This window comes from Pelophylax lessonae (assembly GCF_965119305.1).
Source record: "Pelophylax lessonae genome assembly, chromosome: 2".
Taxonomy (NCBI): domain Eukaryota; kingdom Metazoa; phylum Chordata; class Amphibia; order Anura; family Ranidae; genus Pelophylax; species Pelophylax lessonae.
Window position 1 is genome coordinate 602839981 of NC_138769.1, and position 144179 is coordinate 602984159.

Sequence of the window (144179 nt, forward strand, 5' to 3'; positions counted from 1 at the left end):
TCTTTAAGCTCCATATGCAGCTGAGAACAGCTGAGAGTGTATGTGATCACTTAAAAAAAAGAGGAAAACAAAGATATTTATAAGTTTTTTATATGTATACAAAGATGTTTTGCTTTTCATTTCTATTTTAAACTAAGAGCCCATTCACACTAGCGCGGCACGACTTTGTACTACTTCTGGGGCGACTTGTGAAGTCCCATGCACAGCGACTTCTGCGCGACTTGCACGGACTTTATATAATGAATAAATAAAATGGAAGGTGATGGCGCTGCTTATTTGATAAAGTGCAAATAAATATAAGATGCTTAAATATAAATATGATTGAGGAGTAAGTTAATAGATAAAAGATGCGGAGGTGAAAAAACCAATAACCAAGTAAAAAGATCAAACGTATAGTGTTATAAGGGATATGAAATAATCTAAAAATATTTTAAAAGTATATAAGAGAAACAACCACCAGAGGGCGTAATAAATGGCAAGATGTGACAATAAATATGCTTGTGTATATGCCAAAATAAAAATAGACAATGTAAATATATGACAATACTAAATGAATTAATAAAATTTATAAAAGGTGTTGGTTCCGCGAGTGATAATATAAATAATAGTGGATGAATTAAATAATAAATAAATAGGTGATAAATGTGCGGGAAAATATTATGCACGGAATGGGTGTGCAAAAAAACGGTTGATATACAGTGCAACAAAAGGTGATAACAATAAATATATCAAGGTGAATCAAAAATAAATGTGCCAAAAAAAAAATTGGTAAATATGCAGGTGGATATAAAGGTGCGGGAAGTCTATTTGTGCAACGTGCAAAAAAATTGTTGTGATATTAAATCAATCCATATAATAAAAATGAGTCCATAGAATAGTGGTGATAACAAAAATATATTGGTGATAACAAAAATATAGGTGTACAGGATGTCTTGCGGTGACCCCCAAGGTGGGTGACTGGTGAGTGGTAAAGTGGCCCCTGGTAGAAAGACCTACTCACCAGATGTACCCACCCCACATTAATTCATTTAGTATTGTCATATATTTACATTGTCTATTTTTATTTTGGCATATACACAAGCATATTTATTGTCACATCTTGCCATTTATTACGCCCTCTGGTGGTTGTTTCTCTTATATACTTTTAAAATATTTTTAGATTATTTCATATCCCTTATAACACTATACGTTTGATCTTTTTACTTGGTTATTGGTTTTTTCACCTCCGCATCTTTTATCTATTAACTTACTCCTCAATCATATTTATATTTAAGCATCTTATATTTATTTGCACTTTATCAAATAAGCAGCGCCATCACCTTCCATTTTATTTATCTATCTTTATAGCCTTTGGCTATAGTTTAAGGGAGGCTGCAGCTTATTTGTGCATATACTATATTAATCCCTTGATATCCTTAGCGCGGATTTATTTATCCACACATTCCCTTTATATAATGAATGTCTATGTAAGTCGCCTCCAGGTCGCCCCCAAGTAGTACAGGACCCTTTTTCTAAGTCGGAGCGACTTGTGTCGCTCCTATTAGAACGGCTCCTGTAGCAGTCAATGGACCGCGAGGGACCGTGACCTGTCAGGCTGACAAGTCGCGGTAGTGTGAATGGGGTCTAAATGGGTTGTTTTACAGGATGAGAGTTTACATATACCTTAAGCCAAGCTTCAGTCTCTTAAGTGAAAATTAAAAGTCAGCAGCTACAAAAACTGTAGCTGCTGACTTTTACTAAAGTCACTTACCTGTCCCACAATCCAGCGGTGTGCTCACCCCAGCTGTTTTCTCCCTATGTCCTCCCTCAGCACCGCTGCCATCTTATCTTTGGGCACCTGGCTGTGACAGCTTGCGGCTGCGAATGCGTGAGCAGCACTGCAGTCTATAACTGGTCTCGCAGTCTTCTGGGACCTGTCATGTGTCCCCGAAGACTTTGGGAGGAGGGTAGAAGAACTTCCACTTCTGATCCCCAAGGATTTTTTTAAGAAAAACAAACATATTATACTTACCTCCTCTGTGCAGTTATTTTTGCAGAGAGTGGCCCGGATCCTCCTCTTCTCTGGTCCCTATTCGGCTCTCCTGGCCCCTCCCTCCTGTTGAGTGCCCCCACAGCAAGCAGCTTGCTATAGGGGCACCCAAGCCGAGTCAGAGATGTTAATGCATAGAATGCATTAAATTAAAAAAAACCTTCTGCCTTTACAATCCCTTTAAGGCAGTGGACTGCATCTTTACTGCTAATATTCATGTTAAAGGTTTATTTTTAATAACTAAAAATGCAAATATTTTTAACCACTTGCTGACCAGCCGCCGTAGTTTTATAGCGGCAGGTCGGCTTTATTACGCAAAACAATGTACATGTATATCGCTTCTTGTGACAAATAGTGGGGGCACGTGCGCACCGCTGGAGGTATGCACTGATTGGCCAGAGGGGGGGAAACAATCATCGGGTCCGGCAGGCGCAATGTCCACTGGCCACCCGCAATCCCTCCCCATTGAGACAGAATGGTGGTCTGCTGATGTAAACAAGGCAGACGGCCGTTCTGTCACAGATGAACACAGGGATCCTGTATTCCTCCTATTTAGGAACACAGGTCTCTGTGTTCATCTAGTGAGAACAACCCCCATACAGTTAGAAAGCATTCCCTAGGAGCACACTTAACCCTTTGATTGTCCCTGGTGTTAAGCCCTTCCCTGCCAGTGTCCTTAGTACAGTAACAGTGCATATTTTTGCACTAATTACTGTATTAGTGTCACTGGTCCCCCAAAAGTGTCAGTTAGGTGTCCAATCTGTCCGCCACAATGTTGCAGTCCCGCTAAAAATCGCTGATCCCTGTCATTACTAGTAAAAAATAAATAAAATAAATAAAAATGACATAAATCTATCCCCTAGTTTGTGGACAAGATAACTTTTTTGCAACCAATCAATATAGACTGATTTTTTTTTACCCAAAAATATGTACATATTGGCCTAAATTTATGAAAAAGTTTGATTTTTAAATTTTTTTTTATTGGGAATGTTTTATAGCAGAAAGTAAAATTTATTGTTTTTTTTTTTTCAGAATTGTTTCTCTTTTTTTGTGTATAGCGCAAAAAATAAAAACTGCAGAGGTGATCAAATGCTTCCAAAAGAAACCTCTATTTGTGAGAAAAAAATGACATCAATTTTATTAGGGTACAGCGTTGCACGACCACACAATTGTCAGTTAGCTTAAAGCAGTACCGTATCCCAAAAAAATGGCCTGGTCATTAAGGGGGTAAAACCTTCTGGTCCAGAAGTGGTTAACATTGTATTTTCCTTGTTTATTGTGTAGCACCTCTGTTTATCACATCACCAAAATGGAATAAAGTAGGTTATTTGAGTACATTGTTAAATCCATTTAATTTCTGTTTATTTATATGATGCTTACATCATATCTGTATACAAGATTTGGGGCAGGGCATCCATATACTACATATGTTATACACACTAAATAACCTAAATCTGCAGATAAATGTCATGTCTATTCTTCAAAAAGCTCCCAAAATTCAAATTTATTCAAAACTAAGCAACTCCTCTGGAGATACTTCAGAACAGAAATGCTAAATGTAACATGATCCAGAAAATCCGTAGTCACAGAATCATATCTAATTGTCATTTCAGTGTATCAGTTTTTCTTACAAAAATGTATATATATTTTTTTTAATTGTGTTAAAAAATCTTTAGGCTCTGCTATCTCTACTAGTTACTCATCAGCAACCCCATCCATGCTATGCACCATACTGGTTTTATTATTTCCAGTATACCAATTGACAACCCCACTGTTTGAAATTCACTACCTCCCATTATGCTTTATGATTATGGTATCCTCAAGGTCTATTTGTCACTATCGATAATAAGAATAATAAACTATTTTATATACCGCTTTAACCACTTCCCGTCCAAGGACGTCATAAGATGTCCTAAGGTTGAAGTTGTAATATCTGAATAATGCCTGCACCTTTTCAGCCGGCAATTCCCTGTAATGTAAAAGCCATTCTAGCGGCTATTCAGCTCCTGGATGGCTTTTACAGGCAGCGATATGGACACCACCCCCCTCCCACTTTCCTCTAGTGCCTTTCCAAGCCCTCCCGTGCGATCAGGAAGACGGATTAACGATCTGGTGGTGGATTACCATAGAGCTGGTCATTGACCGGATGGTCCCCGGCCATATCTATGACTCTGGGAGGCTGGAAGTGATGTCATGACGTCACTTTTGCCTCTGGCAGATGTAAACACTGCCAGTTTTTTTCCTGGAAAGCAGAGATGGGATTTTTTTTTAGATCTCATGCTTTCCAGGGTAGAGGAGATATCTGGGGTCTCATTGACACCAGATGTCTCCATAAAGAGGTCCTGCCATTCTTTATTCCCATTACAAGGGATGTTGCCATTTCTTGTAAAAGGAATAAAAGTAAGCAAAAAAAAAAAAAAATATTTAAAGGGACAGTGTGAATAAAATAAATAAATAAATATTAATAAAAAAATGTTTTTAAAGTGCGCTGTCCCCTCGTGCTGACACGCAGAAGGGAACACATACGTAGGTTGCGCCCTCAAATGTACATGGCGTTCGCACCACACATGAGGTATCGCTGAGAACGTTAGAGTAAGAGCAATAATTCTAGGACAAGACCTCCTCTGTAACTCGAAACTGGTAACCTGTAAACATTTGTGTGTGTCGCCTATGGAGATTTTTAAGTACCGAAGTTTGGTATCATTCTACGAGTGTTCACAATTTTAAAGTGTGACATGTTAGGTATCTATTTACTCGGTGTAACATCAGCTTTCACATTATGCAAAACATTTTGGGTAAATATGTTTTTTTTGTTTTTAAATTCATTCAAGTGTATTTTTTCCCAAACATTTGCGTTTCAAAAATTGCTGCGCAAATACCTTGCTGACATAAAAAATTGCAATGATCGCCATTTGCTAAAAAATACACATATAATATTTTAGTGTTCTGAGTAATTTTCGAGCAAAAAAGTAATCATTTTTACACGTAGGAGCAGAATGCCAGAATTGGCCCAGTATGGAAGTGATTAACGGTAGCTTCTCAAAATGCTTTACAAGGAAAACACAAGAAATACACAGGATAACATTAAGGAAAAAAGGGACAATTATGTGAAAGCTTGTCTAAAGAAAAAAAATATTTGATTTGATTTAAATTAGTTTAGAGAAGATGACTCCCTGATGTTTTTTGAAAGTGAATTCCAGAATTTTGGAGCATAGCAGGAGAAGGCTCTGTCTCCCATCGAGTTCAGGTGAGTAGAGGGGACACACAGAAGACCAGAATTTGAGAGGCAGAGGTTACAAGTGTGTGTGTGTGTGTGTGTGTGTGGGTGGGGGGGGAATAGGTTGATAAAAGTTCAGAGAGATAATGGAGTGCCAAACCATGAAGAGCCTAATAGGTGAGCAAGAGGATCTTAAAGTCTATGTGACACCTAATGGGTAGCCAGTGCAAGGAAACCAGGATAGGGGTAATATTGTCCCTTGTACCAGACCTCAACAGGATTTTGGCTGCATAATTTTGAATATATATTGGTGTCTGTATCTCCATGTAAGTTATTGCTATGCAACTTACCATACTTTGGTGGAGCTGTATTTCGTTATTTTTGTACTCTTTTTTTTACCTGAAGTAAGTCTAACTTCCATATTACAAAAGTTTTCTAAAAATAAGATCGGGTGCAGCTGTGCATGGTAACCAATCAGCTTCTAACTTCAGCTTGTTCAATTAAGTTTTGACAAAAAAAACGGGAAGCGGATTGTTTTTTATACAGAGCTGCACCAGATTTTGCACTCTCCAGTTTTAGTAAATCATCCCCCACTGTGTTCAGCATCACCAAATTATTAAACACTAGAGATGGGTGCGAACACCCCCCTGTTCGGTTCGCACCAAAACATCTTAACCACTTAAGCCCCGGAAGATTTTACCCCCTTCCTGACCAGGGCCTGTTTTGCGATTCGGCACTGCGTGAATTTAAAGTACAATTGCGTAGTCGTGCGACGCTGTACCTAAACTAATTTGACGTCCTTTTTTTCTCACAAAAAGAGCTTTCTTTTGGTGGTATTTGATCACCTGTGCGAATTTTTGATCATGTGCTATAAACAAAAAAAGAGCGACAATTTTCCAAAAATAACAATATTTTTCACATTTTTTATATGAAATTCCCCCCCCCCCCCAAAAAAAATGTAAAAATCTAAATTTTTTAACATTTTAGGCCAATTTGTTTTATGCTACATATGTTTGGTAAAAAAAAAAAAAATCGCAAAAAGCGTATTTTGATTGGTTTGCGCAAACATTATTGCGTTTACTAACTAAGGGAAAGATTTTTGTCATTTTTGTTGTTTTTTTTTTTAACGAGTAATGGCAGCGATCTGTGATTTTTTTTGCGGGACTGCGACATTGCGGTGGACAGATCGGACTCTTGACTGACATTTTTGACACTTTTGGGGTTACCAGTGACATTACTACAGTAATCAGTGCTATACATATGCACTGTTACTGTAAAAATGACACTGGCAGTGAAGGGGTTAACTTTTTTTGAGAGGGAGGGGTTAAGTGTGTCCCTAGGGGTGTGATTCTAACTGTGATTGGATGTGGCTTGTTGTGTAAGAAGAGAGATCAACGGTCCTACATAGCAGAACCGTATGATCCCCAATCTTACACAGGGAAGGATGACAGGCGGCTTTGTTTACAGTAGCCGCCTGCCTTTCTCCCGGTGTAACAGAAGATCGCGAGTGCCCGGCAGACATCGGGTCTACCGGGCACACGCGCGGGGGGGGGGTCCGTGACCGAGCGAGAGCGCGCCTTCGGCGGCGCGCGCTCGCTCCCTAGAGCCTCACAGGCAAAGCGACGTAGCTGACCACCGCAGTAAATAGTCGTGCGGCGGTCGGCAAGTGGTTAAACAGAAAGTTGAAAAAGTTCAAGGGAACATGCAAACCCTATTAACCACTTTAAGACCGGAAGATTTGACCCCCCCTTCCTGACCAGGCCCTATTTTGCCATTAGGCACTGTGTTACTTTAACGGACAATTGCGTGGTCGTGCGATGCTGTACACAAATAAAATTTACGTCCTTTTTTTCCCTTAAATAGAGCTTTCTTTTGGTGGTATTTGATCACCTGTGCTATTTTAAATTTTTGCACTATAAACATAAAAATAAGCAACAATTTTGGAAAAAAAAAACAATATTTTTCACATTCTGCTATAAAAAAAAAATTAAAAATCAAAATTTTTTAACATTTTAGGCCAATTTGTTTTCTGCTACATAAAAAAAATTGCAATAAGCGTATTTTGATTGGTTTGCGCAAAAGTTATCGCGTTTACTAACTATGGGAAAGATTTATGTAATTTTTATTGTTTTTTTTTTTACTTGTAATGGCGGTGATCTGCGATTTTTTGCAGGACTGCGACATTGCGGAGGACAGATTGGACCCCTAACTGTCATTTTTGACACTTCAATAGTCAATCAATAGTCCTCATTTTAAAGGCTTATTTGCAAGTTATTGCCATATAAAGTGTATGGGGCCCTGGGTACTGCCCTAGGGGACATGTATTAATGCAATTTTTTTTTTTTTTAAAGGAGCAGTTATTTTAATGATGCTTAAAGTGAAACAATAAAAATTACAAATTCTTTTAAATATCGTGCCTGTGGGGTCCCCTTTATGTGCCTGTAAAGTGGTGCATCTGAATGATGTATGGAGCCTGTTGCAGCAATACTGACATTTCTTAAGGAAAAAATGTCATTTAAACTTGCTCGCGGCTGTAATGTATTGCTGGCTCCCGGCAATACAGATAAAAAAAAAAATGAATAAAACAGCGTAGGGTTCCCCCCCCCCCCCCCAAGTCCACACCTGGCCCTTCGGGTACCCATTCACATAAGGGAGGGGCCAGAATCTGAGGGCCCCCTTGTTAAAGGGGGCTTTCAGATTCTGATAAGCCCCCCACCCGCAGACCCCCACAACCCAGGGTTGTCAGGAAGAGGCCCTTGCCCCCATCAACATGGGGACAAGATGCTTTGGGGGGGCACCCCACCCATGTTGAGGGCAAGCGGCCTGGTATGGTTTAGGATGGGGGGCTCTCACTCCCCACCCCCCTTTCCTGGCCTGCCAGGCTGCATGCTCAGATAAGGGTCTGGTATGGATTTTGGGGGGGACCCCATGCCATTTTTCTTTTTAATTTTGCTGTGGAGTTCTCTTTAAAATCTATACCAGACCCAAAGGGCCTGGTATAGCTTTTTTTTTTTGGGGGGGGCCAGCGCCGTTTTTTTTTTATTTTTTTATTCTGTCATAGCATTCCCCTTAACCACTTAAATACAGGGCACTTTCACCCCCTTCCTGCCCAGACCAATTTTCGGCTTTCAGTGCTCATTGGCGTCTACGGAAAATCTTGCTTAGCTTGACATGGCATTTCTCCCTGTCTTTAACATTGGCATCTATGGGAAATATTGGTTAGCTTGACATGGCACTCCTCCCTGTCTTTAACATCTGAGGTATGGGTGTCCCTTCTTAACAATACGGTGGTAACATCAGGGTATTAATTAGGTTGTATCTGGTAGTACGTAAGTAGTTAATTGTCCTAGTTGCGACTGGGGGTCTGTGATTGGGTGGCAGATAAAACCGGTTAATCGTGAGTATATAGGCCTTCAAAGACCTTTAGACCGGGCATAAGCTGAGGTTGGTTTATTTGGTATGCATTGACTGTATTATATGCATTAAACTTGTTTTCTTGTGAATGTTGTGTTTAATGGTTTGTAATAAAAAGGCTGCTATGGCCATTTGACTCCAAATAAAATTTGTCGTCTGGTCATTTTGGAAGGGGGGGATGGGTTAAGTGTTTAATGTTTTATAGATAACCGAAGCCTCTGCATTCTGCAGGTCCCTCAGTCAAGATTATTATTATTATTATATAGGATTTATCTAGCTCGAACAGTTTGCGCAGCTCTTTACAACATGAGGGCCCTTCTCATTAGAGCTTACAATCTAGGAGGGAGGGTTAAGTGAGGTAGTCACAAAAGGTAATAACTGTGGGGGATGAGCTGATAGAGAAAATCAAAGTACCGTTGTTAGGTGGAGGCAGGATAGGCTTCTCTGAAGAGGATTGAGATCCATAGGATTGGAGAGGCTCTGTAATAGTCCTGGAGGTGAGTATGGGAGGAGGTGACGAGGGAGCTAGAGAGCAGGAGGTCTTGGGAGGAATGAAGAGAGCGATTGGGTTGGTATTTTGAGACTAGGCTAGTGATGTAGCTGGGGGCTGAATTATGGATGGCTTTGTAAGTTATTGTTATTATTTTGAATTTAATTTGTTGGGTGAACGAGAACCAATGGATGGATTGAAAGAGAGGAGTAGCGGAAACTGAGCGGTTGATAAGGTGGATGAGTCCGGCAGAAGCATTCATGATGGGCTGAAGGGGGGATAGTCTATATAAAAGTAAGCCAATAAGGAGGGAGTTGCAGTAGTCGAGGCAAGAGATGACCAGGGATTGGACTAGGAGCGTTTTTTTTTTTTTTTTCCCTTGTATGTGATTGGGTATTCTTTGCAAAGTGAACTTTTACTTCATTTACTAAGCTCTAGAGCAGGGGTGTTCAAACTATGGCCCTCCAGTTGTTCAGGAACTACAATTCCCATCATGCCTAGTCATGTCTGTGAATGTCAGAGTTTTACAATGCCTCATGGGATGTGTAGTTCCGCACCAGCTGGAGGGCCGTAGTTTGAGGATCCCTGCTCTAGAGCAACTGCACTTGCAAAGTGCACAGTCTTTTTGCCTTTAGTAAATCAACCCCTTAGTATGCTGCTTAATTCATCATTAATAGATAAAGTCATACATATTAAAGTGATTATCAAAATAAATAATATTTAACATAAAGGTCAGAATCTTTTTCAACACACAATTTACCTGGCCTCATCCTGTATAGTCAACAGGTTCTTTAAAAGAGGAACCTTGCCTGGTTTTCATCAGCAGTTACAAGAACAGTTGTTGCGCCAAGGCTATATGGTGAATGTACTAAAGGCTGGAGCAACCAGAATATGAAGCACATGTGTATGACAACCAAACAGCTTCTGTCTTTTAGGACCCTTTCACACACTCTGTCCGTCGGACGGACTCCGTTTATCTCAGCGGGGGATCGATCTGCCGATCCCTGCGCTGAGTAGGAGGATGACAGCTATTCTCCGCGCTGTGTGCGGAGACACAGCTGTCAGGTCCCCATGCATCTCTATGGGGGAATTGGATGGGAACGGACTGTCGATCCCATCCCATCCCATCCGCTGGGCAGATGGAAAATAGGGTTTCCATCTGTCCAGATTTGACGGATCGGATGTCAGCGGACATGTCTCCGCTGACATCCGATGCCCCATAGAGATGCATGGGGGGACCGTTCAGATCCGCCAAAAAAACAGACAGGGGGATCTGAATGGTCTGTGTGAAAGAGCCCTTATTTTTATAGCTTAACTGAACAAGCTGAAGATGGAAGCTGATTGGTTACTATGCACAGCTGCTTCAGATCCTGTCTGCACCAGTTTTAGTAAACTTCCCCCTATGTCATGTAAGTCTAGGTTCACATCTATGTGTGCTGCGCTTGACGCGTTTTTCAGGCATGTTCTGCGTTTTTAAACCCTCGTTTAAACCCTGTTTAATGCAGTTTTAATGCATTTTGAGTTTTTTTTTTCTTTTTAAACACACTGTATATAGCTTGTTGCTAAGTAGCAAGCTGGGAAGCAACAACTGATGAGTCAGTTACCAGCAGAAATTTTTATTTTTTAATTTTTTAAATGGCATGGGGTCCACCTTAAAATCCATATCGGACCCTTATCCAAGCATGCAGCCCAGCAGGTCAGGGAAGGAAGGGGAGGAGCAAGGGCCTCCATCCCCCCCTGAACTGCATCAGAGCGCATGCCCTAAACATGGGGCTGGTGATCTGGGGCAGGGAGACTCTGCCCCCCCACCCCAAGGCACCTTGAAGTCTGGAATCCTCCTTCAGCAAGGGAACCCCCAGATCCTGCCCCCCCCCCCCCCCATGTGAATAAGTATTACTGTGTTCTTCCTCTAGTGTTTCTTCTTCCTCTTCTCTCTTTCTTCTCCCTCCGGTGGATTATTCTCTCTCCTCATTTGCTTATTGACTTTGATTGACACCAGCGGGAGCAAATGGCGCTCGCTGCTATCTTTCAGCCTTATTATTATTTCTACCCTATTATGTGCACGCACGCTGCTGAAGCTGTGCTCCCACTGTGATGAGACACAGCGGGAGCCAGACCGCGGGAGGAGCGGGCACGATCGTCACCGGCCTCCCGCAATCATCACAGAAACTGACAGAAGAGCTGCCTGCCTATGTAAACAAAGCAGGCGGCTCTTCTGTTACATAGGCAGAGAGAGATCATGAGTTTCAGCTAAGCTGAAATACTGATCTCTCTATGCCTGTGACAGTGCCCCCCCCCCCCCCCCCACAGTTAGTAAGCACAAATAGGCATATATTTAACCCTTTGATCACCCCCAGCATTAACCCCTTCCCTGCCAGTGTTATTTATACAGTAACAGTGTATATTATTTAGCATTGATTACTGTAGTAATGTCACTGGTCCCCAAAAACTGTAAAAAATGTCAGTTAGGGGTCCGATCTGTCCGCCACAATGTCGCTGTCCCGCTAAAAATCACTGATCACCGCCATTACTAATAAAAACAAAAAATAAAATAAAAAGTCCAAAAATCTATCCCGTAGTTTGTAAACGCTATAACTTTTGCGCAAACTAGTTTACAGGGATGAGATGCATCATTTAACACTGACTGGGGCACTTACAATGATCAGCTTTTATATATTCATGTAAGGCTCAATGCTCAATTTTAGTATCGTTTAGCAGAGTTTTTCTTCTGCTGGAAAATTGCTCCAAGAAACTCTACAAAAAAATATTTTGTTTCTGCTCCTAGATACTGAAGCTCAAAATACGCTAATAGCCTAAAGCAGTTTTTTACAAGGAAAAAAAAAACGCTATTTGTAGCACTTAGGAGCGTTTAGCAGCAATTTTTTTCTTCTGGAAAAACACTCCAAGAAACTCTACAAAAACAATTTATTTTTCTGCTCCTAGACGCTGAAGCTCAAAATACACTAATAGCCTTAAGTAGTGTGCATGGACACAAAGGATAACACTATATAGCTTCTAGGAGCAGAAAAAATGCTAATAACAGCTTCTAGGAGCTTAAAGCGGAGTTCCGGCCACAAAATCAACATAATCGATTTTGGGCATCCGCTTGCTTTTTGTCACCTGAGAAAGAAATGGATAGTTACGATTTTTTTTTTTGTTTACTTACCTTGTTATTGAAGAAAATATACTCATCTTTCTTCCACTTCCTCCCTCTGCGGCCGCGGCCCGCGCCGTCATTTCCTCTTTGCATTCATTCCTGGGAGCTGAACGTCATCGCTCCCAGGAATCAATGCGCCTGCACCGGCCCCGCTCGTCACTTCCGGTGCGGCGCCTCATTCCCTGCCAAACAGCTTCTGGACATGCCCGGAAGCTGTGGAGGGATGACGCGCCCGCACCGGAAGTGACGAGCGGGGCCGTTGCAGGGCATTCTGGGAGAAGAGGACACGGAAGAGGATGCAGAAGAGGATCGCGCTGGCTTCAGCTGCCCACATCCGAGATGGCAGCGCTGGAGAAGAAATTTTCAACGTAAGTATTTCTTCTAAAAGGTAAGTGCGACCCGGGACAGTACAGAGGCTATCCATTGTGGAATGTACTAGCCCTGACTGTCTCGGGGGTATTTTTATTGAAAAAAAAATGTTGTGGCCGGAACTCCGCTTTAAAAAATGATTGTGCACATGGAGCCTAAAACCTTTATCCCAAAAGGAAAAAAACAGTTTGCTGTAACTGATTATAAAGTGTGGGCTGGAGTTTGGCTTCAGTTTGTTTGTGTATTTAAATCTGCTAGTACATTTAACGCTATTCTCCCCCCCCCCCCCCCCCAGACTGACAATGCTCCTAACTGCTGTGCCCCCTGTTTCCCATTTATCCAGAGTGAGAGCACTCTAATACATGAAGTGTGTTACTGGCCAGATTACCAGGTGAAAACAGAGGGAAAAAAGTCTAAAAAAGAAAACACATGCAGCCATCACATCTAATGATTGGCAAGCTGCAATATATTACATTCTTAGTTTGGGGTTTAATACTGCTTTAAGTATGATCTGTAGGATATATAAAAGGGAAGGGGCAGTTAGGACTGGATAGTGCCATATATGGAAGCCAAAGGAAATGCAAACAGAAGCAAATATCTCCCCTCTTATAGCCTGACCACAGCACTCAAAACTCAATCTAATTGCAGGCTCCTCTCCCAGGCGTCCCTGAGCCACATGAGTAAAGCCGGCACCAGGGTTACAGCTCTGAGAAGGGGGGTAGGCACACTTGAATTATCTTGTGGGTCGATTCTCCCTTCTTATGGGGCTGTCATATGGCTTTGATTGAGTCTGTGGTCAGAAGACTCATTAAATGAGTGGTAAGGCAGAGAGCAGGCCACAGGGACGGCTGCTTGTGAGGGGTTAATGAAGCCTCCCTCGTTCATAAACTTTGCATCTCACTCTGTGCACTGGTATTTGTCTGCTTTAAGGCAGCAATAGGTATGAGGACCATTCCTGTATACAGCGCCAGCTCCTGGTCTGTCACAATTGGTTATTTTTTTTTTTTTGGATGATGCAAAATATATAATTAGAAAAGTTCACCACCCAAAAATTATTCATTTCATTGTTGTGTGTATTGTGTTTAGGACACCTACAATATAAAGTTATACCTACTGTATCTGGAAAGATCTAGTATGAGATCATGTCCATCCATACTCTAGGTCTATATGAAATTTTAAAGCGGTTATAAAGGCTTAGTTTTTATTCCTAAAAGAATAAACATGGTATATAGACATGTGCATTTTGCGAAAATTTGTTTTGTTTCGTTTCATTTACATTCGTTACTCTAGTTATTTCGTTTTGTTAAATTCGGTTGATTCGACCAATACATATTCAGGATTCGTATTCGGGATTCATTTTATGTCTTTTTCTAATTAACTGATTTTTTTCGATTCAAACCATTCGAATCGATACATTTTTGAATCAGTCAAATCAGAAACATTCGAGTGTGGCAGAGTGAACAAATAAAAGAAAAATCTTCATCAAATGAATACAATAACTCTTTAAATCATCTTTGGCTTAACGAAAACAGCATTATTTCGAAATGGTACTCTAATAACACACAGTCTTTGATTTCAGAAATATGTTTACAGTTCGAATTCGAGTGGAATTTCATGTAAAATTCGATTTGAATTTCAATCAGAATTTCTGAAATTTGGACGAATTTCCTTTCATTATTCAGAGCATTCGGTAAACTTTGTATATACTGCAATGATATCCAAATCTCCGAATAACTTGAAATTTCTCTGATTATTTATTTAGAACTAAATGAGCCACACATGTCTAATGGTATATACATGGGGCAGGAGAGCCCGAGAGAGCTGCAAGGTGGCGGGAGGAGGGGAACGTCCCCTCCCACTGCTTGTTATAGCAATCGGGTGGCTAGTAAGCTGCTCCGATTGCTATTACAAGAGAGCCGACTGCCGGCTCTAAAAAAAACTATACTGGGGTGATGCCTGCAGCTGCAGCCATCATTCTGGTCTAGGCGCCGCCCTCCTCAAAAATGCCGCCCAATGCAATAGCCTTGTTTGCCTAATGGTAGATACGCCCCTGGTCATGAACACTGACCTGAAGAATATTTATAAACACTTCTAATTATTCCAGCCTCCAAGGACTGCACTGAGCGCTAGAATTTTGTATGAAATAATTTGTGTGCACTAACATGTGACATAAAGAACATGGCATTAAACTTCAGATGGGTTTTTTTTTTTTAATCATATCTTTATTTTGTCAAATGTCAAGTAAATACAGATATTGACCTGATACATGTATATATGGCGTCAATACAATCTCTGATGCAAAAAGACTAACAGAAACTGCTAAAGCAGTAATCGAAGAAAGAAAGTCCATCAAAACATCCAGTACCGAGACATAACCATGGACAGTCCTGTCATGGTGTATTTTGGTTTTGTGCTGCCCTAGGCAAGACTAAAATTGGGCGCCCCCTCATGTAAATTTGCCCCACTCCTTTTTTAACAGATGTGACTCCCTCCAAAAGTCCCAGCATGAACCCCTGAGATCTCACGAGAGGGTGGGTGAGACGGGGGTGGGTGAGGGAGAGAGAGAGGGGGTGGGTGAGGGAGAGAGAGAGGGGGGTGGGTGAGGGAAGGAGAGAAAGAGAGAGGGGGGATGAGAGATAGAGAGAGAGAGGGGGCAGGTGAGGGAGAGAGAGGGGGGATGAGAGAGAGAGGGGGGGGATCAAAGAGAGAGAGAGGGGGATGAGAGAGAGAGGGTGGATGAGAGAGAGAGAGAGAGAGAGGGGAGATCAGAGAGAGAGAGAGGGGATGAGAGAGAGGGGGGGGGTGAGAGAGAGAGAGGGGGATGAGAGAGTGGGGGGATGAGAGAGGGGGGGATGAGAGAGAGAGGGAGGGATGAGCGAGAAGGGGGTGAGAGAGGGGGGATGAGAGAGAGAGGGGGGATGAGAAAGAGAGGGGGGATGAGAGAGAGAGAGCGAGAGAGAGTGGGGGGGATGAGAGAGAGAGGGGGGATGAGAGATAGAGGTGACGCAAGAGAGGGGGGACATGAGAGAGAGAGAGGGGGGATGGTAGAGAAAGAGAGAGGGGGTGAAAGAGAGAGAGGGAGGTGAGAGAGAGGGAGAAAGAGAGGAGGGTTGAGAGAGAAGGGGGTGAGTGAGAGAGAGAGAGGGGGGTGAGAGAGAGAGAGAGGGGGGTGAGAGAGGCGGTTCTAGCAACCAGTGGCCAATAGAGTCTCAGGTGGAGGGGGGGTGGCTTTTTTGCTGCCCCCCTGCAAAGTGCCGCCCTAGGCCTGGGCCTTGTTGGCCTAGGCCAAAATACAGCACTGAGTCCTGTAGACTTATCTTGCAGAGACAGATACAATGGTTAACATTGAAATTAGAGGTTACAAACATTGCAGAACCAAATAAACAGATCAACCGTTTAAGGCATTGAATAAAGTTCAGCGATGTTGTCAATAGCTGGAACTGAAGAAAGGGGGTTGTAAAGAAAGCTGGTATCCCGAATACCCATTCTTTCAGACACTTCCAAACCGGCTAGGGACTTTGTGGCTATAGCCCTTTTCGCCTGAGCGCTAAGTCGATCGTTCACGAAATCCTAGCGAGCATAGAAGAAGAATAAAGCAACCCAGGAATTGCATACCCAAACTTTAGTCGAAACTAGATGAAGGGTACAATAGGAACTTTTATTGAACAAACTCACACAGAATATATACTCCACCAGGTCAGGTGAGCCTGATTACATTATTGTATGCAGATGAAATTGTATACAGAAACATAATTAACCTGAGTTAATTAACTAGCCATCTGTACAGAAACAATAGGTGAATGGGAATCCAGACCTAGACAATGTTATAATTAACATGCTAATTAACTAAGCACTTATCCATGGGTGACTGGACTGAACAGCAACAAGGCTAAAACAAAGTTCATTACACATTATCCTACGTATAAACACAGAGCACCTTATTAAACAGACAATAGCAGGAGACCCCAGTAGCAGACTGTCCGGCTCTGACCTACAATAGTCTATGGGGCAAAGCTCATACAATGTTGATCATACAGTGCTGAATGTCTCCAAATCGACCCAAAAAGATGAACTGTACGGCAGTATTCAGAAGTAGCGTTGGATCATCTGGGTCTTAGGAGCAGCCACGCCAAATAGCACTCTCCTGGCTGAAGGGGAAAAGGTATTCAGTACCAAGGTCCACCAAATGCAGGATATAAATAAACAACCCAAATATGTGGTTTTGTCACAGAGGTGATCACCTGGCTGGAGACCATACGGGAGCATAATAGATTCCCATATCCGTGGCCTGTTGTCCCTCAAAAAAAAAAAAACAGTCGGGGTGGGGAGGGACAGAGAGTAAGGAGGGAGCTGGAGTGAGTAGACAGTGTGTGAGCGTGGGACCAAGGAAAAAACAAAGGAGGTGAACAACAGGGTAGGTGGGAGTTCACAGGGAGTTGAACAGCTTGTTACGGTAGGAAGTCAGAATACACAAAATATTTCCAGGGTCTCCCAAGTTATGGTGCACGTCTTTTTCGTGTTGCGAGGTGTGGTTGTAAGATCCTCCATGTCCTATAGAATGTCAACTTTAGCAAACCAAAGAGCTTTCCTAGGGGGGTCAGCATCTCCCCAGCGAAGCAGAATACAGGCCTTGGCAGCAATTAGAAGTTGTATTGTAAGAGAAGATTTGTATTTTTTAACAGGTCTCTCTGTCAAGTGCAACAAGCAGGCCGCAGGGTTATCATGCAGATCAACAGCCATAAGTTGTTTAATGAAAGTGGTTACATCTTCTTTCTCTGGATAGGTATAAGGCTTAGACCTAGATCCAATTCCCATTTTGTGAGAAACAAAGGTATATAATCCTCCCTGGGGTGAGTCAAGGAAGCATAAAGCAAGGAGAGAGAATGACATACCGGTTACCCCCTAGGCCATAGCGATTTAAAACAGGTGAGCGGACGAGCAATGTCTGGAATACAGGAACGCCTGCGAAGAAAATAGCGTAGTTGAAATCCACCCCAGAAGTCCAAGAGAGGGTCGGTAAGATGGGCAAAATCTGAAGAAATCAAAGTCCCCGTTGATGAGAGAAAGTCTGACAATTGGGTATAGCCTCGAGTATTCTCCAGAGGTGTTTTGATATGGTTTGAGTAGTCTTTTTAATCTTTAATAATGTTTCAATAATAATAGTGTTTCATCGTGCAAATGAAACATGAAAGCTATGCCATGGCAAGAAAAGTCATGAACAATGCTAAAGAAAATACAGAAAGAAGAACTTTTCAACTTAGTGTTCACTGCTCTCCTTGGAAACTGGAAAGGCTAGAAGTATTCTTCAGTGTTCAGGAGGACATAGTGGCTTTCAGATGTCCGTATCTGGAAAAATAGTCTAATTTATCATGTAACAATCTGGTAAGATTATTTATTTTGTACAATCATTGTATAAATATTTTTCTCATTGTTACAATTGTTACAATTCATAATTCAATTCATTTTAGCACCCCGATCAGTTGTCCTTTGAAATTTCAGTTGCCTCTGAGTTTACTTCAACTGAAAATCCCGAACGTAATGTATTTTTTGAACAGGACTACATTATGAGTTCTGTGACCAGCACTACATAACAATGAGTGTCCTGATAATTCTCCAGTATTGTGGGCCCAAAATCCTGCAATGGAATATTGAGGAATTGACCGCCTATGGCGTAAGGTAAGCATTCCTCTGTTTAAGATTATTTCCTCAAAAAATTAGCTCAATGATCACCATACATTATACAATTTTCTTATAATTTTCTTTAGATTTACCTTCAACTATGTAGTACAAAGGCCTGCCTAATTGAATACAATTCAAAGTGTTGTTTAGTTTTGACCTCATATTATATGGTTTTTGGTAAATCTAACAGAAAATTGTACAAGGAAATTGAATGTATGGCCAGCCTAAGGTTCTCTAACAAACCTATGAGGGCTGCACAGAATAGCTGTATTTATACTGAGATTAAATTACACACAGGTGGACTCTATTTACTAATTAGGTGACTTCTGAAGACAACTGGTCACACTAAATTCTGGTTAGGGGTATCAGAGTAAAGGGGGCTGAATACAAATGCACGCCACACTTTTCACATATTTATTTGTAAAGAATTTTGGAAACCATTTATTATTTTCCTTTAACTTCACAATTATGTGCCACTCTCTGTTGGTTTAGCACACAAAATCCCAATAAAATAAATTTACGTTTTTGGTTGTAACATGACAAAATGTTCAAAAATTTCAAGGGCTATAAATACTTTTTCAAGGCACTGTAATGTACAACTCTAAATGTCTGTAGCGTTATATATATTTATGTGCATTTACAGGGCTTAATTGCATATATGTTTAGGCTTATGCGTTATGTGTTTTGTGTGTATATGCATTTTGTATACTTAGTTACATAGTTAGTGAGGTTGAAAAAAGACACAAGTCCATCCAGTTCAACCCATGATGCGTGTGTGTTTGCTTTTAACCGTACATTGTGTACCCCTGTATGTTGTGGTCTTTAAGGTGTACATCTAATAGTTTTTTGAAACTATCTATGCTCCCCGCTGATACGACTGCTTGTGGAAGAGAATTCCACATCCTTACCGCTCTTACAGTGAAGAACCCCTTACGCACTTTAAGGTTAAACCGCCTTTCCTCAAGTTTTAGTGAGTGGCCACGTGTCTTATTGTATTCCCTTTCTCTGAATAGTTTGTTCCTTATGCTAGGGTCGCCAGTACAGTATTTGTACATTGATATCATATCCCCCCTCAATCGTCTCTTCTCCAGAGAGAATAGGTTCAGTGCTTGTAGTCTTTCCTCATAGCCGATGTCCTCCATTCCCCTAATTATTTTTGTTGCCCTCCTCTGGACTTTCTCCAGTTCCAGCACATCCTTCCTGCGGACCGGTGCCCAGAACTGGACAGCATACTCCAGATGTGGCCGGACCAGAGTCTTGTAGAGCGGGAGAATAATCTCTTTATTTCTGGAGTGAATCCCCCTTTTTATACATCCCAGTATTCTGTTGGCTTTGCTTGCGGCGGCTTGGCATTGCATGCCACTGCCAAGCCTGTTGTCTACCAGTACCCCCAAGTCCTTTTCCATCCTAGACTCACCCAGAGGTTCACCCCCTAGTGAATAGCTTGCTTTCTGGTTTCTGGCACCCAAGTGCATTACTTTACATTTTTCTACATTAAACCTCATCTGCCATGTGGTTGCCCACCCCGTTATTTTGTTCAGGTCTGCTTGCAAGATTTCCACATCCTGCATAGAAGATATTGGCATGCCTAATTTAGTATCATCTGCAAATACTGAGATTGTACTAGATATCCCCTCCTCTAGATCATTTATGAATAAATTAAACAGGATTGGTCCCAGGACAGAACCCTGGGGGACCCCACTTTCCACACCCGCCCAATCCGAGTACTCCCCATTAATCACCACCCTCTGGACTCTCCCCTGGAGCCAGGTCTCTATCCAGGTACTCACCTTATGATCCATACCTACCTTCCTTAGTTTGTACAGTAAGCGTTTGTGAGGAACGGTGTCAAAGGCCTTTGCAAAGTCCAGATACACCACATCCACAGGCTTACCTTTATCTAGGTGGCAGCTCACTTCATCGTAGAAGGTTAACAGATTGGTTTGGCACGAACGATTTTTCATGAATCCATGCTGATTTCTACTTATAATACCATTTTCATTACTAAAGTCTTGTATGTGGTCCCTTATCATCCCCTCCAAAATTTTGCAGACTACTGATGTTAGGCTGACCGGCCTATAGTTACCCGGGATATATCTCGGCCCCTTTTTAAATATTGGTACCACGTTGGCTTTTTTCCAATCAGCTGGCACCATACCCGTCTGTAAACTATCCTTAAAGATCAAGAATAATGGTCTGGCAATCACCTGGCTGAGCTCATTAAGAACCCTCGGGTGCAAGCCATCCGGTCCCGGGGATTTATTTATGATAAGTTTCTCTAGTTTAGCTCTAAGTCTATCCTCTGTTAGCCATGGCGGCACTTCCTGAGGTGTATCATTTAGTTCGGCCTTACAAGCGGGTTTCGTGTAGCCCCCCGATTCCTTTGTGAAGACTGAAGAAAAGAAATTATTTAACACTTCCGCCTTTTCTCTGTCCTCAGTGGCCATTTTTCCTTTATCATCTTTTATGGGGCCAATGTGCTCTGGCCTGGCTTTCTTACTGTTTATATACTTAAAGAACTTCTTGGGGTTCTTTTTGCTCTCCTCCGCTATATGTCTCTCGTGTTCTATTTTAGCCGCCCTGATTTCATCTTTACATTTCTTATTACACTCTTTGTAGTGCTTAAATGCTGCCAATGACCCCTCAGTCTTGTATTTTTTGAAGGCCTTTTCTTTAGCTCTAATATACATTTTAATGTTGGAGTTTAGCCACCCAGGGTTTAGTTTTGCTCTTTTAAATTTATTTCCCTGTGGAATGCACTGGCCCACTCCCTTGTTAAGTATGCTCTTGAAGCACTCCCATTTTTCCTCCGTGTTCTTTGTTCCCAGGGTTCTATCCCATTTGATATTTTCTAGCAGCGAGCGCAGTTTAGGGAAATTGGCTCTTGTGAAATTCAGCGTCCTTATATTACCCTTGTGTTTCCTATTACTGTAATTAATACTGAAACCAATTGACCTATGGTCACTGTTCCCTAAGTTGTCCCGTATTTCTATATCCGTGATCAGGTCTGTATTGTTGGTAATCAGTAGGTCAAGTACCGCATTGCTTCTTGTCGGTGCATTCACCATCTGACCCATGAAATTGTCCTGCAAAACATTTAGGAACTGCCGAGCCTTGGCGGTTCCTTCTGCCCAGTCTATATCTGGATAATTAAAGTCCCCCATTATAATGACATTTCCCATCCTTGCTGCCAATCCTATCTGTAACATGAGGTCCGCCTCACCCTCCTCCCTCTGGTTGGGGGGCCTATAGCATACGCCCAATATTACCTTCCCCGCCGTGCCTTCCCTTTGAAGCTCTACCCATAGGGATTCTGCCTCGTCCATAGCTCCATTATTAATATCATCCCTCATATTTACCTGTATACTGTTCTTAATATACAAACATACCCCTCCCCCTTTTTTACTTTCTCTATCTCTGCGATAAAGGGAATACCCCTGAATGGACGCCATCCAGTCATGAGAGCTGTCAAACCAAGTCTCAGTTATCCCCACAAAATCTAAGTCCTCCTCAAATATCAGCAGCTCCAGCTCTCCCATCTTGTTGGCCAGGCTTCTGGTATTGGTATACAAACCTCGTAATTTTGATCGGTTATATTTATCCTCTTTTGATGTTTTTAGGCTGCTCTCTTGATTTTTCCCCGTACCCACCCTGGGTATAGGAGCTCCGCACACCCTATCGCTAATGCCCCCATTTCTGCCCTCTGAAACTTGCTTTCCACTGGGTAATTCTACATCTGTACCCTCCCCCCCATTCCCTAGTTTAAAAGCCCCTCTAACTTTTCGGCCATCCTCGCACCCAGTACGGCTGCACCCACCCCATTTAGGTGCAATCCGTCCCTACCAAAGAGCCGGTGACCGACTGAGAAGTCGGCCCAGTTCTCCAGGAACCCGAAACCCTCCTTACTACACCAGCTCCTCAGCCACTCGTTAACTTCCCTAATCTCCCGCTGCCTCTCTGGTGTGGCTCGAGGTACAGGTAGTATTTCGGAAAATATTACCTTGGAGGTCCTAGTCCTCAACTTAGCGCCTAAGTCCCTGAAATCGTTTAGGACTCTCCGTCTTCCTCTGCCTATGTCATTGGTACCCACGTGTACCATGACAGCTGGGTCTTCCCCAGCCCCACCCAATAATCTGTCCACCCGATCCGCTATGTGCCGAACCCGAGCGCCCGGCAAACAACAGACTGTTCGGCGCACACGGTCTTGGTCACAGATTACACTGTCTGCCCTTCTAATAATTGAGTCCCCTACCACCAGCACCTGTCTTTCCTTTCCCTTTCTCCCAGCCTCACTGGAGGAGTTCTTCCCCTGGCAGCTAGGGGCGTCGCTCTGCTCCAGCAATGCTGGTCCCTGACTGGTTTCCCCAACATCACACAACGGGGCGTATCTATTGGGGTGCTCCAGCCCAGGATCAGCCTCCTTGCCTTGTTCCCTTCTACCCCTCCTAACTGTCACCCCTCTACTCTGCTCTGATGCCTGCACCTCCGATACTCCGCCCACCTCTGTGCAGACCCCTGCCTGCACCTGATTGGTACAATCCTGGCTCTCCTCCGGTATGGACATTCTTCTCAGTGTTGCCAGCTGCTTCCCTAGATTCAGGACCTGAGCTTCCAGGGAAGCAACGTGCTCACATTTTGCACATTTGTATTCGCCTTCGATCACATGACCGAGGAACGCATACATATCACAAGATGTACACCGAGTCGCATCTCCACACCCGCCGGGCATTGTACCTACTATCTAATCTAATGGGGATTCAGCGATTTAAGCCTATCCTATGTGGCTATTTCCTGGCTTCCTAACGCTACCTTCTCACCCTCTGGTATTCCGCTCCACTCACTTGACACTCAGTTGCACAACACTCACAATCTCACAGCCAGGTCAGACGCACAACACTGAGTCGCACCGCCCGGTCAGACGCACAACCCTCAGTCGCACAGCCCGGTCAGACGCACAACACTAAGTCGCACAGCCCAGTCAGACGCACAACACTAAGTCGCACAGCCCGGTCAGACGCACAACACTAAGTCGCACAGCCCGGTCAGACGCACAACACCGAGTCGCACAGCCCGGTCAGATGCACAACACCGAGTCGCACAGCCCAGTCAGATGCACAACGCTGAGTCGCACAGCCCGGTCAGACGCACAACGCTGAGTCGCACAGCCTGGTCAGACGCACAACACCAAGTCGCACAGCCCGGTCAGACGCACAACACTGAGTCGCACAGCCCGGTCAGACGCACAACCCTCAGTCGCACAGCCCGGTCAGACGCACAACACTAAGTCGCACAGCCCAGTCAGACGCACAACACTAAGTCGCACAGCCCGGTCAGACGCACAACACTAAGTCGCACAGCCCGGTCAGACGCACAACACCGAGTCGCACAGCCCGGTCAGATGCACAACACCGAGTCGCACAGCCCAGTCAGATGCACAACGCTGAGTCGCACAGCCCGGTCAGACGCACAACGCTGAGTCGCACAGCCTGGTCAGACGCACAACACCAAGTCGCACAGCCCGGTCAGACGCACAACACTGAGTCGCACAGCCCGGTCAGACGCACCACGCTGAGTCGCACAGCCCGGTCAGACGCACAATGCTGAGTCGCACAGCCCGGTCAGACGCACAACACTAAGTCGCACAGCCCGGTCAGACGCACAACACCGAGTCGCACAGCCCGGTCAGACGCACAACACTGAGTCTCACAGCCCGGTCAGACGCACAACACTGAGTCGCACAGCCCGGTCAGACGCACAACCCCGATCGCACAGCCCGGTCAGACGCACAACCCCGAGTCGCACAGCCCGGTCAGACGCACAACCCCGAGTCGCACAGCCCGGTCAGACGCACAACGCTCAGGTAGTAACAGGTACTCCCAGATACTCAGGTACTCACAGGTACTCACAGATACTCAGGTACTCACAGATACTCAGGTACTCACAGATACTCAGGTACTCACAGATACTCCCAGATACTCACAGATACTCAGGTACTCACAGATACTCAGGTACTCACAGATACTCAGGTACTCACAGGTACTCAGGTACTCACAGATACTCCCAGATACTCAGGTACTCACAGATACTCAGGTACTCACAGGTACTCAGGTACTCACAGATACTCCCAGATACTCAGGTACTCACAGATACTCAGGTAGTAACAGGTACTCACAGGTACTCAGGTACTACACTACACCCTCAGTCAGTGTACAATCTCAGTCACCAGTCTTACTTACCTAGTGTATGTCCCTTTAAGTCTGTCTCTAGCAGTTCCTGGCTGTTTTTTTTTTTTTTCCCCTCAGACGGTCAGTCTCCGCTCTGCACCCGCCTCCCTCTGTCACTTCCCGGTCAGCCTTTGCTCCGCTAGTCTCCTCTGCTCCCTCTCTGTCAGGGGGGGGGGGGGGTTTCCGCACCACTCGCCGCCCGCCGCAAAAAAAAAAAAAAGGGGGGGGGGGTTTACTGTACCGCTCGCCACCCGCGATAAGAGAGGGGGGGGGTTCCGACCCGCTTGCCGCTCGCTTGCCGCTCGCTTCTGGGGGGGGGGGGGGTTCGAGCGCCGCTCCCCGCCGCTGCTCTCCTGGGGGGGGGGGGGGTTACTCACACGCGGTCGGTCGGTCGGTCGGTCGGTCACGCACAACACACTCCTCTCTCCTGCACGCCCTGACAGCTTCTGATCCCGCGCTCTGCTCCTCTGCTCCACAGCACCACCTGCTGTGTGGAGCAGATTTTTGTGATATTTGATATTTTGTGATATATACTAATAGTTTTTTTTAAATATTTTCATACATTTGAATTTTTTATTTTTTAAACTTAATCATTACTACATCATTAAATATAGTATTTGAATGTAGGCAATGTAATTACCTGAACTTGACCTGATACCATCATTGTGCAATGGCTGCACAGCAGGGCTTGAGTATGAGAAGGAGAAGCGGTACAAGAAGCAGTGCAAGAAGCCAATCAGTTCATGTGCTCACAAGTAGCATGGTAATAGGAGAAAAAACTGACAAAGAGATAAGCTCCTTGGTGAACTGCTTCTCCTTTCACTGTCAACACCAATGGTGAGAGGGGTCCATGACAGACTGGGCCAAGAGGAAGGAGGTTAGATTATGGTGAATATCAGAGGGAGGACATCTGGAAAAGAAGTCCTGCCATAGGGCATCTTTGATATGAAGGTGAATATTGCAGCCAAAGGTGTTTTTTTTTTATCTATTACTAAGTTATTGATTGTTATTCTGTTATTTTTGGTTGCAGTTCTGTTATAACATCTGTTTTTTGCCACTGCATGCACAACGGACACTTTCATACACCGTTATCATATGAGGACATAGACTGCAGTGCCCAGGACCTAACAGACCTAGCACTACTCTGAAGAAGGGAGAGCCCCAATCCCTCAAAATGCGTTGACTATGTTTTATGTCATGCGCTAATAAAGTCATCATCATTCTTTTCTAACTGGCTGCAATTTCCAAGACATTTTATTAATGCCTGGCACTCTTTACCTACAGTACCTCCACAATAATCACATACTTTAAGGGACCCACTCCCAACGACCCTCCACAAGTGGAGCAACCATTGACCAACCTACCTACCACCAACAAGATCTATCTCCACTTCACAAGTAAACCATGGGACCAAAGTTTAGAATTTTTTTTTTAAATGTATAATTAATACAGTTACTTATATAGCGCCATCAATTTACGCAGTACTTAAAATATATTTTGTACATCCACATCAGTCCCTGCCCTCAAGGAGCTTACAATCTAAGGTACCTAACTCACATTCATACATACACATACTAGTGCCAATTTACCTACCAGTGAGGTTGATTTTCTAAAACTGGAGAGAGCAGAATCTGGTGCAGCTCTGCACAGACACCAATCAGCTTCCAGTTTTTTTGGTCAAAGCTTAATTAAACAAGCTGAAGTTAGAAGCTGATTGGCTACCATGCACCAGATTTTGGACTCTCTAGTTTCAGTAAATCAACCCCCAGTATGTCTTTGGAGTGTGGGAAGAAACCCTCTGCAGGCACAGAGAGACAATGCAAACTCCAGGCAGGCAGTGCCGTGGTTGGGATTCAAAACAACAACCCTAGTGCTGCTAGGCAGAAGTGCTAACCACTTAGCCACTGTGCTGCCCTATGCTAAAGAATTCTTGTTGATGGAGAATTTAACCACTTAAGCACCGGTGGATTTGGCTGCTCAAAGACCAGGGCCTTTTTTGCAATTCGGCACTGCGTGAATTTAACGGACAATTGCGCGGTCGTGCAACGCTGTACCCAAATGAAATTGACGTCCTTTATTTCCCACAAACAGAGCTTTCTTTTGGTGGTATTTGATCACCTGTGCAATTTTTACTTTTTGCGCTATAAACAAAAAAAGAGCGACAATTTTGAAAAAATAACAATATTTTTCACATTTTTTTTATATGAAATTCCCCCCCCAAAAAATGTAAAAATCTAATTTTTTTAACATTTTTTTTTTTTTCAATATTTTATTTATTCATTCAAGAAAGAGAAAAACAAAAAGAAACTGACATTTCACATCAAAGTAATTACATCAATACATAGTCATCAACAATCAGTCATGTCTCTCTCAGAAACAAAAACAGAAGATAGGCATATAAACGCTCAATAACAGTATATCTATATCAGCAGGATACTAAGATATTGTCCTTCATTATGCAATCTGACATACCAAATTTTCAAAAATAATAAAATAAGCTATACAATTCCTGCATTGATAATATTGTTCATTATGCCTTCCTTTTTCTCTCCTCTCTCTTTCTCCCTTTTTTTTTTCTTCCCTCCCTTCCCCTCCTCCTCCCTCCCCCCCCCCATCCTCCCCTCCCCTTTATAATAGAAAGAAAGAAAAAAAAAAAAAAAAAAAAAAAAAAAAAAAGGGCAAGAAAAGAAAGATAGAGAAAAAAAAAAAAAAAAAAAAAAAAAAGGAGACACCCCGAACCCCATTTAATGGGGAAGGGGGTTATAGATATGCAAATTGTTATTCTCCCATGCACCCGCCTGTAGATTTCAAACTTGAGCCTTCCCCTGACTAAGCATGTTTCGTCCTCTCTCTGAGAGGATGAAGGAGTTCCAAGAGCCCCAAGTCTTCTCATACATTCCTTTTTTATGTAGTCTTGTGAATCGTAAATCTTCCATTTTGTTAGTATCTTCAATTTTACATATACAGTCCCTAATAGTAGGTGGTGACTGAGATCTCCATCTCAGTGGAATGCATGATTTGGCTGCATTTAATATATGATATACAACTGACGTTTTATATCCTCTCATAGGGGTATCCGAAACATGCAATAGAAACAGAGCTGGGTCCATTGGAATCTCAAAGTCCGTAAATTCCTGTGCCAGTTCTCGGACAGCCTCCCAAAATTCTCTTAGTTTGGGGCAAGTCCAAAAAATATGTAGGAGTGTTCCCGACTCTTCTCCACATCTCCAGCAGCTATCTGAGACATGTGAGTAGTATTTATGGAGAAGAGAAGGGACACGGTACCATCTTACCAAAATTTTATAATTGGTTTCTTGGGTTGTGGTACAGACAGGAATTTTCAGTGCAAGATTATACATAACCTGCTCCTGTTTCTGTGTAAATGTACGATTCAAATCCCTTTCCCACTTATCTAAACATGATAACCGTGCATTTTCTGAAGTCCTTAACAATAGGTCATAGACTCTAGATAGAGGGTGGGTTAAGACCTCACTACCTGAACAGTATTCCTCAAAGCACGAAAGATTTCTATCAAATGTTTCCGGAGGTGGTAAGGTACGTAAAAAATGGAACAACTGTACTGCATTCCAAAAGGGTAAACGGAATTGCCCCTGTTCATTAGTCAGTTGCATAAGGGTAGGCCACTTGTTTTCACATACAAAATGAGATACTTGATAAAGTCCTCTATTTCCCAATTCTCGTAATGGGCGATCCGTTATCCCTGGAGAGAAAGCAGGGTTTCCTATAGCTGGGAGCAGCGGGGAATTTGCAGTAGTCAACTGTGTCTGTTTTATAATAGTGAATGCCACCCGTACTGTCGCCCCAATTGTGGGATGCTTCAAAGTTTCCCGGGAGAGATACCTATGACACCACGGTGCACCTCCTAGATTGCAATCACTCTGTTGTTGCTCAATTTGTATCCACAACTTAAGATGGGTATGTCGCCGCCAATCTATCCATCTGCTTAGATGGGCTGCCTGATAGTATTTTAAAACGTCGGGGAGTGCCAATCCCCCTAACTCCTTAGGCAGTATAAGTTGATTGCGAGCTATACGAGATTTCTTGTTGGACCATACAAATCTTATAAATAATGAATGGACTTTCCTAAAAAAGGCTGCTGGAACCACAATCGGTAATGCTTGAAACAAAAATAAAATTTTTGGGAGAATACACATCTTAAGAAGATTACATCTCCCGAACCAGGAGTGTAAGCCCTTGTTCCATTTTCCTAGAAGTATCCGTATTTGTGACAATAATGGGAGAAAATTAATTGCATACGTCGTATCTAATACCGCGGGTATATATGTACCCAGATATTTGAGGGATTTGTCAGACCATTGAAATGGAAGTACCTGTCGTAAATGCCTCGAAATCTTAATTGACAGCTGGATACCCATGGCCTCCGATTTAGTAAAATTAATTTTCAAATTGGAAAGCTTCTCATAAATTTCAAATTCTCGCATGAGATTCGGAGCTGAAATCAAGGGATTAGTCAAGGAAAAAAGCAGGTCATCTGCATATGCCGATACTTTGTACTCATCATCCTGTAGGCGTATCCCTGAAATATCTGGGTTTGACCGTACATGACACAAGAAGGGCTCTAATGATAAAACAAATAGTAAGGGTGACAGTGGACATCCCTGTCTCGTCCCATTCCTTATCTGAAATGTGTCCGACAGCATACCGTTAGCTTTTACTTGTGCAGTAGGGTATGAGTATATCTGAGATATCCATGATAACATTTGATCTCCCAGCCCAATTTGTCTCAATACTGTAAACATAAAGCTCCAATTGATACGATCAAATGCTTTTTTAACATTTTAGGCCAATTTGTTTTCTGCTACATATTTTTGGTGAAAAAAAATCACAATAAGCATATTTTGATTGGTTTGCGCAAAAGGACATCGGTGTCGCCGGTCACTCGCGCGGGGATAGCAGTGAGCGAACGGGGGCGGGAGCACGCCTCCGGCAGTGCACGCTCGCCTCCGGCGGCGCACGCTCGCCCCCTATTGGCTCGCGGGCGAGTGACATACCCATAAGTCACTTTGCCCAGGGGGGGCTGACCGCCGCAGTATATGTACTTGCCTCGGTCGGCAAGTGGTTAAACTAGCTTGCTTAAAAAAAATTTAACAACAGCTGCAACATTTAGTGCAATATATTGTATCAACAAGCACAAACATGATCTAATTGCTTGGTACAGGCAAAGGGGGCAGATATTCCTTTGGATAACCATAAACATGAAGTCTAGTTTGAGTCCTTCTTAGCTGGCTGAATTGTTAAATAATCAGAGCCAGGGCCGGCCCTACCATGGGTCCCACTGGGTCCATTGAACCCAGGCAGCACTTTGAGAGGGGCAGCAAATTGATAGACAAGATTTTTTTCCAGCAGTTGTGTGTGTCATCGGTTTTGCAGCGCATTACAAGCAGTATTTCTCCATCTCACGCTGCCTCCCGTAGTACAAACTGATAAGTATGAGGAGGCTGAGGGTGTGAGTAGTTTGAAAAAAACTCGTCTTCTGGGATTAGGCTGTGCCATCTTGAGTAATGTTTTCTGCCTCCCCTGTGGAAGTATCTTCCGCCCTTCCTTGTTTTCCCTGCTGAAATTTCATCACGCAGTCACCTGGGGAGAAGCAGGGAATGACCGCCCCGTATCGCGAGTGTTCTAAGCCGTGCCGTGGCGCTGAGAGCGTAACTCACATACACCGCATGATGTCAATGGGGAGACGGCACACAGAGAATGCCGTGAATCTAAGGACAGGAAGCGCATGCGCCACTGACATAATCAAACATTGCAAGACGGATTGCAAGAAGATTAAATAAGTAAGGAGAATATGACAGGCACTGATCCATAGCTTTAAACATTAGTATTGCAATGAGCAAAAGTTTTCATGGAGAGTTTACAACCTCTTTAACCTTCTTCTGACCGCTGCTTAATCTGCTTTGCATTCCTATAGACTGTATGGAAATGCAAAACCCACATGAGAAAAACAAAAGTCCATCAATACAGCCTCTAAAGCTGGCCATTAATGCAACAATATGATATTATAATTAAAAAATTGTATCTTTTAGAAACTGATTGCATTTAATTCTCAGTATATTTTTATCAAAAAGAAAAAAAAAACACCCTAAGTATATTCAACCGAATCAATGTTTTTCTTTTTGTTGTTGAACAATCATTTTTCCAATGAAAGATCACAATCAGTCATATACATACATGGCTTAACGTAATTCTGCTGCCTCAATAGCACTCAGGAAATACATTTTTTCTATTGGATTCAAGAAAGTTTACTGCCCTGATTCTTCGTAAATTACTTTTTCTTGCAGTCAAAAGATGAAAGGGAGGAAAAAGGAGGAAGTAGAAATAATAGGGAGCAGGGCTTTGTTTATTTTCAGGTTTCTGTGAACGCCTGTGTCAGCAACCTTACAGAGTTTATAAAAGAAAAATTGCATCAATCACACATGATCATAGGCAGCGAGTATGTTTCATAAAACCACTCAGCAATGGAAGGGTTAAATTCTCACTTTCTGACCGCATAAAAGAATGAGAAAGAGCTGCCTCCTGAACACATATAAAGACTGTGGTTGCAGTTATGTGACTGTAAATATATTACAGGCCCCATAGCCCAACAAGACCTCTAGGAGCAGAATGCTTCTTCCTGCTGTGTTCTTCCTCCCAGGCAGTTCCCTCTTCCACCACTGGGTGTCCATAAATCCCTGCTAGCCTTGGTGCTATCACTGCTACTACTGGAACAGCTGCAATGTTCCTGAAGTGTATGTAAACTCTAACAATTTATTCTCCTTATTAGCCCCCATTTGGCCTGTTAAATATTATTAAAAGTGTTTTATTATATCAGTTTAACATGTGCAAAAAAAGTTCATCTAACCAGTAATCTTGTGAGCTGATAATTTCCTGTATTCTCTGCCTCTGAACTGGTAATAGCGAGCACTATTCCCTGCTATAGTGGGGAAAATAATTGTATGATCCCCTGCAGCTGTTGTATGTTTGCCCACCTAAAAGAAATGAAGGGTCTATCATTTTTATAATAGGTGTATTTTAAATGATAGAGCCAGAAAATCAACAACAAATTCAGAAAAAACACATAATACAAATGTTATAGATTGAGTTGCAGTTCAGTGAGTAAAATAGGTGTTTGATCCCCTACCAACCAACAATAATTCTGGCTCCCTCAGACTGGCTACAGTATGTGTTTATGTGATACACAGATTAGGCCTGTCATTTTAGGAAAGTGCTCCTAATGACAACTTGTTATGTGTATAAAAGACACCTGTCCACAGAATCTCTTTTTTCCATTCAAACCTTACCATCATGGGCAAGACCAAAGAGCTGTGTAAGTCCCGGTTCACACTTGTGCGCTTGCGGAGATCGCATGTAATTCGGAGCGCACTGCTCCTAAATTACATGCGATCTCATGTGCGGTTTAGTTTGAGTTTAGCCATACACTTTGTATGGCTGAATTCGCACCGCATCCGCACTAAACTCGCACATGAGGCTTTTTTTTAGCCGCAGTAGAATCGGATCACATAGTGGTTCACACTAGTGCGATCCGATTCTGTGCAAACTTGCAGATCGCACTTAACTTTTAATTGACACCCCCTGCGTATCGCATATGGCAGTGTGAACTGCCAGAGGTGCAGATGCGATGCGGGAACACGCTGCATATCCGCAGTGTTCCCGCATCACACAAGTGTGAACCGGCACTTAAAAGGGAAAAACATAACTGCGCTAAATAATAATAAAGGAAATGATAATAAATCAGAGCTGCAACTATCCACTTTTGGACCGGAAGATCTTCCCCCTTAACCACTTTCCGACCGGTCTATTGTGAAAACACGGCCGCAAAGTGGTTGTCTACTTCTGGGAGGGCGTACATGGACGTCCTCCCAGAACCGCGCTCCCACCGCGCCCCCTGGGGCGCGCACACGGGAGTGTCCGTGCTCGCCGGGTCCCGGGGACCCGATGCAACACGGATCGTGGTAAAGGGCCAATGAGAGCGGTCCTTTACCACGTGATCGCTCCGTCCAATGATGGAGCGATCACGTCACAAAAAACCGGCGCATGTCCGGTTCATTTCTCTCCTATCCTTGGACGCTGTACACAGCAATCGGTACAGCGTGCGAGGAGAGGAGAGAAACTGCAACTGCACGCCTCCTTTGCCTCATTGTGCCCAATTAGTGCCCCATCCATGCCTCTTTCGTGCCTCATTTGAGCCCCATCTGTGCCTCAGCCGTGCCCCATCCATGCATCATCCGTGCCTCATCCATGCATCATCCGTGCCTCATCCATGCATCATCCATGCCTCATCCATGCCCAACCATGCCACCTCAGTGCTCATCCATGCCACATCCGTGCTCATCCATGCCTCATCCTTGCCTCATCTGTGCCTGCCCATGCTGTCTCAGTGCTCATCCATCACACGTCTGTGCCCACCCATGCCACCTCAGTGCTCATCCATGCCACATCCATGCTCATCCATCCCACATCTGTGCTCATCCATGCCACGTCAGTGCTCATCCATGCCACATCCATGCCACCTCAGTGCTCATCCATGCCACATCCATGCCACTTCAGTGCTCATCTGTGCCACGTCGGTGGTCATCTGTGCCACATCAATGCCACGTCAGTGCTCATCAATGCCATGTCGTGCTCATCCATGCCACATCAAAGCCGCGTCAGTGCTCATCTGTGCCACATCCATGCCACGTCAGTGCTAATCCGTGCCACATCCATGCCACTTCAGTGCTCATCCGTGTCACGTCAGTGCTCATCCATGCCACATCCATGCCCCATCAGTGCTCATCCGTGCCCCATCAATGCCACGTCAGTGCTCATCCGTGCCACATCCATGCCACGTCAGTGCCACATCAATGCCACGTCAGTGCTCATCCATGCCACATCCATGCCACGTCAGTGCTCATCCATGCCACACCCATACCACTTCAGTGCTCATCCGTGCCACGTCAGTGGTCATCCGTGCCACATCAATGCCACGTCAGTGCTCATCCATGCCATGTCAGTGGTCATCCGTGCCACATCAATGCCACGTCAGTGCTCATCCATGCCACATCAGTGCTCATCCGTGCCACATCAATGCCACATCAGTGCTCATCCGTGCCACATCAATGCCACATCAGTGCTCATCCATGCCACGTCAGTGCTCATCCGTGCCACATCAATGTCACGTCAGTGCTCATCCGTGCCACATCAATGCCACGTCAGTGCTCATCCGTGCCACATCCATGCCACGTCAGTGCTCATCCATGCCACATCAATGCCACATCCATGCCATGTCACTGCTCATCTGTGTCACATCCATGCCACGTCAGGGTGCTCATCTGTGCCTCATCCATGCCACGTCAGTGCTCATCCGTGCCACATCAATGCCACGTCAGTGCTCATCCGTGCCACATCAATGCCACGTCAAGGCTAATCCATGCCACATCAGTGCTCATCAGTGCCACATCCATCCCACATCAGTGCTCATCAGTGCCACATCCATGCCACGTCAGTGCTCATCCGTGCCACATCAGTGCTCATCAGTGCCACATTGTAATGTTCTGGTACCTTTGGGTACCCTAATTACTCTTTCATAAGTGTATACGCCCCACCATTCTCTTTTGGTAAGGTGCGCATACACCTTTAAGACTGATGCTGTAATCACTGAGCGCCGGACTGGATGGCTATTTAGATCGCCGGCTCTCACTCACATGTGTTAGTTCAAACTGCTTTGTGCCTTGATGCTAACCTGTCTTGAAGCTCTCATGCTTGCAAGCATACCTCGCTGTCGGAACCACGCTGCGCTGATCCCTGTATCCCGCTACCGGATCATCCGCTCTTGCCGAACCTCTCCTCTGCTACATTGCTATTAGTGATAAGTACCCCACAGGGGAAACCTCTATAACCTTTATACTAAAGCTTACACTATCTAGCTCTGCATACTAAGGACTATTACTACATCTGCATTATCTAAGATTGCTAGCTCTTGAGCCTACTACCACCTGTTCTTGCACTGGGTTGATCTCTCTTGTATGTCCACCTGCTACTCTGTCATCTGCTACCATACATGATTGCTAAACCTATCTGCATCCCATCTGCTACTATCTTACTTTCAAGAACATTTCCTTTCAAGTGTCTGTCATCTACCATCTCTATGTCACGGAACCATGAACCAAACGTACAACAACAGATAAGTGAAAATAAGAAGGCTTTATTGAAAATCAAGGTGTAAAGCAAAAGTCCAAACGGATGGCGAAACCAAGGCAGAGTCCTTGCGAAGCCAGAGGTCAGGAACCAGGAGGGTGGTCAGGCGAAGCCGGGATCAGGAACCAGCAGGGTAGACAGACGAAGCCAGGATCAGGAACCAGCAGGGTAGTCAGACGAAGCCAGAATCAGGAACCAGAAGCAGCAGCAGTCTTAGAAGCATGTGAACACAGGAGGACCAAGCAAGGAACTGAAGCCACAGACCTCCTATATATATGAGCTAGGCATCCAGCTCCTCCCAGTGGGAAGGAGGAGCCACAGAGTGGGAGGCTACAAGAAACCCAGAAACCAAGATGGCCGCCAGCACATGTCAAACGAAGGAGAACAGCAAGAAGGTAAGACCATGACAGTACCTCCCCCTCAAGGGCCCCTCCTCCGCGGAGTAAAGAACGGTTTCTGAGGGAAGCGTGCGTGGAAGGCACGGAGCAAGGCAGGAGCATGGACATCTGCGGAGGGAACCCAGGAACGCTCCTCTGGACCATAACCACGCCAATGAACCAAAAACTGCACCCGACCGCGGACCAGGCGTGAGTCCAGGATATTGCTCACCTCATACTCCTCACGATTGCCCACTTGGACCGGCCGAGGCCGAGGAACCGAGGAAGTGTAACGATTACACACCAGTGGCTTCAACAGGGAGACATGAAACACGTTGGAGATCCGCATGCCAGGAGGAAGCGCAAGGGTATAGGCTACCGGGTTTACCCTGCGAAGCACTCGGAAGGGACCAACAAAGCGAGGCGCCAGCTTGGGAGTGGGCACTCGAAGGTTGAGGTTGCGGGTGGACAACCATACACGGTCTCCGGCCTACTAGGAAGGAGCAGGCGCTCGTCTGCGATCAGCCTGGAGTCTCTGGCGCTGCGCAGAGACCTCAAGGGACTTCTGGATCTGTACCCAAGAAGCACGTAGGACGGAAAGGTGATCCTCCACAGCCGGAATATCCTGGGGATAGAATACCTCCGGTAACACGGCAGGTTGGAACCCATAATTGGCCATGAAGGGAGACATCCCAGAGGAAGAGTTCACCGCCGTGTTCCTGGCAAACTCAGCCCAAGGCAGGAGGTCAACCCAATTGTCTTGGTGATCGGAGACATAGCAACGAAGGAATTGCTCCAAGGCCTGATTGGATCGTTGGACTGAGGGTGGTAGGCCGAGGAGAAGGAGAGATGAATCCCCAACTGGGAGCAAAAGGCGCGCCAGAACCTGGACACAAACTGACTCCCCCGATCCGACACAATCTCCTTGGGCAAACCGTGCAACCGGAAGACCTCCCTGGGAAAAATCGTGGCCAACTCCTGTGCAGAGGGTAACTTCTTGAGAGGAACACAGTGGCACATTTTGGAAAACCGATCCACAATCATGAGAATGACCGTATGGCCTCGGGATGCAGGGAGGTCCACAATGAAATCCATCCCCAGGTGTGACCATGGGCGCTCCCCGGTGGCTATGGGTTGCAGAAGGCCCAACGGAAGGTGCCGAGGGGACTTACTCTGGGCACAAACGGAGCATGCCGCTACATATGCGGCGATGTCGGAACGTAGGGAAGGCCACCAGAACAGACGTGAAACAGCCCAGGACAGCTGATTCTTTCCAGGATGCCCCGCGGTCTTGGAGTTATGGTAGGTTCGCAACAACCGAGTGCGCAACTCCTCAGGCACAAAACATCTGCCGTTGGGTCTCCCAGAGGGAGCACCAGATTGAGCCGCCAAAATCTGCTCACCCAGGGGAGAGGTCAGGCTGGTGCGAATGGCGGCCAGGATCTGATTCGGAGGTACGACCGAAGTCGGAATCGACTCCTCCCTGGACAGGTTGGAGTACTGCCGTGATAAGGCATCCGCCCTGATGTTCTTGGAACCGGGTAGGTAGGAGACCACGTAATTAAAACGTGACAAGAACAGAGCCCATCTGGCCTGACGTGGTGTCAATCTCTTGGCCTCAGAAAGGTAGGTCAGATTCTTGTGGTCCGTCAGGATGAGGACCGGAACCACCGAACCCTCGAGCAAGTGCCTCCATTCTTTAAGGGCCTGCACGATGGCCAATAACTCCCTGTCACCAATCTGATAGTTGCACTCCGCAGAAGACAGTTTCCGGGAGTAAAACCCACAAGGAAGCAGAGGACCCTCTGGTGTTCTACGCTGAGACAGAAGGGCGCCTACTCCCGTCTCAGACGCGTCCACCTCGAGGACAAAGGGCAACCCAGGGTTGGGATGCGACAGAATCGGAGCCGACACAAAGGCGGACTTTAGAGCCTCAAAAGCTCGGATGGCCTCGAGCGGCCAGACCTGGGAATTACTGCCCTTCCTGGTCAGATCCGTGAGAGGTTTGGCTAGCATGGAAAAGTCCCTGATGAACTTCCGATAATAATTGGCGAAGCCCAAAAAGCGCTGCAGGGAGCGAAGACCACTGGGCTGGGGCCACTGTAAGACAGCCGAAACCTTCTCAGGATCCATGGAGAACCCCTCAGCGGAAATTATGTAACCTAAGAAGGTTACCTGGGATCGGTGAAATTCGCATTTCTCAAGCTTACCGAACAGCTTGTTCTCTCGTAACCGTTGCAACACTCGTCTGACATCCAGAATGTGGGTCTCCATGGATTCAGAATATACCAAGATGTCATCCAAATAGACCACCACACACTGCTGCAACAGGTCACGGAAAACATTGTTGATGAACTCCTGAAAGACTGCGGGCGCATTGCACAACCCAAAGGGCATAACCAAGGATTCATAATGACCGGTCCTGGTGTTAAACGCGGTCTTCCACTCATCGCCCGCCTTGATCCTTACGAGGTTATATGCCGCCCTCAGGTCGAGTTTGGTAAAGACCGTGGCCCCTTTAAGGCGATCGAACAGCTCGGAAATCAAGGGTATCGGGTAAGCGTTCTTGATCGTGATGCGATTGAGACCCCTGTAATCGATGCAAGGCCTCAACTCACCGCCCTTCTTTTTCACAAAAAAAAATCCAGCCCCTGCCGGGGACGAGGATTTGCGAATGTGTCCGCGTGAAAGCGCCTCCTTCAAGTACTCCTCCATGGCCTCATTCTCCGCTACCGACAGTGGATAGACCTTGCCACGAGGAGGAACGGCACCAGGTTGTAACTCGATGGCACAATCGTATGGGCGGTGCGGAGGTAGGGCAACCGCGCGCACCTTATCGAATACATCCCGGTACTCCTCGTATTCAGGAGGCAACAGAGAGTCCGAGGAAGTACACAGCAACTTGACAGGCCCATGGATGCAACTAGCCCCACACTGTGGTGACCACGAGAGGATCTCGGCCGATCTCCAATCGAAAGTCGGATTATGCTTCTGGAGCCAGGGGTACCCCAAGACCACCGAGTAGTGTGGAGACGAAATAACCTGGAAGCAGACCGACTCTCTGTGAACGGCACCAATGGCTATCCCCACTGGAAGGGTCTCATGAGTCACGTGTGGCGGCAGAAGGGGTCTGCCGTCTATCGCCTCAAGAGCCAGTGGAGAACCTCGGGCCTGCAGAGGAATGGAATTGGCGGCAGCGAACACACTATCAATGAACAAACCACCAGCACCAGAGTCCACCAACGCCTGGGTCGTCACTGAGCCCCCGACCCAGGAGTGGACAACAGTGATCAGTGGTTTGTCAACACGGGAAACCGGGGACGAGGAGACTCCACCCAAGATCTGCCCCCGACAGGATCTCAGGTGCGAGCGTTTCCCGGACGGTTCGGACATGCCAACCGAAAATGCCCACCGAGACCACAGTACATGCATCGGCCCTCGCGTCTCCGGAGTACCCTCTCCCCCTCGGACAGGCGAGCAAAGCCCAGCTGCATGGGTTCATCCCCAGCCAAGTCATCCCCAGGAGGCGTGGGAGGAGAGGGAGGCACGGGTGGGACAGCAAAGGTAGGCGCCAATCTGTTAGGAGGCCTCCGCAGACTCTCCTTAAAGGAAGGTCTCTCCCTGAGTCTGGTGTCAATCAAAATCAGGAAAGAAATAAGAGACTCGAGCTCCACTGGTAGGTCCTTAGCTGCAACCTCATCCTTCAAGGCATCCAAGAGACCATGAGAGAAAGCAGCGACCAGAGCCTCATTATTCCAGCCCACCTCTGCTGCCAGGGTACGAAACTCAATGGCGTATTCAGCTACGGATCGTGAACCCTGTCTGATGGACATAAGGAGCTTCGCAGCAGAGGCAGCACGAGCCGGCACATCGAATACCCTCCGAAGAGAAGCAACAAAACCGGAAAACTCGGCAACCACCGGATTGTTGTTCTCCCATAAAGGGCTGGCCCAGGCCAAGGCCTTGTCCGAGAGCAGCGAAATTAAGAAGCCCACCTTTGATCTCTCAGTAGGAAAGGCATGTGGCAGCAACTCGAAATAAATGCCCACCTGGTTAAGGAAACCTCGGCACTGAGTTGGCTCTCCCCCAAAGCGCTGTGGAAGGGGGGCAGAACCGGTCATACCCCGAAACACCGCAGGCGCAACAACAGGTGTCGGGGTAGACTCTGGCGCAACAACCAGAGCGGCAGTAGGAGCGGGCCCAGGAGCGACAACCGACCCATCGGCAACGGAAGCGAAATGAGCCGTGCGTTCAAGCAGGGTTTGCAACGCCACGGCGAACCGACCCAACAGGTGATCCTGCTGATCAAGTCTGGCAACCAGCGTGGGTAGCGAGGATGGCCCTGTACCGTCAGAATTCATGGCTTGGTCCTAATGTCACGGAACCATGAACCAAACGTACAACAACAGATAAGTGAAAATAAGAAGGCTTTATTGAAAATCAAGCTGTAAAGCAAAAGTCCAAACGGATGGCGAAACCGAGGCAGAGTCCTTGCGAAGCCAGAGGTCAGGAACCAGGAGGGTGGTCAGACGAAGCCGGGATCAGGAACCAGCAGGGTAGTCAGACGAAGCCAGAATCAGGAACCAGAAGCAGCAGCAGTCTTAGAAGCATGTGAACACAGGAGGACCAAGCAAGGAACTGAAGCCACAGACCTCCTATATATATGAGCTAGGCATCCAGCTCCTCCCAGTGGGAAGGAGGAGCCGCAGAGTGGGAGGCTACAAGAAACCCAGAAACCAAGATGGCCGCCAGCACATGTCAAACGAAGGAGAACAGCAAGAAGGTAAGACCATGACACTCTACCCAACCTGTCTGTGTGTGTATTTACTTGCTGAATTGAGATCATCCACACATGATGAGTCATTGAGAGTTGGGATTGGTGTCTCAGCGTTTCTCTACATGACTACTGAAGTGGAATATTTCTGCAGCTGAAAATCCACATCATACGTAAAACGCAGGAGCGTTACACACATCCATGCCACGTCAGTGCTCATCAGTGCCGCTTCAATGGCACATCAGTGCTCATCAGTGCCACATCCATGCCACGTCAGTGCTCATCTGGGCCACATCCATGCCACATCAGTGCCACTACAATGGTTATCAGTGCCCTACAGTGCCTCACAAAATTGTAATGGGAAGTCAGGAAATGACGGTGCTCCCTGCATGTTGGGCCTCTGTATGTGGCCAGGCTGTGGAAAAGTGTCACATATGTGATATCGCCATACTCAGGAGGAGTAGCAGAATGTATTTTGGGGTGTCATTTTTGCTATGTGCATGCTATGTGTAAGAAATGTCTTATAAATGGACAGCTTTGTGTAAAAAAAAATGTGTTTTGGTTTTCTTTCCACATTTTCCAAAAACTTGTGGAAAAAAATGACACGTTCAAAAGACTCATTATGCCTCCTAGATTATGTGTTGGGGCGTTTTCTTTCCAAAATGGGGTAATTTTATGGGGGTTTCCATTGTCCTGGTGCTCCAGGACTTTCAAAAGTGTGATAGGTCGTGAGAAAATTATATGTGTAATTTTTGTTTCTAGAACGCCTGACGGTGCTCCTTGGATGTTGGGCCTCTGTATGTGGTCAGGCTGTAGAAAAGTGTCACACATGTGGTATCGCCATACTCAGGAGGAGTAGCAGAATGTATTTTGGTTTGTAGTTGCAAGTATGCCTGTACAGTGTGTGAGAAATAACTTCGTAATATGACCATTTTGTGAAAAATATATATATATTTTTTTTAAATCTTCCTATTGCAAAGAATTGTGGGAAAAAATTACAACTTCAAAAAACTCACCATGCCTCTTACTAAATACCTTGGAATGTCTACTTTCCCAAAAGGGGTCATTTGGGGGGTATTTGTACTGTCCTGACTTGTTAGGGTCTCAAGAAATGAGATAGGCCGTCAGTACTTTAGGTGTGATCAATTTTCAATGATTGGCACCTTAGCTTGTAGACTCTATAACCTTCACAAAGACCAAAAAATGTATACTTATTTGGGTTATTTTTACTAAAGATATGTAGCAGTATAAATTTTAGTCAAAATTTATGAAGAAAAATGACTAAATTTGCAAAATTTAAAACCAAAACGAAGAAAAATGCATTTTTTTTACAAAATTTTCGGTCTTTTTTCATTTATAGCGCAAAAAAATAAAAAACCCAGTTATGATTAAATACCACCAAAAGAAAGCTCTGTTTGTGTGAAAAAAAGGATGAAAATTTCATATGGGGACAGTGTTGCATGACTGAGTAATTGTCATTCAAAATGTGAGAGCACTGAAAGCTGAAAATTGGTCTGGTTAGGAAGGGGGTTTAAGTGCCAAGTGGGCAAGTGGTTAATGACCAGGCCATATTTTGCGATTGGGCACTGCGTTACTTTAACGGACGTGCAACGCTGTACCCTGTGTGATTTTTATTTTTTGCGCTATAAACAAAAAAAATAGCAACAATTCTGGAAAAACAAACAATAATTTTCACATTCTGCTATATAACAGTCCCCCCAAAAAAAAAATGTAAAAATTATTTTTTTTTAACATTTTAGGCCAATTTGTTTTCTGCTACATATTTTGGTTTTAAAAAATCGCAATGAGCGTATTTTGATTGGTTTGCGCAAATGTTATCACGTCTACTAACTACGTGAAAGATTTATTTCATTTTTATTGTTTTTTTTTATTTGACTTGATCCTTGATAAAGTCACGTGAGATTGTGACGCAACGCATCGGCGAAGCCGTGGTGATGTCACTTCCGGTCTACGGCCGAGACCGGAAGTATCGGAACGGACCGCATCGGTGGGATCCTTCACTATTTCCCTGAATGCTTTCCTTATCCTGCAATATTGTAAGTGCATTTTTAATTTGATTGATTAAACTTTATGGAATTAACTACACTATGAGAGTCCTTCATATCTTTCTCTGGTAAACGAGTACCCTAAAGAATTTTACAGCGGTTGCCACATACCAGAGGTTATTATAGCAGATTACCACTTGATTTATTCGGTGCACCCATATATCTGAGGAACACAGCAGATGTGAGATTGATCTAGAGGGTCTGCAGGTTGACCATTGATACCTGAAACGCTCTTCTGAGTGTTAATGGAGGTGAGCGGCCATTGCACTTAATTGTGGATTCCTAGCTCACCTAAGTCCCCACTGGGGGTCACCGGAAGTGTCTGGGGTCACTGCACCGCATATGAACTTTGTTTCATTATCAGTTTTATTTTTGTCACTTTTGGCATTTTTTGTGCACTTTTTGCACCTTTATTCTGGGACTGATATATTTATTATATTGTGCTGTTCACGTTATATCTATCCAGCACGTGAAGATAGATTTATTGTCACTACTTGCATCCTTACTGTCACTGTTACTTGATTTAATTTAGATTCACCGTGCAACTGAATGGTTGCAGTGGTTCACTTTTCATAAGGCATTTTTAACGCTTGAAAGATTTTTTTATTGTCACTAGTTGTGTTTTTCTCATTATTGACACATGATTTAATTCACTTTGTATGTTCACCTGTGCACTTGAAAGGTCGCAGTGGTTCACTTTTCACAAGGCATTCAGTTGCATATTATCCTATTATTTGTTATATTTCTTATATTTATCACCGTTTTTTATCACCTAATAGGATTACTATCGCTTAACTTATTTATTGATATTTATTTGACACATGAGCACTTTATTGATCACTTCGGCACTCGGTACACCTTATTATATTTTAGAAGATTGAAGAATATTGTCTTATGTTTTATTTATGCATTAATATTTATGGTTCACCAATTTTAGATATTTTGCGCTGATTCCCTTATTCCATTCTATATACACTATATATTGTACATTACAGATCACTGCACTATATACACTATATTGAACATTTCAGACTGCTGTACTGTAAACACTATTGTACATTACAGATTCCTGCACTATATATACTATACAGTGGGGAAAATAATTATTTGATCCTCTGAAGATTTTTAAATTTTCCCCTCTTACAAAGGAATGAAGGGTCTATAATTTTTATCATAGGTGTGTTTTAAATGATTGAGACAGTAGCAGAAACAAACCCAAAGCATGATGTTTTCCCCTCCATGCTTGACTGTAAGGATGGTGTTCTTAGGGTCATAGTCAGCATTTTTCTTCCTCCAAACACGGTGAGTCCCCCTCCTTAAAAAGGCACATGTACAGTCATGCCAATAAACATTTACAGTGCCTTGAAAAAAGTATTCATACCCCTTGAAATTTTCCACATTTTGTCATGTTACAGCCAAAAACGTAAATGTATTTTATTGGGATTTTATGTGATAGACCAACACAAAGTGGCACATAATTGTGAAGTGGAACGAAAATAATAAATGGTTTTCAAAATTTTTTACAAATAAATATCTGAAAAGTGTGGCGTGCATTTATATTCAGCCCCCTGAGTCAATACATTGTAGAAGCACCTTTCGCTGCAATTACAGCTGTAAGTCTTTTTGGGTATGTCTTTACCAACTTTGAACATCTAGAGAGTGACATTTTTGCCCATTCTTTTTTGCAAAATAGCTCAAGCTCTGTCAGATTGGATGGAGAGCAATTTTCAAGTCTTGCCACGGATTCTTAATTGGATTTAGGTCTGGACTTTGGGCCATTCTAACACATGAATATGCTTTGATCTAAACCAGTACATTGTAGCTCTGGCTGTATGTTTGGAGTTGTTGTCCTGCTCGAAGGTGAGCCTTGGCCCCAGTCTTAAGTCTTTTGCAGACTCTAACAGGTTTTCTTCTATGATTGCCCTGTATTTGGCTCCATTCTTCCCATCAACTCTGACCAGCTTCCCTGTCCCTGATGAAGAAAAGCAGCACTACAACATGATGCTGCCACCACCATGTCTTACAGTGGGGATGGTGTGTTTAGGGTGATGTGCAATGTTGGTTTTCCGCCACACATAGCGCTTTGCTTTTAGGCCAAATAATTAAATTTTGGTCTCATCTGACCAGAGCACCTTCTTCCACATGCTTGCTGTGTCCCCCACATGGCTTCTTGCAAACTGCAAATGGGACTTCTTATGACTTTCTTTCAAAAATGGCTTTCTTCTTGCCACTCTTCCATAAAGGTCAGATTTGTGGAATGCACAACTAATAGTTATCCTGTGGACAGATTCTCCCACCTGAGCTGTGGATCTCTGCATCTTCTCCATGGACATCGAGTTACTATGGGCATCTTGGCTGCTTCTCTGATGATTAATGCTCTTTGCCCAGCCTGTCAGTTTAGGTGGGGGGGATATGTCTTCATAGGTTTGCAGTTGTGCCATACTCTTTCCATTTTCAGATGATGGATTGAACAGTGCTCTGTGAGATGTTCAAAGCTTGGGATATTTTTTTAAAACCTAACCCTGCTTTAAACGTCTCCACAGCTTTATCACTGACCTGTCTGGTGTGTTCCTTGGCCTTGTAAGATTCTGGTACCTCTGGTACCCTTATTTTCCACTTTTCTTTCAAATATGGGTCCCACCTTTCTAGTTAGGTGGTACGCATACACCATTAAGACGGATGCCGAGCGCCGCAGAGCGGCTATTTCAACCCGCCGGCGTTCTCTCTCACATCGTTCGTTCAACCTGCCGTGTGTCCACATGCTTACAAGCTTACCTTGCTACCGGAACCTCCAGCTATTCCCTTTTACTTGGAAACAGACCGGAACCTCGCTACGGATCCCTGTATCTCGCTACTGGATCACTCCCTTACTACTGGACCCTGCTACTACTAACTTTACTAGTGATAAGTACCCCACAGGGGAATCCTCCATAACCTTACTTACACTATCTACCTCTGCACATAAGGACTGTTACTATCTATGCATACTAATTCTATCATCTGCACTGTTACATAGATTGCTAGCTCTTGAGTCTACTACCATCTATCCTTGCACTGGGTTAGTCTATCCTGTATTTGTCATCTGCTGTCCTTACCACCTGTTACCATACTCGATTACTAACCTATCTGCATTCTACCTAATACCATCTAATACTCTCCTGAACATTTCTATCAAGTGCTTGCCATCTCTGTCACTGTTCACACCTGTCCCTTCAGCACATCATCTTCATACTGTTATATACATCCTATCACTCCAGGAACATCTTATTGAGTGTGTATATCTGTATGCTGAAGCTGACAAGCCCACAGTGATGAGTCTGGAGAGTTGGATCTGGTTATTCAACACATCTCTACATGACTACTGAGTGGAGATTCTGCAGCTGCAAATCCAGCCTACTACAAAAACGCAGGAGCGTTACAGGCCTTCATTATGCTATGTGTTCATTAAGGTTCCTCTCAGGGCTTCACAGGTCACCTGTATTTATGCTGAGAAAAAATTACACGCAGGTGGACTCTATTTACAAATTAGGTGACTTCTGAAGGCAATTGGCTTCGCTAGATTTTAGTGACGGATATTAGAGTAAAGGAGGCTGAATTAAAATGCACACCACACTTTTCCAATATTTATTTGTAAAAAAATTTGAAAACCATGTATTATTTTTCTTCCACTTCAAAATTATGTGCCACATTGTGTTGGTCGATCACATAAAATCACAATAAAATACATTTATGTTTTTGGTTGTAATATGACAAAATGTGGAAAATTTCAAGGGGTATGAAAACTTTTTCAAGGCACTGTAAATGATTCAGAGAAGAATTAGGAGAAAGTGCTGTGGTCAGATGAGACCAAAATTGAGCTCCTTGGCATTAACTCGACTTGATGTGTTTAGAGGAAGAAAAATGCTGAATTTGACCCTAAGAACACCCTCCCTAGAGTTAAGCACGGAGGTAGAAACATTATGCTTTTGGGCTGTTTCTCTGGCTAAAGGTACAGGCTGCCTTTGTCGCATTGAGAGGCCAATGGACAGGGCCATGTATTGTAAAATCTTGAATGAGAACCTTCTTCCCTCAGCCAGCACACTAAAGAGGGTTTGTGGCTGGGTCTTCCAGCATGACAATGACCTGAAAAAATACCGCCAAGGCAACAAAGTAGTGGCTCAAGGAGAAGCAGATTAAGGTCATGGAGTGGCCTAGCCAGTGTCCAGACCTTAATCCTATAGAAAAGGTATGGAGGGAGCTGAAACATCGAGTTGCCAAGAGGCAGCCAAGAAACCTTAAGGATTTAGAGAAGATCTGTAAAGAAGAGTGGACCGAAATCCCCCCTGAGATGTGTGTAAACCTGGTCACCAACTACAAGAAACGTCTTACCTCTGTGCTTGCCATTGCCAACAAGGGTTTCTCCACCAAGTACTAAGTCATGTTTTGCTTGGGGATCAATTACTTATTTTACTCACTGAACTGCAAATCAATTTATAGCATTTGCTTTATGTGTTTTTTTCTGGACTTTTGGTTGATATTATGTTTCTATCATTTAAAATACACCTATGATAAAAAATTAGAGACCTTTCATTTCTTTGTAAGTGAGCAAACTTACAAAATCTGCAGGAATCAAATAATTATTTTCACCACTGTATATTGTACATTACAGACTCCTGCACTATTTACACTATATAGTGTACATTACAAACACCTGCACTATATACACTATATATTGTACATTACAGACTGCTGCACTGTATACACTATATTGTACATTACATTACATACAAGATATATTGTACATTACAGACTATGCACTATATACACTATACTGTACATTACAAACTTTTTTGTGTCTTTTATCTTTGATGTCCACAGTGGGGTATTTACTATCCCTGTTTTTTTATGAGGATTACATTTAAATAAAGATTTTTAATTTTTTGTACTACAACATTGCTGTGGGTTCTCCTTTACAACTCTTTACATTCCCCTATTTCCCTCTTTCCCCTTTTTTTTCTTTCTTTTTCTTCTCCTTTTTTGTTCTTCCTATTTTCTTTTCTTTTTGTACATTACATACTCCTGCACTATATACACTATATTGTACATTACATACTGCTGCACTATGTACACTATATTGTACATTACATACTGCTGCACTATATACACTATATTGTATACTACAGACTCTGCACTATATAAACTATATTGTACATTACAGACTCCTGCACTATATACACTATATTGTACATTAGAAACTCCTTCACTATATAAACTATATTGTACATTACAGACTCCTGCACTATATACACTAAATTGTACATTACATACTCCTGCACTATATACACTATAGTGTACATTACATACTCCTACACTAGGTAAACTATATTGTACATTACAGACTCCTGCACTATACAAACTATATTGTACATTACAAAACTCCTGCACTATATAAACTTATTGTACATTACAGACTCCACTATATACACTATATTGTACATTACAGATCACAGCTTTATATATACTATATTGTACATTGCAGACTCTGCACTATATACACTATATTGTACATTACATACTCCTGCACTATATACACTATATTGTAAATTACATACTCCTGCACTATATAGTAAATTACAGACTGCTGTACTATATAAGCTATACATGTGTAGCACTACTCCCAAGGGAGCTGCTGAAGACGTGTTTCCCTGGGTTACCATTAGCAACAGTAGAACATTCAGACATGTTTCCAAGTGATTTTACCTCAGACAAGGACCAGTCCAGTTTCTTTGGTTTTTATGTTTTATTAGGAACTTGGATAGGAGAAGGGATGAGTGGAATACTCCAACAAAACTAAACTATGCACAATAAGCAGGGATGATCCGATAAATGCTGTTTAACGCTGGTTAAATGCTGCTTAATGCTGGTTAAATGATGAGTAACGCTGAGTTGAGCTAGTCATGGCTAGGCCGCTTAAGTTACTTTGCCTTCCCACTGTGAAAGAGTCCTTTAGCTTCCTAAGGCACTCCTTCCTGAGGTAGCTATCCTCTAAACTTCAACTTCAGGGCCCTTCCTGGCGTCCCCTTTACCCCCTAATCTTCAGGGCTTTACTACTTGGCACCCCCTTTTTCAGTAACACTCCGGGTTACCTGGCTCCCGGATCCCCTTGACCTTTCTGGAGTGGTCCCCTCTCCTAGGCAGACCCCTGGGCAGATGCTTAGGTACTCACGATACTGTTTTCAGGAAGAATTCTGCCCCACAGCTCCACTTGGTCAGCACACACTGGATCCTCTACAGCAGTGGTCCTCAACTCCGGTCCTCGGGCCCACTAACAGGGCAGGTTTGCAAGATAACTAAATTACATCACAGGTGATCTCATTTGCCGCTCAGTGACTGCAGTATTATAGTCTGGATCTCCCCAAGGTAATACTTAAAATCTGGCCTGTTAGTGGGCCCCGAGGACCGGAGTTGAGGACCACTGCTCTACAGCACAGCTCATTCCCTGGTCGCTAGGCTGACTGCCTGGACCACCTTCCTCAGCAAAAGGAGGAGAGACAGCTGTTGTCCTCCTCCTGGGACCTGGCTTCCCACCCAAAAGACCCCCTGTCACATGCTCCCTCCAGATTTATTCCCAATCCCAGGATGCACTGCAGCAATGTCCACCCACTGGGACAGTCATAAACCCTGGTGTGCTATTGGCTAGGTTTCCTCCACTGTCCAACAAGGTCCCTCATTGGATACAGTGGGGGAGACTCCCCAGACTCAACAGAACACACCTGGAAACATGTGACAGGCTAACTGACAGATCAGACCCTCCTGATAAGCAGAACAGGGTCACATGTGTGTGTTACCTAGCACCTACCTAGGAGGGTGCTACATCCACTCCCCACCAAACATGAGCCATGTCCCATTGCGTGGGGGGCAGCCGCCCCCTACAAAAATCCTGCCAAAAGATTAGGAGTATTCCACTAACTTGGAAAGGGGGAAAAGGGAAAAAGAACAAATGTACAGAATAAATTAAGTGCAAAAATATAAAGATATATCTGCTGTACAAATTTACATATGGGGTGCACCAAAAAGAATGCACCCCCCACCAAACAAACTCCATTTGGTGGAAAAAAAAGAAAGAAATAAACAGATTTACACAACCTAGCTAGCTACCTCTAAAATGTAGATCGCCTGCAAAAGAGAAAGAGATTAGATATATTATACACATTTACGGTTACACTAACTGTCTTATCTCTACAAGTGCAATAAGAAGTCCCTCTCCGCAGAGGCAGCCTTCTCATCCGTTCCCTGACTTCTCTGCTGTAGTCTTGACAGGATGTCCCACATCCTCCTGTAGGCGAGTACGTGCCCTATCAATAACTATCTAACACAGAGTCAATGGGAAGAGTGAATGCAGCATCCCTTTGCAGCAGTCCAACAGCACTCTTCCTAGCTTGAGATAGGATGGGTCACTGGAGCCTGAGTGACCCCTAGCCCTGCCAAGTCAGGGATAACTTCACATTTTAGGGCCTCTGGCACCAGAGAACCCCCAAACAAACTTCCTGGATGTGCCGCCCATTCCTGCAATGGCCACCCGCATGGTTCATCTGTCATCCAAGGATATTTGTAATCCACTGATCCCGGCCCGATGGCCCAAAGGATCCAAGAAGTTAGAGTTCCTTTTGATGACCCTGGCCCGATGGCCCAAGGGGTCTATAGAACAATAGGCAAGTCAGTCCCCATCCACTTCTGTAGGATTAGAAGGGGAAGGGTGATGGAAAAAGGGGAGTACAAACCCTAACAGCAACTTTTTGAGTCAACTTTGCATATTCTTAGGCAGGCTAGCCAGCCTTTTTCTTTTCTCTTGAAACAGTTCCTCTTTAAATATAGTATTCCGGATGGGGAACCCTTACTACCTTTCCCTGACTGTCCCGAACATGGATCGTCCAAGCCTGACTGGATCCGTCTGGGCGGCGGACCTCCACCCGATCCGCATATATGGACCGCCCATAGTACCATTGGGTCATCACTGCGGTGAACTTGTCCCATAGATCTGCTCTTGTTGAATCCCGGAAGGGTTTTGGAACAAAGAGAAAGTCCCAGATTGCTTCATCACACCAAGACTCTCTTTTGAACTCAATTTTGAGCATGATCTCCTGGGGAGCATATGGGTAATCATACCCGTATTCCATGGCTATTTTGCGCTGTAACCATCGCTGCATTCGTGAAAATCTGGGGAGGGTTTTCCTGTTTCCTCTCCAAGCTAGAAAGAATGGGGTCTCCTCACGCCTTATGAGGGAGCTATAGGCCTCATTCTGATCCTGAGCCCAGGCATAGTTCATTGGTGGTGTTAAATCTGGGACCGTACTTGAATAGGCCTCACAGAGCCACAAACGTTGAGCCAGCTCCTCTCTTACTACAGACTCTTTGGTCTCTTTGTCAGGAGCCTTCCTGGTGCCACCTTTACCCCCTAATCTTCAGGGCTTTACTACTTGGCACCCCCTTTTTCAGTAACACTCCGGGTTAGCTGGCTCCTGGATCCCCTTGACCTTTCTGGAGTGGTCCCCTCTCCTAGGCAGACCCCTGGGCAGATGCTTAGATACTCACGATACTGTTTTCAGGAAGAATCCTGCCCCACAGCTCCACTTGGTCAGCACACACTGGATCCTCTACAGCAGTGGTCCTCAACTCTGGTCTTTGGGCCCACTAACAGGCCAGATTTTAAGTATTACCTTGGGGAAATGCAGACTAGAATACTGCAATCACTGAGCAAATGAGATCACCTGTCATGTAATTTAGTTATCTTGCAAACCTGGCCTGTTAGTGAGCCACGAGGACTGGAGTTGAGGACCACTGCTCTACAGCACAGCTCATCTCCTGGTCCCTAGGCCGACTGCCTGGACCACCTTCCTCACCAACAGGAGGAGAGACAACCATCACCCTCCTCCTGGGACCTTGCTTCCCCCCCTAAAGACCCCCTGTCATATGCTCCCTCCAGATTTATTCCCAATCCCAGGATGCATTGCAGCAATGCCCACCCACTGGGAAACCCTGGTGTGCTATTGGCTAGGTTTCCTCCACTGTCCAACAAGGTCCCTCATTGGATACATTGGGGAGACTCCCCAGACTCAACAGAACACACCTGGAAACATGTGACAGGCTAACTGACAGATCAGACCCTCCTGATAAGCAGAACAGGGTCACATATGAGTTTTACCTAGCACCTACCTAGGAGGGTGCGACACATCTCTATACTGTACTACAGCATATACACTATATTACATACTTCTCACCAAAGAGTTAATTGTTTGAACAGTTGCTGGTTGCTAAGCAGTCCCTGACTGTTCTAGAAGGTAGGCTCAGATAAAGTGTTCGCTCAGGGTCTACTTTCAGTGTGCACAAGATCATATGTAAAAGAAAAGTTTAATTTTTAAGGATGTGCACCTTTTCCAGTTTTTTTTTTCTGGACTCTAATGGACTGTGTAAAAGACAAGTACGTTTACATCCGCAGACATCCCAAGTCTCCCGCGAGAAATGGGAGTCTCCTGCATTTGAGCTGAAGCTCCCTAACACCCGCAAGTGCGGCGCGATATCCCAGCTATCAGCTGTCAGAACTGAGCCGAAGGTTCCTGTATAGTTCCGGCTCCGTCCTGTCACAGACAGAGTGATATCAAATGCACTCCTCTTGTGTGAGGAGAGAAACAGAAAGCATTGACTCTGCATGCTTCATCCAGCGCCGCTCCTCACACTCCGTTGATCATGTGTCTCAGAGGAGCCAGCATTTCCCACCAGCAGTACCAACCAGTAGTACCTGCCAGCAGTAACCACTAGCAGTTCCAGCCAGCAGTAACCACCAGCAGTACCAGCCAGCAGTACCCACCAGCAGTACCAGCCAGCAGTACCAGTCAGCCATACCAGCCAGCAGTAACCACCAGCAGTACCCACCAGCAGTACCAGCCAGCAGTAACCACCAGCAGTAACCGCCAGCAGTACCAGTCAGCAGTAACCAACAGCAGTAACCATCAGCAGCACCCGCTAGCAGTACCCACCAGCAGTACCCACCATCAGTACCAGCCAGCAGTACAGCATAATTGTAAGTACCCCAGCATGTGCAGTGTTTCTCACTCCTATCACCATGATCACCTAAAATCACTGAAGTGGTCATTGTGGTTAGAGTGTTCCTTTCATATCTCTCAGAAGAAGTTAACCTCTGTATACTGATTCCATTTCATTTCATCATCCTCTAGTTGTGGTAAATTGGTGGGGGGAGGGGGGGGCGTAGAGTGCCACCTCCCTGAAATGGGTTTTTGCATGTTGGGATGTCTGCATCCAGCCACCCATTAACTAACATGGAGCTTCTGTCCAGGTCCACGTGAAAAACTAACAGGCAGACTTGATCAGTACAGTCTGTATTAAAGGGGACTAAGGTCTGATCTACATACTTTTGAAAATGCACTATTTACCTACCAAAAGTTTATGCTACTATAAAAAACATTTTACCCCTAATCATTCTATTTAATATAGTCAGTTTAAAAAAAATAACAGTAAATAAAATCACCTGTATATTTGACCAATATGTTTTGCAATTTTTTTTTTGTTGTACATTTGTCTACATAAATTCTACTGAAGGATATCCTTATTTCTCATTGTAGAAAGTTGGAAGGTATGTAGTTGTGGCCATCAACAGTTGCGTAAAGGAGACATGCATATTGGGACTTGCAAGGCAAGTTGCACTTTGCAAGGAAATGTTCCACAGGGCTTAGTGACTGAGGTGCTGATGTCTGTCCTCCAATCATGTGCAAGAAAAAATGCAGTTTTTTTTTTTCTTGCACGCAATAGTGTAGTCGTTGTAAGTGAAATTTCACCACATTCACTAAGCTCCTGGGATAATTCCCCTTGTAACGTGAACAGCCTATCTTTCTTTAGTAAATCAACTGTAAATAACTGATAAATGAAATCTGTAAACAGAATATGTTCTCTTTCAACAAAATAATGTATTTTAACAACTTGTATGGGCAAGATTTCACCATTATATTTTTGAAGTGTGTTATTATTCGATGATTTTGTATTTGTTTTGGCTTAAAAAACAAGTGGAAAAGAAGAGATTCAGATACAATACCAGAGTGGTGAAATCCCCCCCAGAGAAGAAGGAAGCAGTGGGACAGAATTATAAACTAAAACATAAAGTGACCAGAAGAGAGGCAGCAATGTCGGAGAGTGGTGGAGCGGGATGGTTTACTGCGTGGAAGCCAGATAAAGATGTGGGAGGGTGGAGTTAGGAAGACAGACATAGAGGCACCAGGGTCAGAACCATTTCATATCTGGGGTGCCTTCCAGGTTTTGGGGTCTGTGGTCAGAATTGCGTGGCCGGGTTTGCTTTCAGGGAGACCTCAGTGTCTGAGTCAGACTGTAAATAGCCAGGAACACACAGCAAGGAGACGAGAGCAGCAAGCAGCTTACAGTGTCCCAGCACACTGGCATGAGTGGCCTGAAGTCAGAATGGCACACAGCATGGTTACTGACCTTATTAATCTGCACTCTAAAGCCAAGTATCTCATAGTATGAAATAACATCCCAGGCACCCCGGACAGCACTTTATTGCATGCAGCAATGATTTTGGACACTGTGATTAAAAGGCTAATCAAGTCTAAGTCTTGGGGAATTACAGCATGTATAAATACCTTGCTAGGACACTTTTTATATAACCAGTGGAAGTCCTGTCTCCATTTATAACATAACATATTACATTTTCCCCTCATTTATTTACCACTGTCCCCGTAGGGCTTGCTGTGTGATGACTTCTTGGGCATCCTCTGATTACCTGCAGACAGTCACTTAAGGACAGTTCACTCATCCATCCATACTCCCAGTTACTCAATAAACAGTACATGGCTTTTGGTTTTATATTTATTGTGGAATTTGGATGGGAGAAGGGAATAGTGGGATACTCCAAATTGAACTATTTACAGTTGATAAGGACAACTCTCACTTGGTCTCACCAGGTTATTTGTGGAAGCAGACACACTGCATTTACCATACTGCCAATTGTATGGAAGAATTAAGTCTTCTTGCTCTCTATCTCGCAGCAGACTTGTTGCAACTACTTTATCTTCAGGACACTCTCTAGCATCCCCTTGACCGACACCCACGATACAGATCTGTACTCACTGTAGGCAGAATCAGATCCTCTCCAGTATTTCCCTTCCAGTCAGCTCTGCAGGACATCTGGGTTCAGCTACTCTCTGATTCTCTGGACCTTAGGTCGACCACCTGAGGCCGCATGGCAGCTGCTACAGAGAAGGAGCAACCGCTCCTTCCCTCCCTCCCTTTCGGGACCCCACTCTCCAGCAGAAAGGCCCCATACACATGTGCCCTTGGAATTTATACAGTACCCCAGCGTGCACTAGGGCACTTTCCTCTGCCAATCATCAGGGCTGTACTAAATGCCTGTGCACTTATTTGTCAGGATTCCTCCCACTGTCCAATTTGCCGCATTATAGGACCAGTGTGAAACACTTCAGACAAACTGCGCTGCACCTGAGCACCATGAGCAGACCTCACTAACAGATCCTGCTCTCTGGTAGGCAGAGAGCAATATAAATTTACCTGGCAATCTCTCTGATAAGTAGAAAAGATCCAAAAACAATATTCTCCCTTCTAGCACCTACTTAGGAGGGTGCGACACTCACCCCCCCCCCCCCCCCCGCCAAACAAAATCTGTCTGACAGGAAGAGGTTACACATCCTGGCTAACTATGTTACAAATAACATTTGTACATAAAATAGACAACAAGTAACCTTTCTAAGACATGAAGATCCCCTACGAGCCTGTAAAGAAAAAGGTTAAGCATGTAGTAACTCTACATTTTATATACTCACAGTGAGACTACCCTCTCTGCAGAGGCGACTTTCTCACCTGCAGAATCTCTAACATGAACGCTCCCGTATAGACTTCTGATACATCCGGCCCCCTAAGGGCACGCTTGACTAGTGGTTCTGTTATGTTCCTCCAACAGACAAACAGAACAAGCTGCCAATCTAACACAGGCGGCTCTCTAATTAGGCAAATTAGGCGGTCATCTAAGGCCTATCGCTTACAGGGGCCTTGCAGCCACCTAATTTGCCTACTATGTGAGTGGGAGGGAATGTCCCCTGGTTGGTGTCCCCGGACCGGACTGGCTGCCTTCCCAATGCTCCCCTTTCACTCACTGTGTATGGCTGCTTAAACACACTGCTCCACCCACCACACACTCTACCAATCAGAGGTTACATTACAACAGGGCTCTGCAGCCCTGTATGCAATGAGGGTGCTGCTGACATCTCCCTCCTCACCCACGTCGTGTTCCTGGCTTCCCGTACTGTGTGTGCAGCGAGTGCTCAGAAGAGCATGAAGATGCCGGGAGGAGACCAGCGATGACACGGGTGGTGTGCTTAGGATGGGACACAGGTGAGCTGTGCCATTGCTGCTCATTATCATAGTGGCTCTGGCAGCATTGTCTATGGGAGCTGTATAGTGTGTGCTGGGGGCAGACTTAATCTGTATTAGGACACACCTGAAGTGTGGAAATGGGGTGGGCACTTCAACTTACTGCTTTCTCATCTATTATCTATGTGGGCATGAAGCGTTATGTACAGCTTGAGCCGGGCCTCCCTGCGCCATTTACTTGCCACCGTTTCTGCAGGACGAGTATAAGCACAGTGGGAGAGTCATGTCAGAGTCTCTGACCATCTCTTGTATCATATTCGCACAGTCTCTGACCATCTCTTGTATCATGTCCGCACAGTCTCTGACCATCTTTTGTATCATGTGTGCAGTCTCTGACCATCTCTTGTATCATGTCCGCACAGTCTCTGACCGTCTTCTGTATCATGTCCACACAGTCTCTTACCATCTCTTGTGTCATGTTCGCATAGTCTTTGACCATCTCTTGTATCATGTCCGCACAATCTCTGACCATCTCTTGTATCATGTCCGCACAGTCTCTGGCCATCTATTGTATCATGTCCGCACAGTCTCTGACCAACTCCTGTATCATATCTGCACAGTCTCTGATCAACTCTTGTATCATGTCAGCACCGTCTCTGACCATCTCCTGGATCATGTCCACACAGTCTCTGATCAGCTCTTGTATCATGTCTGCAGTCTCTGGCCATCTCTTCTATCATGTCTGCACAGTCTCTGACCATCTCTTGTATCATGTCAGCACAGTCTGTGACCATCTCTTGTATCATGTCCTAAGTCTCTGGCCATCTCTTGTATCATGTCTGCACAGTCTCTGACCATCTCATCCTTTTAGGCCAATTTATACTTTGCTACATATTTTTGGTAAAAAACAAAAATTAGCAATAAGCGTATTTTTAGTAAGTAAGGTTTGCGCAAAAGTTATCGCGTCTACAAACTAGGGGAAAGATTTATGTCATTTTTATTTATTTATTTTTTACTAGGACTGCGACATTGCGGCAGATAGATCGAACCCCTAACTGACATTTTTGACACTTTTAGGGGGACTAGTGACATTACTACAGTAATCAGTTCTAAAAATATGCACTGTTACTGTAATAATGACACTGGCAGGGAAGGGGTTAACCTAGGGGTGATCAAAGGGTTAATTGTAAGCCTAGGGGAGTGTTTTCTAACTGTGGGGGGAGGGACTTGAGAAATGATCATAGAGACCTGTGATCCTATATAGAAGGATCACAGGCACTCTGTGATCATTTCCTGCCGCCCAGTGGGGGCATGAGTGCGCCGCCGACGGTGTGCATTGCACCTCTAAAATGTGGGTCTCCCTGGTTTGGCCTCCATTTTGCTCCTCCACAGTGTCTGCTCCTCTGCCACACCTGATGGCAGAAGTGACGTCTCAGCTCTCTTCCTCTGTTCGGATTGGCGGCCTGCGGACGGAGACTCCGCCCATGTCCCCAGCTTAGCTGACTCTTTCCGGTGGTGGTTCCTACTGCAAGGCAGAGCTCTTTGGCACACTTTCCCACGTGGTGCAGTAGCCCCTTCGCTGCTGCCATAACGCTGCTCAGCCTGAACGAATGCTACTGCAATGCCGATTGTGTTCCCTGCCACAGATACAGGTACATCTGCCTCTTCTGTCTTGACTTGAGCTCCAGTTGCACTTTTCCATTCACAAGCCAACCAAACTCCCTCACTGCTGTTAGAAATTGTCCTACTGGTACCGACTGCACGGCAGACATTTTCTCTATAGCACATGTACTGACACAACCTCTGATGCGCCGATCCCCGGTCACTGTTTTCTTGACCATAAATGCACACTTGCACTGATTACTGTAAAGCAGACACTTTTTTCTCCTACACTACAGCACATCCTTTCTCCACTGACACTTCAGCACTTTACTTGAGAAGACATGGCGTTTCTTTGGGTAAATGTCCGGTTGTTGCCGGTAGCAACCACTGCTGTAACTCAGAGGAAATCCTGGATGACGCCCCCAAATGTGGCACTGTCCCCGTGGGGCTTGCTGTGTGATGACTTATTCGGCCTCCTCTGATTACCTGCAGACAGTCACTTAGGGACAGTTCACTCATCCATCCTTACTCCCAGTTGCTCGTTACTCAATAAACAGTCCAGGGGTTTTGTTTTTACAGTATCTGACAAAAGTAAGTACACCCATCACATTTTTGTAATTTTTTTTTATATCTTTTAATGTGAAAACACTGAATAAATGACACTTTGCCACAATGTAAAGTAGTGAGTGTACAACTTGTATAACAGTGTAAATTTGCTGTCCCCTCAAAATAACTCAACACACAACCATTAATGTCTAAACCGCTGGCAACAAAAGTGAGTACAACCCTAAGTGAAAATGTCGAAATTGGGCCCAAAGTGTCAATATTTTGTGTGGCCACCATTATTTTCCAGCACTGCCTTAACCCTCTTGAGCATGGAGTTCACCAGAGCTTCACAGGTTGCCACTGGAGTCCTCTTCCCCTGCTTTGTGACGATTTTACAGAACTGGTGGATGTTAGAGACCTTGCGCTCCTCCACCTTTTGTTTCAGGATGCCCCACAGATGCTCAATAGGGTTTAGGTCTAGAGACATGCTTGGCCAGTCCATCACTTTTAGCCCCAGCTTCGTTAGCAAGACAGTGGTCATCTTGGAAGTGTGTTTGGGGTCGTTGTGTTGGAATACTGCCCTGTGGCCCAGTCTCCAAACGGAGGGAGATCATGCTCTGCTTCAGTATGTCACAGTACATGTTGGCATTCATGGTTCCCTCAATGAACTGTAGCTCCCCAGTGCCGGGAGCACTCATGCAACCCCAGGCCTTGACACTCCCACTACCATGCTTGACTGTAGGCAAGACACACTTGTCACACTTGTCTTTGTCATAGGAGGTGCGCAGCCTATTGCATTAGGGTGTGCACCCCAAAGCTCAAACACACATGCGTGTATATATATATATCTGTACACATACACACACACTATATATATATATATATATATATATATATGTATATATATATATATATATATATATATATATATATATATATATACAGTATATATATATATATACACACTTGTCAAAAGTATTGGGAAACCTGCCTTTACACACACATGAACTTTAATGGCATCTCAGTCTTAGTCCGTAGGGTTCAATATTGAGTTGGCCCACCCTTTGCAGCTATGCCAGCATCAACTCTTCTGGGAAGGCTGTCCACAAGGTTTAGGAGTGTGTCTATGGGAATGTTTGACCATTCTTCCAGAAGCGAATTAGTGACGTCAGGCACAGATGTTGGACGAGATGGCCTGGCTCGCAGTCTTTGCTCTAATTCATCCCGAAGGTGTTCTATCGGGTTGAGGTCTGGACTCTGTGCAGGCCAGTCAAGTTCCTCCACCTCAAACTCGCTCATCCATGTCTTTATGGTCCTTGCTTTGTGCATTGGTCCAAATCATTTAGTGGAGGGGGGATTATAGTGTGGGGTGTTTTTCAGGGGATGGGTTTGGCCCCTTAGACTCTTGGGCGTCAGCATACCAAGACATTTTGGACAATTTCATGCACCCAAATTTGTGGGATGGCCCCTTCCTGTTCCAATGTGACTGCGCACCAGTGCACAAAGCAAGGTCCATAAAGACATGGACTTAGCATGGGTGGTGGAAAATTAACTTCAAGTGCAATAATTTACATTATAATAGTAACTAAAACATATAAAATTAAGTGTAACAATCTAAAAAAAAAAAATTCCAAAGTGCTCTACTGGTGTGAACCTTCCAACTAAAAGGTTTTTGCACTTAAGTTAAATTGTATGGCAAATATTTGTAGAGGGGTTCCACCATCACTGCTAAGTTTTGAAAAAGATGTATGCTTTATTTTCTTTTTGATGTGTATTACAGGTGAAATTACATGTGAGGCACTGATATGGACTGATAGGCAGCACTAATAGGCACTTGTTCTCAGCACTGACTGGCACTGATGAGGCTGCACTGATGGGCACTGATTGGCAGCACTGAGAGGTGGCACTTATTGGCAGCACTGATGGGTACTGATAGGCAGCATTGGTGGGCACTGATTGGTGGCACTGATTGGTGGCACTGATAGGCACTGTTAGATGTCACTGATGGGCACTGATGAGGCGGCACTGGTGGGCACTGATAGGTGGCACTGATGAGGCGGCACTGCTGGGCACTGATAGGCACTATTCGGTGACATTGATGGGCACTGATGAGGCGGCACTGGTGGGCATTGATAGATGGCACTGGTGGGCACTGATAGGTGGCACTACTGGGCACTGATAGGTGGCACTACTGGGCACCACTTATGGACACTAACAGGGGAGTTTCACATTCAGCAGACAGTGAGACTTGCAAGAGCCGCTCAGTGTGTGTGCAGTGGCGTACCTAGAGCATTTGGCACCCAGGGCGGATCCTATATCTGGCACCCCCCCCCCCAACTTTAAAATGTAAAAACACCCACAAAAATTTGTAATGTTTTCAAGAATATTTATTGCACAAAATTCACAGCCCCCCATCACAGTGCCCCTTGCAGTTTGCCCCCCATCTCTCTAATCAGAGTTCCTCCTTTTTGCACTCTCTGCAGTCCTACCTTCAGCATAAATAGATAGCTAATATTATTAGCAATGTGTTTAAGTTTGAGTAAGAGATTGGAGACTTGCTAAATGAGATATTCAGAGACTGCAGACGTGATACAGGAGATGGTCAGAGACTGCAGACGTGATACAGGAGATGGTCAGAGACTGCAGACATGATACGGGAGATGGTCAGAGACTGTAGACGTGATACAGGAGATGGTCAGGGACTGCAGATATGATACAGGAGATGGTCAGAGACTGCAGACGTGATACAAGAGATGGTCAGAGACTGCAGACATGATACAGGAGATGGTCAGAGACTGCAGACATGATACAAGAGATGGTCAGAGACTGCAGACATGATACAAGAAATGGCCAGAGACTGCAGATGTGATACAGGAGATGGTCAGAGACTGCAGACATGATACAGGAGATGGTCAGAGACTTCAGACATGATACAGGAGATGGTCAGAGACTGCAGACATGATACAGGAGATGCTCAGAGACTGCAGACACAATACAGGAGATGCTCAGAGACTGAGGACATGATAGAAGATAGAAGAGCACTAGGGGGGCCGGAGAGCACAGGGGAAGCAGAGAGCACTGGAGGAGCTGAATGGCACGGTTGGGGGGGGGGCTGGAGAGAATTAAGAGGGGTTTGGAAAGCATTGTAGGGGGGTTGGAAGGCACAGGGGGTGGAGAGCACTGGGGGGGGGGCGAGCAGGGAAAACCAGGGGGGTGGAGAGAACTGGGGGGGACAGGGAGCACTTGGGGGGCAGGCAGGGAAAACCAGGGGGTGGAGAGCACTGGGGGGGACAGGGAGCACTTGCGGGGCAGGCAAGGAAAACCAGGGGGGTGGAGAGCACTGGGGGGGGGGACAGGGAGCATAGGGGAGAGGGAGATGAAAAGCACTGTGGGGAGCTGAAGAGCATCATGGGGGGCTAAAGAACAGGGGGGTCTAGTGCACTGGGGGGGGCTAAGAGCACTGGGGGGCTAGCAAAATAAGTTGTATGGGAGGGGGATAGGGCAGCTGCATATAGATTAATTGACCTTTCCCTATTCTTCCTGCAGGAGGGAGAGGAGGAGAATCAGTTATTCAGCAGCTGCAGGAAGAATAGGGAAAGATGAATTCCTCTATATGCAGCTTCCCCATCCCCCTCCTATCCAGCACACACACTTGGGCAATGGGCACGCACTCACCTTCTTCCCGCCGAGGCTCCGCCCCCTTCTTCTCGCTGAGACTCCGCCCCCTTCTTCCCGCCGCGGCTCCGCCCCCACTCGGCCCCCGCTAGCAGCACGGACTGAAGGAGCTGCCACTGCAGCTGCCTTCACACTGCGATGCGGAATCTCAGAGCACGCCGGCTGACACCCCCCCAGTGCGTGGCCCCCCGCCCCCCCAGGGGAGTGGCTTAATGCAGGTATATCCTATTCACTTCAATTGCCCTGGGCATGCTCCAACCCAACTGACACTATTGGTTCTGTCATGTCAAATGATCAAGACTAGATTTGAGCGGACACCTGGATGTCCGTGTTCGGCGGGTTCGGCCGAACTTGAAAAAAAAGTCTGGATCCGTGTCCCAGACTTTTTCCAAACTTTACCCGGACACCGAACCCCATTGAAGTCAATGGGGACCCGAACTTTCAGGCACTAAAATGGCTCTAAAACACCAATGGAAAGGGCTAGAGTGCTGCAAATGGCAGCAAAACGTAGTTAAGAGCATGGCGAGTGCTCTGCAAACAAATGTGGATAGTGAAATAACTTAAAACAAAAAAAAAAAAAACAGAAAAATAAAACAATGTTCTTCATCTGTGAAGGACGAGGCCCATATGGATTAGGAGGGAGGTTGAGGTGGTGGTGGATGTGGCGGTGTCATAGGCGTGCGCACACCCTAATCACCTAGGGCACATTAGCATTATCGCTCTGTTTGCCAGTGAGGAGATGGGAAAGATCTCCCTCGGACCTGCTCTTCCATAAGAGAAGTGCCACACACTTCTATTTCACTTTGCCAGCAGGGAGAGTAATGTATCGGGGCCATGTACATGTAGGCAAACACCTGCATGTGTATTTAAACTTTGGGGTGCACACCCTAATGCAATAGGCTGCGCACACCTATGGGCGGTGTAGGTGGAAGCGGCAGTGGAGGAGAACGAGGTAGCCAACACTGCTTTTTTTCAGTCATTTTAAATGAAGCTACACCCCAAAAGAGTTGGAAAGAGCAAAAATAGAACAATGACTGGGTAAGGTCGGTATCCATCTCTATTCTGCACAAGGTACGGAAAAGTCCCGTGGGATCCATGCCTGGTTCATTTTAATGAACGTGAGCTTGTCCACATTGTCTCTGGACAGGCGGCTGCACTTGTCTGTGATAACGCCCCCAGCCGTGCTAAATACACGTTCAGATAATACACTGGCTGCAGGGCACGCCAGCACCTCCAAGGCGTAAAGGGCAAGCTCAGGCCATGTGCCCAACTTGGAGACCCAGAAGTTGAAGGGGGCAGACCCGTCATTCAGTACGTCTAGGCGTGTGCACACATACTGCTCCACCATGTTGGTGAAATGCTGCCTCCTGCTAAGACGTTCCATATGAGCTGCTGGTGCTGCTGTTTGTTGTGGCGTGCTGACAAAGCTTTTCCACATTTCAGCCATGCTAACCCTGCCTTCTGAGGTGCTGGCGGTGCCCTGGTTGCGTTGGCGACCTCTTCCTCCTCCTCCTCTGCCTTGGCCTTGTGCTTCCACTGTGGCCCCGCTGTCAGGTGGGAATGCCAGCAGCATCGCGTCTACCAGCGTGCGCTTGTACTCGCGCATCTTGCGATCGCGCTCCAGTGAGTGAATTAACGTTGTCCTTGTAACGGGGATCCAGCAGCGTGGCCACCCAGTAATCAGCACAAGTTAGAATGTGGGCAACTCGGCGGTCGTTGTGGAGACACTGCAGCATGTAATCGCTCATGTGTGCCAGGCTGCCCAGAGGCAACGAAAGGCTGTCCTCTGTGGGAGGTGTATCGTCTGTGTCCTCTGTATCCCCCCAGCCACGCACCAGTGATGGCCATGAGCTGGCCTGGGTGCCACCCTGCTGTGAACATGGTTCCATCTCCTCCTCCTCCTCATCCTCCAGAACTGTGCCCCTGCTGGACAATTGTGTCCCTGGCGTTTGTGTGTGCAGGAACCCACCCTCGGAGCCCCTTGCGAATGACTGCCCTGAAAGCCTTGGAAATGTTACCTCTTCATCCTCCTCCTCCTCCTCATCCTGTGCCACATCCTCTTCCATCATCGCCCGAATTGTTTTTTGAAGGAGGCATAGAAGTAGGATAGTTAAGCTGACAACGGCGTCATCGGCACTGGCCATGTTGGTGGAGTACTCAAAACAGCGCAACAAGGCACACAGGTCTCGCATGGAGGCCCAGTTATTGGTGGTGAAGTGGTGCTGTTCCGCAGAGCGACTCACGCGTGCGTGCTGCAGCTGAAACTCCACTATGGCCTGCTGCTGCTCGCACAGTCTTTCCAGCATGTGCAAGGTGGAGTTCCACCTTGTGGGCACGTCACATATGAGGCGGTGAGCGGGAAGGCCGAAGTTATGCTGCAGCGCTGACAGGCGAGCAGCAGCAGGGTGAGAACGCCGAAAGTGCGCACAGACGGCCCGCACTTTCTGCAGCAGCTCTGACATATCGGGGTAATTTTTAAGGAACCTCTGCACCACCAAATTCAGCACATGCGCCAGGCAAGGGATGTGCGTCAAACCGGCTAGGCCCAGGGCTGCTATGAGATTTCGCCCGTTATCGCACACCACCAGGCCGGGCTTGAGGCTCGCTGGCAGCAACCACTCATTTGTCTGCTGTTCCATGCTGCTCCACAACTCGTGTTGTGTGGTTTTTCCCCCAAACAGGCAAGTTTTAAAACTGCCTGCTGCCGTTTACCCCTGGCCGTGCGGAAGTTGGGGGTGAAGGTGTTACTCTGACCGGATGAGGAGGCGGTAGAGGATGAGGAAGCGGAGTAGGAGGAGTTAGGAACAGGAGGCAAACTGAAGCGCCCTGCAATCCTCGGTGGTGGAAGGACATGCGCCAAATTGCTATCCGCCTCAGGCCCATCCGCCACTGCATTTACCCAGTGTGCCTTTAGGGAGATATAACGCCCCTGACCGTGCTTACTGGCCCACGTATCGGTAGTTAGGTGGACCTTGGCACAGATGGTGTTGCGCAGTGCACACCTGATTTTTTTCCCCACTTGGTTGTGCAGGGAAGGGATGGCTTGCCTGGAAAAGTAGTGGCGGCTGGGCACAACGTACTGTGGGACAGCCACCGACATAAAGCTTTTAAAACTGTGCGTCTCCACCAGACGGCATTTCAAAGGCCAAGAATTTTGAAATGCTGGCATTCAGGGCCAGGGATCGCGGGTGGGTAGGGGGGTACTTCCTCTTCCTCTCAAGTGTTTGGGAGATGGAAAGCTGAACGCTTCCACGGGACATTGTGGAGATGGTTGGTGACCCAGGTGGTGGTGTTGCTGACAGATCGTCTGTTTGCGGGGTGGCAGGTGTCGGTATCACTACAGATGTGGATGGAGAGGCCGAGACTGCAGCAGAAGAGGAAGCAGGAGGAGCCAGAGACCTTTCTTGGTTTTGAAGGTGTCTACTCCACTGCAGCTTGTGCTTTGCACTTAGATGCCTGATCATGCAGGTTGTGCTCAGGTTGAGAAGGTTTATGCCTCGCTTCAGGCTCTGATTGCACAGGGTGCAAACCACTCGTGTCCTGCATAAGCATCATGGGAAATGTAGTTCCAAAACATCTGGTGTACCAAGGTTTGCCATCACTGCTCTATGTTATGGTGATCCCAGTACAAATTAGACCTTCTGCACATGGCCATAGAGGGTGCAGAGCATTTTTAATCACTTTCCTGGGACCCATAGCTACTGCATTAAATCTTCTATTGAGTCGAAGGGGAAGATACAGCTGTACACAGTTATATGCCATGGGTTACCTAAAGCACCTGCATGCACACTAGCTGCATTTTCTTTCTATTGTCATTGTGCTTTCAATATTGCATCAGATGTCCTCCAGTATATTATGGCCACAAGTCCTCTGTACCCCAACATTTACTTTGTTCTGCACAATCACCTTAATAAATACATTTTGATGGCATCTAAAATGGAGATTTGGCACTAACTATGCATTGTGTTCTGCTACATAAACACAGGCTCATACAGGCCTCAAGTATATAAACTCAAACTGTTTACTATAGAAAAACCACAAACGCTGTAAAGCACTAAAACCACAATAAAACATAGGGTTACCATGATTATCTTGATCTGAGCCAGACAGACTTCTCTGGGGGTCATTGAAGTGGTGTATATCTACAAATGAAGCCAAGAACAAGCATAGTTTAGAAGTAGAAATGGGCAGATGGTTTTAGGCTAAAAAAGTAATAAAAAAAACACATAATGTACAGGAAAGATGCATGAGGTGTGCAAGAAAGAGTGCCTTAATATGATCATATCTTTTAGTAATTTATATATTCTCTAACCATTAAAACAGAAAAAATCGTTTTTTAAAAGGCTAATAATACCAGAGTTTGCATACCACATTTTACAGAAAGACAAATTCTACCACCTTTGCTTTGCTCTAAAGTATGTAAACCATCCACTAAAATCTATTTTAAGCTTTGATATGCTAATGTAATTTTAAAAGTGCAAAATAAATATTTATTCTATAAATCTTCAGCTTTCTCTATATTAATACTTGTTAATCCTGCCACAAAAGTCCTTGTTCGGGCATTTGCTGTCATGGCGTTACTACACTCTATCCCTGTCACATGAACCTTAGATGGAGACTACAAACATCTGTACTAACATACTAATTATTAACAGTTTGCGTAGCACTTTACCATATAAAATATATATTATGTAGGCATCATCTGCTCCTTTTACTAACATAAAGTGAACTACATGTCATACAGTTAGGGTTTAAAAACTTCAGCTCCGGAAGGTTTTACCTCCTTAATGACCAGGCCATTTTTTGCGATACGGCACTGCGTTGCTTTAACTGACAATTGCGCAGTTGTGCGACGCTGTACCCAAATAAAATTTAAAGTTCTTTTTTTCCACAAATAGGGCTTTATTTTGATGTATTTGATCACCTCTGTGGATTTTATTTTTTGCGCTATAAACAAAAAAAAAATAACCACAATTTTGAGCAAAAAGCAATATATTTTACTTTCTGCTATAAAATATTCCCAATAAAAAAATGGAAAAAAAATCTAATTTTTTTCATCAATTTAGGCCAATATTTATTCTGCTACATATTTTTGGTAAACAAAAAATCCTAATAAGCGTATATTGATTAGTTTGCGCAAAAGTTATAGCATTTACAAACTATGGGATACATTTATGGACTTTATATTTTTTTTTATTGTTTTTCCTAGTAATGGTGGTGATCAGTGATTTCTAGTGGGACTGCGACATTTTAGCGGACAAATCTGACTCTAAGTGACACTTTTTTGGGGACCAGTGACACCAATTCAGTGATCAGTGCTAAAAATATGCACTGTTACTGTATAAATGACACTGGCAGGGAAGGGGTTAACACTAAGGATGAACAAGGAGTTAAGTGTGCTCCTAGGGAGTGACTTCTAACTGTAGGGGGACTGGGTTTACGAGAGGAAAAGAAAGATCTGTATTTTAGAAACACAAGATTTCTTTCTTCCTCTGTGACAGAACAGCGGTCTGCCTTGTTTACATAGGCAGACCACCGTTCTGTCATTCCGCCGAACGATCTGCGGGTCCCAGCAGTCATCGCAGCCACCGGACCTGCTGATTGGCTCCCACTGTGTCCAATCACAGCGAGAGCGGCGCTTCAGTGGCGTGTGCGCACCCCCAAAATCCCCTGCACAGAATTGCGTACATGTACGTGATTTTGCGTAGCCGGGCCGCCCTGCCGCGGTATATATGCGGTGGGCGATCAAGAAATGGTGAAAGAAGTATTATCACTTATTTAAAATTTTCAGTTCCTAAAGGGTCAAAATACATGCAGACCCATTCTCCTAGATGTCCTTTAAAGCAAGCTGAGAAATCAAACAGGGTGCCCCCCTTGGCACACAGTAGCCCGACACCACAGCTAGAAAGGAGACAGATCTTTTGATAGTGAGCACCTGTCTCTGGCTCCTTGCACTTGCCCAAGGAATGCAGAGGAAGGTGATGTGTGTCAGTTTCCAATCCCTTTGCATTCCTCTTGCCAGTGCTGGGAGTTGAAGGCATGCACTTGCTATCAAAGCAGCTGTCACCTTGCTAGCTGTGGTGTCAGGTGGCTGGTGCTAAGGAGGGGCACTCTGTCCAACATTGCACCGAGCTTTTCAGGGCAGCTAGGACATTGGGACAAAGTACTACATCTATTTTGTCCCACCAGGAAATTAATAATGTAAAAAAAGTGATAATTGTTCCGTAAGTCTGTTTTAAAGCATGTTTCCACTTTTGCAACCAAATTGGGATAGCACCTACTTTATATTTGTTACGTGTCCCCATTCTCATAGCATAATATTATAATAATTGCAGCTTATCTTTTTTTAGACGCTCTATTCATGCCGGTTCACATTTGTGGGATCACAGAGATTGCATGTAATTCGGAGCGCACTGCTCCTAAAATTACATGCGATGTCTGTGCGGTGCAAATTCAGCCATACAATTTGTATGGCTGAATTCGCACCGCAATCGCACTAAACACACACAGGACCCTTTTTTTGGTCCGCAGCAGAATCGGATCGCATGGTGGTTCACACTAGATCTGATCTGGGGGTGTCGTTAACTTTGAATTTACACCCCCAGCGTATCGGATATGGCAGTGTGAACTGCCTGTGCTGCGGATGCGATGCGGGAGCACGCTGTATATTCGCAGCGTTCCCGCTTTGCATAAATGTGCACTTCTGGTCCCTCCAGCAAAAATGCTACATAGTTCTCTTTGTTTATGAAGTGCCTTTAGGGTGAAAACCTTCTTGGTTGCAGCTGTGCCCCCCCCCCCCCCTTTATTCTTATCTGAATCTGATCGTTCCAGCGATGAGCTCCAGCCGCTGTCTCGGATCCTAATTGGACAGACTGATAGCAGCAGGAGCCATTGGCTCCTGCTGCTGTCAATCAATACCAGTGACATGGGAGCGGGGGGCAGGTGCCAAGTCCTGCTGTCTGTGTCAACAGACGCAGCAGCGGGACTCGTGAGCGTACCTGCATGGGTGCCCCCATGGAAAGCGGCTCTCCGTGGGGGCATCCGATGAATACGAGGAGCCAGGAGCGCTGCCGGGTCACCCCAGAAAAGGAGGATCGGGGCTGCTCTGTGTAAAGCCCTTGCACAGAGCAGGCAAGTATAACATGTGCGTTATTTTAAAAAAAAAACGACCCTTTACAATCACTTTAATAATTAACCCTGTCTATGCTGTGTAGGCAGATACTCATTATCAGTTGTTTCTAGATTTGAACACTGTCTGTTCTAATAAAGGGTTAGAGGTTTGGGTACAGGGCTTTTTGCATTGTATGAAAGACTTGGAACAGATTCAATCTGTGTGTAGCCCTCTCTGTTCAACAGAAGCCGATTGTTGGACTGGCTTCTGTCAAACAGTCCTGCTGGAAAACCAGCATTTGATCAGCTGCTGTAGGCAATGGCTAGATCGCTGATCAATGATTTCTGACGGGGGGGGGGGGGTCCCCACTGTCAGAATAAAAAAGTGCAGCAGGAGATCCCTGCATCCATGCCAATGGAATCTGTGAGGTGTTCTCTTTTTCATTCAACCCGCTGTTTGAGTAGAAAACATCTAAAAGGTAAAAAAAAAAAAAAAATGTAGGCATAATGTGTGAATTGGACCACATAAAAACATATAGTGTTTTTTTTTTTTCCTATTTTACTGCAATAGTGGAAATAAGCTTTGATTATAGCAAAGAGAACTGTGCTGCAAAGGGCTTACAATCTAAATGAAAGGAATTCTTAGACAAAACTTGCAGCAGATACCCATCTGTTCCCCTTAGTTTTTAAAAATCTTTCCTCAAATGTTCAAAGCTTTTTTGTTGTTTTTAGGATAATCTACTTTTTAAGAGAGAGATACAGAATGTACATTTGGGATCTACAGTTACTTATGGGATCTACATTCATGGCTGCAGTGAAAATTCAGTGGTATGCATATGAAAGGCTATCACACTACACTGCACAGGACTGTGTTTAAAGGTAAAAACAAGTTAGTAATGACAGACTATGCCAAAGTAGTTTGCCACAAAACCAATCTCCTTTTAAGATGGGAAATCCGTAACATCGAATGTTCCAGGAATAGGAAGAAGGTCATTGCCGTATCACTGGATTCCTAGAATAACACAAATCTATCTAGATCAGGTCTACACTAGTCTTGCCGGGGCTTTCTCATATACAGTATGTTATACAAAATCATTTTTTTTTTATTGTTGGTTTAGTGGCACTAGCAAGAATCTGACTGGTTTGCCAGTAAGTGTAAATCACTAGTAAGACCTCATCTCTTGAGCGAGCAAGAGAGGATGGCCATGTTCCTACATACAGTACATTAGGACCATGGGAACAAAGGCAGCCACACTCTAACGGAAGTTGGATCACAGCAACAAAAAAAAAAAAAAAAAAAAGGAATTTGGAGATTTGATGGAGGCTGAGAGCAATAAAAGGTTTTTTTTTTTTTAAGAATGCATACTTGAATTTATTAATTTCTTTTTCAAACCGGAGTGTTACATTTTCAAAGTTTCCAACAGAAGCACTGCAGTCTAAGCTTTTCTCCCTTTTATTTTCTAGGGTGAGAAAAAACTTAGCATGCAGCCGGCCTTCTAATGTAAACAAACAGCAGGCACTTGTAAGTTGTATAGCACTTACTCCTGGAGGAGCCGCTTGGTATAAGGGGTTCTCTGTTCTTTGTCATGACTGCTTTGGTTCTTCTACAACCTGTTATTAGAATTTTACCCACAACTGTCATGAAATATAGGAAATAGGCACCAGGCTAAGGGAATAATTTGATTATCAACAAGCAAAAATAAATGGAAATAAAGGGAAATACAAAGAATTAATGAACAAATAATGAAGCCCGTTAAAATGCAATACTAACTGATAAAAATAGTCAGCTATACCATGGCAAATAATCTATATAACTGTGGTACTATGCAACTAGCCTAGTATCTGCACTGGTAAAGAACAGCATAAACAGCAAATCGTATAAACAATGAAAAGCATAAACAGTAAAGGAAATGTTTTGCAGTACCCCTCTACAAAGATGAACAAAAAGTGTCCCCAAGTGCACTCTGTGTATGTCCCCCTGAATGTAGGTGTATGTATATCTCCTGAAAGGAGTACCCCTTAGGAGGCAATTGTACAGTATATGTACAGCATACTTTAGCTGGCAAGGTGGGACCCAATCTGTATGTTGGTGCACTTGGTTACCTTCCCCTTTAAATCTGCATGCAGTGGTTGGCTTTGGGATTATTAAGCAAATGGGCAAATATTGTACTGAACTGCTAACAGTGGATTAGTAAGCACAGCCTCAACTGCTCACCAGTCCTGGTACCCAAGCCTCTTGTCCTGGGTACCCATCTGTCTCTGGTCTCTGGAATCTAATCTTTGGTGGCTCAGCCCTTGCAGTCAGGACCTCACGTTTCAGTCTCAGCTCACTGGTCTTCACAAGCTCAGTCCTGGTACTCCAGTCTCTGCACAGGTTCAATCTCAGCCCTCTGATCCTGGCACATTAAAGGCAAATATCACCGCTCCAGTTTCTAGCAGCAAGAGAGCTTTCTTTGTAGTTCACTGCCTCATTTACCTCCACAGCTGATGATTCCCCTGGACTACCATTCCCATGGTTCATTGTGGCTGCATACACTCCAGACGAGGGTAGGAAGAGACAGAAGGAGCAGGTGGATTATTTCACACAGCCCACTCTATCAGTAGCCCAGACAGCAGCAGGGGAGAGGCAAGCAAAGGGAGCCACAGCCACACCTCCTAGTTCTGCCAGCTACAGTTGTTAGAAATCCCCTAATACTGTCTTTTGAATATTTATTATGATTTTTGAGGATAAATTCCTTCACAGCACAAGCAGCTAGAAAGAGGATGGGGACTTGCTAACAATATATAAATACTCATTAGCCTATAGCATTTTACCATGTGGGCTAGTATCTGTGTGAGGTCCTTCAAGAAGCGGTGCAATTCAGGATTCATTGTATCTCACTTTTTACTTCTTTTTTAACTTTATTTTAAATGTTACATAGTGACACTTCATTCATGTCTCAGTGCATTGAACTGCAGTGACATGCAGTGCCATCCAGTGCACTGGCAGGATAGGCTTCATAATGCAGGATAGGATCCTAATGCAATGTCCATGCCATCACCTGCCATATTAGTTCTTCAGTATCAAGCATGGTGTGGCTTGCTTTCTCACTGTGCAGCCTATTTAGAGAAGATTTTTCTTGGAGTAGGGATAAAAAATATGCTAAAATGCATGTATATGAGTTTTTCCTTTCACTTCCATTGAAGTCTTTGCGGTAAAAACACACTAGTATCTCACCAAAAGAAGCACCTCCACTTATTTCCAAGTTGCACAGAAGCATGTTGCATAGGTATGAATGGGCCCCATAGACAATTATGTAATTCCTCAGTGCATTCGTCGTGTGCACAGGTGTGAACAGGGACTAAGGCTCCATTCACACTTGTGCGACTCTAAAGTTACACCAACTTTGGGGTGCAACTTTGACGCAACTTTGGATGGGTGCAACTTGGATACGACTTTGGCTTTGACCAGTGATCATGGACTGTTGCACACAAGTTGTATTGTATAACATTCAGGTATGACTTTCATGCAACTTCTGAGGGCTAACATTGAAGTCTATGACCCTCAAGTTGCATGAAAGTCGGACCAAAGTAGTGCATGAACTACTTTGAAGTTGCTGCAACTTTAAGTTGAGCATACATGAATGATTATCACTGGAAAATATGATGTCCAAAGTTGCATAACAAATCGCACAAATGTGAATGGACCCCTAAGGGATACTTGGGTCGCAGCTTTACTTATTTTTAATGTTGCATTTGACCAAGATAAAGAAGACACATTCTCCTACTTGTTTGTCTGTTTGATAGACAAAAGTGCTGGCAAGGAAATTAATAGTAACGACTCCAGTACAATGTGCTAATATTCCTGCAATCTGAATACAGTAAAACCTTGGATTGCGAGCATAATTCGTTCCGGGAGCATGCTTGTAATCCAAAGCACTCTTATATCAAAGCAAATTTCCCCATAAGAAATAATGGAAACTCAGATGATTCGTTCCACAACCATTTATTCATAAATCCTTCAGTTTATAGTCCATATAAAAAGATTATAGCATTGCGATAGGTTATATAACCATAAAATGTCCATCCACAAATAGCCGCTTCCACAAGGAGATTAGAAGCAAAATCCAGCAGAAGCTACAGAGTATCAAAGAGAAGAGAGGTGCCTCTAAGTGTAGCAATATGGTTCCATTTAATGAAGGTACAACATTTAGCAACTCACACGGTTGATGAATAAAACAGGCACATCTAAGTATGCAGGCATCCGGGGTAAAGCTGTCCACATAGACTATCTTCTGCACCGCCGGCTGCCAGTCTGTAATCCTGACCGGGAAGACCACCCTGCAGTAAAGCGATCTGAAAGCAAGGGGCAGCATGGAAGGGATGATGTAGATGGTGGTGCGGAGGATGGAATATGTGGACAGCTTTAGCCTGGATGCCTGCATCCTTAGATGTGCCTGTTCCAATCATCAACCATGTGAGTTGCTAAATGTTGAACCTTCATTAAATTTAACCATATTGCTACACTTAGAGGCGCCTCTCTTCTCTTTTATACTCATCTGTGAGTTGAGGCTACTTGTATATCAAGACATCGCTTGTATATCAAGTCAAAATTTATTTGAAAATTTTGCTTGTCTTGCAAAGCGCTCTTAAACCAAGTTACTCTCAAACCAAGGTTTTACTGTAGTTTATTTTCAAATAAAAAGTTAAAATTTTAAAATATAAATAATTGTATTTATTGTACCATACACGCGAAAAGCACTCACACAGGAAATTTAGTAGACAGCTATAAAAGACTACGTAATGTAACGATAATGAGAAACTGATTTACATAAATACGCACCACATTTGTTTCATATGCCTCGTATTTCCGCTGATGATACAACACTACACTGCTCAGTAACGAAAGGGTTAAACAAGCCCTTACTCTAAGAACTCAGTTAAGAAGACCAAATGCCCTTCTAGTCCTTGAACTTTCTGCCCCCGCACCTCCCTGTCTCTAGTGCCAACCACATCAAACATTGCCACGCAGATACCCAACATCTCCTCCAACTAAACTCCCTGCCTGATCCCACATGTGACCCTCCCAGTCCCTATATAAAGCTCTTCTAAAAATACAAGCCCCCCTCCCCATTACCACACTGAAACCCACACACCTCTCTTCCTCCGCCCCTCAAACCCTCAGAGGCTGGGGTGGTCCCCACAGCTCCAGATATTTGGGGAATGTAATATTTGGAGTTTCAGTGGCTTTGCTTTTTATGAAGAATGGAGGAGGTGGCGGGAGAACCTGTGGCTTATCATTTTATTATTTCATATTTTATAGCTGAAGATGGAATCTGAAGATGGAACTTTTTGCATAATCAAATAAACACTTTATGCTACTGAATTGAGGCTGAGCTATAGCCACACTGACACGTTTCTGCAGCAAATAATGTCATTTCACTGCATTTGGTTTTATATTGTGTCTGTGTAGCTCATCCCTCTCACAGTGCAGTTGTTTGTGGATTTTAATGAAATAAGAGGGAAAAAAAAGCAACTCTGAATTAGAAAACTGAGCCTCCCATGAATATTGAACTGGAAGCTGTTTGCCTCTTCTGTTACCCTTATTACTCTTCCACTAATAGGGGTCACTTCTACACACACCTATTAAATAGATATAACCCTGTCAATGGTAAATTTAAAGCGGCATTAAACCCAAAAAGCAAACATTTATGATATTGTAGCTTGCCAATTCTTAGATGTGATTGCAGCATTAGTTTCCTTTTTTAGGTTTTCTTTATTCTATTTTCATCTGGTGATCCAGCCAGTAACTCTGTTGTTTTTCAACAGAAAAGCTCCCTTGCAGGTACAACGATGAGACAAACTATTTACCAATGATAGGGGTGCGTAAAGTCAGGAAGATATTTTATCTTAATGCATTCTATGCATTAAGATAAAAAGCCTTCTGTGTGTAGCAGCCCCCAGCACCCCCTAATACTTACCTGTGCCCCCTCTCTGTCCAGCGATGTCCACGAGTCCCTCGGCCGTCCTGGGACTCTCCCTCCTGATTGGCTGAGATACAGCCACGGTGCCAGTCAGTGCGCCAATCAGGAGAGAGAGGGATGGGGCCGAACGGCAGCGCCGTGTTCAAATAGACAGACGGAGTTGCAGCTCAGCTCATGTGCCCCCATAGCAAGCTGCTTCCTGTGGGGTCACTCAATAGGAGGGAGGGGCAAGGAGCAGCAAAGTGGGACCAGAGAAGAGGAGAATCTGGGCTGCCCTGTGCAAAACCAACTGCACAGAGGAGGTAAGTATAACATGTTTGTTATTCATTTATTTTTAAATGAGACTATACAATCATTTTAAAATGATCAGCTTTTATTTATGTAAAATCTTTATCCCAAAAGAAAAAAAGTGTTTGCTGTAACCGATTATAAAATATTATACAGAGTTTGGCTTCAATTTGTATGCAAATCAGCTAGTACATCTAACACTCCCCTCCCCCCAGACTGACAATGCTGCTGCCTGCTGTGCCCTATGTGCTCCTTCATCCTGAGTGGAGGCACTCTAAGGGCTCTTTCACACGGCCGCTCCGATTTTTTATTCCACTGCGGCACTATTTTATTTTTTTTCACGGACATGGATGACATGGATGACCGTTTGCGGATGATATACGGACATAATGTATGTCTATGGGGATTGCGGATGTCAGCGGATGACACCGCTGACATCCGATTTTGCATCCGTTACGTTTTTTAAACGGAAGAAAAATAGGGTTCTGTTCCGTTCCAAAAAACGGAACAGAACTGAAAGGACGAAAATCGGATGTCAGCGGATGGTCATCCGCTGACATCCGCAATCCCATTGACATGAATTATGTCAGTTTTTCATCCGAAAAAAAATGGGATGAAATACGGACATACAGAGCGCCCGTGTGAAAGAGCCCTTAGGCTCCTTTCACACACTCCGTCCGTTGGACGGAGTCCGTTTTTCTCAGCGGGGGATCGAGCCGCCGATCCCCCGCTGAGCAGCAGGAGGACAGCTGTGTCTCCGCACTGTGTGCGGAGACACAGCTGACAGTTCCCCATGCATCTCTATGGGGGAAATTGGATGTCAACGGACCGTCAGTCCGTTCTCACCCGATCCCAACGCGATTCGATCCGCTGGACGGATGGAAAATAGGACATGTCTTCGCTGACATCCGATGCCCCATAGGAATGCATGGGGGGACCGTTCAGATCCGCCAAAAAAACGGACAGGCGGATCTGAACGGTCCGCCTGTGTGAAAGGGGCCTTAGGCCCCTTTCACACATAGGGACCGTTCAGTTCATCAGTTCAGTCACATCAAAATGTATCAGTTTTCCATCCATTTGTCACCCATTTTTCATCAGTTGTTATCCGTTTTTCATCTGTTTTTCATCAGTTGTTATCTGTTTTTCATCCGTTGTCATCCGTTTTTCGTCAGTTGTTATCTGTTTTTCATCCGTTTTTCGTCAGTTGTTATCTGTTTTTCATCCGTTGTCATCCGTTTTTCGTCCGATCCGTTTTATTGACGGATGAAAAATAGGGCATTCATGTGTTCAAAAAAACAGACATTGACAGAAGCGGATGAAAACGGATGTTAACTGATGATCATCCGTTGTCATCCGTTTTTACATAGAGATACATTGATATCCGTTTTTCATCCGTCAACGGACAGCATGTGTGAAAATGGAAAATTGTATCAAATACTTACCATAATTTTCCTTTCCTGACGCCAATACATGGCAGCATACACATGATATAGCTCCGCCCCTATATCCACCCACAGGACCTGTTTAAATCTATAAAAGTGTGACTGAGAGCAACCTCCCCATTCTTCGTAAAAAGCATAAAGATCAAGAGGGAGGGTCCGTATGCTGCCATGTATTGGCATCAGGAAAGGAAAATTACGGTAAGTATTTGATACAATTTTCCATTTTCCTGACGCCAACATGGCAGCATACACATGATAAATAATGAGCTTCTGAGAGGGAGGGTTTTGTGTTGCAAACTCAGTCTTTATTTTAACATGTAGACATAGATGCCTGAATAGTTCTTCTCCCAAACTCCATCATAGTGAGAGCTGCTGGATCCACCCTGTAATGTTTCAGAAACGTATGGCGGGAAGACCAGCTAGCTGCTCTGCACACTGTCTCCAGAGACACCCCTGCATGTGCTGCCCAGGATGATGACACTGCTCTGGTCGAATGAGCCCTTACCACCTCCGGACGTTCCCTCCTAACCGCTCTATATGCATTTTGAATGGTTTTGACTATCCATGCTTATATTGTTCTGGATGAGGCATCATTCCCCTTCATTTTTCCGGAAGGGATGATGAAAAGCCTCTCAGATTGTCTGTAGATAGGTCTTTAGGATCCTGGGGATGTCCAGTTCCTGGAGGTTGGCCTCTGACTCCTCTGGAAATCCCAGAAGAACCCATTCACTATTGAGATGAAATATCGAAGCCACTTTAGGCACAAAGTGATCCAGTCGTCTTAAAGCGGAGTTCCGGCCACTGAATCGTTTTTTTTTTTTTATCAATACCTCCCAAACTGTCACCCCCCCCCCCCCCGCCCTTCATACATCAACTAATCCTGTTTTTAAAAGTATAATAATCGATTGGCAATTAGAAAATCTTACTTTATAAAAAGTCTCCTGAGCGCCGCCATCTTTGTCCGGGTTCCCCTGAAGCCACTGTGTTAATGAATGCCCTGCTTCCTGGTTCGAGAAGGAGAGGGGCCGGTGAATGCAGCGCAAAATCTCGAGCATGCCCAGTACTATGCGATCGGCATAGTATAGGGATGCCTATCATCACGTTATTTCCTGTTTGGAAATAACGCGATGAGAGGAGCGGCCGGCCACCTACGTCACTGCCCATTGCATCCTGGGAGCGACGAGTAAGAGCTCCCAGGACGCATTGCAGGACAGGAAGTGACGGCGCGGGCCGCGGCCGAGGAAGGAGGAAGTGGATGTAAAGGAGAGTATATTATCCTCTGTAATAAGGTAAGTAAAAAAAAAAAAAGCCGGGAATATCCAATTCTTGCTCAGATAAGGATAAGGAAGCGGATGCCATAAAATCTAAAGGCATGATTTTGTGGCCGGAACTCCACTTTAATACCACTCTATCTGGGAAAAAAGTTATATACGGGACAGTAGCACCCAGGGCCTGAAGCTCTGACACTCTCCTGCCTGAAGTTATGACAATTAGGAAGGCAGTTTTTAGGGTGATATTCCCTAATGAACAGTCCTGCGTTGGAGCAAACGGGGGCTGTGTCAGGAAATTTAGGACTACCACCAGGTCCCATTGGGGAAACCTATTTCTCTTCGGAGGGCGAAGCCTAAGAACTGCTCTCATAAACCGTTCCACTAGCAGATTTGCTGACCATTTTTTCTGTATAAAGGCCGAGATGGCCGAAACTTGAACCTTCAGAGAGCTTAGACTTAACCCTAGATCTAGCCCCGTCAGCAGAAAAGAAAGGATCTGCGAAATATTGGGGTTACTTGGTTCGAACTGCCGGTTGGTCGCAAAGCTTGCAAACTTCTCCCATATCCTGGTGTATATGGTGTTCGTGGAGCTCTTGGGAAATCTAAGATTTGAGCTGCGATCAGTCCGTTTGTGTTTGCAGCGAGGTCAGCCATCAGTGGATCCACTGTGTGAGCCGATAGCCATTCATCTTCATTGAAGGAGACAGGAGGAGCGCCTGCAGTCCAAACCTTTAAATGTAAAGCTGCTTTTTTTCCTATATTTGGTAAGAGGCTTACATTGCATTTGCACCTGGGGATCAGTGCACGAATAGAGGTGTTCACATGGATATTTATATGCTATAACTACAGGAGTTTACTTAAGGCACTTACCTAATTTCCGCTGGGTAAGGAGGAATTTCAACAGGTGGAGGGATAATCCAGTCACTATCACCTTATTGATTGATTATTGGACTCTTCACATTTTATGTTATTTACTGCACATTTTTAATATTATTGAAGGAATATCACTTTTCTCACATATTTGGACTTTTTTCACATATTGGATTGTTGAACCTTTTATTGTTTTAATTCAATATTGATATGAATAGTTTTGATACTTTGTTGTATCACTTATGAGTTTTTGAATTTGAAGCAACACAACATTTTTGTTATTTTGTTGTTTATATTTAGTCAACTTTGGATGTTTAATTTATATGATTCACACACAGAGTCTCCACTATTGAAAAACGCACCAATCACATCTAAACATATTCATTTCACATATTCTGGGAGCAGCCTTTCACACAACAGCGCACCCTTCTCTTTAATATATTTATAATTTCATTTTTGAAAGTCTTGAGTTGCACCATAAAAAAGTTTTCATCAGTGTGGATCTCTTTTATGTTATAAAGATCACAAAAAGCAACTGAAAAAAAAACAAAAACAAGGTGGAACTTGAAGCATTGAGTGAAAAAAAAAAAAAGTTGAAAATGCTGAAAAATAACCCAGTTTACTTTGTAAAGAAATAAACAAAGGTCTTGTATGCATTCCCTTAGACATGAAGGGTATTTTAGGGAAAGTAATGAGAAGTTGGAATGAATGAGGAAAAGGCCATAAAGTATAGACGTACAGACAATAAAGTTACATTCCTTTGGTCAGCATGCATTCCCGCACCTCTACAATCTTAGGAACATCCCCTTCACACAGACAGTTTTCTAATTGGGCGAATATGTGTCTCCTTGGTTTTACTAGAACTTTGTACACATACAAGCAGACAGAGAATGCAGTTCCTGCCTTTCTTGATAGTAAATATCCCCTGTTGACTGATTAATTGTGCAGCTTAATTGACTCAGACGCTATTGCCATGATGTGGGCTCATTGACTATATTCACTTTGATGCTATAATACTAGCATATTTTCCTAACTACGGTATGTAGGACAACGTGTCTGTCGAGCAATCACTGAAATCCAACATTCAAAAATCCAACATCTAACATTAGCACTAATGGAAGTCTCTCTTTTCCTGCCCAGAAAAGCTACAAAATGTGATCATTATCATAAGTGAGGGAGCAGTGACAGACCAACACATTGCTGCTTTAGGCAGATACAGGGCCATTCCCTAAGATAATTAAAGTGGACGTTGCATGAAATTGCAAGGTCACGTTATCCTGCAGAATCCCACTGATTTAAAAACATTAACTGAAAGCATTATAGAAAAAAATTGGAAGGAAAAAATGTAGTATAGTCTTGTACTGTGTTAGCCATCAATTAATGCAGAAAGTTTGGAGTGTAAAATATAACTAAAGGCAAATAGTTTTTTGTTTTAGATAGGGTGGATTGGGATTAGAACACCTGTCAGTTTTTTTGCTGTCTGTGCCCTATTAGAGAGATTCACCCTCTCTATTTGTCCTGTTTATTGTTATCATTTAGGTCCCTTTCACACATACGGACCGTTCATTTCATCAGTTCAGTCACGTCAAAATGGATGAAGTATTCATCAGTTTTTCATCCATTTTTCATCCATTTGTCATCCATTTTTCGTCCGTTTTTCTTGCAATGCAAAAAAACGGATCGTTTGTCTGTTTACATCTGTTTTGCGTCCGATCCGTTTTTTTTTTTGTAACTGAAGAAAAATAGGGCTTTCATCCGTTCAAAAAAACAGATATTGACGGAAGCGGATAAAAACGGATGTCAACGGAAGATCATCCGTTGTCATCCGTTTTTCCATAGGAATGCATTGATGTCCGTTTTTCATCCTTCAACGGATGGATGAAAAACGGACAAAAGGTCCGTATGTGTGAAAGGGGCCTTAGAGCGAAAGTGAATGAAAATCCCAAATTTTGAGTTGCCACCAGAAAAAGAATATAGGCAAAATCTTCCAATGGGGACTCACTCTGTATTTCCTCTCACTTCCTTTTTTAGCTATGGAACAGGAAGTGAAGGAAAATTATCCCAATGGGACACAGATGGCAAAAAAATGATAGAAGTTAAGTTATAACCTATTACTCTATCCAAAATGAAAACAACGTTGCCCTCTACTTTAAATGATACTTTGTATTGGCTAAGTTGTTAAGCTTTTGTTGCCCCTTATATCTCTTCTTCAGGTTTATAAGAACCCTGAAAGCTTGCATCTTTAATACATTTTTAAATGCCAAACCTTCTGCACGGGAAAAACGTAAAAATACTTGCCTTACACTCCAGATTACAAACTCTTCCTGTAGGAGCTGGTAATGTCACTATGCCTCACCACGATTATCAAATATCACAAGAAGATGCTTTAGTGCTGTAAAGGAGCATATTTTGGTGGGTTTTAGGATTTTGGGATTGGGGAGGCCCAGTGATATTACCCTTGCATAGGCGAGCATACCAGAAACCCTGGTTTAAGGTAAGTTTTTTTTAGAATTCAGAAAGAAGTGCAGGTGTTTGACTGAAAATGTTCCATCTAGCTTCTTCAATTTTTTCAAACGAAAGATGTCAGGCAAGAGCGCTGACAGGGCCACCCACAGAAAATTTCAACAGTTTTGATCGTTTTTTTGTTGCTTAGTCAGTCCCCTATGAATAAAAAAAGTACACAAAGGGTACAGAATAGGACCAGCATTCAAAGAGGAACGGTCTCAATCCCTGAAGCCCCTGGGTGCAGGGTTCCTGACAGAGGCAAGGCATACAATGGTCTACCTATGCAAAAGCCAGGTGAACCCCACTCCTTAGGGTTCAACAGTTTATTTTCTGTTTTTTGGGGCTTAGTCGATCCCCTGGGAACAAAAAAAGTGAACTGTGAAATCACAGCACTCAAAAAATTGCACAAAGAGTACAGCATAGGACCAGCATTCGAGGAGGAAGGGCCTTAATCCCAGAACCCAGGCTCCTGGCAGGGACTATGGTACCAGGTGGACCCCACTCCTTAGGGACCTACCAAAGCATGTCTTTCAAGAACTTGGTGAGGGCTGTCCCAAAGAGAGACCCCTGATTGGGAAGAGGAAAAATACCTGAAGGCCACAGATTCTCTCCTCGATATCAGGGCACCTGCACCCTCCCATCTCTGTGCAAAAAAATAAAAAAAAAAGTATCATGTGCAGTAACACAAGGCAGGCCATCTGGCCATTATAAAAATCTACCCTGGACTAGCCACAAGGCCTGCCCAAGAGGCATGAGCAAGAAAAGCAGTAGAGATGTGTCCCAATACCAGTAAAAACACAGTGGGGTACCCCTGCCCAAAGTGTTTTTTCTGGCATCCCTGATACGCCACTTCCAGGGGAATATTGATGGATGCTCCTTGCACCTTTGCATAGGCCAAAATTTGCATAGTGCGCGTTCAACTTTAGCCTCCTGTGATTTACTAATGTAAGCGTTTTGGGCGAAGGTAGCTTTTAAAAGAACATTTCAATTGTGATGTAGTCTTCTCTGAAAGAATTCTAGTTTAGGTAAGTAGTACTCCTATTCTTCCCATACTGTACATGAATGTGTGGGGGGCACTTGGAAGATAATCCTCTTCTTTCTTTCCCATCATCTGATCTGTTGTATGCCTCCTTTTCCTTTCTGTCCTCCCCTCAGGCAGGTATAGCCTCTTTCTGTCTCCCTCCCCCTGTCTAATTTGGGCAGTACGGGGACACACCTCACCACTAAAGAAATGATAAGCTGTGTGACCAATTGGACATTGTATGGGAACAAAGTTGAGTTTCAGAAGTACACACTCAATTGCACTTTTTTATCTACTGTGTTTTGATGTGAAGAGATAATCCCTATGAAGATACCACAGGACAAACAGGGGGGAAATCACCATGATCACTTAATATACAAACTCACCTTACCGAACTTGCCTACAGAATAAAATCCATGCTTATTTTGTATATGAACCTATGCCTGAATAATTAAATGGAAGGACGTCTCACTTTTTAAACTATGTGTTTAGGTAAACATCACAATAACTCATTATCCTATTCCTTAGGAAAAAAGGTTTGTCAGATGGTAAGTGGATGAGGACATTTCTGTTGGGAAAGATACACAAGCATCATCTGCTGACCTCGCTGTTTGAAAATGCTAATTGTCAGGCTGTCATTCCTGATGCCATGGCTTCAGCATTTTCTGTGTAAATGACCTGGAACAGGTATACATATAACATGTTCTGACTTTACTTTCTGCATTCTTGTTCTGGGTAATTGGCTCTGAATTTATTGAAGCCAGACACAGACAATTTCTTCTCCAGAAGGAGGTCAGCAATTTCAGCAAAAAAGAACCCCCTGCTTCCTTTAAAATGCACTACCAGCACTAAAAGCATCACATTGAAGTGAATGGTGCCGCGTCACAATCAGCCTACAACCACGTGTAATACATACGCTTGCGGTGCCAGTGGGTTGACATTATGAGGGTTAATACAGGTAGTGAGCAGGCAAAATACTGCCTCCTCACCACCTGTCATATGCCCCTGAAAAGCATCCACTGTGATCACTTTTCAGAGGAGCAGCAAGCTCTGACACTAAATAAAACTCAGCCATACACATACACATATATAGTTAATATAACACTGGGTTTTCCATGCTAATTAGTTATTGATCAGCAGTAAAATGTGTTTAGTACATACCCATTTAAACATACCGCAAATATATAGAAACCTTCCAGAGAACCAGCTAAAAGGAACAAATGGCTTTAAAGTGTTCAATTATAAACAATCAGACCCACATATGCATCTACTGGACAGTGTGGGTTTTTTTTTTTAGCTCTTCATATGGTTTCAAATGCATTAGGAACCGAAAGTATTCACATTTCTCATTCCATCACTTATCCAAAAAACAAGATGATTATTCCTCATCTCATCACAGTACTTTATGCCCCATCAGCCAGATGTACATCAAGAACTGCTGGTGTATAGTGCAAATATATCCTAATATTATAGAGTAATTTTTCCCAAACTGTAGACCGCTGTTTCAGGCTATTTAGCCATCATCAGTGCATTGTATGAAAACAAAGACTTTTCAGATGTAGAATTTGGGATCTATATTTGCACTATATTTGCACCAATGGTTCTGGATGTGCATCCAACCAATGAGGCATAAAGCAATGGGCATAACCTGTATGGTTATACTAACCTGTACTAAAACCGGCCATAGACTATTCAAACCTTGTATGGGCAGGCTGATTGTAAGCAAGTTGATCGATCAAGCAACTTGGGTACAACCAGGCTGTTGGGTTTTGTATGTGATTATTGCCACTGGCTATAGCTGATAGCAATAATCACTGTGTTCTCCTGACTGGGATGGCTACCCTGCCCTCCGTCACCCCCCACCCCCCGCTGGAAGAACACAATAGCTCAGTGGGAGGGATCCCCCCATCAACACAGTCAGTGGCTGCAGGAAACCCATGGTTACAGGAAAGAAAATTGCTCCATCTATGGCCAACTTAAGACATGCAGAGTTGCTGGCCTGGCGGTCATGCTGACCCAATTGCTTCAGTGCTTTCTAAATCACTTATCAAGAACTAGAACAGGCATTCTGACTCTATTGCTTGCTCCCAGTTAGTGACTCTGAAATACTAAAGCCACAGATAGCTTAGGTGTTTAGCAATAGTAGCCTCTATATTCTTTCTCTGTACAGGTTTCCTTAAAAATATAACTTCTGCATCAGGGACTGGATTATGTTCCATCCAATTATCTGTCTGCCAGTCATGTCTGCCATATGTATTTATGATTGATTAAGACATGTTTTGTTTCCAGGTAGATATAAAATACACACATGAGATATAGATATAAAAGACACACATAAATGCAGCTCTGTATTCATTAAAGTAATTCTAAAGGAAAGAATTAAAACAAACAAACAAATTATACTTGCAATGGTTTTGCACAGAACAGCCCCAATCCTCTTCTTTTTGGGTTCCCCATAGGCGGTCCTGACTTCTTCTCCCTGCCGAGTGTCCCCAAAAGCAAGCCTATTGCTATGGGGGCTCTCAAGCAGGCTCGCTCCCAAGCCACGCACTGTGTGTCAATTCACACACAGAGTGCAATTCAGGCCCCACCCTCCGTTTTTTCCTCATTGGTTCACAGGCTGTGATTGACAGCAGCAGGAGGCAGGTTAGTATAAGATTGAGGGGGTAGTTGCACCCAAAAAGTTTTCTACCTTAATGCATAGAATGCATTAAGGTAAAAAAAACTTGAGCCTTTAGAACCACTTTAATACACCACTACATTTGTTGTTAATGAACACAGCGATGTTACTTAAATTTGACTTTTTATCAGTTTCTTGCAATCCCTGTACAGCTCAGCTTAGTGTAGGAGAGGGGAAAGCAGCACTAGAAGCCAACTAGTTATGCTACAATGTAAGGAGCATGCTAATAGGAGGAGGGAGGGAGCAGAGTGACAGGGGGAGAAGCTTGTCAGTGCGCTGCTCCTCTTTTCAGGCTGAAGATCTGTATATGTTACTTAAAGTGATCTAAAGTCTTGTCATAATTACCTCCTCTGTGCAGCTGGTTTTGCACAAAGCACCTCAGATTCTTCTCTTCTCGGGTCTCTCTTCTGCTCTTCTGGCCTCTCCCTCCTCTTGAGTGCCCCCACAGTAAGCAGCTTGCTCTGGGGGCACCTGAGCCGAGTCAAAGCTCCCTGTGTCCATTCAGACACGGAGCCACAGTCTGGCTCTGCCCCGCCTTCTTTCTCTCCTCATTGGCTAACTGACATTGATTAACAGCAGCAGTAGCAAATGGTGCCACGCTGCTGCCTCAGCCAATGAGGAGGGGAGTCCTGGGCAGCTCCTGCAACATCGCTGGATCTAGATGGATCTCAGGCAGAGGCGGCTCTAGGCTTTGTGAGGCCTAAGGCAAAACGTGGACATGAGGCCCCACTCATGCCCATAATGGGAAAAATAATTCAAGCAATAAAAATTACCTGTATAAATTGCATATATTAAGAGCCTTAACCTTTGTACTATAAATTCACAGTTTTCTAGAATTTTCTCTAACCAATTCTTCTTTAATCAAAGATCATTAAACATCGGGTATGTATGTATATATACATATATATATATATGTCTGCTCTTACATCACAGTCCCCAGCATTTCCCTATAGGTCATGATTCCCTGAGTCCCTCCTTACATCAGAGTTCAGTGTCCCCCCCTTACATAAGAGTTCTCCTTTAAATCAGATTCCCCCCAGCATTCAATTCAATGCTGGAGACTCTGATGTAAGGAGAGTTCTGGGAACCCTGATTTGAGGGGGAAAGCTGGGGACTCTGGTGTAAAAGGGAACTCTGTGGTCACCAAAGCTCCCCCTTGCATCAGAGTTTCCAGAGACTCCCTTACACTTCCCTTCCTCAGTCCGCCACAGTCTAGGGCACGACAAGTCCCACTACAGAAGGCTGCCATACCTGAGTCCCCACAGAGGGCACTGTAAATTCCAGTATAGTGCACTGCCATTCCTCCCTGAGGAATGGAAGCCTGCTATGCTTGGACTTGTACTGCTCTCTGTAGGGGACTGAGGAACTACTGCCTGCTATGCCAAGACTTGTAGTGCCCTCTGTGGGGACTAAGGCATGGCAGCCCACTATTCTGGAACTTATAGTGCCCTCTGTGAGGGACTGAGGATTCCTCAGTCCTCCACATTCTAGGGCACTATAAGTACCAGCATAGTGGTCTGTCATTCCTCAGTCCCTCACAGGTAGGGGGAAAAAACAACAGAGTTAAACATCTAAAGGACAGCTCCAACCAAAACTACCAATAATGTACAGAGTCCATATGCTATATAATGTCACAGCCCCGCTACCCCTCACCTTCCACCTTGGTTGCTGTCATTGTGTAGAGCAAAGGGCTCCAGCTCCACCATGTTTGGCTTTGATGTCAGATATGCAGGACTGGCTCAGCTCCACTCTCTTTCCTGGCAACTGACTCTGGCATCACGGGGGGCTCTCCTCCTCCCCCAGCCATCCGGGGGCTCTCTCCTTCTCCCCCAGCCACCCAGGGGCCCTCTCCTTCTTCCCCAGCCACCCAGGGGCCCCTCTCCTTCTTCCCCAGCCACCCAGGGGCCCCTCTCATTTTCCTCCAGCCACCCAGGGGCCCCTCTCATTTTCCTCCAGCCACCCAGGAGCCCTCTCCTTCTTCTCCACCAGCCACCCAGGGTCCCTTTCCTTCTCCTCCTCCAGCCACCCAGTGTCCCTCTCCTTCTCCTCCTCCAGCCACCCAGGGTCCCTCTCCTCCTCCAGCCACCCAGGGGCCCTCTTCTTCTCCAGCCACCCAGGGGCCCTCTCCTTCTCCTCCAGCCACACAGGGGCCCTCTCCTTCTCCTCCAGCCACACAGGGGCCCTCTCCTTCTCCTCCAGCCACACAGGGGCCCTCTCCTTCTCCCCCAGTCACCCAGGGGCCCTCTCCTTCTCCCCCAGCCACCCAGGGGCCCTCTCCTTCTCCCCCAGCCACCCAGGGGCCACCTCCTTCTCCCCCAGCCACCCAAGGGCCATCTCCTTCTCCCCAGCCACCCAGGGGCCATCTCATTCTCCCCCAGCCACCCAGGGGCCATCTCCTTCTCTCCCAGCCACCCAGGAGCCACCTCCTCCCTCAGCCACCCAGGGGCCCTCTTCTTCTCCCTCAGCCACCCAGGGGCCCTCTCCTTCTCCTTCAGCCACCCAGGGGCCCTCTCCTCTGTTAGCCACCCAGGTGCCCTCTCCATCTCCTTCAGCCACCCAGGGGCCCTTTCCTCTTCCCCTAGCCACCCAGGGGGCCCTCTCCTTTTCCCCTAGCCACCCAGGGGCCCTCTCCTTTTCTCCTAGCCACCCAGGGGCCCTCTCCTTTTCTCCTAGCCACCCAGGGGCCCTCTCCTTTTTCCCTAGCCACCCAGGGACCCTCTCCTTTTTTCCCTAGCCACCCACGGGCCCTCTCCTTTTCCCCTAGCCACCCAGAGACCCTCTCCTTTTCCCCTAGCCACCCATGGACCCTCTCCTTCTCTTCCAACCACCCTCTCCTCCCCCAGCCACCCAGGGCCTTCTTCTTCTCCTCCACCAACCATTCTAAGACTCTTCCAACTCCCCTGGGGCTACTCACCCCCTTTGCGAAGTAGACACCACAAATCTATGACCAGCCCGCAGAGTGACAAGTCGGGGCCTAGTTACCTGTATGTTCCTGGGCCAGGGCAGAGCTCTCCTCACAGAGCAACAACCGATGATAGAGTGAACTGACCGGGCAGTCACTTCCTACTGATGCAGGTACATGCCCACCGATTCCTCCACATCTTAGGATTACATGATCAGATGGCCAATCCCCAGGCAGAGAAGGCGGGTTAAGTGTCAGCGGACAACAGACACCTGGCAGCCGCAGTGAAGGGACTACAGCACACTGCTGCAACTTTTATATCCAAGGATTTAAAACAATCTTTTACTTGGGAGATTTCCCTGACTGCGCCCTTCTAAATTTTGTCGCTCAGCCACTGGCTGCGAGGCCCCTGTAGGTGCGAGGCCTTAGGCGACCGCCTAATTTGCCTAATTAGAGAGCCGCCTATGATCTCAGGTAAGTATTAGGGGAGCAGAGGAGGGGAGCTGCACACAGAAGGCTTTTTATCCTAATACATATAATGCATTAAGATAAAAAACCTTCTGAGTTTACAATCACTTCAACTGCAACAGAGTAAAATCAGGTCTCATGGCCTGATAGACAGGGGTGGGTTGTGTGGCATAGCTGTGTTAATCTCAGACCTAGATGAATGGAAATAGACTTCATTGGCAGGTAAAACATCTCCCAAATATGCATTTCATTTCTTTATTTAGCTGTTTGCATGTGTTTTAGGTTTAAAGCAAATCTGTGCCTATCTCAGCCTTATTAAAGAGGATCTTCACTGCATCTGAGCACCACAAACCAAAAACGCTACTTAGTTCATTTTTATTATTCAAAGCAACCTCCCCCCATCCATCAATGTCTCCATGCTTTATTTTGGTGAGAAATCTCTTTGAAAATAACCCCCTATGATTTCTGACCATGGCCATCTTGAGTAAGGGCAAATTATTCATGTAGCATTTACATCCTGCCCTTAGCTCATATCGTATGCATACAGGAGAGTGTGCTTAGCCGAGAAAACCCCTCCTCCTCTTCTCCCCTCCTGAAGACTCCTGGGATGTATGACATCATTTGCCTAGGCAGGAAACCAGGAAGTAACTGAAGAAATGTAAAAAAAATGTTTAAAACAAATAAATATAACATACTTTTCTATCGTTTTATTAATGCTAGCAGCATGAGGATTAAAAATAATCAATGTTGATTGAGAGAGTTAAGTTCCACTTTTAAAAAAGCATTAAAGTGGTTCTTAAGCCTAAATATTTTTTACCCTAAATAATTCCTTGCATTAAAGTGTTACTAAACCTACAACAGTAAAATCAGTCTGTATCTGTACAGTAAAGCATGCTTGTTATACTAACTATGGGACACAAGGAGGTAATCCTCTACATTGTGTAAAAAGGCTGTTTGATCCTGACTTCTCTGATCATCCCCTTCTTACACCGTTCCCAAACCATCTCCTAATAAGACAGAGCCTTTGGAGTCACTCTGCACATGCTCAGAGTGGTGTGTATTGCTAGAGAGTTTTTTTTTTTCTTGGGCGGTTGCACGTGATCGGTACAGGGCCAATCAGCACTGTACAGACAGAGGGTCAGGGGTCCTTCAGCCTTATAGGACAGTCAGATTCAGAGATGTATAAAGTACTAGAGACCCAGACTTGAGTAAAAGTATAAGTGCTCTATCAAAAAAGTGACTTGAGTAGAAGTTGAAGTGCTCTTTAAGCACCACACTTAAGTAGAAGTACTAAAGTATTCAACATTTTTTGTACTTAAGTATTGCAAGTAGTTTATTTTAAAATGTACTACTCAAGTACTGAAAGTAAAAGTACAAGTATTGTGTTATGTAGTTATAAAAGAAAGTAGTCAAAAGGCCAGGGCCCCCCTCCCATTTTAGATCCCCCTTAGAGCAGGCCAGGGTCCCCCTCCCATTATAGATCCCCTTAGAGCAGGCCAGGGTCCCCCTCCCATTACAGATCCCCTTAGAGCAGGCCAGGGTCCCCCTCCCATTACAGATTCCCCTTAGAGTAGGCCAGGGTCCCCCTCCCATTATAGATCCCCTTTAGAGCAGCCAGGGCCCAGAGAGATTACTCCGCAGGCAGGTGTCTCTCCTCTCTCGCCACCACCACTTCACTTGAGAGCCGAGCAGGAGGCGGGACTCAGGCCGAGCCAAGGGAGGGCAGAGGCAGAGAGGCTCTGCCCCTGAGCCATTGCATCGGGTCGGGGATTGGTCTTGACTTGGGAGTCTCAGAGACAGCGAGAATCGAGTAAAAAAAGTCAGCGGCGGTGCGGGTTTGGAATGGAATGATTCGTAAAATTTTTACAATTGTAACGAGTAACGATGCAGCACATAAAAAAAAATATCGGAGTAAAAGTATTAAACTCATCAAAAATATGTACTGAAGTAAAAGTGGAAGTAGGAGAAAAAGATTATACTCTAGTAAAGTACAGATACCGCCTTTTAGTACTTAAGTACAGTAGTGAAGTAGTTCTACTTCGTTACTATACATCTCTGGTAGAATGAAAACTCCTCCTACAAGCTTTAACCAGACACTGATAGAAGTCACAAGACTGCTATACTGCTGATGAGAAAATGTATTTAGCAGTTTATGTTTACTAAAATATTTGCATTTCCATGTTCTGTGTACTATGGGAGACCAGCTATACAAAATGAAGAGTCCTGAGTTTAGTATTACTTTAAGGTAATAAAATGCTTAGGCATCAAATTTGGCCCCTCACCCCCCCCCCCTCTCTATACTTACCTGAGCCCTTATTCAATCCAGGGCTGTGTACATCTGCAGCTTTTCTCTCCCCTCACTTCTGTGTCTCACTGGGCACCAGGAAGCATTTGCTTCCGCAGTTATCAATCAAAGCCAGTGACGAGGGATCGGATGGCGGGGCCGCTGTCTGTGTCAATGAACGCAGCAGGGCTCGAGGGTGTGCATTTATGAGTGCCCCCATAGGAAGCCACTTTCCATGGAGTCACTGGACAGAAAGGAGGAGCCAGAAGTGCTGGTGGGGGACCCGAGAAGAGGAGGTTCCATTGCACAGAGCTGGTAAGCCTAGAGATGTTTGTTATTTAAAAAAAAAAAAAATCCTTTACAATCACTTTAAAGAGAAACTGCAGTCTGCTCACATAATTTGTAATAAAAACATCTTTGCCATTCTGAAGCTTCCCTCCAACCACTTTGCATATTCTTTTATATATATATATATACTGTGATTCTGTACACGCCGAATATGCTGCAGAAATCTCCCTCCACTAAGTCTGGCTGCAGCCATTTTAAGTGTGGGCAGCTGAAGCTGCTGACTGTTCACTTCCTGGATTTATACACACAAACACATTATATATATATATATATATATATATATATATATATATATATACACATACAGACACACACACACACACACACATATATACAGACAGACTCACACAACTCAACACTGCACATTTCTCCTCTCTTGATGAATGCTCATGGATCTCTGCAGTCTCCTGTTATCTCTACCCTCATCCAGCCCCCTCCAGCTCTGCAGCTCTCATTGGCCCTCCTAAGACTCAACCCTCCTCCCTTGCTGACATCTAACATTACCACAGAATACCTCCTGTGGTAATGTTAGATGGCAGACCCGGGCCATGGAAGAGGTATGTAGAATACCTCCTCTATGGTAATGGAGGATGGCAGACCCGGGCCATGGAAGAGGGGTGTAGAATACCTCCTCTATGGTAATGGAGGATGGCAGACCCGGGCCATAGAAGAGGTGTGTAGAACACCTCCTCTATGGTAATGGAAGATGGCAGTCCCAGGCCATGGAAGAGGGGGGTAGAATACCTCCTGTGTTAATGGAAGATGTCCGGCCACATCTGGAGTATGCTGTCCAGTTCTGGGCACCAGTCCTCAGGAAGGATGTGCTGTAACTGGAGAGAGTCCAGAGAAGGGCAACAAAAATAATTAGGGGAATGGAGGACATCAGCTATGAGGAAAGACTACAAGCACTGAACTTATTCTCTCTGGAGAAGAGAAGATTGAGGGGGGATATGATATCAATGTACAAATACTGTACTGGCGACCCTAGCATAAGGAACAAACTATTCAGAGAAAGGGAATACAATAAGACACGTGGCCACTCACTAAAACTAGAGGAAAAGCGGTTTAACCTTAAAGTGCGTAAGGGGTTCTTCACTGTAAGAGCGGTAAGGATGTGGAATTCTCTTCCACAAGCAGTCGTATCAGCAGGGAGCATTAATAATTAAAAAAAAACTATTAGATGGGCACCTTAAAGACCACAACATACAGGGGTATACAATGTACGGTTAACAGCAAACACACACACACATCATAGGTTGAACTGGATGGACTGATGTCTTTTATCAACCTCACTAACTATGTAACTATGTAAGACCCGGGCCATGGAAGAGGGGTGTAGAATACCTCCTGTGGTAATGGAAGATGGCAGTCCCGGGCCATGGAAGAGGGGTGTAGAATACCTCCTGTGGTAATGGAAGATGGCAGTCCCGGGCCATGGAAGAGGGGTGTAGAATACCTCCTGTGGTAATGGAAGATGGCAGTCCCGGGCCATGGAAGAGGGGTGTAGAATACCTCCTGTGGTAATGGAAGATGGCAGTCCCGGGCCATGGAAGAGGGGTGTAGAATACCTCCTGTGGTAATGGAAGATGGCAGACCCGGGCCATGGAAGAGGGGTGTAGAATACCTCCTGTGGTAATGGAAGATGGCAGTCCCGGGCCATGGAAGAGGGGTGTAGAATACCTCCTGTGGTAATGGAAGATGGCAGACCCGGGCCATGGAAGAGGGGTGTAGAATACCTCCTGTGTTAATGGAAGATGGCAGTCCCAGGCCATGGAAGAGGGGTGTAGAATACCTCCTGTGTTAACCACTTTACCACCGGAGGATTTTGCTGTCTTCCGTCCAGGCCACTTTTTGCGATTCGGCGCTGTGCGACTTTAACTGACAATTGCGCGGTCGTGCGACGCCGTACCCAAACGAAATTTACGTCCTTTTTTCCCACAAACAGAGCTTTCTTTTGGTGGTATTTGATCACCTGTGCGATTTTTATTTTTTGCGCTATAAACAAAAAAAGAGCGTTTATTTTGAAAAAATAACAATATTTTTAACATTTTTTTTATATGAAATTCCCCCCAAAAAAGATGTAAAAATCAATTTTTTTTTAAATTTTTGGCCAATTTGTTTTCTGCTACCTATGTTTGGTAAAAAAAATCGCAATAAGCGTATTTTGATTGGTTTGCGCAAAAGTTATTGCGTTTACAAACTAAGGGAAAGATTTCTGTCATTTTTGGTGTTTTTTTTCTTAACGCGTAATGGCGGTGATCTGCGATTTTTTTTGCGGGACTGCGACATTGCGGCGGACAGATCGGACCCTTGACTGACATTTTTGACACTTTTGGGGGTACCAGTGACATTACTGCAGTAATCAGTGCTATATATATGCACTGTTACTGTAAAAATGACACTGGCAGTGAAGGGGTTAATTTTATTGGAGAGGGAGGGGTTAATGTATGCCTAGTGCTTACTGACGTGTAGGGGGGGAGGTGACTGTGTGAGTCATGGACAGATCGGATGTCCAGCTATGCTGAACACTCCGATCTGTCACTCACTGTCACTATGGAGATCCGCCCGCTGTGTTTACACACAGCGGGCGGATCTCCAGACTCGATCCCCGACGATCGGGTAAGAGCAGCGGCGATCGCCGCTGCTCCTCCCCTGGCCCGACTCCCGCTGTGAATGAAAACAGCGGGAGCGCGCCTCCGGCGGCGCGCGAGCGCCGCCTACAGGGGGAGGAGTCCAGCGACGTAGGTCTACGTCGCTAGACGGGAACGAGCCACTGTGCCGCAGTAGCAGCACAGTGGCCGGTGGTCAAGTGGTTAATGGAAGATGGCAGACCCGGGCCATGTAGAATACCTCCTGTGAGAGAGAGAGATCTGTGCATGATGTCATTAGCCCAAGCTAATTACCAGACAAGAAACAGGAAGTGTGCTGTACAGTATAAGGTATTTACTGGCAGAAAAAAAATGTTTTACTTTTCAAAGTTAAAACAAGGGCAGAAGATTTAATAGATGGAAAGATGAAAAAATGCCTGAATAGCCGCTTTAAGTACAGCTTTGTTTTACCCCTTTCATCATGCTCTGACCTATCTACAGGCATAATGTGGTCCCCAGGTTACAGCAACCAGTAGAAATAAATGACAGGCTTTCCTGTTGAAAATGATTCATCCAGCAGTTACATATGTGTCAGGGTCTGACAGAAGGTTTGACAGTATTTCACATCTTAATGAGATCACACAAGAGCACCCAGTAAGATGAGAGTATGTTTGTTTTATGTTTATCAGAGTTCTTCATAACTGATTGTACACTTGATGCTGCAAAAGCTTCTCATAATAAGCCTCTGGGCAATTCTGAGCTTCCTGTCACATGATTCTCTGCCATACAACTGTCCTTTCTTCCTTTAACAAGCGAGCCAGAAGTATTGGATCAGTAGGACTGGGAAAGTTCAGACTGTTTTTTTTTTTTTCATGTGACTGACACTGGTACCAAAAGTTAGACAGCAGGGTAGCCTGGTATACTACTGCTATCCGTATATAAAAATCATAAACCTTGGACACAGTGGCCTTGCACATTATATGCATTGCAGTATTGCCTGTAGTGCAACTTTACGCTTCAAGTAGACAATGGCTATATGGAATGATCCGACCCTGGAACGGCAGGTTTTCCATTTAGGTGCGCATCCACTTGCTAGAAGAGTGTGTAAAGGTTCATCACACTTAATCAGTAGAGAACATCAAGACTTAACCAGGATTTTCTAACCTAGAAAACTCTTCACCTGCAATTGTTTTTGTGTTTATTTACGGTCAGATTGACAAATGATTACAATAGTAGCTCATGCTCTTCCATAGGTTCCATTAAAACAAGATTATATCTGTTTTTAAATTGCAGACAGGAAACAAAAGTCACCTGCCCAGTCAGGTTACTGACTGCAAACACTAATCTGACTTGATCTTCCAAACTGCATACACAGTATTGTAATGACTGTGGTAGCATTTTTTATAATATGTAACAATTTAAAATGGGATAAGAGCATGCAACACCAGATTTATACTTGCTGCCCCTTTTACGCCAACTTTCTTGTGCCATCTCCACCTATCCCACTCCACTGGCTACCGCTAGCATCACACTAATGACATCAGATGTCATTATCACACAAGAAACACCAAAGATTTGAACATAGAAGCAGAAAGATGATTTTTCCACTCTTTGTCAGACAATACACTCACAACCAATAACTAGAGGATCAGGGAAAACTGCCCTTCTCTGTCAGCAGTTAAGTTCTAATGCCGGTTTCACACTGATTCGCTGCGGTTTAGCTGCACGCAGATATAGTAGCATTTTTATGTGCAGTTAACCCACACTTTCCAAAAGACTTCTATTAGATCAGTTGGTTTTGGTGCATTTTCTGAAAGTGCACCAGAACCGCCCAATCCAACAATAGTCTATAGGAAAAGCGTGGGTAAGGACGGCCATCCATGGTTCGAATCTCGGCTGGTTTAACAGGAACCGGCAGAGATGTGAATAGTTAGTAGGCAGGCTGAATGTATCAAGCTGATTGATCGATCAATCAATTTGAGAGCAACCAGCCTGCTGGATTCACTTGTGAATAATCATGGCTTCTCCTGCCCTTCTGCCCCCCCCTCCAGGAGAGGGCAATTGCTGATTTGCCTATCAACCCTCTCTGTATTGATGGGGGGACTGTGTAAATTTGCACCATTTATGGCCAGCCTAAGGTGTGGATACACCTGCTGGCATCCAATCCAATCCTGCCTGGCAAAAACAGATGGATGGGGGATCCATTCCCCATTCGTCTAGCGGATCAGATTGGATGACAGTTGGATGAAAATGGACAGGCAGTCCATTTCCATCTGACTGCCCCATAGAGAACAATGGGCTGTGTCAGGTCCACTCTGCACAGCCGAACTTACATTGACCTTTCATCCACCTACTCAGCAGGGATCAGCTTTGAGAACGCCTGCTGAGCAGGACATTATGCAGTCCGCCTGTGTGAAACCAGCCTAAAAAAAAACTGCAAGTACACTGCGCTGCAGCCAAACCGCAACAGATCAGTGTGAAACCGCCCTAAAGCTGGCCACACACTGCAAATTATTTCCGGTTCTTGATGAAGCAGCCAAAGTTCTAAAGGTGTATGGCCATTATGGCCAATAAGGACCCTGCTAAATTGCACTGGCAGGCAGGGCGTTTTATCTGAAACCTATAGTTATACAAGGAAATGTGCTGCTAATGGTCAGCAGCATGATGGGTGAGTGGCTGTGGGCCATCCCTGGAAGCCTGGCCAAGCCAAGCCAAAGCCTTTGTTGATTATGCAGAACTCTAGTCCTGTAGGTGAGAAAAGACAGCCGCTGCCTCTCACCAGTACCTTCTATGCCAGATCTACCAAACCAATGAGCAACACACCTACCATAACGCCCAAAATCTTTTCACAAGGAGGTCCCTAACCCCTGAAGCGCATCAAACTAGTTGATGGCATCTTTTCTGAATATTGGGTGAATGCATAATGACAGCAATTATGCCCCCTTCATTATACAAGTACTTGGACATCATTGACAGATCATTTAAATTCAAGCCTGCACTATCAATGTGATTTCTGAGTGATGAGTACAAAAGGAATCAGTTGTGGTGGTTTGTCAGGATTTAACCTGAAAGACCCCAGGCTGTTCCTCACACCTGTGAAGATCTGTTTTGCTTTAGGGCTGAATCACCGGAAGAAAAGAGCAAGAACAATGCAAGGAAGACCCCAGCATGACAACAGAAGCACACACCTTGTGCCTGGGTCCACTACCTGTCACACTGCCTCATTAATCACTGTCCTCAGAATGGCTGCTAGGTAACCAAAGCAACAAGCCTGATGCTGAGCAACTGACAACAAATGTGACCCCATTGCTAGCTTTGTGCTCAGGGCTAACCGTGGTGTCACATACTTGACTGAATGTGTTATGCAAGGTATTTATATACAGTATGGATGTTGTGGTAAAAATACCTGGACTAACATATTGTTACATCTTAATGAAACCACAGCCCGCCTGTGAGCAATGCATCTTAATTCAGGTACAAGTAATCAAAGGCCACTTGGAATATATTCCAGATGCATCAAAACAAAAAGGTGTCCACAGTCTTACAGTTTATTTTCTTAAAAAAATCAGCCATAGCCTGAGTAATAAAGCCTGTCCCCTGCCAGCGTGCTGCAGAGTGGGAACCTTGTGGGGAAGCAGAGGTCTGAAACACCCCCTGCTTGGTCAGAGCCAGAACTCTCAAATCAGAGGGGAGCCTGAGCTTTGCTAATTGCAGAGCTTTAGGTCTGACACAGTAGAGGTATATTGGAGTTCTGCAGAGAGACCTCTGCTTCCAAACCGAGAGCAAGGTCACGCTTTGCAGCTCCTAGCAGTGGACAGGCTTCTCTACTTTGATGTGTCTGCTTTAGAAAGAAAACCAAATGTAAGATGTAGAACACCTTTTCTTTTGATTTACCCCGAATGTTTTTAGCTGATATAAACTAAAGGTTTAGATGGGTTGTTATTGGGTCCTATCATAAAAAACGCCATTTTACATGTGTGTTGTTCAAACTAGACACCTAGCAGATAAAAAAAACCACAATTTAACGTAATTATCCATTCATTAAATATCATTCAAACCAAATAGTGTACATACCTCTACTACTATTGCAACTCCCTCCTTGTTGGCCTATCTCTAACACAGGCTATCCCCCTTAAGCCTCGTACACACCACTAGTTTTTTTTTTTTCATTCAACCCAGCAGGTTGACTGACAGCTCAGGTTGGAGCCACTGTACTTACAATCCAATGTTAGAACAGTGAACTTCCCTGCTGTTCTATTGTCTTCTGACAGAGGGATGGTCCCCTGCCAGAATACTCTGGTCAGTGCCCTCAGCCATTGGCTGAGAGCGCTGATCGGAAACCGACCGGCAGACCTTTTTCGGTCATGAAAAGGTCTTTTGTTGGACCGGCTGCCACCATACACACACGAGTTGAATGTCGGCGGGTTTCTATGGAACTGGCCGACATTTGGCCTGTGTGCACCAACCCTCTATGTCAATCCATTCACTGGCTTTGACTTGGCCAAAGCATAAAATTCAAAATACAAACAACATACAAAGCCATGCACAACTCTGTCCTAAACGACATCATCAGCCTCATCTCAAAGTACAGTTGAAACCGTCCTCTTCGATCCTCCCAAGATCTCCTTCTCTCTGGACCCTTCATCACCTCCTCCTATGCTCATCTCCTGGATTTCTCCAGAGCCTGTCTATCTGGCTATCTCCTACTCTGTCAGCCCTCAGTCTATCCTTGAAAACTCATCTGTAGGGAAGCCTATCTCATCTCTACCTAACCGCTCATCACTACCTAACCGCTCATCTCTACCTAACTGCTGAAATATTTGTTTCTCCATAAGCTCGTCACCCCAAGTTATTACCTCTTGTTTCACTTGCCCCTTCCTTTAGATTGTAAGATCTCATGATCAGGGCTCTCCTAACCCTCTTGTATTGAATTGCACTGTAACTGTTCTGTCTGCCCTAATTTTGTAAAGTGCTATGCAAACTATCAGTACTATATAAATACTGTATAATAGTAATATCAACAACTCAATCTATCTTGATATCTGCTTCTTGTCACATCTTGCATAGCAGCACTCATACTGGGAGAGAGAGGGAGAACTCTTGAGCCAAACAGGATCTTCTGAAGTGCACTTGTGCTGGCAGGGAGCATGTTTAAGGCTAGGTTCACACTAGCCTGCACTGTGCGTTTCGGTTGCGGGAATTGCATCGATACCCGCAACTACTTGCAGCCGAATTGCGCTGCTCTTGTAAGACGCCCGGGGATGCAGTTAATTCTGAATGGCACCCCTAGGCATCTCAGCCCACAGGTGTGATCGCAGGTGTGGGAACTTCAGGGAAACTGCATGGTCAAAAAGACCATGCGGTTTCCCTGCGGCCGCGTGTTTCAAAAGGTGCATGCACCTTTTCTTTGCAGTTTGTGCGGCACTGCAGCAATTTAAATGAATGAGATCCTGTGCCAGAGCAAACGCAGGCCGCACGCCCCGCACTAGTGTGAAACAAGTTCTAAGGTACTGCTGATGACTACCAGAGTGCTGCTTATCCTTCATTGTCGAGTCAGTGTGTTCTTGACCAAACTGTACTGCTGCTGCAGTGGAGGTTCAGGATCAGGTTGTGCTCTCTTGCAGGGGTGCCTGGATCACAAGATTAGCTGCACAAAAATAATTCTGCTTCTCAGATATATGGTTTATGTAAAGCAACTGTCCCTTTCAGGACAAAGCACACGTTTGCCTTACATTACCCATTCATGGGAGGATAAACTGTCAGATTTGGTTCTTTTATGCCAGAAATCCAAAGAAAAACACTTGCAAGATAGGTGACTGAATCGAAAACAGCTTTGAGTCCAACTGGCACCTAGCAGGCAACCCAAATGGCATACATTTATTTAGAACATTGGAAGTCGTAATTTCACAAAGAGAGAAAAAAAGAAAAAAAACGCAGTGATAATTCAGAGATTATTGTCCATAAAAAGGACTTTGTCATACACCGAACCTATGCTGCTATAAATCTTGGGGAGTCATGGGGTGTCCTGAGATGGGGATTTTCTGTTGTGAAAGCTCCTATGTATGGCTGTTTTCCTTCTATTTATCGGACATTGTATTGATCACAGACTACTTCAAGGCAAGTTGGGGTCTAAACATCCAATACGCCCCATGACTGCATTTGTACTCCTATTGTGCCACACACACCCTGGAAGTTAGGTTTGGATACCAGTAAAACCAAATGTATTTCCTAAGGCCATATGCCTGAACCTAAGTCCAGTTATAAATATTCAAATTTGGATGGCCTAACAGTGAGCCGTGTTTTTACACCCCCCAAACCACTCCCCTCTAAGCTGCAAAGGCAGCCTTAAACTGGTCATAGACGGTTTGAATCTCGGCCTGTTCAGTAGGGAGCAGCCGAGATTCGAACCATGTATGTATAGGCTGAATGTAAGCAAGTTGATTGATTGATCATCTTGGGTGCAACCAGCCTGTCGAATTTTACATACGGCGTTTATAGCCACTAGCACTAATCACTATGTTCTCTCAGCGGGGATGGCTACGGTGTTGATGGGGGAAGTGAGTGACTGAGCGATATCTTTTCCTGCAACCACGCTCTGTCTAGCTTAATAGGGGCTTACACATGCCACGGCCATAATGCATTCTATTGTGGTGTGGCAAAAATTATCTCCCCATCATGTACAGTGGGCAGTACTGCTCGCCAAACCTGATCAATTTGAGTGCGGCCGCACTGCAACCAACCTGCAACTTTGTGCATTCTGTGATGGCGCGAGGCATTTCAGGATTAAAACGGTGGTAAGGAGGCGACACTATGCCTCCTCACTACCTGTCAAACGTCTTCTGAAAAGCCATACACCACGGGTCACTCTTCAGAAAGTTAACACAAGTGTAAATAAGCTCTTAAAGTGGAACTAAAATTTGCAATACTTACTTTAGCTCAAACCGTCCAATGCCCGTAAGGTCCATCACTGATACCCAGGGGCTGACTGGCAACTTTCAGCCCAGGGGGCAAGTACAAACCAGAGGCCCATGGAGCAGCGACTTGGCCACCCTTCTACTCTCTCTCTTTCCGGCCTCCCATTCCAGGCTGAAGCTCTGCTCCAGGTACTCTACTCACCGGTCGAATCTGGTTTCCTGACCTGGCCAGCAGGGGCAGTTGGGGGAGCTGGGACAGCTTGGTGGGGGAGGAGAGTCTTCAGTGGGGCATGGAACTGGCCTCTGTTTAGACACAGCTTACACCATCCATGCTGGGGGGGAGGCCTGCACTCTGTCCTTGTCTTTATCCAGCACTCAGTAGGTTAGCGATGGGGGCTTTTTACTTCTCTTCACCAGGAATCCTTTAGGCATGTCTGTGGCAGAAGCAGTGCAGCCTTTTTATAGGGCATCAGAGTGGCCCGGGGGGCAATTGCCCCCCTGGCCCAGTCCTCCCCTGCTGAAACCAGCATCTTCTCCTCAGCTTCTTTTTGGTGCTGTTCTAGTGTTCCTTAACCACCTTGATTGACATGTACAGAAGATCAGTCGTCCCAGCACACAGACACAGTGCCAGAATGTATACTGTGCTCAATGTACATTCTACCGAAGACTGCAAGCATGCAGGCAGGCTTATTTTATTGCGGAAGATACTGCATGTCCCTTGAGCAAAAAAAGCCTGCTTGCTCACAATTAAAAAGAAAAAAAAAACTTTACTTATGTTTTAATTAGCAGAATCATATGTTGCAACTGCTGTTAATGCAATGATTAAAAAGATACAGCTGTTCTCTATGTGCTTAACCACTTTACAACCGGAGGATTTTGCTGTCTTCCGTCCAGGCCACTTTTTGCGATTCGGCGCTGTGCGACTTCAACTGACAATTGCGCGGTCGTGCGACGCCGTACCCAAACGAAATTTACGTCCTTTTTCTCCCACAAACAGAGCTTTCTTTTGGTGGTATTTGATCACCTGTGCGATTTTTACTTTTTGCGCTATAAACAAAAAAAGAGCGTTTATTTTGAAAAAATAACAATATTTTTCACATTTTTTTATATGAAATTCCCCCCAAAAAAGATGTAAAAACCAATTTTTTTAAAAGTTTTTGGCCAATTTGTTTTATGCTACATATGTTTGGTAAAAAAAATCGCAATAAGCGTATTTTGATTGGTTTGCGCAAAAGTTATTGCGTTTACTAACAAAGGGAAAGATTTCTGTCATTTTTGGTGTTTTTTTTTTAACGCGTAATGGCGGCGATCTGCGTTTTTTTTTGCGGGACTGCGACATTGCGGCGGACAGACCGGACCCCTGACTGACATTTTTGACACTTTTGGGGGTACCAGTGACATTACTGCAGTAATCAGTGCTATATATATGCACTGTTACTGTAAAAATGACACTGGCAGGGAAGGGGTTAATTTTATTGGAGAGGGAGGGGTTAATGTATGCCTGGTGCTTACTGACGTGTAGGGGGGGAGGTGACTATGTGATTCATGGACAGATCGGATGTCCAGCTATGCTGAACAGTCCGATCTGTCACTCCCTGTCACTATGGAGATCCGCCCGCTGTGTTTACACACAGCGGGCGGATCTCCAGACTCGATCCCCGACGATCGGGTAAGAGCAGCGGCGATCGCCGCTGCTCCTCCCCTGGCCCGACTCCCGCTGTGAATGAAAACAGCGGGAGCGAGCCTCCGGCGGCGCGCGAGCCTCCGGCGGCGCGCAAGCGCCGCCCAGAAGGGGAGGAGTCCAGTCACGTTAATACTACGTGACTGGACGGGAACGAGCCACTCTGCCGCAGTACTATTACCGTGAGCGGTAGTAGAGTGGTTAAAGCTGAACTTTAGGCAAACTAAAGCTAAAAACGCAGATAAAATTAATATAAGGGAGCTATTTGATTTGTATTGCTGACAATCTTGTCCCAACCTTTACACAGATCCATCGTATAGCACAATCAGAGGGATGACACCAGTTTCTCTGTTACAGAAATACAGTGGTGTTACCTCTATAACCAGCTGACTGACTGAACAGCAGCAGACTGATTAGGTCTTCTTTCTGCTCACTCTACTCTCTCCTATCATCATTTTCTTGTCAGCTCACCTGTATGCAGCACATCTGATTGGCTGCCAGTGCCAAAGGCTCATACCAGGTCAAACTCAGGTGCTTACTGCTTGCTTTTAAAAAATAAGTTTTGAACCCATTTACACAATCCTGTAACACGCACAGTCTCGCAGTGGTGCAAAATGCATTACACACGGCGCAGTGTGTTGCATGCCATTAATTTTGAATAGCACCCCAACGCAACTAAGAAAGGCAGCACAACACACTTGTATTGGTGTGTGGCACAACAAACATTTTTGAACCATCTGCGTGTTGCGTTAAAAAACGTGCATGTCAATTATATTCTGCATTAAGGTGCCCTGCTAGACTATTCAGCATGAACAGTCTGCATTAATGCATGCGCGTTACCGCAAAACATGTAAATTGGGCTTTAATGATATATCAGTACAGAGCTGTAGTAATCATTGTATTTTCAGGGTAACTGGAGATCAGCTAAGCTCTAATATAATTCACGATAGAAGCTCTCTGTGCGTATGGATATCTTAACACTTTTCAGTTCTTTAGAAAGGAATATACAATAATGTCTATATAGTCTTATTTACCCGCTCACGAACATACTTACAAATGCTTTGCCTCATTACAGGTACACCTTAATTCACATTATATTGTCCAGAATGCCATGGGGCAGATTCCCACCTGGAACTCTACTGCTGAGTCCAATTATCCTCTCTTGTTCTCTACTTTATTAGTTTTCTTTTCAGACATCAAAGAGTCTTTTTAACCTGTTTAGTCTCCTGCTGTTTCTTGGGGATGACTCCCATGCTCAACAAACAAGCTGAGTGGGGGTCCTCCCAAAGACCCCATCAAATGTATTACACCATTGCTGCTGCCATCTGCCAATAGCTGAATAATACAAGTTGACGTGTAATACAGAAGTCCTTACAGCTGTCTGCATTTCTCATATTCCTGCAGTTTCAGGGAACGAAATGTCTGATAATATTCTTTGCTGGTGAAATCACACGTTTTTCCTCTAATCATGTGTGATTGTAGATACTAAGCAACCAATAACTGCACTGTCAGTCCAACGTATCTTTGCGCAACCACTGCATGTTACATGAGATTAAAATAATAAAGAACTTTCATTTTAATTTCCTGGACAGAGTGTTGAGGGTGCAGAAGTATCAATTGCTCAGTCATCGCTCAGTACAGTACTCAATGTGATGTCTGTGATGTGTTTTATACTGGAATTTACACACCTAATGTAATATGTCTACAGATGACAGGAAGCCTCGTATATGAAAACTACAGTGATGGAAAGTGGAGGCATCGCCCACCTATCCTCCGATGCTTGGATGTCATGATACTTTGTCCAAGTCTTTGTTGATAGAATTCACCATGCACCAAGAATACACTCATAGCCATATACTCATCGAAATTTGACTGGTTCAGCAGGGACCGGCCGAATATTAATCAATGTGTGGCCCCCCCCGATCGACCAAAGTTGATCATTTTATCGACTTCTGTCAAAGATCTAAACAGGCCAAATTTCGATCCATCTATGGCCAGTTTTTTACAGATAGCTAAAAAAAAGATCACTGGTGTTAATTGTTACATACCTGAGAGGCAGAAATTGTGCATTGCTCAGGGAACCCCCAGCAACTTCTGGAGGACCCTTAGGAACCAAAACAATGTTATTTAAAATATGTGACAAAAAACTGTATGGATCAATCTAATATTTTATGATTACGCATAGGTTACAATAAAAATATATAAATAGAAAAATATTGTGTGACTGTCCCTTTAAATTGAAAAAAAATACAAGTGATATGACAAATCCTCAATCACACTTACTAAATAAAGTGATATATTAAAGTAGATCTATAGGCAAACATTTTTTTATTTTTTTATTTTGAATAGAGTCATGGAGGATTATAACCCGTCAGATTTTTTTTATTGCCATCTGTGTCCCATTGCAGAGATTTTCCTTCACTTCCTGTCCCATAGCCAAACAGGAAGTGAGAGGAAATCCCTGCAAATTAAGGGGATTCTTTGGGGACCCCCAGGTCACCAGAACTAGTGTCCCCATTGGAAGATTTCTATCACTTTTCAGGGGACAACCCAAAACTTGGGATTCTCTTTTACTTTCACTTTTTTTTTTTTGTATACAAACTTTTTTATTAGGGTGAAAAAATTGTGGTACAAAAGCGTATATTAACAGTGAGGTAAACAACAATAAACAATAAACTTTCACTTTTAATGATAATGGTAAACAGAACAAATAGAGAGGGTGAATCTTCATAACGGGAGGGGGGGACAGACAGCAATAAAAACTGACATGCGTTTTAATCCCTCTCCACTCTATCCAAAACAAGAAAAAAAGTTTTGCCTTTAGTTATATTTAAAATGTGATTGAGGATTCATCATATCGCTGATCAGTTGGTCTTATTTCACTTTTTATTTTTTTCATGTGTTTTTTATTATTCAAAGTGACAATTTTTTTTTTTTTATTAATATATTTTTAAAACAAATTTTTTTGGTTCATATGGTTTAGCGCCTATAGATTTAAAAGGGACAGCGCATTCACATATTTTATGAAGATATTTTGTTTGCACACCTAAAGTTGTTTAACTATTAGCGCAGGGTTATACTTTTAAATTTTGCACTATTCCATCCAATAATTTATCAGCCGCTTTATAAAGGGATGGTCCAGGAGTATTTTAGGACTATATTTGTACATAGACTCTGTGAAGTTTCAGCAATGCTGGAAGACTCTTATTACCGCTACGAAAAATGATGTGTCATTGACAAATTGTCAAGGGGGTCAAAAATGGCTTCTCTTAGCTATGCAAATGAAATCTGTGGGTCTTGGCTATCAATTGACTGTGGTCCCTGTATGATAATGTCTGCAAACAGTTTAATTTATTCATTGTAACAATATTGTTCCAATATATTTTTACCAGTGCTCATAGGCAGATCAAAGTATTACCCCTGATATTTACAAATAATGTCAGTTTCAGCAAGCCTGGAACTGGTTACTCCTGTTTAATCCCTTATTTACCCCCAAATTAACCTCTTTTTTTTCTACTCATCCCCTTTTTTTGCTGATTTTATCAAAAAATGTTTATATGTAAAAATGTGTTTTCTTCCATGTTGCTTGATCCAGTGGAGTATTTAGGTTTTGTGCTGCCCTAGGCCTGAATAAACTTGGACACCCCTAATTTAAATATGACTCACCCCGTCCTGGAAAGGCCACACCCTTTCCTGTTTATGACCCACCCTGTCATCTGTAAACCACAGACCACAACCACAGTCTATCAGTGCCCATAAGTTCAGCTACATCAGTGCCGATCAGTGCAGCCTCATTACTACCCATCAGTGCAGTCTCATCAGTGCAGCATATCAGTGCAGCCTCATCAGTGGCCATCAGTACAGCCCCATCAGTGGCCACCAGTGCATCATATCAGTGCCCATCAGTGCTGCCTTATCAGTGCAACTGTATAAGTGCAGCTTATCAGTCCTGCCTCATCAGTGGCCATCAGTGCATTCTATTAGTGCCCATCAGGGCAGCATATCAGTGCAGCTCCATCAGCTTTTTTGCTGCCCCCCAGCAAAGTGCTGCCCTAGGCCTGGGCCTTGTTGGCCTAGGCCAAGATACAGCACTGGCTTGATCATTTCTGCAGCCCCGCATTTAGGCCTCATGTACATCCTAACGTTAATGAAACCTGTCCCTTTTTTACCACGCTCAAAAAAAACACAATCACACTGGTTTAACCAATACTGCAATACCCCTTCCCATCACCAGCAACCCACCACCATACCACTGCCACCACAACCATGTTTGCTTTTCCGTGGAACAAAATGTGGCAACCCTAAAGCTGTAGGAGAGCAGCTCTCATTTCTGCACCCCGCACTGGCCTGTACACCTGTCCATGTGGATCTGCGATCATTAACAATCACAACCCAGGAGAAAGGATGGCACACTTTGGTATCTTCACCTTGGGTGCCAGAAGACCTTGGCATTGCACTGTCGAAAACCACATTTTCATCTTCAACGTCTTTTGGCTCCAACCTTATTTATGCAGATAACAAAGCTCCAATTTTTAGTTTTGTTTTTTTCAGCTGCCATCTAAGGCCCCTTTCACACAGGCGGACCGTTCAGATCCGCCTGTCCGTTTTTTTGGCGGATCTGAACGGTCCCCCCATGCATTCCTATGGGGCATCGGATGTCAGCGGAGACATGTCCGCTGACATCCAACCCGATCCGATCCGTCAAATCTGGACGGATGGAAACCCTATTTTCCATCCGTCCAGCGGATCGGATCGGATGGGATCAGGTGAGAACGGACTGACGGTCCGTTGACATCCGATTTCCCCCATAGAGATGCATGGGGAACTGTCAGCTGTGTCTCCGCACACAGCACGGAGACACAGCTGTCCTCCTGCTGCTCAGCGGGGGATCGGCGACTCGATCCCCCGCTGAGAAAAACGGACTCCGTCCAGCGGACGGAGTGTGTGAAAGAGCCCTAAGGCCTCAAAAAAAGAGGTGAACATAAATAAGAAACAAGTCTCCTTGCATATAAATAACTATATTTTTACATCCAATAAAAACTTGCAAACTACAGAGTCTCCAAAGGTCCCTTATAAAAGATCAATATTTGGACCCCCTCATTCAAATAAAGGACAAAAAAAAAAAGAACTTATGATCCACATCTTGGTAAAAGTGTACTGTGGTTGGTTGGACCATAGTGCATGGGTGACCCAGGCTTAGGTGAATGAAAACATTGATGCTGTAGCACATGCAACTTTTATTTCAGAGACTATGGCTATGATGTGATATTCAATTTCCAGCACTTAAACATAGAGGAAAACAAATAAAAAATAGTCAAATTAAAATGAGGAGGAAATAAAGTATATATTATTGATATGGACTGGGTGTTCGTTGGACCATGGAACTAATTTTTCACTGCAGTTAAATATTAATAAAATGTTGTCAAACATCCCCCCCCCCCCCCCCCCCCAAAAAAAAAAATGAGTTGTGCTCCAGACCATGTGACCTAGGAAGGGGTCCCAGTACCCAGGGCTGGGACAAGAGGCGGGAAGGAGGGTGGCTGCCCTGGGTGCAGTGGGGATTTGGGGGGGTTTGCATTAGGAGGGTGGATTTGTGTTAAGAAAGGGGGAGGGAGGTGGATTTGGGCTAGTAGGGGTGATTGGGGGATTTGTGCTAGGAGAGTAAATTTGGGGAAAGATTCCCCTATCCTGTGGTTTGCCACAGGTCCTCTGATGCAGAGCCCATAGCACAGCATTTGATGCAAGGATGCCAAGGAACAGTCCACTGCTGGAGAAGAGTAACATAGAAGACAGTGCCGGCTGTTGGGGAAGCTGAGGATTGGGTTAGTGAAACTGCTTTTCCCATCCTCCAGACCAGGGGTGTCAAATTAAATTTCATTGTGGGCCGCATCAGCATTATGGTTGCCCCCCATGTCCCCTTACACCCTTACCTGGGATGTCAAGAGCCCCCCCCACCATTAGAAGTCAAGAGTCACCCACCCTTCCTTATATCACAATGCACCCCCTTACCTTGTGCTGCTGCCAGGAAGAAGATGCGGGTGGATCTGGGAAGAAGAAAGTGCAGGGTCTGGAGGAGAACTAGAGGAGGGCTGGAGTCAGCTTACAGAATCTGCTGAATGCTGAGACCAGGGGAGGCAGAGGCAAGGTGGTGTTGCAGCTGCACAGAGAGGTGCAGGATCTGTAGGAGGAGTTCTGCCCTTGCTGCGGACTGCTGAGAAGGGGTGGGGGTAAAGACAAGCCTTTCTGCAGCAGCACAGTGGAGTACAGGATCTTTCAAAGGAGTTCTGTCCTCTCTGCTGCCCACTACTGAGACAAGTTGGGGGCAGAGACAAGAGGGGTCCTGCAGCTGCAGGAGAGGTATGAGGGCCACATGAAATGGCCTGGGGGGCCGCATTCGGCCCGCGGGCCTTGTGTTTGACACCTGTGCTCTAGACCTAAATGAGCATTTACCACCTCCCTTGTGGAAAGCAGCCCCCATTACATGGGAAGGTTTTTTCCTTTTCTGGAGATAAGGTTTAAGTTGGCCAGGTACGCATTGAATTTTGATCAATTCATGCTCAATCAGCTGCAATTCATTCCATGGGTGGCCCTGTTGGCACCACCAGGTTCATAAAAAGTAGATTTCACAATTGACCTTTGTTGAAGGAGCCAGGCAAAAAATTATTGGCGAATGGAACCTGCGTTCAGTCAGATGCAGTCCCTCTGACAGCCGTATGCGGTGGCTTTTAAAATGAAATAACCAACAGTGTAGATTCATCCACTACGCTTTTTAGTGTAGATAAGGGAATCCTAACCTGGCCATACATGGATCAAAATTCGGCCAGTTCATGAGGGACCAGCTGAATTTTAATCCATGTATGGGCTAGCTGATTGTATGTGTATCTATCAATCGACTTGTGTACAACTAGCCTGTCGAGTTTTTCCTGAACGATCAGTGCCGCCAGCATTACTGATCATTGTATTCTGGTGGCAGGGGAAGGATCCCTGTCTGCGGAATACAATAGCTAAGCGGGAATGGGTTCATTTGTTTTTCTATAAACCACTGGTTGAACAAAAAAAAAAAAAAGAATTATGTATGGCCAGCCTTAATACCATACACCTGTGCAGGGCCATGTTTGCCCTATGGGGGTACACAGCTGTTCTATACCTCCCCATGCAGCCAGTCCCATAGATGTCAGTTGGGACACAGGGGCTGCATGGACATAGCCACGGTGTCATAATATGACATCAATTTGGGTGCAGGAGAGTGTCCTCAAACTCACACTTCTGCATTCAAGGACACTCAGCTTCACCCACATGGGTGTCATGTTGGGACACAATGGCTGTGTCAGTGCAGTGGCTGTGTCCCAATTGACATCAATGTGACTGACTGCGTGGGGATGTACAGAACACCCGGGCATGCCAATGGGGGTAAACATGGTCCTGCACGGGCGTACAGTATAATATGCACTATGTGAATGAGTCCTTAACCTGTGTTGCCATTGCCAACTTTAGGTCAGACCTTTGTGTATGTGCCTGATAACTCCTAAAGGTGAAAATAAAATGTATAGATAAAAATAAGTTAGTAGGGGCCCTTTAAATGCAGTAGAATAGCTTTAAAAAACAAAAACAAACCCTGCAAAGTAAAGGCATAATGTGCTAGTAAGCATCGCATACTAGCACATTATGAAAGACTTATCTTTAAACAAAACCCTCTAGCGGTGCGCTGTCAATGCTGCTGGCTATGTCATGATGACATGATGACGTCACTCCCATGCGTGCTCATGGGAGGTCTGGTCACTGAACAGCGCTCTAAAGGAACGGCACGGGTATGCCGCTCCTTCAGAGTGCATGTGCCGGTGACATCACTGGCTGCGACTCCCTTGAATATCTTCTAAATGGTGCATGTTTAGGAGATATACATTTAAAGGCTCCCCCAAAAAAAAAATTTGAAGCCAGCAGCTACAAATACTGTACCTGCTGACTTTTAATATTAGGACACTTACCTGTCCTGGAATCCAATGTCCACACCAGAACTGATTCTTCAATCGGCTTCGTGCAGGCGCCGGCATCTCAAGTAAGATAAATATAAGTTAAACCTTGCGGCTTCACAGACGGGTTTCTACTGCGAATGAATGAGCTGCGCTTTGTGGATGGTCCCGTCCTCTTCTGGGACCAGAGGGTGGGGGTGAACTTACAGCTCAGATCCCCCTCCTACCTACCCCAAAAAGTGCTAAATGTGGCAGTGATGGGGATGGGGACGGCGGGGGTGCAAACAAGCAGAACTTCCACTATTGGGTGGAGCTCTGCTTTAACCTACAGGTAAACTTTATTATAAGCATATCTATAGGTTAAAATAAAAATACAGACTTTACTACCACTGTAAATGAAATCGGTGGGTATAACATGCGGCCTGCCATTGCTGATCTTTCCTTGTGAAATTGCCCATCGCCTGGCTGCCATGCTGATCCTCTCTCTGGCTTTATGTCGGTGATCTGGGACAAGTCTTCAGATTAGGACATATAACATTTCTCTGATTTAGAAAGTATAACATTTAGTAGGACATCAGAAGAGCCAAACAACGAGCATTTTCAGAAGGAGGACAGCAATGACAGACCCTCATCTCAGGGATGTAATAAAGAATGTATGAAGTCAGAGGATATGACATTCCTCCAGTCCCCCGATCATCCAGGATAATAAGGTTATAGAGAGCACACACACCCTACCCCCGGACTGGTTTCATGGGGGAGGGGCATTGAATAAAGTCTAGTGGTGGGGAGAGGTAGAGCTGAGTGAGCCCGGGGGCAGGGGGAGGATCGCAGCCTCTACTCAGCACCACTACACTGAGAGGCAGCCCAGCACTCCGATCACACACTGCATAGGAGGAGGGGATGGCATCACCTATGTTAGAGGTAAGTGAGACCACACTGCACTGTACTATGCATACTATGAATGGGGGCTCAGGATACACCACACACTGTATCTACTGTCATCTACACTGCATGGAGTATGATAGACTGTGCATGATGATGTCCCATACACTGTATACCATGTCATGTACCCTGCATGGAGTATGTTAGACTATGCATGGAGTACTTGATGATGTCCCACACACAGTATATATACTATGTAATGTACTATTTCTGCATGGAGTATGTTAGACTATGCATGGGGTGCTTGATGATGTCCCATACACAGTATACCATGCCATGTACTCTGCATGGAGTATGTTAGACTATGCATGGGGTGTTTGATGATGTCCCATACACTGTATACCATGTCATGTACCCTGCATGGAGTTTGATAGACTATGCATGGGGTGCTTGATGATGTCCCATACACAGTATACCATGTCAGGTACCCTGCATGGAGTATGATAGACTATGCATGGGGTGCTTGATGATGTCTCATACACAGTATGCCATGTCATGTACTCTCTCTGCATGGAGTATGTTAGACTATGCATGGGGTGCATATTGATGCCCCATACACAGTATACTATCTCATGTCATGGTGTCAGTGCCAGATTTATAAAGGGGCAACTTCCCTGGACCCCCTGACGGAAGGAGCCCCCCTCTATACAAGCATTATATAAAAAAAATAATAGAGAATATATAATAATACAATAAAATATATATTAATAATAAAAAGTCTTTTTTTTTTTTCAAATGTATATTGGGAAGTCATATTTTGCTAGACATCATCTGTAAAAGTTTTTACTCTAGATTGATATATTTTATCGCTTTTTTAAACAAATTTTGGCAGCTCAAGCAAACCACAAATAGAGCACAATGACTGCGTGTTTGTGCATGCATGACCTTAGAACGATGTTGTGTCATGCATTTTAAAAATGTGTGACTGTCATTGAAAATTTAAATCAACTCCTTGTATGAGGGGCCCCCCCGAACCTGGTCCTACATGGAGTATGACAGACTTTGCATGGGGTGCTTAATGATGCCGTATACTATGTCATGTAACCTGCATGAAGTATGATAGACTATACATGGGGTGCTTGATGATGTCCCATACACAGTATACCATGTCATGTACTCTGCATGGAGTATGTTAGACTATGCATGGGGTGCTTGATGATGTCCCATACACAGCATACCATGTCATGTAACCTGCATGAAGTATGATAGACTATGCATGGGGTGCTTGATGATGTCCCATACACAGTATACCATGTCATGTACTCTACATGGAGTATGTTAGACTATGCATGGGGTGCTTGATGATATCCCATACACAGTATACCATGTCATGTACTCTGCATGGAGTATGTTAGACTATGCATGGGGTGCTTGATGATATCCATACACAGTATACTGTACCATGTCATGTAGTCTACATGAAATATGAGATACTATTAATGGGGTGCTTAATGATATCAGGAAAACATTATACCATGTTGCGTAGTCGGCATGGAGTATGGTACACTCTGCATGGGGTGTTTAATGTACCCTCATCTCAAGAGTAATGGGCCATACACACTATACAATTGTCTTTAGATTTTTTTCCTTTGAATTTCCCAAAATCATATAATATGAGGTCAAATCTAAACACATTCGATTTGTATGCAATCAGGCAGGCCCTTGCACTACATGGTTGAAGGTAAATCTAAAGGAAATCAAACAACAAAAGTTGTATAGTGTGTATCCTGCTTAAGGGTCCTTTCACACGGAGCAGACCGTTTTTTGATCCGCTCCAGCACTTTTTTTTTTTTTAACGGACATGGATGACACTTGTGTCATCCGGTCCATATGTCCATTTATCATCCCATCCGTTTGCAGATGGTAAACGGAGATAATGCATGTCAATGGGATTGCGGATGTCAGCGGATGACACCGCTGACATCCGTTTTGCGTCCGTTCCGTTTTTTTAAATGGAAGAAAAATAGGGTTCTCTTCTGTTCCAAAAAATGGAACTGATAGGAAAGGACGCAAATCAGATGTCAGCGGATGGTCATCCCCTGACATCCGCAATCCCATTGACATGCATTATGTCCGATTTTCATCCGCAAAAAAATGGGATGAAAAACGGACATACGGACTGCCCATGTGAAAGGACCCTTATGGGTTATGATAATCTCTGGATAGTGTATGCGTTCTGGGGGTGATTTATAGCAGGTGAGTAAGGGATTAGTAGTTTCATGTCTAATTATATGCACAGCACTGAATGTCTTCACAGACCCCCCCCCCCCCTTTTTTTTTTTTTTTTTTTTTTTTTTTATGAAAGTTATAGATATAGTATTAGGTGTAGTTGGGACTAAAGAAATGTATCCAATCTCGGCACTGAAATGTAATTTTATTACGTTGTGGTTTTTTTTTGTGTTTTAATGGGTTGAAATGCCCATAAAAGTCACTGGCAATGCATCCAAATGCAAGTTACATGCATTGTGGAGCATTGGCCAAAAGGTATTACATCCTTATCCACTTCTAATGCTAAAGTGAAAAATGCAGAAAATACACATTAATAACATATATGATAGATCTGGATGAGGCGTTTCATGATACAGTACTTCATATAGAGATTTCCATGTCATGCAGTCTACATGGGATATGATGGACTCTGCATGGGGAACCGCATGCTGATGTGTAACAATGCACCTGCCTAATGCTACAAAAAAAACAAAAACGCACCTCTACGCACACACAAAGAACTATATAAACCTTTATTTTATTCTGTGCTATCTTAGTGCCAGGAAGGTGTGGGTACTGACTTATTGTGACCTTATACAGTGCCAGCAATGACAGCGGTTGTCTTACAGACAGGTACTCAGGTTGTCTTTAACAGTGCTGGCTATCAGGATTGGAATTATTGGACCATGGGTCCGGTCTGATTTCAGTTCATGGGCCCCCCCAGCAGATTGGTATATCTGAATGGTAAATCAGCGCTGACCACAAAGAAGAAATCAATAAAAACACAATAGTTGGCTAAGATCGCCAAAATAGGGGAACCTGAGGCTGCTTACATAAAGTGCATTCACCTAACACTAAAATCATTCAGAAAACAAATAGATATGTAGTGCCAAAGGATAAAAATAATAAAAAATAGAGTAAAGTGAATATCAATTATCTTACAAAAATAAATCCCTAAATAAATAAGTGAATACCACAATAAAAATCAATGAACAAATAAGTGAGTACCACAATAAAATAAAACAAAAATAAAATATCTTTGATCACCTGGATGCAAAATATCCGTCATCACATGATTTATAAGCACGTGCACTTTGATTGTGGTACTCACTTATTTGTTCATTGATTTTTTATTGTGGTATTCACTTATTTATTTATGGATTTATTTTTGTAAGATACTTGATATTCACTTTACCCCCCAGCAGATTACCTGGATCATATAAGAGTCAGTGTACAGACCTTTTGTTTTGCTCATGACATGTTTGTGCTTTATAAGTATCATGTAGCAGTATACACTTTATGAATTACAAATATGCTGGTGGATGATTGGCAAGTAATGCTTCCAGGTACAGGCACACATTAGGTTTATGATTGATTGTATTATTAATCATTAAACCTTTATTATAAGCAATACGAAGGTTGCCATTGCTGATCACATTCTAACAAAAAATCGAAAGACTTTGAAGCTCTAATTGACTTCTGAAGTGCAGAAATGTTTTAACATCCCTATGGGGCCCAGCTGCCCCTTATTTTAATCTGCCAATAATGATATAGTGATGAGTTCAAAGAAAGATTGCGTCTTTTAAAAAGAAACTATTTGTACGAAGTGGGAGCTTTGGTCAACAAACAATTAGTTCCATTGTCCATAGTTCCAAGCGGATAGTCCTGTATAAGGTCTTCTTCCGCACTGAATAACCAGTTTTTGAATGATAGTTTGAAACAATTGAACTTCTATGGAATTGGTCTTTTAATTGTGATGTGTGTGTCTAGTATTAGGTTGGCCACTTACACACATTAGGGTAGTGGAATTTATTAGACGATCCCATCCAAGGGTGTCTTACAAGCTGATTTTTGAGTTGGTCCTATCAAATTTGGATGATGATCAAAACTAAAGGGAATGTAGGGTTGATTTACTAAAACTGGAGAGTGCAAACTCTGGGGCAGCTGTGCATGGTAGCCAATCAGCTTCTAACTACAGCTTGTTCAGTTAAGCTTTGACAAAAAAAAAAAACCTGGAAGCTGATTGTTTTCTATGGACAGCTGCACCAGATTTTGCACGCTCCAGTTTTATTAAGGCTGGGTTTACACTATTTGTGGACGGCTCACAGCAGGGGGTCCGGTGTGTCCCTGTTCACTGCTCCAGGGGCAAATCAGGTCCGAATTCTTGCCTGAATTTGGACCTGAAACAGAGCCACAGACGCACAGGACCCTTCTGCAGTGCGCTCCACGGCCACCCCAGAGATGTGTGAACCGACTCCATTGAGAGCTGGTTACACTCTCCTGCGAGAAAAGCTGCATCCAATTCCCATAAGTGTAAACCCATTCTAAATCAACCCCTGTGTGTGATTACACAAATGCATATTAGAAATCAATGAAACACTGCAAGATCAGTGCGTCCAATTGGGCAAAAATGAATCAGTTTGTCAAAGCTAGGTTAGCAAAAATCCATACTCAGCATTGTAACATCCTCTGCTAAATTGTTGGTCCGAACCGTTTTTTTTTTTTTTTTTTTTTTTACAGTGAGTCTGTTAACATGGCACCCTATAACACAATGTTAATGAAAGATATGAAAGAAGAAATATTGTCTGATTTATATAAGCTTGCTTTCCGTGTTTTCTTCTCTCCCGGATAGCATTCATATTAAATGTTTGTTTGAACTGCAGCATAGCTAGACCAAAGTTACCTGGCTACATTTTTAAATGAACAATAATATATGTATGTGTGTAAATAAATAAATATGTATGTGTGTGTGTGTGTGTGTGTGTTAGAGCGGTAACCCTAAAAAAAGGCATTAGAATGTTCACAGGTACAGTATGCTAGTAATTGTTCACATACCTGCATGGAACTAATGTATGTGACAATAATGTAAACTGGCTGGGCAGCCTATTGTTCCAGCTTATGTAAAGTAACAACGGACAACGTTCCTTTTAATGACACAGAGAAGGAAGTCAACTGGAATGATTACTTTCTACTACTACCTTCATTTTAAATATATTTGATTAGTTCAAAAAATGTTCAATAAAATTAAATAAACCAACCAGTAACATGTTCACAAGCCATTTAGCATAGCTATATCAGTTGGCTACCTTGAAGGACAAGTATGTAATAAAGAGACGGGTAGGTTGTACAGAAGAGTAGTTTGCACCCATTGTTCCTGCAGGCCGTTGGCACACTGATGGCAAACTATCATTCATATTTAAAAATTAATATAATCTATTTAGAAATTCTAGTCTGTTTTTTAAATCTTTTCAACACCTGTTTGTTTTACTTGAAATAACATTTGCTGCCACTTACTCTAGGGTTCCATGGAACCCTAGGTTTCTTTCAGAGGTTTCTAGGGGTTCCTTGAGCAATAAGCAATTTCTGCCTCTCAGATAAGTTCCCATTGATACCCTTGATCTTTTTATCTACCTGTAAGGGGGTAATTCTTCCCAATGTCCACAAGTGTTAGGAGCATTCTTCCCACTGGTCACCACACTAATGTATCATGAGTTCTAGATACAGTAACTTTTAGCAGGGATGCACCTGAAACCAAAAAGTTATTTTAAGGGTTCCTCTGTGCTGAAAAGGTTTAGATAGGCAGGCTTACACAGTTTAATTTTGACTTCCATAAGGTTGTCTTTGTTATTTCAAGAAAGTAATCTAATGGGGGGTGAAGAGAGAGAGAGAAAAAAAAAAAAAAAAAAATATATATATATATATATATATATATATATATATATATATATATATATATATATATATATATATATATATATATATATATATATATATATATATATATATATATATTATACTGTCTTTTTTTTTTTCTTTCAGATAAAGCCCCATACACACGTACCGAATGTCGGCCGAACGATCGGCCGTCTTTTGTCCGGTGCTGTCCTGTCAGTTGAAAAGTGCTAAAGACTGCACATGAATTTTGTCGGCCAACAACAGCCGACTGCAGAAGTCTTGCTCATCTGCTGTTAGTCGGCCGAATTCTGTACTGACTGGCGAACAATCGGCCGTTCTGGTGACGGCCAACAAAAATTTTATAGCCTGCACACCCGATTCTGTTCGGCCGAAAAGTCGGAGTCGGTTGTCGGAAGCATCATACTAACAAGCCGACAATCGGCCGATCGTTCGGCGGCCGAATATTTACGGCCGACAATCGCTACGTGTGTACGGGCCTTAACACTACTTTTGTTTTCACTAATTACCGGTACACAAACCATATGTTTTCGGGGTATGTTTCTAATGCTTATTAGATCTAAAGAAGTGGCTTGGATAAGCTGCGAAAACTGTGTCAACAATATAAAGTCCAGCTAAATGTGACCAACCACTACTAGGTACAACAAGATCTGGATAAACAAGAGTCTTTAGAGATCTGGTTTTTTTTTTTTTGTTTTTTTTTTTAACAGCCACATTTAGGCCCCTTTTACACAAGGGAGTCCGTCTGCGGACTCCGTTTATCTCAGCGGGGGATCGATCCGCCGATTCCCCCGCTGAGCAGGCGGATGGCAGCTCTGTCTCCGCGCTGTGTGCGGAGACAGAGCTGTCAGGTCCCCGCTGTTCTCTATGGGGAATTGGATGAGAATGGACGGCCTGTCTATTCTCATCCGATCCAATTTATAGGAAGCGGCGAAGGGGTGTCATTAATCCTAATTGCACCCCCCACACACTGCAAACCGTGGCACAGTTTCCCCCCTCTGGGTACCGCATCGCACTTGCTATTTCCTTTCGGGCCGCATTTTCAGAAAAGGGTGCAGGGACCTTTATCCTGCGTTTTCAGGAGGCACAGCAGCCTATTCAAATGAATGGGCTGCCATGCCTGCGCAAAATGTGGCTTGCAGAGCCGCACAAGTGTGAGCCTAGCCTTAGTCTTTGTTGGAAGCTGAGGTGACAACACAGGCACACAGTTTTGAGATGGGGACAAAACATTGTCACCCCATAACAGGAAGTGATTGAACCAGGACTGCAATGGTAAGATCACTAGGTATTGTTTTAATAACAGTTGCAAAGATTAAAAATTGCATGTGACATGTTAAAAATAAACCCCAGGGACAGAAATCCTAATTTAAATGTTCCTTATTATCCTCAAAGGATATTTACGACTTTGTGTGCGGCAAATGCACAAACCCTGTGCAGAGCGCAGAGCTTTGATAGAGAACCAGCAACTCCACCCCCTACAGGCTTCCTGCAGAAAACTACAGGAGTGGGCGGAGACACGACCAGACACCCTGCATAAGGAGAGAGCTGCAGTAACTAGTCTTAATACGGGAAGCTCCTGCCAAAGTTTCACACTGTATTACAGCACACAGATCTGGATGAACTACACAAAGCACTCCTAGATTTAAATAAGAATACACATCCCTCTTTTAGTTAGACATTATTTGCTTATTCTGGAGTTCAGCTTTAAATATTTTATATGAAATGTAGTGATTGCATTTACATCTACTTTAGGTGTCTCAAAAAAAAAAAAAAAAAAAAATAGCTTGCAAAATAGAACATGTTGCAAAGTTTATACAGCAAAAGTCTAATGCTTTAGTGGCAATGGATCTGTAAAACTGCAGTCCCTGACTTACATAAGGCTGAGGAAGCATGGTGGAGAAGTTCTGTTCATAACTTCAGCTCCAGTAGAGTTAAAGTATCAAAGAGCTCCCCATCAGAGAATCCTGTCTCTCCTCTCAACCAGAAATGTGGACTCAGTGTGCGGATTTAACCAGAATGGGATTTTGGGTCCGGAAACAACAAAGTTTATTTTATTTTTCCCCCCCAAATCCTCCGAGGGGAATATATTCCTAACTGTGGTTAGGAGAATTTTCAAAGGGAAGCACAAGAAAGAAGCCTGTTTAACCCAAATGTTCCCAGAGATGAGAAGTTCTGAATTAACTGCTTTAATTTCTAATTTCAGAATGCCACAATATCTGTTATGTTGCCAGAACTTCTGTAAAATGTGGCCACAATGCTGAGACATTTACTCCTTTTGTGCTGCTAGCTTTTGCCCTTGGCCGGAAATCCTTCTTGGTTCTTCTGTGATGTTCTGCTGAAAGTCCCATTGCCTTTTGTTAGTCAAAGTGTTGTTGGTACTCCAAGTGCTGTTACTAATAGCAGCCAGTCAAAGATTTTGATCAATCCAGCTTAAAAAGTTAAAGTGCTTCTAAAGGTAAACATATTTTACAAAAATCACAAACAGGTCATTTTTACCTGCTCTGTTCAGTGGTTTTGCACAGAGCAGCCCAGATCCTCCCTCTTCTTGTGCTCCTAGCTCCTCCTCTTCATCCAGTGTCCCCATAGAAAGCCACTTCCTATGGGGGCACTCATGAAGGGCTCAATCCCAAGCCCTGCTGCCTCCATCCATAGACACAGACAACAGGGCACTGCCCCCCCCCCTCCCTGCTCTCTTGTGTCCCGTAGTGATGTGAGGCCAGAGAAAGGAATTACCCCCTTCAGTGGGGATATGGTTATCCAGCACTGCTGGAAGTGGTATAAGCTGAAGGGTCTGACGGAAGCTGCAGTGTAAACACCTGGAAGCTGTTGCTATACCACACTCTAAAAAGTGATCCACTATGGATTGCTATACAGAGAAGCGATAAAGACTTCTGCCCATGTAAAGGAGGCCCAAGTCGACAGGAGTCAGGAATCTTGAGGGAGATCTCTCTGTTGGAGAATCCAAGACATTTAAGTAGCCTCCTTTTGGGAGGGCTGCCCTTTTGAATGTAGCTGATTTTACAGCAGAAGTTGTGAAGGCATACAGAAGTTTTTCCTGGAAAGCCAGAGGGAAACCCCAAAGGGCCTCGGTGAAGGAGCCACCCAGTGTACCCTTTACACTGCATCATCCTGTTCAAAATCTTCATTAAGTTGCCAGAGTTGACTCGGCACACCAGTGATCGCACTGGCCCAATCCTGTTCTTCATAAAGCTGTCATAGGGAGATCACCATACTCTCTCCACTACCACCACCTGTCAACCTTATCCAAATAATTGATCAGAGGGTCATTGACCAACTTCAATATTATTTAGTTGCTGTCACGTACCTGAGAGGAGACTGAATTGACGAGGTTGGCCTCTCTTATATATCCCGCCCAGGCCCCACTGAGGATGAGACAGAGGGTGCCAAGGGACAGGAGGGACATGAGTGCCTGTGGGTGTTGATTGCAGAACCTGCAGCAGGGAATGCGACTCCGAGGAGGCTGTGGAACCAGAGAAGCAGGAACAGCAGTTATGTATGGGGCTGGTGCAGCAGACAGCCAGGCAAGCACTCGAGTAGCTCCGAGAGCCAGGATCAGAGGCAGGAACAGAGTCTCAGGAATAGCCGGGGTCATCAACAGGCGGGCAGCGAGGTACCAAGTCATGTGCAGAGCCAAAGTCTGGAACGGAGCCGGGTCAAGGTTAACAGAAAGGCAGAAGTGGAATCCAAGGTCAAGTCCAGAACACGCCAGGTCAGCAACGGGGGGAAACATACAGGAAAAATCAGGACACAGGATACAGCTGAAGATCAGTCAGCAAAGGAAATGGGAATGAGCTCCCTTTAAATAGCCCGTCTGGTGCCAAGAGCAATTGTGTGCATTCACGTTTGCGAATTCTCGCGCTCATGCGTATGCCTGTTAGCTATTCTTCTGCAAATACCCTGCACATGCGCATATCCATGCGCCAGACATCTCACAGGGATTCCCTGACATTTGCATAAGACATACTTTAAACAAGGTTAAGTCACATTCTCATCTCCAGCCAGTTAAGCTGCCCAACAGCCCTTTCAAGCTGCCTGACTCCTCAGTTGTCCTTCATCCTGGGTACAGAACTGCCCAGTCAACTCCCCTGCACCATAACTTACAGTGCATAATTGAATACTTCTATCACTATTATTCTGTAAGCAGGGTGATTGGCTCTTGTCAAGCACGCCAACAACACCAGGGCCCCAAAATAGCCGGCAAGCAAGTATCAGCATTGTCAAACGAAAATTGTGTGTATGGACTTTTCCATCAAATTAAAAACAACCATTTAAAAACAGTATACATTTATTAGAATATTAGTTTTGGTAAAATGTTTCAAAAAACAAAATCACATTGATACATACAATTTTTTCACACAAAATGAATACAAATAAACAGCGCTATACAGATGGGTGCCAACTATCATTGTAGTATCATACATAAATGGAAAACCTGACTTCCCTTGGTGAGTCCTTTCAGGATCACTATTGCAATGATGAGCTGTAGTAGTCTGGGTAGCAGGCTGTAACCATCAAAATTGCAAGACTCACATTGAATACAGAGGTACAACCTAAAGGCCCGTACACACGTGCAGATTGTCGGCCGAAAAGCTTCGGCCGACGACCGATCGGCCGATTGTAGGCTTGTTAGTATGATGCTTCCGACAGCCGACAGCGCACTTTCGGCCGAACAGAATCTGTCCTGCAAGCATTAAAATTTTTGTATGCCGACACCAGAGCGGCCGATTGTTCGCCAGTCAATACAGAATTCGGCCGACAGACAGCAGATTTGCAAGACTGGGCATGCTCAGAAAAGAAAAAACACAGGGAAAGTTAACCATCACATGACATCACTTCTGCAGTCGGCTGTAGTCGGCGGACAAAATTCTTGTGCAGTCTTTTGCACTTTTCAACAGACACGACAGCCCGGGGACAAAAGACGGCCGATCGTTCGGCCGACGATCTGCACGTGTGTACGGGGCATTAGGTGTCAGAGGTGCTAATACCTTTTGCAAAGACAAGGTACAAACAGAGGACCCAATTCTATCAGCGACTCCAACGGGGGTAGTGCAAGGAAGCCTATAGAGAAAAACTAAGGCAGAGTTACTTTAAACTGTATCCTGAATAAAGAAAAGTTATGAACCCAAAACGTATCCTGTAAATGGTCATAACTCGGTATTAGTCACATGACTAATGCTGAGGCACTGGGGATTTGAACTCAACATAAAAAACTTTAGCGGATTATGTTGAGGAAGACACAGTAGACTGAAAGCTCTTCCTGTAAAATCCCCTAAAATTAGTCCGCCATTAGCAAAGACCATGTGATTGTATTTTTAATGTAGCCAGACAATAAAGTAAGGGGGGTTACTAATAATTCAGCACAAGGATACATTTTGTGAGCTGCTTTCTTATTTTTGTTTTGTTATATAATGCAGGCTCACTTTTATAATTATCGTGCCTTATTTTTTCTATTTAGGCCTACTTTAATTCATTCATAGGTGTCATGGACGCAGGGCAACTTTTAGTGCATTACAATTGGTAGTCTGTTTGCATGCCACTTTGTTTTAGTGCATCTTCCGCATAATAATTGTGATGATGTGAACAGACGGAAACACTTATGGTGGTTGCGGCAACATAACTCTTTCATAGGAGGAATATTAGTAGTTTTGTGAGTTTCATAAAAAGAAAACTCATATGTTGGCCATGCTTGATTCGATTTTAACTAGTAATGTGACAAGTCCAAGTATTCTGGAGAGTTGAACAGTGTAGGTGCTTATAGGAGGCTACTTGGGTGGGACAAAACTTTGAGATATTGAAAGCTAAGATAGAGGAGTTTGTCCCCTGATGTCATGATGACACTGACACTCTGTTGAGGCTACCCCCTTGTTTACTCTACTTTTTTTGTAGATTCTGAATTCTTAAACATTTTTTCTTGTATAATTCCTTGGCAGCACTCCTTGCAATGATTTCCGTAATGATCCTGCAGGATAGCAGCATTTTTTTCCCCTGTTCTAGACATCTGTCTTTCCGAGGAACATCTTCAACATTTGACGTAAACATTAAAATGCTTAGTTTTTCAAACCCTTTTAGCTGTTGGGTATAGTAATATGTAAGCAAAGGGCAGAAGGTGCAAGCAAACGCCTTGAGTTGGAATCTGATGTTTAGCCATGTAGTAAAACAGGTTCACTTTAATAGTGGTCTTTACAGAAAATTATACTAGCCTCCCCTTTGTCCTCCACTCTTCTGTTTGGCTGCTAATAGTGAAGAGAAATACCCTGTGCTCCTGAATATGGGGAATCACGTGACTCTCATTCCTCCCATATGACAGCGCTGGTGCTCAGCAGTTGGCGCGAGGGGAGCGTCTTAATGCCTCGTACACACGTTCAGATAATCGGACGACTTATCGTTCGCATTTTGTTGCATGATACTAACATCGAATTCAACAATGCGTACAAACCGTATGATTTTTGTCGTAGGATTCGGGAAAAGCTTCCTGGTTGCTTAGCTACGTATCAGATGGTGCAAAACAAAAACAATGGCAGCCAGGCTTTTTCCGTGCTATTTTAGTGTTTCTGATCATGCGCGGTCTTTGTCGATCGATTTTTAGCGGACGCATAGTGTACTGATGAAACGATTGTCGCTAGCGGGGCTATCGTACGACAGAAGTTTTCCTGTTTGTCCCTTTGGATTTTGTTGGACCAACTGTCGTGATCGGCTGTCGAAAGCTGTGTACTAACGATCAGATTATCGTGCAATCAGGTCGAAAGCGAGTTTTATCATACAATTATCGGAACGTGTGTACGGGGCATAAGTCTATTGTAAGCACAAAGACACAACTTGCAGCTTAGGGCTTCTTTTTCTTGCTCCCAGGGGATGATAGATTGGAACATGGGACACACCCTACGGTGTTTTGGCCTATATCAATCCCTTCATCACAAAAGGGTAGATCAAGGCAACCTACCCAACAGCAGAATATATATGTCAACCGGATTTCCACATTTTTTATAATTCCATTACCAGTAGTAAATGTTGAATAGGAAACTTAAAAATGTTCTCCCTGCAAGGCACCTGATAGAACATCTTTGGGATGAATTAGAGCGGCGACTGTCAGGCCTTCTCGTCCAACATCAGTGCCTGACCTCACAAATGTGCTTTTGGATTAATGGTCACATTTTCCAAAAGAAACACTCCTAAACCTTGTGGACAGCCTTCTCAGAAGAGATGAAGCTGCAAAGGATGGGCCAATTTAAATTAAACCATACGTACTAAGACTGGGATGTCATTCAAGTTAATGTGCGTGTAAGGGCAGGTGTCTCAATACTTTTGACTATGTAGTGTATATGCGAGTGAACCCTTACCTTGTAAAACAACCCATTCACTTTGCAAAACACTTGTGTATAAATGTAAAAAAAAAAAAAAATCATGAATGCCTTTTTTAGTGATCACATAATCTCTGTTCTCAGTTGTATAGGAGGCTTGCAGAGGTGGGAGTGGAGAAACATCAGTCACTGATCTTCCCAGTGAACGGCTGTGCAGGGGAGAATGTGTCAGCACAAGTCTGATCATTAAAGGACAGGCTGTATGTTCTCCCTGCACAGCCGGAAAACTAACCACACTGGGATGGATGTGCTCCCATACCTAGTGTGGTCAGTTTGCAATAGGGAAGCAGGGGGACTGGTAGGATCACCAGGAATTTCACACAAAAGATGCAATACAAAGAGCACAAGTACATGGTACAACAGACACATATCAAGAATATGAAATGTTGGGGTAACATACATGGGGTAGTAGGCAGGATTTTCTTAAGTTTACTTATAACTATTAAAAAAGACACCTTCAGACTTAAATTTGGAATGAAAGAGGCCGCGGCCGTTTATTATTTTACACATTAAAGATCGATAAATCTTTTAAACTTTAAATAACAGCAGTATAGAACAAACCCGGTCCCAACGACCCAGGTTGTCATAACTCAACTAAATAAATTGACACATCCAACTTAAAATACAACAAACGTCCCCCTTCGACGTGACCGAAGGTGACCCTAAAATAACTGACCGCGACAAACAAAAAAAGGGGGGGGTGGGAGGGGAACCGCTGGGCTGTCTTCTTTCTTCGCTGCTTGACCGACGGAGTGACGTCTCCTCTGTGAGGGGATCCTTAAATGGGTCCTCTTGAACCCCTTCAGCCAATCAAATTGAACTCTTCATAGGCGGGAGAAACCGGCTCATACAGGTCAGGGGCTTATTCTACCTAGAAACTAGAGTAAGCTAACTAACTTATGGCCAATCAGCTTAACTTAAAACTGACAGGCTTTAAACTGCCTAACGACTAACACTCTGCCTATTCTTTTCCTAAACTATCCTCACCTGCCACCACCCCATGAATAAAAGGGGGCCATTCGTTCCCTTTTCTTTTCATGGGGTAGTAGGCAGGATTTTCTTAAGTTTACTTATAACTATTAAAAAAGACACCTTCAGACTTAAATTTGGAATGAAAGAGGCCGCGGCCGTTTATTATTTTACACATTAAAGATCGATAAATCTTTTAAACTTTAAATAACAGCAGTATAGAACAAACCCGGTCCCAACGACCCAGGTTGTCATAACTCAACTAAATAAATTGACACATCCAAAAGGCAGGCGGCTCACACCCGCCTGGCACACCCCCACCACGCGGCCTCTTCCACGCAAGTGCCCAGATTGGCATTAAAAGTATCTAGGCCAATGTCTGATAGATGGGTGTCATCAAACCTATACAATCCACTAGTACCTCCCTCCAGCTCTATATGCCTAAAAGATAAAATACCAACGACGCGCAGCAGCTTCTCCAAAGCCCTGTTTACGCGCTTACGGATTTTTTCAAGCGGTTTCAAATAACAGTGCTTGAACCAAGCGAGTCTAGGTATAATCTCCGAAAAAACAATGGTCAAAAAAGGGAATGTTGACTTTAGTAATTGTAAGTCATCCCGGATAGCAAAAATCAAGTCTAACGTTCTTGCTCTGCCTACGTCATTCCCCCCAAGGTGTACAACCAAGACATCCGGAGGGGGGAGAAACTGCAGTAGTCTAAAAATTTCCGGACGAAATTCCGACCACAGCATACCTCGCTTGCTAAACCACTGAACCCTAAAGTAATTGGGATCCAGACCGATGTTTTCGCCATAAGGACGTCTTCTGGCTCGTGCACGAGCCCAGTGCACGAAAGAATGTCCGATGATCCACACGTCCAGACATTGACCTGAAAATTTTTTTAACAAACAGTGTCAGGGCGGATGTAAGTTTGAAAAACATCCGACTTCCACCTGCCCAACTTTTTAACAACTTGATCACCGAGACCCAATCTTGCCGCTTCGGTAGCGGCACCAATACGAAATGAATGAGAAGTTAACCTTTCCTCTTCCAAACCCAATTGAACGAGACATTTTTTAAAAACAGCATTGAATTGATAGCCAGTCAATGGCCTACCATCCCGATGATTAAACAAAAAAGCCGAACCGGCCGATCTGATTGTCAAAAATTTTTTCAATAGACGTACCGGACATATTGAAGAATTGAGAAACCTGTGCAACATAACGCGCTTCCCAACACCCAATTGATCCGTCTTAGAGAAGCGTATTAAAATGCAGCATGACACATCAGATAAAACCGCATCCGAGAGAAAAAGACCAGAGCTAAGCGTCCTACTCGTCGGCACGAGCTCCGATATCCTTAGTGCTGCAAAAAACATCAGCGAAAAAGCCGCCTGAAAAAGGACCGACTCGTAATAGGAAAAACAAACGATTGACGTAACCGCACACAATCTCTCTAAAAGTGGGACAGTAATGGGCTTCCTAGAATCGGGCAAGAATTTCGCTTTACGGTAACCCTTCAGTGCCTGCCGCACTGTAAAAAAGGAAGAGCATGAAGGGAAATTTTTTAGCTTAACGAAAAAGGACACTCCTGCCAGAATTTTGGTTACGTGAGACCAAGCATATTCCCTATGGAATAAAGAATTTAAAAAAGATAACACCAAATTTTCCGAAAAACTATCGGGGGATGCACCCAATGACTGAAGATGCGACAGCCATAATGACCATGCTGATTGGTATCCCGCCATGGTCGCCGGAGCCAAAGAACGCAAAACGTTCTTTGCTACCAAGTCTAGACTATGTGCCATAGGAGGCTCGGGTAATGACAGCTCTGTTCGTCCGCTTCCGGAAACAGCGTAAGAAATCGCTCCATCTGTAAGCGAGACAAAGCATCCGCCAAACCATTATCTTTGCCGGGGACAAAAGTCGCCTTAATCCAAATATTAAACGATAAGCATTTAGCTACTAAATACCGCAATAAGGCTATAACAGGAGGGGATTTTGAAGACAAACAATTGATAGCGAACATCACCCCCCTGTTATCAGTCCGAACCATTAATCTTCTGTTCCGAAAATGATGGCCCCAAATCTCCAGGGCCACCACAATGGGAAAGAGCTCGAGAAGAACACTGTTGCGTGTATAACCCAATTGAACCCATTTCTGGCACCAGCGATCAGCACACCAATGTGTGCGCCAGATGGCGGCAAAGCCTACCGAACCCGCTGAGTCGGTGAAGAGACAAAAATCCTTGTCAAGAACAAATTCTTCCTGCCAAAGACTTTTGCCATTGAAATCCGATAAAAACTGGTACCACACCAGCATATCCTCCCTGACCTCCTGAGTTAACCTCACGTGAGAATTTGGCGACTTCAGACCCGCAATCGTTGCATACAGCTTCCTGGAAAATAGCTTACCCAGGGGAATAACCCTGGAAGCAAAAGCCAGCAAACCAAGCAAGGACTGCATCTCCTTAAGGCGAACCTTACGTCTCCGGATCAAAGTTAGCAGGCAAAACTTCAATTTAGACACTTTGTCTAGCGGGAGCCTAAATTCCATTTCTTCGGAGTCGATTGTGATGCCTAAAAATTGAATGCAAGTAGACGGAAAAGCCGTCTTCTCATGTGCCAACGGGATCCCAAACAGCTCACACAACTGAACAAAACCATTCAGCAAGCGCGAGCAGTCTGTAGACCCTGCCCTTCCCAAGAACAAAAAATCGTCTAAATAATGGACGATGTCGGTCGAATCGCAAAGGAGCGACACTGCCCATTCCAAAAAGGTGGCAAAACACTCAAAATAAAAACATGACAATGAACATCCCATGGGGAGACATCTGTCGAAATAAAAATTACCCGAAAAGAAAAACCCCAGGGAATTAAAGGCGTCCGGGTGGACCGGCAGCAGACGAAACGCCGATTTGATGTCCGCCTTGGCCATCAAAACCCCTTTGCCCAGACCCCTTAATTTAACCAAGGCATCGTCAAACGAAGAGTATTGGACCGTAGCTAAATCCTCGCTTATTTCATCATTTAAGGAATCCCCGAAAGGAAACGACAAATGATGAACAAGCCTGTAAGAATTAGGCTCCTTCTTTTGGACAATGCCCAAAGGGGAGATCCTAAAATCCTCAAAGGGTGGGACAGAGAAAGGGCCCGCGAATCTACCTAAATCTATTTCTTTACTTACCTTTTCGGCCACAACCGATTCCAAACCCGCCACGGATCTAAGATTATCTACCAACCTACAACCCTTACCGTAAAACTTGGGAAGAGGGAAACCATCCCGAAATCCCTCAATTAGTAAGGTTGCTCTCACCCTGTCTGGGTAGCGCTGGAGCCACGGGAGCATGGCGGTGAGGTTCACTGGGGTTACCGCCCTTGTGTCCAAAACCCGGTGCCTGACCCCCTTGCTTCTTGAAGCATTTTGCAATGGGGTGGGCCCCAGAGCAAAAGGCGCATTCGTGCCGGTACTTGCACGAACCCGGCCACTTACAGACGGATTCGTTGAAGTTGAAGCACACTCCTTTTCTAAATTGAAAACCCGGGGAGGATGCTTGGGACTGTTGACTCGGAAAGGGCTGCCTGGAAAAAATAGACCTCTGGGGAAGAAAAAGGTCCAGCCAAAGGCTGACATCCTTAGTCCCCCATTTCATGGCAGGCTGCACCGCCAGTTTTTGGCGAAAAGCCACGTCATACTGGAACCATGATGTCCCACCAAAATTCTTGTAAGCTTCTAATATGATATCCGCGTGCTGGAAAAGCCCCACACTTTTGGTAGGGAATTTCTCACACATTACTGATGAAAAAATAAAGAAACCCTGCAACCAGTTATTGAAAGATTTGGAAACAGGGCGCCTTCGTTCCTCATCATCCTTCCTATCCCCTTTAGCAACAAAATCCCTAGACGAAGGCAACAGTGACAACATATCAATAAAATGTCCCTGCCATATTCTCTCCTTAACCGATTCGGATAGGTGGAAACCTAGCGGGGACATTTCACAGGTGAGAGTTTCCCTAAGGGAAGTCTCAGGTAAATTTTGGGATTGAGCCAGGAGATAGGAAGCAGACATCTCAGAGTGCAAGCTCTGGGGCCTATGAGGTTCAACCTCCACATTGCCCACATGAGGAACCCAGACATCCCTAGGTGAAGGGGCATGCTGTGATAACCCCAAATCTCCAACTGGGTTGGCAGATACTGCCGTATCAGTGGCCGGTGTACCAGTCCTGCAGGACCCAGCAACCGTACTGTTCTCAATCATAGACCTAAAATCATTTAAAAAATTTTGAAGTAAGCCAGCAAAGGCTGGCAGGGGGGTACCGTCCTGAGCGACAGCACCCCCAGTGCTCATATCCGGTGTGGACTGTGTTCCCAGGGGGCCACTGCTCGAGGCAGATGCTGGCGACCCCTGCTGCTGTGTCCCGGGGGGCCTAGGGGCCCTAGTAGGGGCTGGAGGCCCGGGCTGCTGTATCCCAGATGGCCCAGACTCTGAACGTCTGGCTTGTGTGGTAGGCAAAATCCCTGGGGGCCTAGGGAGGAATGTGGGTGCAGGCATTGTGTCTATGAAGATCCCCTCACCTGATCTCGCCGGCGCGATCCCCTCCGGATTCCTGGTCCCGCCGCACGATCCCGCCGCCTCCGACCGGGCCCTCGCTCCGGGTCCTGGAGCAGGTCTTCCCGTTGGTCTTCTCCGCGGCGAGTCTTCACCTCCCCTCCCGGCGCGCCGGACGCCCGCCGGAGGGGAGAACCGTTGGCGCGGGGTGCGCCGCCTCTTCGCCGGCCCGATTCCTTGGCCGGTTCTTCCGGGTGTGGCGCGCCTGCGCACACCCCTCTCCGTGATGTCGTCCACGCCCGACGTCACCGACGATGACGCTCTTCCTTCCGCGCCCGCCGCGTCACCGGATCCTCTTCCGACGTCTCTTCCGGCGGCCACCGTCTGCACCGGTCCTGCGCGATCTTCAACTTCCGCCACTTCGGAGGCCGCGACGAGCGGCAACTCGAAACACCGCCGGAGCCAGTCTTCGCCGCCATCTTCTCCCGCCCGCTCGATCAATCTTCTGAGGAGGCTCATCTTCGGCTGAGGTAAGCGGGGGCGCCTAACTCCTCTTCTTCGTCTCTTCTCCTCTTCCAGGAAAGCTGCCGCTGAATTCTTCCTCCCCGACCGCCTGCTGGACTACCGACAGTGGACCACTGCTCCCGCCGACGATGGACTCTGGAACCGCTGGAACCGCTGGGCTGTCTTCTTTCTTCGCTGCTTGACCGACGGAGTGACGTCTCCTCTGTGAGGGGATCCTTAAATGGGTCCTCTTGAACCCCTTCAGCCAATCAAATTGAACTCTTCATAGGCGGGAGAAACCGGCTCATACAGGTCAGGGGCTTATTCTACCTAGAAACTAGAGTAAGCTAACTAACTTATGGCCAATCAGCTTAACTTAAAACTGACAGGCTTTAAACTGCCTAACGACTAACACTCTGCCTATTCTTTTCCTAAACTATCCTCACCTGCCACCACCCCATGAATAAAAGGGGGCCATTCGTTCCCTTTTCTTTTCATTCTTTAAGCTGGCCATAGATGGGTATTTTTTTTTATCATTCACCCAGTGGACTGAATAGAAAAAAATGAACAGATTTCTCCATCAACACAAAGGAGGTGAATGGAGGAATTCCGTCTACCCGCCGGCACATTGTATCTTGTCAGACGGACCCAGTGCTATCAGAATACACTGATCAGCATGTAGAGACAACTGGTTGCAGCTATTGATTGACAAAAGTTTTCCAACTCGTCCTTTGGAAAGAAGTCAGTCTAATGCCTCGTACACACGCATCGATAGTTGGCCGTGAATTTTCGGCCAACGTCCGATCGGCCGATTTTCAGCTTGTTAGTATGATGCTTTCGACAACCGACTCTGACTTTTCGGCCGAACAAAAATCTGGTGTGCAGGCTATAAAATTTTTGTTGGCCGTCAACAGAACGGCCGATTTTCCGTCAGTCAGTACAGATTTCGGCAGACAAAAATCTGATGAGCAAGACTGGGCATGCTCAGAGAAGAAAAAACACACGGAAAGTAAACCAGCACATGACATCACTTCTGAAGTTGGTTTTTGTTGGCCGAGAAAATTTGTGTGCAGTCTAGAGCACATTTCAACCAACACAACAACACTGGACAAAAGTCGACCGATCGGTCGGCCGATAATCGTTGCGTGTATGAGGCACAAGGAAAGACTTCTGTTGAACTGGGAAGGCAATCCGTCTAGGGCCAGCTTTAATATTCATTCAAAGAAAAACTAGGAGTAAGAGAAAGAAGAAATGCTCTAGTATCTTAATGGTTAAACAGGCCCTGAGTTCCGTTTATTTGTAGGGGATATTTTTAAATTCACACTATGAGACTAAGGTGGAGATACGTTTTGGGTGGGATCATAAAATATTAAAAATAAATTGTATAAACCCAGCAAGGACATGCTTCAAATTCTGTGGATAATAAGCAGCCTCAGACGCTGGCTTAGCAAATATTAGCCCGCGCTTTGAGGTCAATAAACCCCAGAAATTTGTTGCTAATGTTATTTGTGGAACACCTATATATAGGATGGTATTCTTTCATTCTTGTAAACACCGTGTAGTAACCTAATAGGACAAATAGATGTTCTTAGTTCAGCACTGACAGAACCTCACACATTTACACAATACGGTTTTGTATACAGGCACGGTGGAGCTCTTTTTTTTATTTACATATTAAAGCCAAATTTACAACTTTTTGTTTTCTGTTTGCCTAGAGGCTTGATTCTGGCTCTGCCACGTTGGATCAATACTTACCTGCAAATATTCTGAGCCTGAATATAGACTATCAGGTTTGTTAAACAAAAATAAAAGTGTAATGTAACGTATGTTCTGTTAGAGTATAAATATATCACCTTCTGTTCTTTTTCGGTCACTCCAAATTGTGTTAAAGCTGAAGCCTAGGTAAATATACATCTTTTAGGTGGTTCTAAAGCCTAAATGTTTTTCACCTTAATACATTCCCTGAATTAAGGTAAAACATGTTTAGGTATTAGAAACAAGACACTTGGAGGCTCTGGGTAAGGGCTGAGATTTTTAGGTGCTAATAACTCAATCAAGAATACATAATAAAATTCCTTGTTTTTTACAAAATTATGAATAAAAATTAAGAAAAAAAAAAAAAAGATACTTTATACATAGTTAAAAAACATAACGCTTCATGTTTAATGTCCATGAGATGGATTCATTGCAGTTGCTTGTCTAAGTGTAGCAATCCCTACATGTTTCGCCATTTGAGAGCCGGTTCACATAGAGGCGACACGACTCCTAACTACTTCGGGGGCGACTTGTGCATTACAATGCACCACGACTTCGGAGCGACTTGCAGGGACTTCACATAATGGAAGTCTATGCAAGTCCCTACGAGGTCGCCCCGAAATAGTACAGGACCCTTTTTCTAAGTCGGAGCGACTTGTGTCGCTACTATTAGAACGGGTCCTGTAGCGGTCAATGGACCTCGAGGGAGCGCGACTTGTTAGGCTGACAAGTCGCCTGACAAGTCGCGCTAGTGTGAATGGGCTCTTAACCAGTTCTGGACCGGAAGATTTGCCCCCTTAAAGACCAGGCATTATTTTGCGATTCGGACTGTGTTATTTTAACGGACAATTGCGCGGTCGTGTAATGCTGTACCAAAACAAAATTTACATCCTTTTTTCCCCACAAATAGAGCTTTCTCTTGGTGGTATTTGATCACCTGCATGATTTTTTTTTCCGTGCTATAAACAAAAAGAGAGCGATAATTTTGAAAAAAAAAATATATATTTTTCACATTCTGCTATATGACATTGTCAAAAAAGAAATGTAAAAATCCAAATTTTTTAACATTTTAGGCCAATTTGTTTTCTGCTACATATTTTTGGTAAAAAAAAAATCGCAATAAGCGTTTTTTGATTGGTTTGCGCAAAAGTTATTGCGTCTATTAACTACAGGAAAGATTTATGTAATTTTTAATGTGTTTTTTTTTTTTTTTTTTTTTTGCGGGACTGCAACATTGCGACGGACAAATCGGACCCCTAATTGACATTTTTTACACTTTTGGGGGTACCAGTGACATTACTACAGTAATCAGTGCTAAAAATATGCACTGTTACTGTAATAATGACACTGGCAGGGAAGGGGTTAACAGTATAGGTGAACAAGGGGTTAAATGTGACCCTAGGGGAGTGATTCTAACTGTGGGGGGGTTGGACTTGTGAAATGATCATAGAGACATGCGATCCTATATAGCAGGATCACATGAGCTCATTGTGATCATTGCAGGGAGAAGGACGGTCGGCTGTGTCGGTGGCGTTCAGGAGCGACGTAGACCTACGTCGATTTGCCTGTCCGTGCCACCCTGCCGCAGTAAAAAGGCGGCGGTTGGTCCGGAAGTGGTTAAAGAATTCCTCAAATGGGTCCTGGCAAATTTTTTTTTTCTTTTTTTTTTCTCTTGTTTTTTTCTTTTTTTTTCCTGTGAGATCTACAATCAACTGCCGGACTGGGAGACAGGCTGGATAATCTATATCCAGTGGTCACCCAGTCTGGCCAGTGAGTGCGCACAGACCTCAGCTCCGTGCTAGGTCGGCCGCGGCCTAGCCCCACTGGACAGGGGCTGGCCTGCGAGTTAAATGACTCGCGAAGCTGACAGCCCCCCCCCCCCATTTCAATGGGGAGGGGTTCTGTCTGGAGCGGTGCCTGCCTGGTTCCTGGTATGGTAAGTAACTGTCCCCCTCTTCCCCCCTGGAGGGTTTTGGGGTATACGTGGGCCCTTCCATAGGACGATTGGACCCCCGGGTTCCCCTCCTTCCTGTCAGGCACCCCCCTTCATGTGGCGCTATGCTGGTGATGGGGACAGGGGGTTCGCCGCCGGCGACTGGCTGTGCGGGGGATGGTGCTATATCTTTTGGGGGGGGGGGGGGTCCTGCCAGGGCCCCCTGTCCTGGCTGGGCCTGTCCTTGAGACCTAGGGATCCCTCCTGGATCCCTGGGAGCCTCGTGGTGCCGCAATTTTGTTGTAGCCTTGTGCTGCAATGCACAGCGGTCATGTTTGTGTAGTCCAGCGGCCATTTTGCAGTGGTCTGCCATAGAAAACAGTAGCGGCCATGTCTGTTAAGCCTTCTGGGTGGTGTTTTCAGTGGTGGGATCCCCTTCTCATCCCTTGGTGCTGACTCCTGGATCCTTTAGTTTCCTTGTGCAGTGCAGATTCTCCTGGTGGCTGCTGTGCCTGGTTTCTGTGGGGTGGTGAGTCTGGTGGGGTCCTCTCCCTCTCTGCTGAGGATCGATTGGTGCTGTGTAACTGGCAACCAGGTGGTGCTGCCAAGTGGTGGGGGGGTTGTCCCTTAGCAGTGTTTTAGACTTTTTGTGGGGTCCCCCTGGTGACTCATGGAGTCTTTGGAGCACAAAGGCCGATATTCACCATCGGCCTGGTGTCACAGACTCTGACCAAATAGGTTAAGCCTTTGCGCCGTGACCTGGAGGGGGAGTAGCTCCCCCCTGCCTTTGCTGAGCTGGTGGACCAGCTGGTCCAGGGGCTGCAGTTTATCTGTGATGCCTCTTTGGATTCGGCTCCCCTAGTGGCTCGGCTCTCTATTTCAGCTGTGGTCCTTCGGCGTGTCTTTTGGCTCAAATGCTGGTCTGTGTACCAGACTTCTAAAAAGACAAGTCCACGAGGTCATACGATCTGGCTACAAGTTCGAGTTTCGTTCTTACCGTCTGATAAGGTTCTTCCTTACAACTTACGACTGGCCCCCGGTCCGCTTACAGGCTCTTTTTGGGGCGGTGCAAGACCTTTTACTTCAAAGAGGTATTGTCCCGGTTCCGACTTCAGAACGTTTTCAGGGGTTTTTACTCAAACCTGTTTACAGTCCCCAAGAAGGAAGGCCAGGTGCGTCCAATTCTGGACCTTAAGGCGCTGAACTGCTTTGGAGCATTATCAGTTTGTGGCATTACCATTTGGTCTCGCCTCTGCTCTTTCTGTCTTCACGAAAAGTGTTGGCCCCGGTGCTAACATTGTTACGCCAATGGGGGACCGCGGTACTGGGTTATGTGGATGACCTCCTACTGCTCTGGTGGAAAACCTGGAAATCACCATATGAGCTTGAGGGAGTTTGGCTGGATTCAGAATTTTCAGAAGTCTGCTCTGGTTCTGTCCACAAAGCTGGACTATCTGGGTCTGGCTCTGGACTAGGCCTTAGCCAGAGTGCTCAGAAAGGTGCAGAGGTTTGTGGCTTGGTCATGGGATCCTCTGGCAGACACCATAGATGGTGGCCCTGTGGGGTCAGAATAGTCTGATTTACGCCTTTCGCTCCTCTCAAGCTTCTGCCAAGACTTCCATGCAGGATCGAGGCAGAATGGATTCCGGTCATCTTAGTTGCCCTGGACTGGCCTCACCAGGCTTGGTGAACCGGTTAGGTGTGGCTTGTCGCCGACGGTCCTTGGAAGCTTCCTCTTAGGAGGATCTGATGTCCCAAGGATCAATCTTCCTAACTACCATCATAACTGGAAGACATACATTGCGTAGTGTAAGTCTCTTGGGGTTCATCTTTTTCGGTGGCTCGGATCTTGACTTTCCTTCATCGGTGGGGGGGTGGGGTTGAACAGAAACTGGCCTTGAGTACTATAAAGGGTCAGGTGTCGGCCTTAGCAGTCTTCTTTTAAAGGCCCTTGGCCACATACTCCCTGGTATGTACTTTTCTTCAGGGAGTTAGGAACTTGACCCTCCAGTGCGGTCTCTGTTGCCGCCTTGGGAACTCAATTTGTTGCTCTGTCTTCCAGAAGCCTCCTTTGAGAATCTTCAGGAGATTCCTCTGCTTACGCTGTCCCAGAAGGTGGCCTTTTTTGGTGGCTATAACCTCTGCGCGCAGGTTGTCTGGATTGGCACCGTTATCCTGTCGTTCACCTTGGTGGTTCACAGAGATAAGGTGGTTCTTCGCCTCTGTCTGTCGTCCCTTCCTCAGGTTGTCTCTGATTTTCATTTTGAATGAAGACCTTGTGTTGCCTTCACTGTGTCCCAGGCCAAAACATCTGAAGGTAATTGCTTTGCATACCTTGGATGTGGCTGGGGCAATTAGGGTGTACCTGGCAGCTACAGGATCTTTTAGGAAGTCGGGCTCACTATTTGTGCTCACGGGTGGGCCTTTGAAGGGTTTTCTGCTTCCTCTGCGACCATTTGCAGATGGATCATACAGTGGTTGGGCTCTATTCCATTTAAAGTCAGGTTCCTCCTTTCTCTGTCAAGGCGCATTCTACTTGGGCACTCAGTGCCTCCTGGACCTTCCGTCATCAGGCGTCAGTGACGCAGGTTTGCAAGGTGGCTACCTGGTCGTCGGTGCACACTTTCACGAAGTTCTATAAAGTGGATGTGTTGGCATCTGCGGATGCTTCCTTTGGCCGCAAGGTTTTTGCAGGCTGCTGTTCAGAGGATGCATTGTTTGTTTTTTTCAGGTGAGCTCCAGTTGTTTTGGTTGTGCTTCTGTTTACCTGGTTGGCTTTTGCATGGTTGGCTATAGTTAGCCTTAGGAGTTTCTTTTTCACTGTTCCCATCCCTCATGTTTAACACTGCTTTGGGGCATCCCAATGGTTAAGAAGATCAGGAGCTGTGTCCCTCAATGAGCGAAAGAGAAAATTGAACTTTTGACTTGCCGTAAAACCCATTTCTCTGATGTTCATTGATGGACACAGCACCCACCCCTCTGTGGAGTTGTAATTTTTCTGACACTGCTTGTAACAAAACTGAGTACCTATAGCTGAGAGGAGTATACCCCCTGGAACTGCCCATAGGCGTAGCCAGATTTTTTTTTCTGCCTAGTGTCCTACTCCTGTAGGGGGCAGTATAACCCAGTGGTTAGGAAGATCAGGAGCTGTGTCCGTCAATGAACATAATCAGAGAAATTGATTTTACGGTAAATCAAAAATTCCATTTTTGCTGCAGCAGGTTCTATACATGGTAGACATGTGCCAATTTACAGGCAGACTAAGGGGACCCCCAGGCACTGTATTTAATGGAGTTTTTCATTTTTATTGTTTCCCTTTTAAGCATCATTAAAATCACTGCTCCTGTAAATCTATCTTTTAAAAAGAAAAAATTGATACATGTCCCCCCAGGGTGGTACCTGGGCCCCCATACCCTTTTTATGGTCACAAACTTGCATATAAGCCTTTAAAATGGGGGCTTTTAAATTTTTTAAATTCTGTCCCATAGACTTCAATGGGGTTCTGGACTGAACTTTTGCGAACCGAACTGCAGGGTGTTCGGCCCAACTCTAATAATAACAGAGAAAGTAGTGTCATGCTCCTATAGACTGAGTAGTGTTCCAAAAAGTGGATTAACAGAATCCCTAATATTTTCAGTGAAACTGTTCACATTTCAACTGTAAATCTAACTGACTTGCTAAAACTTACAATTTCACATTTGTAACCTCCGAGGTAAAATTAATGGTTGGTATCCTTGACCCTCTTTCTGCCCAAGAACTACAAGTTCCAGCATGTTCAGATAGGTTGTCAACCACCGGAGCTGGGCAAAAAAATTGTTGGCTGAACAGTGCCTGTTTCCAGTCAGATGCATGCACTGTCTGGTTATGTTGACTGCTATTAGAATACAATAGCTGCAGTGGGATATTTGTCCGTATGTGCTGTTTAGTTGTGCTGTGTTTGGCCAGCTTTAGTTACTTTACGTGAGGAGCGAATATCACTACGTCTGATCGGAGGAGAGCTGATACAAGATTACAATGGCAGGGCAAGCTGCTGTGAAATCTGGAATTGATCCCTATCATGGAGAGGCTGGGGCTATAGTAAAGGGTTAACTAGACACAGGGGTGAGAGGCAATACATAATGAACTAATAAAAAGGATGTGGTCACTAAGGGATCACAGGAGTATGCACAGTATATCACAAATAAAATAAATGAATAACCCCACACTCAGTAAGGCCCCTTTCACACTGTAGACTCAGTTTTTCTCAGCGGGGGGGGGGGGGGGCGATCCGCCGATCCCCCGCTGAGTGCGGAGACAGAGCTGTCAGGTCCTGCTGTTCTCTATGGGGGAATCGGATGAGAACGGACCGTCTGTCCGTTCTCATCCGATCCGCTGGACGGATGGACATGTCTCTGGACATGTCTCCGCTGACATCCGATGCCCCATAGAGATGCATGGGGCATCCGTTCAGATCCGCCAAAAAAACAGACAGGCGGATCTGAATGGTCCACCTGTGTGAAAGGGGCCATTGTGCAATAATAAATATTTTCACTCCCTGTTGGGGAAATTTACTCAATTTTTGTACAGAATATGTAAAAGAAATGTGTGTGTGTGTGTGTGTGTGTGTATATGTGTGTATATATATATATTTTTTTATTTACAATTTTTATTTATTTTTTATTGCCTGCTAGGTCAGTGTTTAGAATATTTCTGCTAATGCATTCTGTGGACTGTGGTAGCTTTAGTTTAGCTGAGCTTACCCCTGAGACACTGAATACTTGTACATACAGAGACACTTCTGTGTGAATTTTAACCATAAAACAAGTATATGCCACGGTGTCTAAACCCAAGTGACCAAAAGCACAGCCATCAAAAATTACAGCATATTACCTCTGTAAACAAAGTACATGGTGGTTCTATTGAATTTTCCATGGATAACAAATACGGTGCATCCATAAATCCATGTTTAGTAAACCATGTGATGGAAAATGCAATTTATATGAAATGCAAGTTCTATCTATGGCTGTAAGGACGTTTTACATCAAGCCACACCCATGTTTAGCCAAATCATGCTACCTTCATAAAAATAATATTCCATTGCTATGTTCTTGTAATCTGAACATTTCAGTTTCAGGTGTGTATGATCTACACAATTGCTTCAGCGTGTATTCAGATATTTTCCTATTTAGATAAGTAGGGAGATCTCCTCCAACATAGTACAATTAGGCATTTGTGCATGATACATAACTTTAACATTTTTGATGAGCCTGCAGTAAGAGGGTGATAGTATTAATGGTTCCACATGTTTGCCATCTAAATCACACACTTCAATGCCCATACACAGACTTTCTTTAGGACAGAAGAACTTAAGTACATAGCTACATGAGTACACACCAATTCTTTCACATGCCTTGTGGTGCTCATGGCAGACCAAAGAGACCCCCTTATTTTCATCTATTTAGTCTGTTATTTAGTACATTGAAAGTTATGCCTGGTATTTTGTGTTTATAAGAGGAATATTTTTTATTTTTCAGGAAGAAGCCCGATATGTATCCAGTCCTCTAGCAATGCTAACTGCTGCCTGCAATAAGTTTGGTGGTTCAAGCCCCAATAGGGATCCTCCACTATCATCAAAATCTGGACCAAAGAAATCTTATAGTCCCACAAATGACTTTAGTGCAACTAAACTGATGGGAGACGGATACTCTTCTACATACCTGGGAGGAAGCAATTTAATGGCACCCTGTGGGACACCACCTGCTCCTTCAAGTTATGGTGGTGACTACACCTCCTTTTCCCATTCATTCTCTCCAGGATGTCAAGAGCCCAAGAGTCTTTCAACAGCTGAGTGTGTTCCAGGAGTGTACACCTCTCTGGATGTAGGACATCCCTACAGCTCATGGTACAAAACCGGAATCCATCATCCTGGGATCTCTGGTTCACCCCCTGGAACGGGAGGCTCTTGGTGGGATATGCATCCTAATAGCAACTGGCTGGGAAACCAGCAACAGCCAGATGGCTTAGCTGCATCTATGCCACCTGTGACAAGCCCAGCAGGTATGAGCAACCAGTACACTGCTGAATACACCACATTGGCACCTGCTACTTATTCACCTGTGGGATTTCCATCCATGTCGCCATCATCCAGTCCGTCCCCATCGGCTCATATTCTATCAACCTCACAGCACACACTGGGGCCAGATATGTACAAGCCAAAACTTCTTACTGCTAGTCCATTGCTTGAGGCTCCAGGGCCAATGAAGCCTCAAAGAGCCTCATCCTATGGGAATACTGGACGTCCATCATGTGACTGCCCAAATTGCCAAGAACTAGAGAGATTAGGAGCTTCTGCAGCAGGGCTGAAAAGAAAACCTGTACATAGCTGTCATATTCCAGGCTGTGGTAAGGTCTATGGCAAAGCATCTCATCTTAAAGCTCACCTTCGTTGGCATACAGGAGAAAGGCCCTTCGTCTGCAACTGGCTATTCTGTGGAAAACGCTTCACACGCAGTGATGAGCTTGAGCGGCATGTGCGCACCCACACTCGTGAGAAAAAATTCACATGTCCTCTCTGTGCAAAAAGATTTACCCGCAGTGATCACCTAAGCAAGCACCAGCGGAGTCATGCTGAGCAAAATGGAACAAAGGAAGGTGGTGTTCAAGGTGATGGTGGAGGAGCTGTAGAAGGACCAGGAGAAGAAGGGGCAGGGGCAACAGAAGGATCCCCTGTTGGCTCTACCCAAGACAGATCATCTAGTAGTCCTGGACAAGGAGGTTTGTTGGAGATATGAGGACAGTAGCTGAAGAAATCAAATAATTATTCTTGATGAAATTTAAAGAACTGTCCAAACAGTCCAGAGCAATCAGACCCATCATGGTAAAGATCCATTAAATACTGTAACTGCAGTTGGGTCCAAAACATGTATGCCAAGTCTGTTGTATGGCAAAGTAGACAAGTGACTAACGATATATTTTTATCAGGACGAACTCACAAGCTTGAAAATTTAGTTGATCAGATATGGCTCCCTTTTTAAATTAGAGAAAAGTAGCTGAAACAGAGATGGTAGTGATTGTAAGATCAATATTTCATAATAATGAAGCAAGCCCATCAACATGATGCCTTTCCCTCTAGACCATTTTGGTTGTACTTTCTTCTGCCAGTGTTAAATATTTTGGAGAATTCTATTGATACAGATGATGTCTACCTCTCAGCGTTCATGAAGTTTTCTGCTAGCCTGTTAAAATGCACAATGGTGAAGCAATAGAATGGACACCTTACAAAAGAGCTCAGACTAACGTAACCACGATAGGACAATATTTTTATTCTTCATCCATTAATTTGTTGGTGCTGTTATGTATGTTGCACTTTTCAATTCATATTGTTCTAATCATGCAGCTTTTTTGTTTGTTTTTTTTCTAAGTAGGTTCAGTCATAATTATCTTTTTTTTTTTTAACTAATTAAAAAAGCTACAATTGTAAAGAAACCTATGTATATGTGCAAACAAGCTGATAATTTTTAGTAATTCTAATTACTTTATTCTAATATTTATTAAAACAATGTACAAAGGAAACTTGTTGCCCATAATGTGGTACTGAATTGTAACCTTCCCTTACTAACACTCTTCATCACACTGTTAATCTGTAGGAGCAAAGAGCTTTAGTCTTCTGTAAACTTCATGTTGCTCTGGTTTGAGGTTGCACTCGGCCAATGCCTTCTACTCCCCACCCCTACGTGACGGTGATTGGGACTGGCAGTTGGCTGTTCTGAAACAGCACTGCATCGTTGGAGGAAAGGGAGGAGAGAAGAATTAAGGCACAATTGGACCCTAGACAAATAGTAGCTTCGCTCCCCTTACCTCTCTATTTATAGGGATTCCAATAGGCACAAAAAAACACCCCATTGGCATTGTATGTGCTGACATGGACCCCATCAGCCACCAAATGCCTTCAGGTGAATCCTTACTTGAAAGGGACAGCCAGAAACACTGTTTTTACCAAATGTGCTATATACCTGATTTTTTGTAGGAGTGTGATAGTTGGTGAGTATATGAATGTTTGGCAACTGATGGTTCAGTTCACATAAACCCAATATTTTGGGTGCGGCTAATGACTGGTGCCTATTGATGACCCAAGATGCATGATTTTGCTGGTTTTACCCTTACCTTCCAATCCATGTAATCTCACTGCTAAATTGTCTATGATTAAAATACCAGTAAGTGCAATGTTCAGAACAGGTATCTTGTCGACAGAATCTCCCTTCCTAATCAAATTAAATACAAATCAGTTTTGGATGTACTGATCTTTAAGGAAAACCTGTCATGAGAAAACTTAGTGCCAATACTGGTAGCTTCTTTTGAAAATGTTAGTTGCCTGGCTGTCTCACTGACCCTTTGGCTTTTATACTCTGATTCATTGACATGGAACAGGTATTTTGATAAGAACTTACATTTCAGTTGACTTTCCTGATACTTGTTTCAAAATCTATTGATTCAAAAGGCTTGGAAGTCAGTGAGTAAGGCATCTACAATGGCAGCCGGCATTGTAGGTTTACTTTAAGTATAGTAAACTGCTCATGTACAAGACATGCTGAGTACCTTTTCAAAGACTTGCATTATCTTTGTTAACAGGGCTGGCCCTACCATGGGTCCCGCTGGGTCCATTGGACCCAGGCAGTACTTGGAGAGGGTCAGCAAATTGACTCCCAAGATTTTTTTTTTTCTTCAGCAGTTGTGTGTCGTCTCATACTGCCGTCCATAGTGCAAACTCATGAGTGTGAGGAGGCGGAGTGTCTCCTCTGGGGAATGTCCCTCATGTGATCGTGGTGTGCGCAATGACATCAGACATCGGCACACTCCATTTCACGCAGGGCAGGCTGGATCTTCTAGGACAGTGGGCACGGCAGACACAGGAGTAACATGAGGATTGAGGACAGACAGTGGGTGTTTGGTGGACCAGCCCGGTCCAGTGGTGAGTTATGGAAGAAGATAACAGTATATATTTTATATTTATAGAAAATAATGGATGTGGGGGGCCTTTTGTTGGGTGTGATTTCTTTTTTTTTTTTTTTTAAGGGGGGGGGGCAGCGTTTTATTCTTGGACCCAGGCAGCACAATGTCTTGGACCAGCCCTGTTTGTCAAGATCAACAAGCTAAACGGGTACAGTACATTTACAAACCCTGTAGATTTTCTATTACTTACATGCAGACTTAATCTCTTCCCCAAATACCTGCTGTGGTTTGGCAATATAAAATTGTGGTAAAATGAGACATTTGGTGTCTCTGTACAAGAACCACTGTATCGGGTGTAAGCGGATAGCATTGTTGACTAAAAGTGGGTCGGCAGGTTAAAATGATTTAGATATTTATCCACTGATCTATGCAGAGTACAGTAATGAGCCATTGCTGAGATTATTTTAGTATAGGGTGCTTGTCTGAGAGGCAAATAATGTGCTTCTCTTGTATCTTTTTAAAAGTCTGATCCTGCACAAATAGAATTACTCATGAATACATACCTCCCAACTGTCCCTGATTTCGAGGGACTTTCCCTGATTTGGACTAAAGCCCCTCTGTCATGCTTTCTTCCTCATTTGTCCTTCATTTTGGTCTGATCAATATAGTTGTATATAAAATGCACTTGTTATCTTCTTAAAAAGCGTTTCTCCGTGCTAAACCTTTCATCCAATTTCTAAATTGCTGCATTTGTATATTTCAAAAGCCAGTATATAGGAATAGTAGTGGTATAAAACAATGGTGGGTTTAACTTATCATTTTTTTTGTATTATTCTCCTTTAAGGGGTGTGGTAGGGAGTGTGTCCTATGCCTACATACTTTTGCTAATAGGTGTCCCTCATTCCCATTTCAAACAAATGGGAGGTATGTGAATAGCTAGCTATTTTAGGTGCAATACTAAAAAAACAAGATGACTCTGCATTCCAGTAATGGCTTTAGGAGAATTGCAGCCATTTTCCAAGATTTTGGTAGGATTCATTACATTTTGTTTTAATCATTTACTCTTAAGATTTGCCTTAATGTATGCCTAGGTGCAACTTGGCTTTGATGAGATGGATTGCACAGATTAGTAGATATTCTTTTTTACCCCTGAATTTGTGTTCAATAAACGCACCATAGCCTCTCTTTTCTAAAGTTCAAACATTTGGATGGTCCACCTCAACACTCCCATGTCAGTGATTTGATTAAAAGCCCAGTTCTGGGCTGGAAGAAAATTCCATGCAGTGGCCCACTGTCCCCACCCTGCATTGCAAGGCTTAAATGCTCATTACATCTAAAGGGTGATGGGATGATTGCAATACTTTGACCAGCTCCACTGCTCCAGGCTGTGGGTATTGCTCCTGGGGCATCACAAACAATGCAGAGCTTTTACCCTCCATTGTATGCAGAGGAGATGGGAGTGTGACTAGGACCAGGAGAACTTTAGAGAGGAGGCTTTGCGCCTCTGATTGCACAGCTGGGGCGATTTAAAAAGATAAATATCACGTCCTATTCCTCTACCCCTTTGGTGACTGTATTCGTTTTCTCTTTTCAAGCTTTTTCCCTTTGTTTACCTGGCGTGCGTTTTTTGTTTTTTTCTTCAGATGGCTGAGAATATAGTATTTAATCAGTCACCATAGGCAGAGCGCTCAGGAACTTATCGGCTGGCAAGATTTCTGAAAAGATAAATGGGTATTTTTTTTTTTTTAACCTATCAAAATGATCCAACAAAGTTCTTTCAATAATATA

At 44.5% G+C, this 144179-nt stretch overlaps 1 protein-coding gene across 1 annotated transcript; it reads left to right on the forward strand.

Moving 5' to 3' along the window:
• The first annotated feature begins 138979 nt into the window (after nt 1-138979).
• On the forward strand, nt 138980-140294 carry SP7 (Sp7 transcription factor). The gene has a single exon (XM_082248411.1). It carries the CDS (start codon nt 139010-139012, stop codon nt 140231-140233), a length of 1224 nt encoding a protein of 407 aa, XP_082104537.1. The 5' UTR covers nt 138980-139009; the 3' UTR covers nt 140234-140294.
• The last annotated feature ends 3885 nt before the right edge of the window (nt 140295-144179 follow it).

What these genes read in the sequence shown, in the direction of transcription:
- SP7 (XM_082248411.1), top strand. Translation starts at nt 139,010, where the DNA reads ATGCTAACTGCTGCCTGCAATAAGTTTGGTGGTTCAAGCCCCAATAGG.